This window comes from Salvelinus alpinus, chromosome 6 (genome assembly GCF_045679555.1).
Source record: "Salvelinus alpinus chromosome 6, SLU_Salpinus.1, whole genome shotgun sequence".
NCBI lineage: Eukaryota > Metazoa > Chordata > Actinopteri > Salmoniformes > Salmonidae > Salvelinus > Salvelinus alpinus.
The window spans coordinates 48,377,198-48,499,905 of NC_092091.1; the positions used below are offsets into that span (position 1 = coordinate 48,377,198).

Below are 122,708 nucleotides of genomic sequence, written 5' to 3' on the forward strand. Positions count from 1 at the left end.
AAGGGTGAAGTGACCATGTATAGATATTAAACAGCGAGTAACAGCAGTGTACAAAATAAATGGAGGGGGGGTGATGTCAATGTAAATAGTTCGGTATCCAATTGATTCATTGTTCAGCAGTCTTATGGCTTGGGGGTAGAAGCTATTAGGAGCCTTTTGGTCCTAGACTTGGCGCTCTGGTACCGCTTGCCGTGCGGTAGCAGAGAAAACAGTCTATGATTTGGGTAACTGGAATCTCTGACAATTTTTGGGGCTTTCCTGTGACACCGCCTATTATAAAGGTCCTGGATGGCAGGAAGCTTTGCCCCAGTGATGTACTGGGCCGTATGCACTACACTCTGTAGCACCTTATGGTCAGATGCCGAGCAGTTGCCATAGCAGGCGGCGATGCAACGGGTCAGGATGCTCTCGATGGTGCAGCTGTAGACCTTTTTGAGGATCTGGGGACCCATGCCAAATCTTTTCAGTCTCCTGAGGGGGAAAAGGTGTTGTCGTGCCCTCTTCATGGGAGCCTTTGTCTTGCTCACATTGAGGGAGAGGTTGTTGTCCTGGCACCACACTGGCAGGACCTCCTCCCTATAGGCTGTCTCATCATTGTCGGTGATCAGGCCTACCACTGTTGTGTCATCAGCAAACTTAATGATGGTGTTGGAGTCGTGTTTGGCCACGCAGTCGTAGGTGAGTACAGGAGGGGACTAAGGGAGTACAGGGAGTACAGGAGGGGACTAAGTACACACCCATGAGGGTCCCCAGTGTTGGGGATCAGCATGGCAAATGTGCTGTTGCCTACCCTTACTACCTGGGGGTGGCCCATCAGGAAGTCCAGGATCCAGTTGCAGAGTGAGATTTTTAGTTCCAGGGTCCATAGCTAAGTGATGAGCTTCGTGGGCACTATGGTGTTGAACGCTGAGCTGTAGTCAGTGAACAGCATTCTCACATAGGTCTTCCTTTTGTCCAGGTGGGAAAGGGCAGTGTGGAGTGTGATTGAGATTGCTTCATCTGTGGATCTGTTGGGGCAGTATGCGAATTGGGGCGGTATGCGAAACGTCAGTGAAGACACTTTCCAGATGTTTTGAGTACATGTCCTGGTAATCCGTCTGGCCCCGCTGCTTTGTGAATGTTGAGCTGTTTAAAAGTCTTGCTCACATCGGCTACCGAGAGCGTTTTCACACAGTTGTCCAGAACAGCTGGTGGTCTCGAGCATGCTTCAGTGTTGCTTGCTTTGAAGCGAGCATAAAATTTATTTAGCTCATCTCGTAGGCTTGTGTCACTGGGCAGCTCGCGTCTGTGTTTCCCTTTGTAGTCCGTAATAGTTTTAAAGCCCTGGCACATCCGACGAGTGTCAGAGCCGGTGTAGTAGGATTCAATCTTAATCCTGTATTGATGCTGTGCTTGTTTGATGGTTTGTCTAAGGGCATAGTGGGATTTCTTGTAAGCATCCATATTAGTTTCCCACTCCTTGAAGGTGGCAGCTCTAGCCTTTAGCTCGATGCGGATGTTGCCTGTAATCCATGGCTTCTGGTTGGGATATGTACGTACGGTCACTGTGGGGACGACGTCTTTGATGCACTTATTGATGAAGCCGATGACTGAGGTGGTATACTCCTCAATGCCATATTATGAATCCCGGAACATATTCCAGTCTGTGCTAGCAAAACAGTCCTGTAGCGTAGCATCCGCGTCATCTGACCACTTCCGTATTGAGCGAGTCACAGGTACTTCCTGCTTTAGCGTTTGCTTGTAAGCAGGGATCAGGATAGACTTATGATCAGATTTGCCAAATGGAGAGCGGGGGAGAGCTTTGTATACATCTCTATGTGTGGAATAAAGGTGGTCTAGAGTTTTTTCCCCTTCTGGTTGTACGTGACATGCTGGTAGAAATGAGGTAAAACGGATTTAAGTTTGCCTGCATTAAAGTCCCCGGCCACTAGGAGCGCCGTTTCTGGATGAGTATTTTCTTGTAGAAGTGATGTCCTTTTACCCGTCAGGTAGGTAGTAGCAGTGCCAATACCACCTCCACTCTCTGCTGTCTGCCACCTGCAACCCAGCTCCCTCTGAACACAGATAGACCACATATTAACCACACAACATGGTTAATACATGGTCAAATCAACCGATATAGGACTTCTGGATCTGATACTGATTCCGATTTTAGAATGGAAATATTTCCCAATAACTGATATACTGTATATACAGTGCTTTAAGAAAGTATTCACACCCTTTGATTTTTTCCACATGTTGTTGTGTTACAGCCTGAATTTAAAATTGATTAAATGTAGTATTTTTGTCACTGGCCTACACACAATACCCCATAATGTTAATACGTTTTTTAGAAATTAATTAAAAATGAAAGCTGAAATGTCCTGAGTCAATAAGTATTTAGCCCTTTTGTTTCGGCAAGCCTAAATGAGTTCAGGAGTAAACATAATAAGTTGTATGGATTCACTCTGTGTGCAATACATTACCTCATCTATGTACCCCACCAGTGCCAACCTGTCATTCAGAGCAGGTGGGGCAGAGCCTGTTTTGCTTGTTATTTTGGAACATATCAGTTTGCAAACAATGTAAAAAAAAATGTAATTGAGTTTGTAAAGCCGCATACAAACATGGTCCCTTTTTTGCTTTCTTGAGTAAGGCACCTCCAAAATACAGGTGTCTCAGCCTAGCTCAGTGCTTTCTGTTGTGGTGGGGTTAGCCAGCAGAAAATACAGTCCTTGGCGCTTGATTGGCTCAGTTTCCTGTCATGATTGGCTCAGATTTCTGTCACTTCTAAGGTGAGAGCTCGAAAATGTTAGCCCATTGGGTTCTACCATAGAGTTATATTAGAAGTGCCCATCCAACAAGGCTCAAGGTCATTGGCCACAGATAGAATGACATCAAATCACGTTATATCTACAGTAGCTTTGATTGGACTGATCATGTCAACATCTTACTTTCAAAGTCTTAGCTAGCAGTCATCATCAGTTGTCGACAATCTACTGGCAAATACTTTTTAATCCTTGTCATATGTTGGATTCTGGGTTAAACTTGGAACATTGCTATCCTATGATACATCAGAAGTATCTGAGGGGTGATAGAGAATGGTTTTAACATCAGAAGTTAATGGTTATCTGTAGGAGCTAGATGGCTTCGGAATGTGCTGGGTGGATGGGAGGAAGTCACAGGATTGCTATAGGGGATACGGATGGACATCTGTGGATTAGGCAAATGAGGGGTTGAGGTCAGGTCTGATCCCCTTAATACTGCCCCCTACCCCAAAGATGTTTTCACGTCCGGATGAAAAGCATGCCCAGAGTAAACGGCCTGCTACAAAGTCATAAAAGCTAGAATATGCATATTATTAGTAGATTTGGATAGAAAACACTCTGACGTTTTTAAAACTGTTTGAATGATGTCTGTGAGTATAACAGAACTCATATGGCAGGCAAAAACCTGAGAAAAAATCCAACCAGGAAGTGGGAATTCTGAGGTTGGTCGATTTTCGACTCAGTTCCTATTGAAGATACAGTGGGATATTGGTAATGTTGCACTTCCTAAGGCTTCCACTAGATCTCAACAGTCTTTAAAACCTTGTCTGATGCTTCTACTGTGAAGTGGGGCCGAATGAGAGGGGATTGAGTAAGGTCTACCATGACCTGAACATGCGCTGACCATGCGCGTTCATGTGAGAGCGAGCTCTGTTCCATCGCACTTCTGAAGACAAAGGAATTCTCCGGTTGGAACATTATTGAAGAATTATGTTAAAAACATCCTAAAGATTAATTCAATACTTTGTTTGTCATGTTTTTACGGACTGTAATATAACTTTTTTAACTTTTCGTCCGTACTTTCCGCTGGACTTGAACGCGCGTCTTGAGTTTGGACAGTGTACTGAACGCTAGAACAACAAGAAGGAATTTGGACATAAATGATGGACATTATCGAACAAAACAAACATTTATTGTGGAACTGGGATTCCTGGGAGTGCATTCTGATGAAGATCATCAAAGTAAAGTGAATGTTTCTAATGTTATTTCTGACTTCTGTTGACTGCACAATATGGCGGATACATTTTTGTCTTGATTGGGTTCTGAGCGCCGACCTCAGATTATTGCATGGTTTGCTTTTTCCGTAAAGCTTTTTTGAAATCTGACACAGCGGTTGCATTAAGGAGAAGTGCATCTAAAATTCCATGCTGTCACGCCCTGACCATAGTTTACTTTGTATTGTTTATATGTTTTGTTTGGTCAGGGTGTGATCTGAGTGGGCATTCTATGTTGTATGTCTAGTTCGTCTGTTTCTGTGTTTGGCCTGATATGGTTCTCAATCAGAGGCAGGTGTTAGTCGTTGTCTCTGATTGGGAACCATATTTAGGTAGCCTGTTTTGTCTTTTGGTTTGTGGGTGTTTGTCTTCCGTGTCAGTGTTTGTCGCCACACGGTACTGTTTCGTTTGTTCACATCGTTTATTGTTTTGTTTAGTGTTCTGAGTTTAATTAAAAACATCATCATGAACACTTACCACGCTGCGCTTTGGTCCTCCTCTCTTTCTCCCGAAGACGATCGTTACAGAAACACCCACCAAAACCGGACCAAGCAGCATGGTAACAGGCAGCAGCAACAGGAGCGGCAGCGATACCTGGAGAACTGGACTTGGGAGGAAATATTAGACGGCAAGGGACCATGGGAACAGCCGGGTGAATATCGTCGCCCCAAGGCAGAGCTGGAGGCATCGAAAGCCGAGAGGCGGCATTATGAGGAGCTAGCTCGGCAGCGCGACTGGAAGCCCGAGAGGCAGCCCCAAAAATGTATTGGGGGGGGGGGGGGGGCACATGGGGAGTGTGGCAGAGTCAGGAGTCATACCTGAGCCAACTCCCCCTGCTTACCGTAAGGAGCCAAGGATGGAACCAGAGCCGGTCAGGGCGGTATTGGAGGTGTGCGAAGCAGAGACAGTGAAGGAGTTAATGGGGAGATTGGAGGAGAGAGTTATGAGGGAGGTGCTGTGTTGGTGCATGAGGCACGACATCCGCCCGACGGAGCGTGTCAGGGATTTGATGTCACCTGAGTCAGCTCTCCATACTCGTCCTGAGGTGCATGCTAGCCGTCTGGTGAAGACTGTGCCAGCCCCACGCACCAGGCCTCCCATGCGCCTCCCTAGCCCTGCACGTCCTGTGCCAGCTCAGCGCACCAGCTCTCCTGTGGCAGCCCCACGTACTAGCTCTCCTGTGGCAGCCCCACGCACCAGCTCTCCTGTGGCAGCCCCACGCACCAGCACTCCGGTGCCGGCGCCATGTACCAGGCCTCCAGTTCCAGCACCCCGCACTCGCCTTGAGGTGCGTGGCCCCAGTCTGGTACCACCAGTTCTGGCAACACGCACCAAGCCTACTGTGCGTCTCCAGGGTCCAGTATGCCCTGTTCCTGCTCCCCGCACTCGCCCAGAGGTGAGTGTACCCAGCCCGGTACCACCAATTCCGGCCCCACGCACCAGGCCTACTGTGCGCCTCAGCAGGCCAGACCTGTCCGTCTGTCCAGCGCCGCCTGAGCTGCCCGTCTGTCCAGCGCCGCCTGAGCTGCCCGTCTGTCCAGCGCCGCCTGAGCTGCCCGTCTGTCCAGCGCCGCCTGAGCTGCCCGTCTGTCCAGCGCCGCCTGAGCTGCCCGTCTGTCCAGCGCCGCCTGAGCCGCCCGTCTGTCCAGCGCCGCCTGAGCCGCCCGTCTGTCCTGAGCCGCTAGAGCCGTCCGTCAGTCAGGAGCCGCCAGAGCCGTCCATCAGTCAGGAGCCGCCAGAGCCGCCCGCCAGTCAGGAGCCGCCAGAGCCGCCCGCCAGTCAGGAGTCGCCAGAGCCGCCCGCCAGTCAGGAGCCGCCAGAGCCGCCCGCCAGTCAGGAGCCGCCAGAGACGCCCGCCAGTCAGGAGCCGGCAGAGCCGCCCGCCAGTCAGGAGCCGGCAGAGCCGCCCGCCAGTCAGGAGCCGCCAGAGCCGCCCGCAAGTCAGGAGCCGCCAGAGCCGCCCGCCAGTCAGGAGCTGGGCCAAAATACCAGCAACAATGTGTGAAAACCTTGTGAAGACTTACAGAAAACGTTTGACCTCTGTCATTGCCAACAAAGGGTATATAACAAAGTATTGAGATTGACCAAATACTTATTTTCCACCATAATTTGCAAATAAATTCATTAAAAATCCTACAATGTGATTTTCTGGATTTTTTTTTCTCATTTTGTCTGTCATAGTTGAAGTGTACCTATGATGAAAATTACATTACTCTCTCATCTTTTTAAGTGGGAGAACTTGCACAATTGGTGGCTGACTAAATACTTTTTTGCCCCACTGTAAATATGAACTTTACTGAACAAAACATACATGTATTGTGTAACATGAAGTCCTATGAGTGTCATCTGATGAAGATCATCAAAGGTTAGTGATTAATTTGATCTATATTTCTGCTTTTTGTGAATCCTCGTAAAGCCTTTTTGAAATCGGACACTGTGGCTGGATTTACAACAAGTGTATCTTCAAAATGGTGTGAAATACATGTATGTTTGAGGGATTTTAATTATGGGATTTCTGTTGTTTTGAATTTGGCGCCCTGCAGTTTCACTGGCTGTTGAAGAGGTGGGAGAAATTATTGTTTATTACCCTATTACTTCTTCTTCCTGTCAAACCATAAACGATGTAAGGATTGGAGAGAAGCAGGAGTGCCTAAATTGGAGTGTATATACTTGTGGTAGTGTAAACATGTTTTGTCTGAATGCAGCTGTATGGACCCTCTCGAAATAATTACATTTGGTTCAACTTTCATTATGTCTAATCAGTGTTTTACTCTGAGAAATAGAACCTAAAACATGTTAAGAGAAATAATGAAGAAAAATTATAGATAAAATGTGCTCATCGGCCATTGTACGTAAAGATTACACAAGTTGGAAATCACAAATTCAACAATGAGTTGTTTGGAAGGAATCAGTTGCTAACTGCAAGCGTTGCAAAGAAACCACAAACGTTAGCCTGCTATTCAATGGAGTGGCTGTGTTTCTTTTTCAGTTCCCACCATAAATCCAGAGAATGTCAGACTTTGATGACAAAGTTTGATGACAAAATTTGCCTACAAAGGACCGCTGCGCCACCTTCACGAGGTGAGTCCAAAAATGTATTTTATGCTGCTGCATAAATTATGTAATATGCATGGGAGAAATGTATACTGTAGCTAAGAAATTATTACTAAGTGTATGTTGTGTAGTAAGCTGTTAGTAGCCCATGTTCCTCACCCTAATAATTTGGTCTATTTTCACCAATGTGGTATTGTAAACACATAACGTTAGTAGTTGTGGTGCTTGGCTTGCACGTGCAAATTCAGCACACACAACATTCTAAAATAGATCTGTGTTTTTGACGTGTCAACTGAAAAGCTTATTTAACGCGTCAAATAGTGTTATATGACGTGTATCTTTTTTTGACACGCAAAGACCCAAACGGCGTTCAATCTGCCTCACCCTAATAATTTGGTCTATTTTCACCTCTTTATTTCATCTACTGTTCTAACTTGGTGGTGCACAAATAGCCTATAACTTATTTTAGAGAAATGTAATCATCAAATATTGTAAGAGCTTTATTGTCTGGTTATGTGTCCCATTTATTTATTCTACGGTTCTGACTGGTACACTGTATGAACGACCCATGTTCTGAATTCTGTCGCTGTACGTTTCAAAAGTGCTGAACAAATAGTTATATTGACTATGTCCGTCGTCGCTTGCTCATTAATGTCTTAATCGAAATTACGGATTGCCTCTTATCCGTTTGTCGTTCCCTTATGCCGTAATTTGTACATCTCAATTGTCAGTAGAAACCACATTTGCTTAAGCAAGTCTGCCATATCAGCTATGTTTTTTTAAAGGCATCAAATGAGGCTGAACTGTTTTGCTGCCAGGCAGGTTGAGCAGTGGTAAGATGTTGGGACTCTGGTGTTGGGACTCTGCTGTTGGGACAGCTTTATGTAGGCCCTAACAGATTGTGGCACCGTTTTTCACCGTCATAGTGCAACTAATGTATTGTTTAGTGTTGTGTTGTGTGGCTTTGCTGGCATGCATCCCACATTTGTGGGTTTGCCCCACCAAGATTTACATGCTAAAATTGCCACTGTACCCCACACAATTATCTGTAAGGTCCCTTGAACAGGGAATTTTAAACACAGATTCAACCACAAAGACCAGGGAGGTTTTCCATTGCCTCGCAAAGAAGGTCAGCTATTGGTAGATGGGTAAAAAAAAAAAAGAAGCAGACATTGAATATCCCTTTGAGCATGATGAAGTTATTAATTACAGTTTGGATGGTGTATCAATACACGCAGTCACTACAAAGATACAAGTGTCCTTCCTAACTCAGTTGACGGACAGGAAGGAAACCACTCAGGGATTTCAACAGGAGGCCAACGGGGACTTTAAAACAGTTACATAGTTTAATGGCTATGATAGGAGAAAACAGATGGATCAACAACATTATAGTTACTCTACAAAACTAACTTAATTGACAGAGTGAAAAGAAGGAAGCCTGTACAGAATACAAATATTCCAAAACATGCATCCTGTTTGCAACAAGGCATGAAAGTAATACTGCAAAAATAAATACTATTTTTGCCCTGAATACAAAATGTTATGTTTGGGGCAAATACAATACAACATATTATTGAGTACCACTCTTCGTATTTTCAAGCATAGTGGTGGCTGCATCATATTATGGATATGCTTGTAATCATTAAGGACTGGGGAGTTTTTCAGGATAACAAATAAACGGAATGGAGGAAAATCTCGTTCAATCTACTTTCCACCAGACACTGGGAGTTTAATTCACCTCTCAGCTGGACAATAACCTAAAAGAAGAAGACCAAATCTACATTGGAGTTGCTTACCAAGTGGACAGTGAATTTTTCTGACTTAAATTTAATTGAAAATCTATGGCAAGACCTGAAAACGGTTGTCTAGCAACAACCAATTTGAAAGAGCTTAAAGCATTTAAAAAATAATAATGGGCAAATGTTGCACGATCCAGGTGTGTATAGCTGTTAGAGACTTACCTAGAAAGACTCAAAGCTGTAATCGCTGCAAAAGGTGCTTCTACAAAGTATTGACTTAGGGGTGCAAATACTTATGCAAAGTAGATATTTAATTTTCAATACATTTTCCCAAAATTCTAAAAACATGTTTTTACTTTGTCATTATAGGGTATTGTGTGTAGATGAGTGAGAATAAAAAAAATATTTCATTCATTTTTAATTCAGACACAACAAAATGTGGAAAAGTCAAGGGGTATGCGTACTTTCTGAAGGCCATTGTATCTGCCGATATTTGTATTTATAGCTAGAATTTTTTGCTTAATTTTAAAACAGCCCTCCATAGATACTCAGAAAGCTGATTTCAAATTTGAGGAAAGAACATTCATGTAATGTTGAGGAAAACTTGATTGAGGAATCAGGCAGAACTCCTTTATAAGAGTTTATTCAAGCAATTGCAGGGAAGTTCACACTCAGGATGAAACTGGAGAGGACTTAAAAATATACAGAACCACACAGTCATTTATATACTTATACAAAGAACTGCTTACCCCTCCAAAGGGGCAGGCAAGCTTACATGAGAGATAAGGAGAATTTGGCTCCACTCCCATTATTCAAACAAGAACAGGTTCTAACCATTTCTCACAGCTTATGTGTCTAAGATGAGATCTTTAGAGCCCAAACAGACAGAACAAGAATTTAGCCTGGTTGGACCTTTTAGTGCGCTAAAGATAAAGAGCCAATAACAAATAACTAATTTGTGCAGCATATGAAGAGTGTACTAGACAGCAGTGGACAAATAACAGTAAATAGTACATATAGTAATATTCAACTCAAGCATTTACATAGCATGTAACAAAACCATTTTACCCCATCAATTGCCCCTTTTTATGCTTTGGTGTTCCATAAGCATAACCAACCTCTGTACAGCACTTCGAGATATTAGCTGATGTACGAAGGGCTATATAAAATAAACTTGATTTGATTTGATATACCTGATACACTGTCAGATAGGGTTTTAGACATTTAATTGAGCATTCTAAATGGAGAGTTACATAGAAAACAGTTCTATGGCAATAAGCACTATCACCACCTAATGGGCAGTCTCCTTACTCATTAAAGGGACACACCTCCGCCAAAGCGGAGACATCATGTAGTTCTTCTTGAGTGATTAATACAAACTGTAGTGGAGGAACGATTTTATGCTAAATTACTTAAAGCAAGTGAACAGGAAGAGCACAAACAGTATATCTTGCAAAATCATAATTCCTATATATTACATGCTCCCCCTTAGCCACCAAACAAATTCCATCCCCATTCTAGTCGCCTAGCGACTACCAGCTGTTTCGTTGGGATAGAGAAGTTGAATGAGGGCAGGTAAAAACTTACTATATTCAATACTTCCAAATGTACTTGTTGTACTCATCTTGAAAATTATTGTAGCCTTATGCCAGGCAGTATACGCAGAATCAGATTGGTATTTACTATACCTAGAGTAATGATCAGTGGTTATATACTGAACAAAAATATAAATGCAACATGCAACAATTTCAAAGATTTTACTGAGTTACATTAGGCCCTAATCTATGGATTTCACATAACTGGGAATACACATATGGATTTGTTAGTCACAGATACCTTAAAAAAAAAAATTAGGGGCATGGATGAGAAAACCAGTCAGTATCTGGAGTGACCACCATTTCCCTCATGCAGCGAGACACACCGTCCTTCGCATAGAGTTGATCAGGCTGACCGTGGCCTGTGAAATGTTGTCCCACTCCTCTTCAATGGCTGTGCGAAGTTGCTGAATATTGTCTGGAACTAGAATTCGCTGTCATACACGTCAATCCAGAGCATCTCAAACATGCTCAATGGGTGACATAGTCTGGTGAGTATGCAGGCCATAGAATAACTGGAACATTTTCAGTTTCCAGGAATTGTATACAGACCCTTGCGACATGCTGAAACATGAGGTGATGGCGGCGGATAAATGGCACGACAATGGGCCTCAGGATCTCATCACGGTATCTCTGTGCATTCAAATTGCCATCGACATAATGCATTAGCGGTACAGGATGACGCCGGTAGACATGTTCATGGCTCCTAAGCAACTTTGCATTATTTTGTTTTTTGTGTGTGTTATTTATCACATTATTAGGCCAGAACGTCCTTTGCACTATTACATACAGCCGTAAATAACTTTCGGATAATGAGCTGTGGTAACTCACCAGCATTTCGACAAGAAATACGACTATCCTGAATTAGACCCTGTGTCCCAAGCTCATCATTAAGCTCGGGGCTCTGGGTCTAAAAACCCACCTAATGCAACTGGGTCCTGGACTTCCTGATGGGCCACCCCCAAGTGGTGAAGGTAGGCAACAACACCTCCACTACGCTGATCCTCAACACAAGGGCCCCACAAGTGTACGTGCTCAGCCCGATCGTGGCCACGCACGTTTCCAACACAATCAGTACATTTGCAGACGACACAGCAGTGGTAGGCCTGATTACCAATGACGACAAGAAAGCCTACATGAAGGAGGTGAGGGCCCTGGAGGAGTGGTGCCTGGCCCCTAAGATCCTCACAAAGTTTTACAGATGCACCGTTGAGAACATCCTGTGGTGCTGTTTCACCGCCAGGTATGGTAACTGCACCATCCGCAACTGCAGGGCTCTCCAGAGGGTGGTGCAGTTCTATTTCATCTTCTATCTCAAGGCCATCAAACTGTTAAATAGTCACCACTAGCCGGCCTCGGACCTGTACCCTGCCCAGAACTTTAGTCACTGTCACTAGCCAGCTACAACCTGGTTACTTTGCCATGCACCTTAGAGGTTGCTGCCCTATGTACATAGTCATGGAAAACTGGTCACTTCAATAATGTTTACATACTGTTTTAAAAAATTCATATGTACAGTTGAAGTCGGAAGTTTACATACACTTAGGTTGGAGTCATTGAAACACGTTTTTCCACCACTCCACAAATTTCTTGTTAACAATTAACAAACTATAGTTTTGGCAAGTCAGTTAGGACATCTACTTTGTGCATGACACAAGTAATTTTTCCAATAATTGTTTACAGATTGATTATTTCAATTATAATTCACTGCATCACAATTCCAATGGGTCAGAAGCTTACATACACTAAGTTGACTGTGCCTTTATCAGACCAAAATTCCAGAAAATGATGTCATGGCTTTAGAAGCTTCTGATAGGTTAATTGACATAATTTGAGTCAATTGGAGGTGTACCTGTGGATGTATTTCAAGGCCTACCTTCAAACTAAGTGCCTCTTTGCTTGACATCATGGGAAATCAAAAGAAATTAGCCAAGACCTCAGAAAACAAATTGTAGACCTCCACAAGTCTGGTTCATCCTTGGGAGCGATTTCCAAACACCTGAAGGTACCACGTTCATCTGTACAAACAATAGTACGCAAGTATAAACACCATGGGACCACCCAGCCGTCATACTGCTCAGGAAGGAGACGCGTTCTGTTTCCTAGAGATGAACGTACTTTGGTGCAAAAAGTTCAAATCAATCCCAGAACAACAGCAAAGGACCTTGTGAAGATGCTGGAGAAAACAGGTACAAAAGTATCTATATTCACAGTAAAACGAGTCCTATATCGACATAACCTGAAAGGCCGCTCAGCAAGGAAGAAGCCACTTCTCCAAAACTGCCATAAAAAAGCCAGACTACGGTTTGCAACTGCACATGGGGACAAAGATCGTACTTTTTAGAGAAATGTCCTCTGGTCTGATGAAACAAAAATATAACTGTTTGGCCATAATGACCATCGATATGTTTGGAGGAAAAAGGGGGAGGCTTGCAAGCCGAAGAACACCATGCCAATCTTGAAGCACGGGGGTGGCAGCATCATGTTGTGGGGGTGCTTTGCTGCAGGAGGGACTTGTGCACTTCACAAAATAGATGGCATCATGAGGCAGGAAAATGATGTGGATATATTGAAGCAACATCTCAGGACATCTGTCAGGAAGTTAAAGCTTGGTCGTAAATGGGTCTTCCAAATGGACAATGACCCCAGGCATACTTCCAAAGTTGTGGCAAAATGGCTCTAGAACAACAAAGTCAAGGTATTGGAGTGGCCATCACAAAGCCCTGACCTCAATCCTATAGAACATTTGTGGGCAGAATTGAAAAAGCGTGTGCGAGCAAGGAGGCCTACAAACCTAACTCAGTTACACCAGCTCTGTCAGGAGGAATGGGCCAAAATTCCCCCAATTTATTGTGGAAAGCTTGTGGAAGGCTACTCTAAACATTTGACCCAAGTTAACCAGTTTGTGGTAGCGTTGACTTTATACTGATTGAGTGTATCTAAACTTCTGACCCAGTGGGAATGTGATGAAAGAAATAAAAGCTGAACTAAATCATTCTCTACTATTATTCTGACATTTCACATTCTTAAAATAAAGTGGTGATCCTAACTGACCTAAGACAACCTAACTGACCTAAGGAAATTTTTATTAGGATTAAATGTCAGGAATTGTGAAAAACTGAGTTTAAACGTATTTGGCGAAGGTGTATGTAAACTTCTGACTTCAACTGTATATTCACTACTGTTCAAAAGTTTGGGGTCACTTAGAAATTTTCTTTAAAAAAAAAAGAAAAGCATATTTCTTGTCCATTACAATAATATCAAATTGATCAGAAATACAGTGTAGACATTGTTAATGTTGTAAATGACTATTGTAGCTGGTTAAACGGCTGATAAAAAAAATAAAATAAAAATGAATATCTACATAGGCGTAGATATTCCATGAAAGGCCAGCATCCTGAAGTCGCCTCTTCACTGATGACGTTGAGACTGGTGTTTTGAGACTGGTATTTCTGATCAATTTGATGTTATTTTAATGGACAAAAATTATTTTCTTTCAACAACAAGGACATTTCTAAGTGACCCCAAACTTTTGAACGGTAGTGTATATACATTACCAGTCAAAAGTTTGGACACACCTACTCATTCAAAAGTTTTTCTTTATTTTGACTTTTTTCTACATTGTAGAATAATAGTGAAGACATCAAAACTATTAAATAACACATATGAAATCATGTAGTAACCAAAGAAGTGTTAAACAAATCAAAATATATTACATATTTGAGATTCTTCAAAGTAGCCACCCTTTGCCTTGATGACAGCTTTGCACACTCTTAGCAATATATATATTTGTGTGTATGTATGTGTGTGTGTGTAAATAAGTCCAGTGGAAGAACGCGTGAGTTTAAACTTAGAATCACCATCCATGTGTTCTTATCAAAGTAAACCTCCTGGAGACCATCGCTAGGGGCATAGAGAGACAGGCCCTGAGATTTCTGTCTGATCTGGATGGAACCTACAAGCAAGAAGAGGACAATCATTGTGAGTTTTTGTGAAGTGAATTGAAAAACTTCCAACACTAATTTAATGTGAAAATAGATGGTTTTGATTGTATTAGACATAATAAGAAACCTGTGGCGTGCTGGTATGGGAGGTTGTTGATGGGAACTTCCATTCCATTGACATTCACCAATTCGTCATTGTCCTTGGGGTACATGTCAGTATCACTGGAATAATTGTAATCAATTGTAAAAAGGAATACAATTCCAAATGAAGCTCAGAAAATGTACAATGCATCTCAACTGTCTGCCAAAGATGAGTCAGCGTTTCAAAATGCACTGCTATGGCTTAGCATTTTTTTATGCTCCACAGTATTTCGGGCAATTGTAAACAAAAAGAACACTGTATATTTGCTGTACTCACATGTCAGAGATTTTCACATTGATGTGGTTTTGTTCATGAAGGTTATCCTTCTTCAGCAGAACCATGAATTTCAGCTCTGTGGTGCAATCCTGAGCCAAAACTTGGTAGCAAGAGAGGGGCATCTCGTTTTTGTACCTCCTGTTGTTGAATGTGGTCAGTGTGCCTCTGACCATGCAGCATTCAGCTGGAGTCAAGAAAATTAAGAATCACAACACCATTCATTACAGAGTTTGCACATTTTTTTTTGTAACAATTATATTTGTCTCTTCTCACCTGCGCTGGCTTTGGAAAACATGTAGTAGATCTGGTCAGTGACATTCAGCTCTTTAGCGGTAGCGCCAATGGGCAGAGCAATGGGGAGAGTCATGGCCTGTTCGCACACTGTCTTCTGCAATAATTGTATATTTATATCAGAGACCGAAGAGAAAAGAATGAACTTCAGTAAAAAAAAAAGTAGGCCTAAGACTACTGACCTTCGGTGTTTTCAGAATGACAATCAGAGTTCTCTCGGAGGAAACAGCCACAGTCAATTTGATTTGCTTAACACTGTTCTTGGCGCTTGCCTGGCTCATTCCTGCATAGAGAAGCACTAGGGAGGTACTCAACCAACCTGAAACATTTCAAATGCATTTTCATTTATTGTATTGACTTGCAATATAAATAGTTAGTTGAGCACTATTTCATACAGTTTAGTAAATACCAGCGCAAAGTAAAGCCATGAAATGTGTCTTTATAATGAAGTGAGGAACTGTATTTCGTTGTGTAGTGCTTCAGGCCATGGGGAAGTTTGTCCCATGTCAGCTTCACACGGAATGCAGGGTCTGGTCCCACAAGACCAGTCTCGAATGTGATTTCAGTCTCAAATTCCTTGCACTCTACACCCCAGGCAAACTTAGCCTGAGACAGAAAAAAATGTATTTATTTTTTTATGACCTCAAGCAGTATAGACTGAAGCAATGTGACATTACAGTACAGTGGCATTGGAGACATGGCCTTTAATCTTACCATAACTTTGTGGTTGCTCGGAAGAACACTGTCAGCACAAATTCTCCAGTTGTCATTTGGAGCAAGGTTAGACAGGATGATTTGCAGTCTAAAAGTAGCTTTGTCCAAGTAAGCAGCAATCTGGTATCCCTGCACGTCATTGTCAGCTCTTACTGCACGGATGTGGATGGTCACGGCTGGGGCAACAGCATTGCCAGTGTATTTTGCCTGAAAAGACACAGTTCATTATTGTACTCACTCCCATTGTCAGCAATGGAGAGTAATTATACACAGCCCCAGTTGTGATATAGAAGTTTTACCCGTTTGTAGATTCTGCTGGAGGTTCTTACTTTAGAGATTGGATGCTGCAAGCAAAATAAGTATACCAACTCAGGTTTAATATCATCAAGCATCAATAATAGCTGCACATATTGTATGTGCACTATATAAACATTACCTGGTGGACGTGGTTCTTGACAAACTTCATGTCAATTACTTCCTCCTGTAATAGGAAGAGCAGTGAAAATAGAGTCATTTAGGTTAACTGCTTGAAAGTTCTGCCTCACCCTTCAGATGCGGGAGCTGGAAGAGCTGTACTTGGAGGTACAGGACATAGAGGAGCTGGAGATGAGGAGATGGATTTGGAGGGAAACGGATGGAATGACAACTGCTGGAGCGAGGGCTGCTAGAACTGGGGGAAGATCTGCTACCATTCTTCAGACCAAGAACCAGGATTTTATTGAGCTTCACCAGGACAGTTTTTCCGTCTGGAGCTTCTTTCTCTTCAGTCATGGTGTTGGCTTTGATTATCTTTACTGTGGCCTTGGGTCCCAATTTGTACTTCAATCTCCACTCACTCAATGACTGGACCAGAAGCTGCCCGCAAAGAAATATAGATACAATTGCTTCTCTAAGATAATTTAATTTTTTTCTTATTGTATTGATAGTTGTGTATTGGATGTAAATCATGAATATATCTTGCCTGGTGACACATCAACAAGGACTGAGTGTTTCCCAATCCATGCATAGAGAGGACAGTTTCTGATGAAAGCAGCGCTCTGATATGCTGACCAGACCGGACACGTCGCGTGCACGAGCGTCGCAAAATAAATGTAGAAATCCATGTTATTCAATTATTGCACCCACACTGCTTGCGCGCCAACGAGCGTCTGCGATGCCAAGGAACTCCTTTCTATTTCTGACGCAGATCGCGCTGAAAGTCCTGCCTCTCCCATCTCCTCATTGGTTTATAGAAGCAGGTACCCACGCGCCATCTCCTCATTGGTTATACCTACGTGGGTGATTGAAAGACTAAATGTTTTGCCGGTTGTCGTGGTAAAAGTGTAGATACCAATCACCATATAATTTCAAAGATGAAAAAGCCTGGAAGGAGGAGATGACTAGAAATTATTCGGTTGGCCGTTTTATGTGTGGATTAATTGTCGGAGTAGAAGACCTTGTGCATTTCAGGTAAAATAACAACTCAATGTTTATATCCCAGGACAAATAAGCTAGCCACAGCAAGCTAGCTAAATAGGACAAATTAGCTAGCAAGTGCAAGCTAACTTGCTAAATTGCCATACATGTTTAATGCTTTTCGACCTGTCCCCAAATTAATGTCATTGGTTCAGAGTTTGTTTTGATATTTTAACCTGCGTGTCGTGATCGTGTTTGGTGTAGGGGGACAAAATAAATGTATGCACAATAGCGCACGATGGCACACGCGTGCAGCCGATTTGGGTTCCGTGTGAGATTCAATCTCAGCACATGCCTTGATTCCGAAGAATTTGGATTTAGCACACATTCATTCTTGGGCATGAAGTTGGAAGGTATATCATTGTAAGTGATTTCAGATGACCTTGACTGAAAATGACAAAACGGGAAAGAGATTAGAGGTCATAACTACAAGAAGAAATGGCTGCTGAAAAGTAGTGTCAAAATAGAATATTCATCTTCCCAAACTACCAATCATAGAAGATGCAATTTTAGATGTGAATATCTCCTTTGACAGCTGTGATACATATTTGGTGGCAGGAATCATTAACCTTTTGTCAATAGGGGGAGCTGTTAGCACTATTTTTTTTTCTACATTTCCAAATTAAACTGCCTCGTACTCAATTCTTGCTCGTACAATATGCATATTATTATTACTATTGGATAGAAAACAATCTCTAGTTTCTAAAACCGTTTGAATTATGTCTGTGGGTGAACCAGAACTCTTTCTACAGCGAAAATCATGACAGGACATGCGAAGGTCTGAAAAATAGTCTCTGATCTCGGATCAGTTTAAAACTCTGTGTGTGCCCTATGGATCGAAATGAACTGCACCCGCCTTCCCCTGGATGTCAGTAACCAATGAGAAGTGGAATGGTGTCTCTACGTGTTTCTCAGAGTTTATAAAAGGCAATGGAGTGAGATGTCCCTTCTTTTCGACGCTCGCCAAGGCGCAAGAGAGGACATCAGAATGGCATGCTCAAAAGCTCTCGTTATTGACCAAAGATATATCCGTCTGTGATTTAATTCGATATAGGTGTTAGAAACATCATAACGAAGTTATTTGAAACCGATTTATATCAGTTTATGCGAGTATATTGCTATTTTTCTGAATTTCCTTAGTATTGCGTTTGAGGATTTGGGCATGTGTGTGCCGTGTAGCTATCGTTAGCTGCTAGTTCCGAAGTTGAGGAGGTCGTTTTACAACAAAGCAACGATTATTTTGGACAAAGGACACATTGCCCAAGATACTGATGGAAGCTCGTCCAAAAGTAAGAGCTATTTATGATTTTATTCCGTATTTATGTGGAAAAATGTAAACGCAGTTGTCAGCCATTTTTTGCGGCACTAGTCTGGCTGTAACTCACAATGTATGTCTAGTAACGTAAATTTTAAAAATCTAAATCAGCGGTTGCATTAATAACCAATGCATCTTTCATTAGCTGTCCAACCTGTATTTCTTTAGTCAATCTAATCGATAAATAATCGTAAACTTAGGTGCCTTTCCAAGATGGCGCCGGCCAGAATGCATGCCATGTTTTGACAGATTACATTGCATAACCACGATTTGTGATGCTAAATATGCACATTGTCGAACAAACTCTATATGCATTGTGTAATATGATGTTACAGGACTGTCATCTGAAGAATTCTGAGAAGGTTAGTGAAAAAATTAATATATTTTGGTGGCGATAACGTTATCGCCCCTTTTGCCTTGATTCAATGCTGGGGTAATGTTAGCTCATGTGGTATGCTAATATAACGATATATTGTGTTTTCGCTGTAAAACACTAAGAAAATCTGAAATATTGTCTGGATTCACAAGATCTGTGTCTTTCAATTGCTGTATGCTGTGTATTTTTCAGAAATGTTTTAGGATGAGTATTTTGGTAATTGACGTCGGTCTCTGTAATTATTCCGGCTGCTTCCAACGCTATTTCAGATTGCAGCTGCAATGTAGAACTGTGATTTATACCTGAAATATGCACATTTTTCTAAAAAAACATATGCTATACCATAAATATGTTATCAGACTGTCATCTTATGAAGTTGTTTCTTGGTTAGTGGCTATATATATCTTTATTTAGTCGAATTAGTGATAGCTACTGATGCAGGAAAAAAATGGTGGAGAAAAAAAGTGGTGTCTTTTGCTATCGTGGTTAGCTAATAGATTTACATATTGTGTCTTCCCTGTAAAACACTTAGAAAATCTGAAATATTGTCTGGATTCACAAGATCTGTGTCTTTCAATTGCTGTAGGCTGTGTATTTTTCAGAAATGTTTTAGGATGAGTATTTTGGTAATTGACGTCGGTCTCTGTAATTATTCCGGCTGCTTCCAACGCTATTTCAGATTGCAGCTGCAATGTAGAACTGTGATTTATACCTGAAAAATGCACATTTTTCTAAAAAAACATATGCTATACCATAAATATGTTATCAGACTGTCATCTTATGAAGTTGTTTCTTGGTTAGTGGCTATATATATCTTTATTTAGTCGAATTAGTGATAGCTACTGATGGAGTAAAAAAAGTGGTGTCTTTTGCTAACGTGGTTAGCTAATAGATTTACATATTGTGTCTTCCCTGTAAAACATTTTAAAAATCAGAAATGATGGCTGGATTCACAAGATCTGTATCTTTCATCTGGTGTCTTGGACTTGTGATTTAATGATATTTAGATGCTAGTATTTACTTGTGACGCTATGCTAGGCTATGCTAGTCAGCTTTTTTACTGTGGGGGGTGCTCCCGGATCCGGGATGAGTACCAAGTAAAAGTTAATGTGATTTTTACAGCTTAAAGGTATGCATTCAATAGAACCATGGAATTTGTAATGCTAGTAAATCCATTTTACTACCTGTTCTAGAAAAAGCTACATACCGCACAGATGCAATGAGATCGATGGTCTGAACAGAAATGTTCCGTATTGACTGACCTTCATGTCTTAAAGTAATGATGGACAATCGTTTCTCTTTGCTTATTTGAGCTGTTCTTGCCATAATATGGACTTGGTCTTTTACCAAATAGGGCTATCTTCATTATACCAACCGTACCTTGTCACAACACAACTGATTGGCTCAAATGTATTAAGAAGGAAAGAAATTCCACGAATTAACAAGGCACACCTGTTAATTGACATGCATTCCAGGTGACTACCTATTGGAGCTTGTTGAGAGAATATCAAGATTGTGCAAAGCTGTCATCAAGGCACAGGGTTGCTACTTTGAAGAATCTCAAATATAAAATATATTTTGATTTGTTTAACACTTTTTGGGTGATTCCATATGTGTTATTTCATAGTTTTTATGTCTTCACTATTATTCTACAGTGTAGAAAATAGTAAAAATAAAGAAAAACCCTTGAATGAGTAAGTGTGCCCAAACTTTTGACTGGTATTGTATGCACCTTGGTGTAAACTTGGTCTGCAGTTGAATGTTTGTCTTTTAAAAATATATATTTAACCTTTATTTAACTAGGAGAGTCAGTTAAGAACAAATTCCTATTTACAAATACGGCCTACCCCGGACAAACCCGGTGGACGCTGGGCCAATTGTATGCCGCCCTATGGGACTCCCAATCACGGCCGGATGTGATGCAGCCTGGTCTTCATGAGCTGGGAGACATGGTGGCTTGGACTGTGAAAATGGGAATGGAGAAACATAGCCAATGTGACTATGAAACCCAAGATGAATTAAAACAACAACAGCATTACTGCTTCATTACATTCTTGTTGGTGAGCACATACCATTGACAGTTGCAACGGCTTCTGCAGCAGTATAGAAGCTGAGCTCCATGGGCACACCAACAGCGGTGGGGAAGATGCAATGCACCTCGGCAGCCGGCAGGGGCTTAATATAATAAAAAGCAGCTCCAGACAGCAGTGCTCTCATGGACAACTGTTCCTCTGCCTGAACAGCAGGTCCAGTTGCAAGCTGTAGAGAAACAAACATTGGCCATCTACCTAGCTATGATGACATAAGACCACTGTGAAAGTCAACTGTGGAAGAGGTTTAAGAATTTCCAGCTTTCCTGATCATAAAGTAGTATAAAGGAGTATAATACATACATGAATTACCTGTTCGATGATGGCCTTGTTGATGTTGCCTAAGGCAATTTCCTGTCTAAAGAACTTCACATACACAGAGACCAAGGGCTCGGTTGAAGGCATGGACCTCCAGTCAGACAGCTGTGGATAGATTAGTAGAGCAAAGCTGACTGATAAACGTCATCAACTTCATTTAAAAAACCTAATCATTGATTCTTTGGAGATACATTTGGGAGATTATTAAGTGATCTTTGGTACTTACATCCTTAATGACACGCTTCATCTTGGTGATCCTGTCAAGACTTTTTAGGAGCCTTGGGAATTTTCATAAGAGCCTCCTGGATTCCCTCGGTTCTCACTCCAATCTGAGAAAGATCGTTAAAAGAGGGTTTTGGAACCTCTGAATTGTAATCATTTTAAATGGTTTTGAATAACAGTTTTTACCTCCAGAACATCAGCAGCTGCTCCAGCAAAGTAGGTGTGGGCTTTAGCCACAATGGCTCTCGGAAAAACGGTGGCAGCATCATTGATGTAGAAAGCACTGGGAGCAGCACCCATCATCAGGGGAGCTTAAAACTTCTTATGGCTGCAATCCCGGTAACGGGATCGATATGACAATAGCCAGTGAAAGTGCAGGGCGCCAAATTCAAACAAATCTCATAATTAAAATTCCTCAAACATACATGTGTCTTATACCATTTTAAAGGTAATCTTGTTGTTAATCCCTCCAAAGTGTCCGATTTCAAATAGGATTTTCAGCGAAAGCACCACAAACGATTATGTTAGGTCACCGCCAAATCACAGACAAACACATTCATTTTTCCAGCCAAAGATAGGAGTCACAAAAAGCACAAATAGAGATAAAATGAATCACTAACCTTTGATGATCTTCATCAGATGACACTCATAGGACTTCATGTTACACAATACATGTATGTTTTGTTTGATAAAGTTCATATTTATATAAAAACAATCTGAGTTTACATTGGCGTGTTACGTTCACTAGTTCCAAAAACATCCAGTGATTTTGCATATACACATGGAATTATAGATATACCTCTCCTAAATGCAACCGCTGTGTCAGATTTAAAAAAAACTTTACGGAAAAAGCAAACCATGCAATAATCTGAGACGGCGCTCAGAACAATAGTCAAATTAGCCGCCATGTTGGAGTCAACAGAAACCAGAAATTACATGATAAATATTCCCTTACCTTTGATGATCTTCATCAAAATGCACTCCCAGGAATCCTAGTTCCACAATAAATGCTTGATTTGTTCGATAATGTCCGTTATTTATGTCCAATTAGCTACTTTTGTTAGCGCGTTTGGTAAACAATTCCAAAGTCACGAAGCGCGTTCCCTAAAAGCTGACGAAATGTACAAAAGTTCCGTAACAGTCAGTAGAAACATGTCAAACGATGTATTGAATCAATCTTTAGAACGTTGTTAACATAAATCTTGAATAACGTTCCAACCGGAGAATTACATTGACTTCAGATGAGCGATGGAACAGAGCTCCCTCTCATGTGAACACGCATGGTCAAAGAATGGTCAGGTCATGGCAGACCTGACTAATTCTCCTCTCATTCGGCCCACTTCACAGTATAGGTATCAGACAAAGTTCTACAGACTGTTGACATCTAGTGGAAGCCGTAGGAAGTGCAAACTCATTCATATCTCACTGTGATTTCAATGGGATCTTGGTTGAAAATCGACCAGCCTCAGAATTTCCACTTCCTGTTTGGATGTTTTCTCAGGTTTTTGCCTGCCATATGAGTTCTGTTATACTCACAGACATAATTCAAACCGTTTTAGAAACGTCAGAGTGTTTTCTATACTAATAATAATATGCATATATTAGCAACTATGACTGAGGAGCAAGCCGTTTATTCTGGGCACCTCTGTGCACCTTTCATCCAAGCTACTCAATACTGCCCCTGCAGCCACAAGAAGTTAACTTTTTAGGGATAGGGGGCAGCATTTTCACTTTTGGTTGAATTTGTGCCCAAATTGAACGGCCTCCTACTCTATCCCAGATGATAATATATACATATTATTATTACTATTGGATAGAAAACACTCTGAAGTTTCTAAAACTATTTGAATTACGTCTGTGAGTATAACAGAACTCATATGGCAGGCACACTTCCAAACAGGAAGTGAAAATTCTGAAAAGGGTCGATGTGAAAGTCATCGCCTATTCAAATCCCTGTAATTTATGGATCTGTTTGCACTTCATACGCCTTCCACTAGATGTCAACAGTCAGTAGAACGTGGAATGAAGCCTCTAGTGTGATGTGGGGCCGGATGGAAGCTATTTGAGTCACTGGTCTGGCAGATTGACAGTTCCTGGTCACGCACACTAGACATGGGATGTCAATGTGTGCCATTACTTTTACAGACATGAAGAAATGCTCCGGTTGGGATGTTATTGGATATATATGATAACAACATCCTGAAGATTGATTCTCAACTAAGTTTGACCAGTTTATTCGACTTGTAATATAACTTTTTGAAGTTTTCTTCCGACGTTTGCATTCACTTGCGCAAGTGTTTGGAAACGTGTACTACACATGCTAGCTAAAGTTGCTAATTCGACATAAGTAATGGACATTATCGAACAAAACAACGATTTATTGTGGAACTAGGATTCCTGGCACTGCATTCTGATGAAACATCATCAAAGGTAATGGAATATTTATGATGTAATTTCGTATTTCTGTTGACTCCAACATGGCGGAGAAATGTTGTTTCTATCTGAGCGCCGTCTCAGATTATTGCATGGTGTGCTTTTTACTAAAGTTTTTTTTAATTCTGACACAGCGGTTGCATTAAGAACCAGTGTATCTTTAATTATATGTAAAACATGTATCTTTCATCAAAGTTTATGATGAGTTTCTGTTATTTGACATAGCTCTCTGTAATTACTCTGGATATTTTGGAGGCATTTCTGAACATGGCGCCAATGTAAACCGAGATTTGTGGATATAAATATGCACATTATCAAACAAAACATAAATGTATTGTGTAACATGATGTCATATGAGTGTCATCTGATGAAGATGTTCAAAGGTTAGTGATTCATTTTATCTCTATTTCTGGGTTTTGTGAAAGCTATGGGAAAAATGGCTGTGTGTTTTTTGGATATGGTGGTGAGCTAACATAAATATATGTTGTGTTTTCGCTGTAAAACATTTTAAAAATCGGACACGATGGGTAGATTAACAAGATGTTTATCTTTCATTTGCTGTATTGGACTTGCTAATGTGTGATATTTAATTTGCTGATATTTCATTTCATTTGCTGTATTGGACTTGTTAATATTTCTAAAAAATATTTTTTAATTTCACGCGCTGCCTTTTCAGAGGAATGTTGGGGGGGGGTTCCGCTAGCGGAACGCGTGTCCTAGAAAGGTTTTAAGAAAGAAAACAATCATTATGCCAACATATGAGAGAGAAACCATTAAGATTGTAGGAGTTCAGTTCATGAGGCCTTTACAATGATAATAATCCAGGTGGGTGACTTTGCTGAAACAGAAGCTCAGTCAAATTTTGGGCTCAGGATCTTGAATGCAACATTGCGAGCAGCAGCACTAAAATGGGAAAATAGAATGCAATTAGATTCAAATGCAGATGCAAATCTAGACGACATGTTTTGAGAAATTGAAGAGTGCTCTTACACTGAGGTAAAGCCAGGGGCGGTGCACTTGGTCATGGCCTTCATGAGAGAGTCGACAAAGCTAGCGACCTGCAGATTGGCATCCTTTGCTACAGCATCAGCAAGAGTAGTTGCCAGACCCATGGGAAGCTTTGTTTCGAAAAGCACAAATGTGGCGATCATACGGAGCTCTGGGTGAAGAGCCTTGTCCATGAACTGCACAGCGACATCCTGGATCTAAAACACCGGATGATAAAAAGGTAAGTGGATTGTTCAAATGTCATAAGATGTGATGGTGTTAACTGAGAGAGAGGAGCAATACTCACCATTCCGGGCTCCTCCTTGGTAATGTTCCTCAGAGCCAAGATGGCATCACCCTGAATTCTCAGTGGCAGAGTAGCAGCAGCAGCAGTTCCAAATCTGGGCAGGAGCTTCATGGTGGGCTTAAGGCTAGCAGGATGTCCAGCATTGTCAAGAACTTTCAGAAACATTGCGATTTCCTCAAAGTTACCCTTAGCGATAGCCTCAACAGAAAGATCATGGATGAGCTGTAGAGGTTAAAAGACCCATGAAGAGTTTCATTCTCATCCAGTAAGTAATAACTGAATGTGATTATGAAAAACATATTTTACTTTCACAAAGTCAGCATGGCAGGTGGGATATGTAGCACAGTACTTGGAAATCATGGTACCATAAACAAGCATGGCGACCTCACGCATAAGTGGGTTTGCCTGAATCTTGTGGTTGAAAACCAGGGTCTGGTGGTGCAAAAAAAGATTGTTTTCAGTCATATTAACCAGGATTCAAAAAATGTAGTTTAAACCTAATCGTAAGGTGTACCTACATCAAAAAGCTTGATGGCCTCCACATCAGCTGTAACCATGTGCACAGTGGCCACCAGAGCTGGAGCAGCTTCAGCATTAGTAATTTGACCCCCCACTAACTTCTCCTTGATGAATTTCAGAGTAACTGGAGTTCCAATTGCAGGGATTGCATCCAGGATCCAGTATATGAAAAAGTGGAAGGTTCACTTTAGTACTGTGCCTGTCTTTTTTGATGATATTTGTTTCCCAAAGATGATTTGAAAAGTACCTGAAAGCTGGCTTGGCCTTGAACTGATGCCAGATGGCCCGAATGGTTTCAAAGCTGGCCATACGTATGAGCTGGACAAGCTGAATAAACTTCAGTGGGGCATCGTCATGGACCTCAGCCACATTGTTTTCAACCAGATGGTTCAGAATCTCCATAATCTGACGAGAGAAGGAATTCATATTTTGAAAAGTTATCAGGAGCATAATTCAAGAAAACACTACGGACAATGTCCTGTGACTCAAGAGGAAGGTACTACTTGTCACTGTACCTGATAATGTGCGTTGCTGAGCCTAAGGAGCGGAATCAGTGTCGGAGAATCTCAGTGGCAAACTCATACTGAATGGATCCATGGTGAAGATATTCTGCTTCGAAGGGCTTAACTGGGATCTTCTCAATCTTAACAAAAACCAAGGTTTGTCTGTAAATGGGCAATTTAAGCTAATTAACAATTTTAGATGCTGTATACCTTGCATTACACCTTAAAATGTACTTTTCAAATCAGTCAACATACTTTGCTTCCATCTGGGCAGCGCCATTCATCTTATTAAAAGTGAGAACTGATGGAGCTCTGTAACAGTCGCTTCCAGGATCATGGCACCAGTGGCAAAGTTGTAGATGGCAGCTCCCCTCTGGTTCTTTCCTCTCTGGGTAGATAAAACATATTGTTAGTGATATTGCCTAGGCTAGAATATCTGTTGTTTAGTGATGTCCACCAAAGCCAATAACAAGTTATATTTGCTCCTATCTGCTGGATCTCAACACACTACTCAGTGTAAGCCAGACCAAACTCTTCATGATTCTCTCCTGGCAGTGATTCAGATCTTTGGTCTTAGTCAAACAGATGCACTGTGCCTTGGCATCTTCACTGATCACATAGTGGGTCTTGCACACTCCCTGAGCTCCAGCATAGGTAATACAAAGGAAAGTGAGAAGTACTGTATGTGTGAATATGAAAATATACAAGTCTTACCTCCTGCATCTCATAGACGTTCTGTGTTTTCTTGATGCAGGATGTTCAGGATACCTCCATGGATATTCAGTACTGTTTCAGACACACCAGTGGGGGCAAATACCTCACCCACAACACCATTGGCATACACAAACTTGATTGAGCTGAGCAGCCAGGGCTGAAGTGAGCTTTGCAGCTGGGATGAAAGGATCTTTGGGCCAAATGCCACTATACTCAAAGATCTCAGGGTTCACGAGCTACAAGGATATATCAATATATTAGTCAATGTAATGGAGAATGCATTTAGATATTTTGTTTGTAAACTTGATGTGTAGCCAGAGAGAATAAAGTAGACGGCACACATCAAACATTTGATTTTTTTTATGACCCTATGTCCGGATGACGTGTGCATGCCCATATTTGGGCATCCGGTCAGGACATCCTGGCGGGAAGTTATCACGTGCTCTAGGGAGTGCCAATATAGGGGCATCCTGTCAGGACATCCTGTTCCTGTTCTCACGCCTTAGAGTGAGTGTTAATTTATGTATATAATGCATCTATTCCTTTGTCATGATGATTGATGTCTAGGGACCTCGTTGAACTGGGGGGATGTGTTTGAACATTTCAAAGAGTATGGCCCCACACCCACCCTATTTTATTGCCCTTAGGGTTGTTGTCTATGAAGCAGGAATGTCTGGGAGGGGGATTGTTTGTGTGTATGGATGTGTGTGTGTGTGTGTATGTCTCTACAGGGGTGTTAGAAACAAGGTCCCTTCTCATTGTGTACATTTCAAGCTTTCAACAACAATAAAACAACCATCTAAATTATGTTTCTCAGCCTAACACACTGTTGAGATTCCCGAGCTTCCAGGTGGCTCCAGCCTATGGATGTTAGGTGCATGTACACCGGGGGGATTTTGAAAGAGGTAGATTAGAACCCCAAAGTAATAGGGTTAAGAAAATATCATAAAGTTAATTTCAGATTCAGGTTTAGGGGGTAATAACTTTAGGGAAACCGCATTTCACACTATGTACAGACATAGAGAGCCAACACATCAAGGTGTAACAGGGATGAATGGATATTCAATGTACAACAGTAGTCTTCTGTAACAAGCAATATGTGTTAAATATGTGTCACAGTCAATCATGACAGCCTCTTTTTGAAAGGCCTTTACTTATCACTTAAACAGATTCATTTTTTACCCATCTTATTAATTAATGCTGTGGGATAAATCAGGTGTTTTTTGGTGGGCTTAAACAAATCTACTGTGAAACAAAAGTGTACACTTTACACACATGTTTATTGACTTTAAAAAAAGACCACAGTAACATGACCGATATAGTAGAGATGCTACAAAAATCTGTTAGTTCGTATGTATTTTCCAAAGCCTGTCTGGATGTCAACTACTTTATGCCTGGAAAACTTACGGAGCTGGGGCTTGGGTGGAATTGGAAACTGACGGGTGTCAAAACCTATAACCAGGCCCTTTATCTGTAAGAAAGGAATAGTAAATGTTTTAAATTATAACATGTTTTAAAAGGTCTGTACTAAAGATTTAGAATTAAATAAATGGTTTTAAAATTGTATCTCACCCTTGAACGAACGGGAATCTCTCGTTTTCTCTCTCGCCCCGGTCTGTCGCGGAGAAAGGCTTTTCTGGGAAAATGGGCATGTGCGTTTCAAAACAATGTCTTATTTTATACGAATACAGGCTTTCCTACAACAGATAGTTATAAACATTTAAAGGTTATTGAAAGTGTAGTACTGTGTCTGGTAATGATGTATAACTGTTGTACAACAATGTTTATACATAAAAAACATTATTGCATGTTTCAATATTGGGCAGTAAAATTGGTTAATTAATTATAGCGTGTTTTAAAAGGTCTGTACTAAATATTTTGAATTAAATAAATGGTTTTAAAGAGGTATCTCACCTTTAATGAAGGGGCTCTTTGTCACGCCCTGACCTTAGAGATCCTTTTTATGTCTCTATTTTGGTTGGTCAGGGCGTGAGTTGGGGTGGGCATTCTATGTCTGGTGTTCTATGTTGTCTATGTTTTGTATTTCTGTGTTTGGCCTGGTATGGTTCCCAATCAGAGGCAGCAGAACCATACTTAGGTAGCCTGTTCCCACCTGTGGGTGTGGGTAGTTGTTTTCTGTTTAGTGTGTGTCGTCACCTTACCGAACTGTTCGTTTGTCGTCTTTTGTTGTTTTGTTCAGTGTTCAGTTTAGTGATTAAAATTATGAACACTTACAACGCTGCACCTTGGTCCTCTTCTCCTTCTCCCGACGACGTTCGTTACAGAACTACCCACCACCAAAGGACCAAGCAGCGTGGGAAAATGGACTCCTGGACATGGGGGGGAATTTTGGACGGCAAGGGACCCTGGGCTCAGCCGGGGAATATCGCCGTCTGAAAGAGGAGCTGGAGGCAGCTAGAGCGGAGCGGCTACACGACGAGGAATTGGCTCGAGGTAACGGGCACAAGAGGCAGCCCCAGATTTTTTTTGGGGGGGGGGGGCACACGAGGAGATTGGCGGACTCAGGTAGGAGACCTGAGCCAACTCCTCGCACTTACCGTGGCCAGCGTTGTACTGGTCAGGCACCGTGTTATGGGGTGGAGCGCACAGTGTCTCCAGTACGTGTTCATAGCCCGGTGCGCTACATCGCAGCTCCTCGCATCTGCCGGGCTAGAGTGGGCATCGAGCCAGGAGGGATGATGCCGGCTCAGCGCATCTGGTCTCCAGTGCGTCTCCTCGGCCCGTGTTATCCTGCGCCAGCTTTGCGCACTGTCTCCAGTGCGTCTGCACAGCCCAGTGCGTCCTGTGCCTGCGCCCCGCACGTGCAGGGCCAAAGTCACCATACAGCCAGGACGGGTTGTGCAGGCTTTTTGCTCGAGACCTCCAGTGCGCCTCCACGGTCCAGTGTATCCGGTGCCTCGGCCAAGGACAAGGCCTCCTGCATGTCTCCCCAGCCTGGTGAGTCCTGTGCCTGTGCTAAGCTCTAACCCTCCTGTCCAGAGCAGCCAGAGTCTCCCTCCTGTCCGGAGCAGCCAGAGTCTCCCTCCTGTCTGGGGCCCGCTGCGAGGGTCCCCGGTCCGGGGTCGGCGGTAAGGGTCCCCGCTCCAGAGGCGCCAAGACTAAGGTGGAGCGGGGTCCACGTCCCGCACCAGAGCCACCACCGCGGTGAAATTCCCACCCAGACCCTCCCCTATAGGTTCAGGTTTTGCGGTCGGATTCCGCACCTTTTGGGGGGGGTACTGTCACGCCCTGACCTTAGAGATCCTTTTTATGTCTGTATTTTGGTTGGTCAGGGCGTGAGTTGGGGTGGGAATTCTATGTATGGTGTTCTATGTTGTCTATGTTTTGTATTTCTGTGTTTGGCCTGGTATGGTTCCCAATCAGAGACAGCTGTCAATCGTTGTCTCTGATTGAGAACCATACTTAGGTAGCCTGTTCCCACCTGTGGGTGTGGGTAGTTATTTTCTGTTTAGTGTGTGTCGTCACCTTACAGAACTGTTCGTTTGTCGTCTTTTGTTGTTTTGTTCAGTGTTCAGTTTAGTGATTAAAATTATGAACACTTACCACGCTGCACCTTGGTCCTCTTCTCCTTCTCCCGACGACGTTCGTTACACTCTGTCTTTTCGCTCTATCATCATGCATGTCTCGGAGAAAAATAATTTCTGAAAAGACGTGTGCGTGCGCGGGTGTGCGTGTGCCGGGCCAGGAGGTGTGTGTGTTTCAAAAACAAAGGGGGTGGGGGTGTGTGTCTCTGCATGGTTCGTTTGAAACCAAGGTTTGCACTATCATGCAAACTGTATGTACAGATATCTGCCTACCCCCCATCAAAAAGTGTGTCGGCGTGTCTTCAATTGCTCTTGGCACCTTCGCTTAATTAACACACAAGCCTTTAAAATGCGAACTTATTTCCCCCTGAGGGTGTGTGGGCTAAAAAGTCAAAACCAACAGCCGGAATATAACATGTCTAGACCGAACCCTGGGGTTAAAACATTGTTATTTCTAATCAGCGCATATACTAACGGTCCCCCCACCCCGGTCTATAAATTTACATTGGACACCCCCCCCCAAGCTGCTACCCCTGAGGTGCTATGAAGCATAAATGCAATACCGGCAGACAGAATATGTCTCGACACCCACCTGTTGCTTTAAAACCAAATATACAGGGTGTTTCATACAGGATATCGCCCGAAAAAAAAACGTCACCCCTGCTCTGTAAACTCATTTCAGAATATCTCTCCTTTGAGCCAAGACCGAGGAGCGAGTGACAACCGATCCACTCTGTACGAAAGGCATTAGCGCAACTCCAAACACCAGGCCACCAGCCCAGAAGAGTTATCAGACCGAACAGTTAAAAGATCATCTGTGAAGCCATCCTAATGGAGCTTTCTGAAGGTGAGTTAGTGAAAATAATATATTAGATTTGGAGTCTGGGAATTGTTTGAATATTATTGACATTATTGTAATATTAAACCGGCGTGATATGTTTTTTTTTAAAGGGGGGCAATGATTTTTTAGGCAATATGTCAAATGCCCATATTCTTATAAGTTAAAATGTATCTATATCGTATAACATGTTAATATTAAGCCAACTGCACCCGGGGATAAATGCTATGGAAGAGCCTTCGTTAGAATGGAATTCCGAGGAGCAACGGGCGGACACAGAATTTTACGAGATATCTATATGTCAACTGTATGTATTTTTTATGATAAAATGTATAACCGACATCGAACCCCCTACACCCCTGGAGGACATGGTCGAAACGGAAGGGGTACCCCGGAGCATGGAGAGTAAAACAATGAATTCGGACGAGTTCACCGCTTTAAATTACATTTCGGAGGTCGTTGATTTGCGGTTGTTTGAAATGGGCAGAAAACAGGTTAAGGACAACTCCGAGACAGAAACAATATTCAGTCATGATATTCTAAAACAGATATTCTAAAACTCTCTCTCTCTCTCTCTCTCTCTCTCTCTCTCTCTCTCTCTCTCTCTCTCTCTCTCTCTCTCTCTCTCTCTCTCTCTCTCTCTCTCTCTCTCTCTCTCTCTCTCTCTCTCTCTCTCTCTCTCTCTCTCTCTCTCTCTCTCTCTCAAAATTTGCTTTATTGGCATGACGTAACAATGTACATATTGCCAAAGCTTATTTACAATATAAAAATGAGAATCAAAATTGTCAACGGGACAACAGTAACAACAATAACCAAGTGTCAAAATAACCATACAATAACAATAAACATACAGTAGAGGACATGTGCAGGTTGATTGGTCTGTCAGACACTGTCCCTCAACTTATGGCAGGCAGCAATGTAGTGTGCTGCCAACCCACAGCTCTCTGCGTCCTCCCCCAACAGAACGGGTAGCCTATCCTCATCAGAGAGGTCTTTGAAACCTTGGATAAGAGTTTCAAATTTGGGGAAATGACACTCTCTAATTGTTTTACATTTTTGACATTTTGTCAGGAAATGCAGCTCCGTCTCAGGTTCTGCTATTGTGCAGTGGTTGCACAGCCTTTCCTCTACAGGGAGCCAGGTTTTCCTGTGTCTACCCTTCTCAATGGCAAGGCTGTGCTCACTGAGCCTGTACTTTGTCAAGGTTTTTCTAAGGTTTTGATCAGTAACCATGGTCAAATATTTAGCCACGGTGTACTGTCGATTTAGGGCCAGATAGCACTGCATTTTGCTTTGTGTTTGTGCTTGTGTTTCCCAATAAGCAATGTAGTTTTGTTTTGACTGTGTTGTAATTTGGTTTATCCTGATTGATTGGATGTTCTGGTCCTGAGGCTTCAGTGTGTTAGTAGAACAGGTTTGTGAACTCAGCCCCAGGACCAGCTGGATGAGGAGACTTTTCTTTGCTCAGCTCTTGGCATTGCAGGGCTTGGTAGTGATATGAGAGGGGGTGACTGTATTTTAGATGTTTCCAAAACTTAATTGCTCTTTTTTGAGTTTTTATTATTAGTGGATATTTGCCTAATTCTGCCCTGCATGCATTGTTTGTAGTTTTTCTCTGGACATGTAGGAGAATCTTACAGAGCTCTGCATGCAGGGTTTCAATGGGGTGTTTGTCCCATTTGGTGAAATCTTGTTTTGCAAGTGGACCCCACACCTCGCTGCCATAAAGTGCAATTGGTTCAATGACATATTCAATTAGTTTTAGCCAAATTCGAATAGGTATTTCAATTTGAATTAGCTTTTTAATGGCGTAGAATGCCCTGTGTGCTTTCTCTCTCAGTTCATTCACTGCCTCATTAAGGTGTCCAGTTGAGCTTATTTTTAAACCTAAGTAATCGTAGTGTGTGCAGTACTCTATATATTTTGTACCAATTGAGAACTTTGGTCTAATTCCCTGAGATCTGGATCTTCTCTGGAAAATCATTATTTTAGTCTTTTTGGTGTTTACTGCCAGGGCCCAGGTCTGGCAGTACTGCTCTAGCAGGTGCAGGCTCTGCTGTAGGCCATGTGCTGTGGGTGACAGCAGGCATAGGTCATCTGCGAAGAGTAGGCATTTAACCTCTGAATTATGGAGACTAACACCAGGGGCTGAGGATTTTTCTAGAATAGTGGCCAATTCGTTGATGTAAATATTGAAGAGTGCAGTGCTCTCGCTCTCTCTCTCTCTCTCTCTCTCTCTCTCTCTCTCTCTCTCTCTCTCTCTCTCTCTCTGGCTATGAAAAAGATAGGACATTGACTCCTGAGTGTTGAACTTATGCCCACGCTACAGCCACCCTGGTTGTTATATGACCCTGAGGGTCATCTACGAACATTGGGACATCTTGAAAAACAATAAGGGGCACACGTACTCTTAAATGTCCACTCAGAGCAGGGTCCCTCTATAATTTTGTTCCTAGGTTTATGACTTCTAGGGATTGTTTCCAAAAGGCGGTGCTGAGGCATATGCATTGATAGGTCTTAGATTTTATAGACAGGGTATCTGCAAAACACATTGTGTGTCACGACTCCGATCGAGGCAGGCTCTCCTTCCCGTTCGGGTGGCGCTCTGCGGTCGTCGTCACCGGCCTATTAGCTGCCAATGATCTTTTTCTCCCCCTCCTTATGTGTTTATTGGTTACACCTGTTTTGTATTTGTTTGTAATTAGTTGGGCTTATCAGTCAGCCGGCCCGCCCGTTTCTTTGTGCGGGATTGTTAGTTTGTAAGCGTGGTGTTTGTTTCGGACTATACGTGTTTGTGTATGTTCGAGTTTGTTACTGGACTGTTTTCGTTCCCCGTGTCTGGGGCAGTTTACGGAGAGCACCCAGTATAGTAGGGTGGCCGAAGTTCTCCGTGTTTCATTAAAGGAACATTTGTTATTGCATCCTCTGTTTCCTGCGCCTGACTTCGCACTCCGACACCCAGTCCTTACATTGTGACAACTATTGAAGATGCAAAAAAGGGGTTTTAAGAAATACATTTGTTTGACAGATTTGTATTATTATAAAAAGTAATATAAAAATTATCAGAATCTTTAGTATTATTATGTTGCATGCGAGACATACCCAGAAATGTCAACGTAGACAACTTACAAGAATGTGTTTACCAGGATGTGTTCCTTTTTCTCGGACTAACACACTTTAGAGTTTCCTATTTACTAAAGAACAATCACAAAGACAAAACACAAAAAGTTGTAATATAATATGTATACATGTCATTCTATACTGAAAACAGGTACATTCTGAAAGATTTTTGGAGGTTGATGTGATAACACTTGTTTTTATTCATCTCACAATTTAAGATAATACTGTTTATTTATACTTTACTTAAATTGTATTATTTATCGTGTCTCATACCAGACTAATACACTACCGAGCAATGTAAACAGATGTGGAATTAATCCCATAACAGGTGTTTTTGGGATCAATAATTGATCAAGAATACCAATAGGCTTGAGCTGATCCTCAACCCTATTACGACATCATATAATGCACAGTCATATGCAAAACCATAAAACTCCGACAAGAAAACAATGAAAACCTTAACATGACTACATGCATTGTCATTATTTTAGTTACCATCCACCAATGGTTGAATTGGGTACTTTTTCTTTGTACATGCACCGAGCCTCCAAGTGGCTGGAGCCATACAACAGGCTAAATTAAAAAGACCCATATAAAAAGTATGTGAAAAGATGGGGTCAAATGTAATTTTTATGTTTTGTTTTTGTTACAACCAACAGGTCTTCCTAACATTTGACATAACTAGTAAGCCTTACATCCTGAATGTATAAGGGCTCCCAAATATGGACCTGGGAACACACGGGAGGGGTGGGACCACAAGCCCTTCCAAGTAATTGACCCGAGAACATAATTGCTATATTGTAATTAAAAGCAATGACCCATAAGAGAACACGGGACCAAGGCAAAGCATGACCCATATATAATTAAAACAACAGTATTCTTAATAAGAAATATAATCTAATAAACAAATAATGAAAGACATGAAAACTGCATAATGAAAGACATGAAAACTGTCTCCAACAATGTATTTCGATCTGTATAAAACGTTGATATTGTCAGTAAGGTCACTGGGACTAACAATAGACAATAGTTATTGTGGGAGGTTTAGAGTTCAAATATATGGGAAGGATCGGGAATGTTAGAGATTTGGTGACAGTGGGGATTTTGAAAGAGGGAGATTAGAACCCCAAAGATCCTAAAGGTAATTTCATATTTCGGTTTAGGGGGTTAATAACTTTATGGAAACCACTATTCACACTATGTGGATTATAAACATGTACAAACATAGAGAGCCATCACATCAAGATGTAACAGGGATGAATGGCTATTCAATGTACAACTGTAGTCTTCTGTAACATGCAATACGTGTTAAATATGTTTTACATACATCCATGACTAAATGGTTTCACAAACTCCTGTTAAAGGTTTTGTAAGCAAGTTGTAACAGGCCTCATTCAACAGTCTAGAGATTAACCTAGAGACACCAAAACATCAACGTTTAGAGAAGCTTGGTGATTATGCCACATGTAAGGGGCAAAGAGCTGATTTACCTAACTCTGTACAGACCAAACGAATTTCCAGAGTTAGCAAACCCTGCCACTGGGTATGATAACTCTGACTCGTACGTCTAATGATTATTGTAGATGTTAACAACCGAGGGAGTTTACAGTAGGTCAAAGAGATGTTTCAAGGCAAAGAGAGCACCAAATTGACCTACATGACCTCAAAGCAGAGTCACTGACGTTTTTATATACAGTACTACACATATCCAGAAGACAGGTACGTACTGTAGTACTACACTATTACAGTGTACATTTATTTTCAAACATTCGGTCTTGTACTTATAATAAGTACAAATTCCTAATGTAGCATATCTTACCAAAGTTAAAATGTTGACTCGCTATACGATGGAAAGAAAAAGAAAGACATTATTCAGTTTGCATTGACTACATACTATTTCAAATGAATCAGAATGGCAAAATTACATTTCTTTCAAAATTATATGATCTAAAAAGCAATGTACTCTCACACAAGGGCTAGAGTCAGTGCAAGGACAACCACTCTCATGGCTGGTGGAATATTAGGAACAACAGTCCGACACTTTTAAAACAAAACTTTTGCTAACCATGCCTGTTTCATAAGTATATCATTAACAAAAATGGACAGCATGACCAAGTTGATTTGTTGTTATTTGGCTCGGATTGTAGAAATTTGATTAGATGTCAATCTGCCTTTCAGATGTCACCCTGCCTTTTGTGTTGCAAAGATCAATGTCCAACCTACAAAAAATGTGTCGTTCACCTTTCCATTTCCATTCTATCTTAATAAATTGTTGACAATAACTATTTTTATGTCCTCACTTATTTTCTTTTAATTGTTAGTTACAATACTAACATAGGAGCCATTTTCAGCATATTTGCATGAATCTAAAATACTTATAATTCTATCATTGTCAGAATGCTTACTCTTAACAGCATTACCCACATCTAAATGTATAACCTTACAAATGTATATTCTTTATTCCTAATGCTGTTATGTCAGGAACAATTCTCAAGCAAAACTACAGTGCCTTCTGAAAGTATTCACACGCCTTGAGTTTTTCTATGTTACAGCCTGAATTTAAAATTGATTCAATTGTGATTTTTTGGGGTGTCATTGGTCTACACCCAATACCCCATAATATCGAAGTGGAATAATATATTTTTTGAAATGTACACAAATGAATAAAAAATGAAAAGCTGAAATGTCTTGAGTCAATAAGTGTTCAACCCCTTTGTTATGGCAAGCCTAAATAAATTCATGAGTAAAAATATGCTTAACAAGTTGCATGGACTCACTAATTTGTGTGTTAAACATAATTTTTGAATGACTACCTCATCTCTGTACCCCACATATACAATTATCTGTAAGGTCCCTCAGTTGAGCGGTGAATTTCAGAAACAGATTCAACCACAAAGACTAGGGAGGTTTTTCAATGCCTCGCTAAAAAGGGCACTTTTTGGAAGATGGTTAAAAAATATATATATAGCAGACATTGAATATCCCTTTGAGCACGGTGAAGTTATTAATTTCACTTTGGATGGTGTATCAATATACTAAGTCACTACAAAGATACAGGTGTCCTTCCTAATTCAGTTGCCGGAGAGGAAGGAAACCACTCGGGGATTTCACCATGATGCCAATGGTGACTTTAAAACAGTTACAGAGTTTAATGGCTGTGATAGGAGAAAACTGAGAATGGATCAACAACATTGTAGTTATTCCACAATACTAACCTAATTGATAGAGGAAGCCTGTTGTCACGCCCTGACCATAGTTTGCGTTGTATGTTTCTATGTTTTGTTTGGTCAGGGTGTGATATGAGTGGGCATTCTATGTTGTATGTCTAGTTTGTCTGTTTCTATGTGTTTGGCCTGATATGGTTCTCAATCAGAGGCAGGTGTTAGTCGTTGTCTCTGGTTGGGAGCCATATTTAGGTAGCCTGTTTTTCTTTGTGGGTTGTGGGTGATTGTTCCTGTTCCTGTGTTTATGTTCACTTTATGGGACTGTTTCGTCGTAGTTCGTTTGTTGGTTTATTGTTTTTGTTCTTTATTGTAAGTATTCTTATTAAAATGAATACTCACCACGCTGCATCTTGGTCCTCCTCTCTTTCACCCGACGAAGAACGTTACACCTGTAAAGAATAAAAATATTTGAAAACATCCACCCAGTTTACAACAATACACTAAAGTAATACTGCAAAAACTGTTGCAAAGTGTTATGTTCGGGGCAAATACAACACGTGTCATGTTATGGGTATACTTGTAATTGGACTTGGGAGTTTTTCAGGATAATAAAAAGTAATGAAATGGAGCTAAGCACAGGTAAAATCCTAGAGGAAAACCTTGTTGCTAGATGCTGGGGGAATAATTCACCACTCAGCAGGACAATAACCTAAAACAGAAGGACAAATCTACACTGGAGTTGTTACCAAGAAGACAGTGAATGTTCCTGAGTTTCACATACAAACAACATTTTGTATGATTACTTTATAATACAGACTATCGTTGAAGTATGTTTTCTTCATAATTCAACTTCAAATTGCAACATTTTGAGTAAACACCCACACTGTCTCCTCTCATGTGAATAAACAGGATGTCTCAACCTGTCACTAATATGTCACTTTGTTCTGACCTGACCACACATTTTTGTCAACTCGCCCTTGTAATTTAAATGTATCCAAGGTTTTCAATGGTCAGATTGACTGCTCATTCTTGTAAAGTTCACATGAGGGACCAGTGTGGTTTGTTCTGTATTTTAATTGTGAATGTACAATTCCAATGGATTATATTATGTAAATTAGTTTGGTTCACATGTTCAATCACATGAATGGATTTCATCCAAATTGGACAATATCATGCAAAATTTTAAAAAACTCTAAAATAGCAATAATAGTTTGTATTAACGGTGAATACTCTTTGTATTGTAATAATAATCTAAATTAGGATACTTTGTAAGTGTACTTTGTATATGGATCCATCATATAACAATATTATTAACATGTTATTTATAAACAACATCACATTTTGGCAAAACAGTCACACATGTTAGGGATATTTCAAGATAAATAAATAGTCAAAATATAGCTTTTAACAGAAAACTTTAATGGAAATCCGTAAACCCATACCAGATACAACTGAACCAAACTCAAGCAGTACATTGGTCAGCTGGCCAGAAACACTCAGTATGAGCTGATCACAGATTCCACCAAGTCCGGCATTTTCCCAGGGAAATGGACATGTTGTTCTCTTCTGACTGGACTCCCTGCAAAACACAACCAAAACCATTTTGACTGAACCACTGGTCCATACTAGTGTCTCCAGTAGGGAGAGGCATAACCCTAACTTAAGCTACAGGTGTGTGAAACTGCCATGAGTTACTGAAATGCAAGGGAAGCTTCCTAGGTTTTTTAATGTCAATTCAATGCTAAGAGTTGTCCCTGAAGAAGCAGCAACTACAGTAGTATAGATGCCCTTCTCCAATGGACGTCCAACTGAAGATAGGACAATCACCCTTGGCAGTGAGGGGGCGTAGAACTCAATCAGGCTTTCAACTTACTCATGAAAGTTGTAATAGTAGAATGCAAAATGTCCAATTTCAAAGTTTGGTAGTGCATCATCAGTTTTTCTCTTGTCATGTCAGTCATTGCAGACCTTAGAGCTCTTTAGAACTTGTCAGAAATGTCCATCAACTAGAAATGTCCATCAACTAGCCCATGACAGCTAACATTTTTTGTTTTGTTGTAATGTTTGAGTAACTCAGATTTATCACGTGAACACACATAAGACATGGTAAAATTACAGGAAATTAGCAAAAAATATTCACTCCAGCTCTAATGGGCCCACCAGAAAAATAGCATAGGCCTATAATCATACTTACAATCATACTTATGTAACAGTATAACTTTAGACCGTCCCCTCATTCATTTTTGCAAATGTATTAAAAATAAAAAACATAAATCCCTTATTTACATAGGTATTCAGACCCAAAATTGAGCTCAGGTGCATCTTTTTTCCATTAATCATCCTTGAGGTGTTTCAACAACTTGATTGGAGTCCACCTGTGGTAAATTCAATTGATTGGACAAGATTTTGAAAGGTACACACCTGTCCATATAAGGTCAGAGCAAAAACCAAACCATGAAGTCGAAGGAATTGTCCGTAGAGCTCCGAAACAGGATTGTGTCGAGGCACAGATCTGGGGAAGGTTACCAAAACATTTATGCAGCATTTAAGGGCCCCAAGAACAGTGGCCTCCATCATTCTTAAATGGAAGAAGTTTGGAACCACCAAGACTCTTCCTAGAGCTGGCCGCCCGGCCAAACTGAGCAAAAGGAGGACAAGGGCCTTGGTCAGAGAGGTGACCAAGAACCCAATGGTCACTCTGACAGAGCTCTAGAGTTATTCTGTGGAGATGGGAGAATCTTTCAGAAGGTCAACCATCTCTGCAGCACTCCACCAATCAGGCCTTTATGGTAGACTGGCCAGACAGAAGCCACTCCTCAGTTAAAGGCACTTGTCCGCTTGGAGTTTGCCAAAAGGCACTTAAAGACTCTCAGACCATGAGAAACAAGATTCCCTGGTCTGATGAAACCAAGATTGAACTCTTTGGCCTGAATGCCAAGCGTTACATCTGGAGGAAACCTGGCACCATCCCTACGGTGAAGCATGGTGGTGGCAGCATCATGGTGGTGGCAGCATCATGCTGTGTGCTTATGTAAATGTGATATTTCAGTTTTAAATACTTAATTTTTAGCAAAAATAAAAAGTAAACAGTTTTTGCTTTGTCATTATGAGCTATTGTGTGTAGATTGATGAGGGGGGGAACAATTTAATACATTTAAAAATAAGGCTGTAACGTAAAAGAATGTGGAAAAAGTCAAGGTGTCTGAATACTTTCCGAATGCAACATATCTATTCATGTTGCCATACCAGAACTTATTGATTATGTTAGATGTATAAGGAATGTATATGTTGGGGTCAATGGAGGGTGGATAGAACTACGTGTGTGGAAAGTTACTGAGTGAAACAAGGGGGAGTGCAGAATGTTAACATTCTGTCAAAACATGTTATTGTTAAATATCATGGATCCTAAGGAGGGAGGCAAAGGGCAACAGTTTGGTTTCAGTCACTGATATGGTAGGATAGTTGCTGATTTGGGAGGAGCGAGGAATTTGGTCCGAGGTCAGGTCAGATGAAGAGAGAAGAAACCGTCCTATTTTACACACATATACTTCCAAGCACACACAGGTTCTAGCGTCAGGCAGGGCCATGACTACACCAGTGAGAGGAATCAATTAAGTTCCTGACTAGCAACAGAGCTGTATTGGCTGTCTAGATGTGCAAGGAGTTGACTCCGCCTAGTAGGAGGATATAAATATATGTGCTTGTGTAATCATGCGTTGTCTTTGCAGCTGTATGACCCAGTGGGTGAATAAACTTGCTTTGAGCTTTTTCTAGTTGTCTGTGAGGTTTTACTCTGTGTGTTAAGAACCTAACACCTGTTTCAGCATAGCAATGCCCCCTTGCACAAAGCGAGGTCCGTACAGAAATGGTTTGTCGAGATCGGTGTGGAAGAACTTGACTGGCCTGCACAGAGCCCTGACCTCAACCTCATCAAACACCTTTGAGATGAATTGGAACGCTGACTGCGAGCCAGAACTAATCGCCCACAATCAGTGCCCAACCTCACTAATGCTCTTGAGGCTAAATGGAAGCAAGTCCCCGCAGCAATGTTCCAACATCTAGTGGAAAGCCTTCCCAGAAGAGTGGGGGCTGTTATAGCACCAAAGGGGACCAACTCCATATTAATGCCTATGATTTTGGAATGAGATGTTCGACTAGCAGTTGTGCACATACTTTTGGTCATCAAATCAAATCCAATTTATTTATAAAGCCCTTCTTACATCAGCTGATGTATAAAAAACCCAAACAGCAAACAATGCAGGTGTAGAAGCACGGTGGCTAGGAAAAACTCCCTAGAAAGTCCAAAACCTAAGAAGAAACCTAGAGAGGAACTAGGCTATGAGGGGTGGCCAGTCCTCTTCTGGCTGTGCCGGGTGGAGATTATAACAGAATATGGCCAAGATGTTCAAATGTTCATAGATGACCAGCATGGTCAAATAATAATAACCACGGTGGTTGTCAAGGGTGCAACAGGTCAGCACCTCAGGAGTAAATGTCAGTTGGCTTTTCATAGCCGATCATTCAGAGTATCTCTACCGCTCCTGCTGTCTCTAGAGAGTTGAAAACAGCAGGTCTGGGACAGGTAGCACATCCGGTGAACAGGTCAGGGTTCCATAAACGCAGGCAGACCAGTTGAAACTGGAGCAGCAGCACGGCCAGGTGCACGGTGGACAGCAAGGAGTCATCAGGCCATGTAGTCCTGAGGCATGGTCCTAGGGCTCAGGTCCTCTGAGAGAGAGAGAGAGAGAGAGAGAGAGAGAGAGAGAGAGAGAGAGAGAGAGAGAGAGAGAGAGAGAGAGAGAGAGAGAGAGAGAGAAAGAGAGAAAGAGAGAGAGAGAGAGAGAGAGAGAGAGAGAGAGAGAGAGAGAGAGAGAGAGAGAGAGAGAGAGAGAGAGAGAGAGAGAGAGAGAGAGAGAGAGAGAGAGAGAGAAAAAAATGTGAGAGAGAATTAGAGAGAGCATACTTAAATTCAGACAGAACACCGGATAAGACAGGAGAAATACTCCAGATATAACAAACTGACCCTAGCCCCCCTACACATAAACTACTGCAGCATAAATACTGGAGACTGAGACAGGAGAGGTCGGGAGACACTATGGCCCCATCCGACGTTACCCCCGGACAGGGCCGAACAGGCAGGATATAACCAGGATATATCATGTAGTGTATTTGGATGAGACGTTGATCAATAAGATTTCAACCTATATTCACCGACTCAAAAAGACAGACAAAAGTTAGCTGAATTTCCAATGTGTATCACTATGCTTTCAACCATCTATGCTTTCAACCATCTAAAGCACAACAAAATTCCAATGAAAAAACAATGTCAGATTATTGGTTTAGTTGTCAACCAAATGTCTATCACTGCATTTTCAACCATTTAAAAGCACAGTAAAGTTCAAATGGGAATACAATGTAAGATATTTTGTTTATTTATAAAACAGATCATGTGTTACTTATCCCTGTCCTTCATCTAATAGTAGAACCAAATGACCTGGATTGCAGTTGAAAGTGCATGTTGTAAGTGATCAATGCCCTTCGAGATTCTGCGCAGATTATCACAGCAATTGTGAAGATCCCAACAGACCTGCGACCACCTACGCATGCTATCTTGAACATGCACGTTTTATGTGATTACATAAGAAGACCTTTATAGTTTCAGTGACCTCAATGTGGCCATAGATGCGTTACTCATTTTATGGATCAATATTACATTAGTTTGTTAGATTTAGAACTTTAGGCTATTTACTGCACTACAAAAGAAACATTGAATTGTGTTTGGATGACAATGCAACTAAATATGAATATTTAAAGGAGATGTATCTACTTCTTGAATAGTTCCATCTGAGCCACTGGCTTAATTACATTCTTTAACTGTTATTTTTGGTTGAATTGGAAATGTGAATCCAACATTCAATTTAATAGGCTATTTATTTCATTTCAAAAGTGATACTGAATTGTATTTGGTTGCATCCAAATATCAACATTTGAAGGAGATGAATCTAATGCTTGGATACTTCCACCTGTGCCTCTGTCTGGATTTACTTCCAGTTTGTCTACAAATTAATAATAGTTATTTTGAATTCATGTCTCCATCTCAACCAAAAATGTAGTTATGACTAAATCAAATTGAAATGAATTGAAACAATAGCTGTTGATGACTGCCTATAGTACATAGCCCTAAATAGCATTAATGATATATGAATGAAAGAGAGTATGGTCACATTTTCTGTGCTCTGTTAAACCTACCCTTTGGAATGACTTTGATAGCAACACTAAATCTATTTTGTTTTAAGTGGCTATAACTCAACAGTCATTCTCACGATAGCTCATTGATAATAGTCAGGCTGTGCTTGTCTGGTAGGATTTCCTTATCCAAGCTAAACAATATATATAAGGTATAGCAACACCCCGGGCACAAAAGAAAATGTCATTCATAGTGCACGTTAAAGCGGTTTTATCATAATTATTTTTCAATCACTGACTTGAGCAATTGTTGTTTCCAGGACAACTATCCACCAGTTGTGTAAAGGGCTATGCCAACCACGAAGTGGAGATAAGCTTCCTGCTCTGTTTTGACTCACAACGTCTGAGACCACACAGTCATTTTAGTTTAGGGAATGAACCATTCAATTCTACTTTATTTCTCAGATCAATTATGTTGTTAAACAGGCTGCATATACCGTGTATTGTATGGGACATATCAAACTCACCAAACAAAATCAAACTAACCACACAATATGACTTGAGAGATAGCATATGAACAACAACAACAAAATAAATCCTTTGATGTGTCACAACATGTTGTTTACACGTGTTTTCCATTTGGTAGCAAAGGAATACAATATCCAAGGGAGGGGGGGGGGGGGGGGGGGCTTACCAGGCTAATTGCCAGCCAGACAGGTATCCAGGGGATTTGCCCTTCTATAACTGTGGTCAGTCTCATTTGACAAATTACAAGTGTGAGCATCTTATATGACCTCTACCTACATCTAACTTTAAAAACAGGAGCTGTTTTATGTTAACACTTTGACGCGTACGAACTCATGGGTGTGATCAATCTACAGTAGTCCCTGCAGTTTAGGCTGAAACCAGTGTGATTAAAACACTTCCACAGGGCAGCTCTCTAGGCCCTCTACTCATTTCTATTTTTACCAATGACCTGCCACTGGCATTAAACAAAGCATGTGTGTCCATGTATGCTGATGATTCAACCATAAACGCATCAGCAACCACAGCTAATGAAGTCACTGAAACCCTTAACAAAAAGTTGCAGTCTGTTGTTTTGGAATGGGTGGCCCGTAATAAACTGGTCCTGAACATTGTATTTGGTACAAATCATTCCTGAAGTTCTAGACGTAAGCCGAATCTGGTAATGAATGGTGTGGCTGTTGAACAAGTTGAGGAGACTAAATTACTTGGTGTTACCTTAGATTGTAAACTGTCATAGTCAAAATATAGATTCAATGGTTGTAAAGATGGGGAGAGGTCTGTCCATAATAAAGAGATGCTCTGCTTTTTTGACATCTCACTCCAAAAGGCAAGTCCTGCAGGCTCTAGTTCTGTCTTATCTTATTGATTATTGTCCAGTCGTGTGGTCGAGTGCTGCAAAGAAAGACCTAGTTAAGCTGCAGCTGGCCCAGAACAGAGTGGCACGTCTTGCTCTTCATCGTAATCAGAGGGCTGATAAAAATACTATGCATGCTAGTATTATATAGAGCCATTATTGCATGTTGTATTGATATGTAGGCTAAGTGTGCCTTTAAAAAGAAAGATGTAGTTCTGTCTTTGAGCTGTTCTTGTCTATTAATGTTCTGTATTATGTCATGTTTCATGTTTTGTGTGGACCTCAGGAAGAGTAGCTGCTGCTTTTGCAACAGCTAATGGGGATCCTATTAAAGTACCAAAATACCAAATTAGAATGTCTAATTATGATTGACGCAACAGTCAGCGTTTGAGCTGGCCACACTTTTTTTTCACATCATTTTTCTTCTCATAAACATAATCTTTACAACGTTATGTCCTCAATCTGAGCAGTTCATTTTTGGATGCAAAGTTCAGACATTCACAGAATTAGCAACAGCATAACACAATTCTCATCCAAATCCTAGCACTAGGTGAGGAAAGAGTGAGCTAACACAAGCGGTCATATTTAGCTAATCCTCAGCTGATAGAAACCATAATATGATTTAGCTAATAGCAATTACTATTTACAATTAATCACATCACGGTTGAGCTCACCAGTGATCAAAGTAATTGAGTAAAACACTTTCTAAAAGTTGAAAGTAATATGATGGGGGGGTAGAGTTTTGCCATCGATAAAATGCAATTATGTTCATTGTCCGTAGCTTACCCTGCCCATACCATAACCCAACGTTGACATCAGCAAACTGCTCTCTAACACAACGCCAAACACGTGGTCTGCAGTTGTGAGGCTGGATGGACGTACTGCCAAATTCTGTAAAACGATGTTGGAGACAGCTTATGGTCGAGAAATCAACATGACATTTTCTGTTAACAGCTCTGGTTGGACAATCTTGCCGTCAGCATGCCAATTGCACGCTCCCTCAAAACTTGAGACATCTGTGGCATTGTGTTGTGTTGACAAAACTGCACATTTTAGAGTGGCCTTTTATTGTTCCCAGCACAAGGTGCACCTGTGTAATGATCATGCAGTTTAATCAGATTTTTTATATGCCACACCTGTCAGGTTAATGTATTATCTTGGCAAAGGAGAAATGCTGACTAACAGGGATGTAAACAAATTTGTGCACAACATTTGAGAGAAATAAAAAAAATTGTGCTAATGGAACATTTCTGGGATCTTTTCTTTCAGCTCATGAAACATGGGACCAACACTTTACATATTGCATTTTGTTCAGTGTATAATATATTATACTTATAAATATTATTTACATGAAATCTGACCATAGGACAATATTCAGAAAGCATTTCAAAACCCAAACAAGGTAGGCTATTTGTTTGACAATGATTCTTACTTCTGTAACAATATAAAAATGAAAACAACTATTCAGAGACAAATAAAAAAATGTAGATAACCTCTCGCAATAAGATTTAGTACAGACCAGGCCTGAGACAAAATACACAGTTGAAGTCGGAAGTTTACAAACTCAGTTTTTCACAATTCCTGACATTTAATCTTAGTAAAAATTCCGTGTCTAAGATCAGTTTGGATCACCACTTTATTTTAAGAATGTGAAATGTCAGAATAATAGGAGAGAGAATGATTTATTTCAGCTTTTATTTCTTACATCACATTCCCAGAGTGTCAGAAGTTCACATACACTCAATTAGTATTTGGTAGCATTGACCTTTAAATTGTTTAACTTGGGTCAAACGTTTCGGGTAGCCTTCCACAAGCTTCCCACAATAAGTTGGGTGAATTTTGGCCCATTCCTCCTGACAGAGCTGGTGTAACTGAGTTAGGTTTGTAGGCCTCCTTGCTCGCACATGCTTTTTCAGTTCTGCCCACAAATTTTCTATAGGATTGAGGTCAGGGCTTTGTGATGGCCACTCCAATACCTTGACTTCGTTGTCCTTAAGCCATTTTGCCACAACTTTGGAAGTATGCTTGGGGTCATTGTCCATTTGGAAGACCCATTTGCGACCAAGCTTCAACTTCCTGACTGATGTCTTGAGATGTTGTTTCAATATATCCACATAATTTTTCTACCTCACAAAAAATTAGGCTATCTATTTTGTGAATTGCACAGTCCCTCCCGCAGCAATGCACCCCTACAACATGATGCTGCCACCCCTGTGCTTCACGGTTGGGATGGTGTTCTTCGGCTTGCAAGTCTCCCCCTTTTTCCTCCAAACATAACGATGGTCATTATGGCCAAACAGTTCTATTTTTCTTTCATCAGACCAGAGGACATTTCTCAAAAAAGTATGATCTTTGTCTGGCTTTTATATGGCAGTTTCGGAGCAGTGGCTTCTTCCTTGCTGAGCGGCCTTTCAGGTTATGTCGATTTACGACTCTTTTTATTGTGGATATAGCTACTTTTGTACCTGTTTCCTCCAGAACCTTCACAAGGTCCTTTGCTTGTTTGATAACAAGAAATGTGTGGAGTGGTTGAAAAACAAGTTTTAATGACTCCAACCTAAGTGTATGTAAACTTCCGACTTCAACTGTAGAATGTAGCTTACTTTGGCAACAATTCAGTCAATGCAACACGTATTAGATACAGACAGATAGAGAAGATACAGAACAACTGTTGAAAGATTATTTTTAAAAGTACACCATTTCCCTAAAAGATTTGTAGGACAAATTCATATTTCACTCTGTCACTTTAGTATTTGCATTTGGCCTACAACATGTCATGGAACTTCTAGAAGCACAGCCCCATCCTGCAAAGTGGCACAGAACACATAGAACACCCAAAGGAGGTTCCTACACATATCCTACTCATTGCCCTGTGTTCACTCCAGATGCACACCACACACCCTCTTGTGCCTTTCAAACTTCACCTGCTTTCAAATTATGAGTTACAACTCGGTCCACATGCCCTGGTGCCAAACTCTTGGTCCACTTTTCATGCCACTATAGCCATATCACAAAATGAATGGACAAGCTGCAATTTGAATGCCTTCAGGGTCCAGCGCCTGCAGGGTCCCGCACACAATGTACGCCGCATTTGTAGTAGAGTTAAAATGGTTATTCCATCAAATTTCAAATTATTAGAATAGTACACCACGCAGAACAGAACAACCAGGTTGATGGTCAGTGGCCAAAGCCCGCGAACAGGAATATTCCAAGTTCAGACAGAAGGGGGGAGTCAGATCGCTATGATCGCCAGGAACTTTACTTTTGGTGTCTATTTTTAATTGTTGCGCTACTGGTGCTGCCTGTTGATGTTAGGTAGGCAGCTACAGTAGCTAAATTATGTTAACATCTTCGGGTTTTGTTTCATTAAATTTATTTTATTTCATCTGGGTGCTTCTGTCACCTACTAACACCCTGGTACTACCCGTAGCTCCTGTTCTCCTCAGGCCGAGAAAACACTGAGAGAGAGGTATGTGTTGCAGATTACTCCTTTGTAGAAGTCCATAACGTGAAATAAATAAAACATCCCAAGGTTAATACAGTAGATATTGTTATAAGGGAGTGTGAGACTATTGAAGCATGTAACTTTCAGTTTTATTGTTTTTATTAATATAGTTTACAGTGCTAAATGGGAGATGTATGGGAGATGTAGTTTGGTCCTCTACCGTATGAATGGAATAGATGCGATTTCACGTTGTAACTTGTTTATGTTTGTCACGACTTCCGCCGAAGTCGGCAGGGATGCCACCATTACCTTTGACCAACTGGTGGATTTGTCCATCCGGTTGGATAACCTGCTGGTTACCCGCGGACGTCCAGAGGGGGATCTGTTGGTTCCATCATCCAGCAACCCCGCTCCGGTGCCCATGGAGTTAGGAGGTGCGGCGCATAGGGAGACAGGAGAAGGAGCCATCACGTGCGCCATCTGTGGCCGCAGAGGACACACTGCCGGTCGGTGCCGTGTTGGTTCCTCTGGGAGTCGGTGCAACAGGCAGGGCACTCTGGCATCACCCCAGGTGAGTTTGCACCACACTCATCCAGAGTCCTCTGTTGATTAACTGTTTGTGCCTGTTTGTTTCCCTGAGTTTTCCCCATATTCCCTGCATAAGGCGCTTCAAGCGCAGCTGGGAATTTTATCGACAGAGCATTAGCCATTCGGTTAGGATCCCCATTTTTCCTATAGTTAGACCCTTCCCGGTACACGCTCTAGATAGTCGACCATTAGGGTCCGGGCTAATCTTGGAGGCCACCATCTCCTTGGCCATGGTTATGCAGGGGAATCATGAGGAGAGAATCAGTCTCTTTGTCATTGACTCACCTGCATTTCCTGTGGTACTAGGCCTTCCCTGGTTGGCTCTGCATAACCCCACTATTTCCTGGCAACAGAGGGCTCTCACGGGGTGGTCGCGAGAGTGCTCAGGGAGGTGTGTAGGGGTTTCTGTTGGTGCTACTATGGTGGAAAGTCCAGATCAGTTCTCCACCGTGCACATCCCCCCAGAATATGCCGATTTGGCTCTCGCCTTCTGTAAAAAGAAGGCGACTCAATTACCACCTCATCGACGCTGACTTCACAGGAGTCACGTGTATCCCCTGTCGCAAGCAGAGACGGTGGCTATGGATACATATGTCTCTGAATCCCTGCATCAGGGGTACATTCGGCCCTCTACTTCACCTGCCTCCTCGAGTTTATTTTTTGTGAAGAAGAAGGATGGAGGTTTACGCCCGTGCATTGACTATCGAGGTCTCAATAAAATCACGGTGGGGTACAGTTACCCGCTACCTCTTATCGCTACGGCGATTGAGTCAATGCATGGGGCGTGCTTCTTCACGAAACTGGATCTCAGGAGTGCGTATAACCTGGCGCGTATCCAGGAGGGAGACGAGTGGAAGACAGCGTTCAGTACCACCACAGGGCATTATGAGTACCTTGTCATACCGTACGGGTTGAAGAATGCTCCATCAGTTTTCCAATCCTTTGTAGACGAGATTTTCCGGAACATGCATGGGCAGGGTATAGTGGTGTATATCGATGACATTCTGATTTACTCCGCTACACGCGCCGAGCATGTGTCCTTGGTGCGCAAGGTACTTGGACGACAGTTGGAGCATGACCTGTATGTCAAGGCTGAGAAATGCCTGTTCTTTCAGCAGGCCGTCTCCTTCCTAGGGTATCGCATTTCCACATCGTGGTTAGATAAACAGAGAAAAATAACTAATGTAGTATTTGAAGAAAAATGAAGGTCGTAGTTGTTGGATAAAACAACACGTGATTCTCCAGATTCTCCAGATAATTTTCATTAAAAAACTGACTTAGATGGACATTGATCTGTAAAGGGCTAAATGACAGTGGGGCAGGTTAACCTAACCTATGGGTGTATGTGGCCACCTCAGAACTCGTGATAACCCACTCAACAGGCTTTATTATGAGCACATACTGATCTCAACTTATGTAACGTTAGTTAATTATATATTTTATTACGATTGTTTTGTCGACAGAAAATGTATTTAAAAGGCGGTCTGGGACTGTTGTTCCTCACATCACATTGGCCATGAGAGCAGTAGTACTTGCACTGACTCTAGCCCTTGTGGGTAAGTACAGTTTTTCTGTCTTATTCTAGTGCGGATATTATAACTAACTTCATGTAAATATAACTAAGTTATGTAAATATTGAAATGTACAATTCTGTATCTATGACATCTTTTGAAAAACATTCAGTAACATATTGTGACAATCATTTTTGTTTTATCTTGTAGCGAGTCAATCTGTTAACTTTGGTAAGTACATATTATTTTTATGGATTTTTACTTATGTTTATTTGGTAGTTTCACTTCTGCATTTTTTTTTCTAAATTAAGTAAAACCAGTTCTCAGATCACAAGATCATGAAATATGTTTTGATTGTTATTACAGCCCCTGATTTTGCTGCCAGTAAGACCTATGTGTACAAGTATGAGGCACTGCTCCTGGGTGGTCTGCCTGAGGAGGGTCTGGCTAGAGCTGGAGTAAAAGTAATCAGCAAAGTTCTTATCAGTGCAGTTGCAGAGAATACCTACTTGCTGAAGGTATTTGTTATACATGAAGTTCACACACAAACAATATCTTAATGTGATGTCCATTACATTGACTAATACATCAATTGATATCTCCTTGTAGCTTGTGAACCCTGAGATCTTTGAGTACAGTGGTGTGTGGCCCAAAGATCCTTTCGTCCCAGCTGCAAAACTCACTTCAGTCCTGGCTGCTCAGTTCTCGATTCCCATCAAGTTTGAGTATGCCAAGGGTGTTGTGGGTAAGGTATTTGCCCCCACTGCTGTCTCTGAAACAGTGCTGAATGTCCATAGAGGTATCCTGAACATTCTTCAGCTCAACATCAAGAAGACACAAAACGTCTATGAGTTGCAGGAGGTACAACTTGTATATGTTCATATGTAGATGCAAAACATGTTTCAGTAAGCAATGTTTGAGTTCCTCACTCATGCTCTCTTTTGTGTTAGTCTGGAGTTCAGGGAGTGTGCAAGACCCACTATGTGATCAGTGAAGATGCCAAGGCACAGCGCATCCATTTGACCAAGAGCAAGGATCTCAATAACTGCCAGGAGAGAATCAGGAAGGACTTTGGTCTGGCTTACACAGAGAAGTGTGTAGAGTGCCAGCAGGTATGAGCATAAGTATCTATTTTGGGTGTTGGAAAAACATAACCAGAAACACTTCACATGACAATACAACTCTGTGTTTTGTCTAAACAGAGAGGGGAGGCCCTGATGGGAGCTGCCACTTACAACTACATCATGAAGCCCGCTGCCAGTGGTGCTCTGATCTTGGAGGCCACTGTTACTGAGCTCCATCAGTTCACACCATTCAATGAGATGTCAGGAGCTGCCCAAATGGAAGCAAAGTATGTTGACTGATTTGTGGTACAAAAGGAAAACATTTTCATTTTATTGAGCTTATAGGTTTAAAAGTTTCCCATGAACTACCTTTCACAGACAAAAGTTGACCTTCGTTGAGATCAAGAAGGATCCAATTATTCTCCCCGGTGGTAATTATGTTCACCGTGGATTCATCCGGTATGAGTTTGCCACTGAGATTCTCCAGATGCCCATTCAGCTCCTTAAGATCAGCAACGCACGTGCTCAGGTACAGTGACTCAATGACTCTATCTATTATTTGATACATACGCCTGACAATATGTAAAGGCAAAGATGACAAAGGTTTAATACAAACACTTCATTTTAATTGTTTAGGCTGTGAAGGTCCTGAATCATCTGGTCACATACAACACGGCAGAGGTCCATGAAGATGCTCCTCTTAAGTTTGTGCAGTTTATTCAGCTCCTGCGCATGGCAAAGTCTGAGACTATTGATGCCATCTGGGCTGAGTTCAAGGCCAAACCAGTTTACAGGTAATTTTTCAAAATATTTTCTTTTCTGGGACAATTGCTCAAACAAAGACACAATGACAGAAATACTTTTTTTTTTCAGACACTGGATCCTGGATGCTGTCCCCTACATCGGAAGTTCAGTGTCTGTGAGATTCATCAAGGAGAAGTTTTTGGCTGGTGACATCACTATTTTTGAGGCTGTTCAGGCTGTGGTTGCCGCTGTGCATATGGTGGCTGCTGATCTGGACACTGTCAAGCTTTTTGAAGTAAGTAAACCTTTAAATGATGTTTAAGCATTCTTATAGATTTCCTCATTAAGATGACTAAAAATGGTGGCATGAGGTGGTCTAGTGGTTAACACCACTACCTTCAACACATATGTGACCCACTGCCTCGATTCAGTCTTATGTAGCAACATTTGGTGTTTAAAAAGTGAAAGTAGTAGCCTAAAATAGGGAAAAGCTCCAGGTAAAAATACACTTTATCTAATCTGACTTTGAAAGTGTCCGGATAAAAATATTTTATAAATATTTCATAATTATACATTATGCTTACCCAGACACTTGTCCAAAACTGATGGGTCATGTGAAATAAATTCAATAACCACCCCCAGCCACATGTAGCTAAGTGAATGGTTACTATTGTCTGGATATGTACACATGTTCATGAAATACAATTGATGGCCGTAATCAGCAATTGCAAGGGGCTTTCTGAGATGCAAATAATATCACTACAGAGATCATACACGTGCCGTTAGCTAGCAAGCCAGCAAGCTAACATTTGCTAGCTAGCTAACAGTACGCTTTAACTTGCAATGAATATGACTTTCTGACAAAATTTGAAACGAATAATATCTGAGAATGTAGCTACACTCTTACCAGTATACATGGATGAATACTTCATGGCAGCGTGTCTTTTCTGTTTGGTTTGTAGCAAGCTACAGCTTGTTTGGCCCGTTGTTGTGTCAAGTCACTTCGGTTCACACTGACTGTGTGCAGAAAGTAGTCCATCACAACTTTTCCCCACTAATCTTTGTCAATAGCACCTAATAATTTTTGGGCAACAATGTTGTTGAGCGCAGTAGCAACACATTTGCAGATCTCCATGGCTAGCATTATATCTTTCAAAAAAGCCACTGTAGCAAGGATTATTGACACATACCGAGCAGCTCATGTTATAGACAGAAGCGTGCTACATATCAGACCAACACAAACTCATCTCTCGGTATGTACAGCCTATTCATTAGCCCATTCATTATCTCAGCCAATCATGGCTAGCGGGAAGATATTTTTCCATGGCTAAACCAACTAGGCTCCTAATTTAACAATTGTATTCATATTTACAGATGGCATACAAGTTTGTTATGAAGGCGCATTACAGTTCACATGTTCCAGGAGGCATTTCTGAAAGAAGAAAATGCAAATGCTTCTCCTGTGAAGTAGTGACGTGCGACATACGCCTAGCTTTTTGAAGCTGGTCACATATGTGCTCGTGACCGTCTGGTTGCGAATCCTGGACCCACTTTACTCCTTCTCCACTGTCCTATCTCTTCAATATTTTGTAAGAAATTATATAAAGATGACTCAAAACAATATCTTTTTCACCACCAGAGCCTAGCTTTAAACCACAAGATTCAGACACACCCAGTTCTACGTGAGATCGCCATGCTTGGTTATGGTACCATGGTTTCCAAATACTGTGTTGAATATCCCAACTGCCATGCTGAACTTGTGAAGGTAAACTGGATGTATTTTCCTATAATCAATTTACATTTGAGTCACTTAGCAGATGCTCTTACGATAGCTAGGTGAGATAACAACATATCACAATCGTATCAAGTACATTTTCCCTCAAAAAGATTTATCAGCAAAGTCAGTGCTAGTGGGATACTCTTCAAAGAGGTACGGTTTCAGACATTTTCGAAAGATGTCATCTCACGTATATGATGATCTACTGATTGAGGTTATTCAAACATATGTACTGTACATGTCTTCCCACAGCCCATCCACGAACTTGCTGTTGAGGCTGTTGCTAATAGGAAATTTGAGGAACTCTCCATGCTTCTTAAAGTTCTGGGTAATGCTGGCCATCCTGCTAGCATTAAACCAATCACAAAGCTCCTGCCCGTGTTTGGAACTGCAGCTGCTGCTCTGCCCCTGAGAGTCCAGGCTGATGCAGTCTTGGCCCTGAGGAACATTGCTAAGAGGGAGCCTAGAATGGTGAGTACAGTCCCTCCATTAAATTGCAAATAACAACATCATCATTCTCATTGGCGAAGTCCATTCAAATCTCTGCATTATTGTTGTGAATTAGGTCCAGGAAGTTGCTGTGCAGTTGTTCATGGACAAGGCTCTCCACCCAGAGCTCCGCATGCTTGCCTGCATTGTTCTGTTTGAGCACAAGCCCCCAATGGGCCTGGTGATTACTTTAGCTAACATTCTGAAAACAGAGGAAAATCTGCAGGTGGCTAGCTTCACCTACTCTTACATGAAGTCCCTGACCAGGAGCACTGTCCCTGACTTTGCCTCAGTGTAAGAGCACTCTTTCACCTTTACATGTCATTATATCTCTCTCAATTTCTATGGAATCAGGTTGAATAACATAGGTACTATTCCTTCATTTTAGTGCTGCTGCCTGCAATGTTGCTGTCAAGATGCTCAGCAACAAATTTAGAAGATTGAGCTGCCACTTCAGTAAAGCCCTCCACCTGGATGCCTATAGCAGTAAGGAACTGTCCACAAGCAAGCCCCTAGCCTCCATATATCTTCCTTGGCTTGCAATGACTGACCCATAGCATCATTCACTAAATATCAACAAAGTCAATCATTAACAGTCATTTTTCCCATCTTAAAGGTCCCCAGAGGATTGGTGCTGCTGCCAGTGCTTTCTACATCAACGATGCTGCCACCATTTTCCCCAGAACCGTCGTGGGAAAAGCTCGCACCTACATTGCTGGAGCAGCTGCTGATGTTCTTGAGGTAAAGGCGTTTTTTCAAAGTTCGTTGAAATGATAATGATTGAGTATATTTAAAACACTTTTTAACTGTTCAAGCTTAATGTCTGCCCCTTAGGTTGGAGTGAGAACTGAGGGAATCCAGGAGGCTCTTCTGAAAATCCCCATAGATCCTGAAAATGTTGACAGGATCACCAAGATGAAGCGTGTCATTAAGGCTGTAAGTATCAACGATCACTACGTTACACATTTATCTTAAATTGCTTCAATCCCTGTAGATTTTTAAATAAAATTGATCAATCAGGTTTGTTTTACTCGTCTATCCACAGCTGTCTGACTGGAGGTCCCTAACCACAAGCAAGCCCCTAGCCTCCATATATGTGAAGTTCTTTGGACAGGAAATTGCCTTTGCCAACATCGACAAGTCCTTCATCGATCAGGCACTTCAGGTACAACAAATGATATAACTTAATAGTCTCCAAAAGTATTCATAAAACATTCACAGTTGAGGGACAAAACAGCTAAACCTAATATTATCCCACAGCTTGCCAACAGTCCTTCTGCACACGCTTTGGGGAAAAAGGCCTTGAAGGCACTGTTGGCTGGAGCAACTTTCCAGTATGCTAAGCCCCTGCTGGCTGCAGAGGTGCGTCGCATCTTCCCCACCGTTCTTGGTTTGCCCATGGAGCTCAGTTTCTACACTGCTGCTGTCGCTAAAGCAGACCTCAATGGTAACTATATCATAATAGTTCTTGCTAAGTAATTAGTAGTTCTTCCCTGGATCTCTGATCTCCCATATGAATGTGCTTTTATCTTTATGTTCATAGTCCGTGCCACTCTGAAACCTGCTCTGCCTGAAACCTTCCATGTTGCCCAGTTATTGAAAACAAACATTCAGCTACATGCCGAAGTTAGACCAAGGTAAGTATAAGACCAATATTTTCTGATGACATCATTAGTACCACAAATATTGGTAAATTTAACAAATGTCTCCTCTTCCTGTAGCATTGTCATGCATACATTTGCTGTGATGGGAGTGAACACTGCATTCATCCAGGCTGCTATTATTGCAAGAGCTAAGGTCCACACAATTGTCCCTGCAAAATTGTCAGCAGAGCTTGACATCGCTCATGGCAACTTCAAGATTGAAGCTTTACCTGTTTCCGCTCCTGAGTATATTGTTGCCACACAGTAAGGGCAATCTTTTTCTTGGTCAGAAAAGAGGATGTAATAGCTGTTTACATTAAGTTCATATTTTTTTAACACGGCTGCCGCACTACAGTTTTCTTGAGATCTATGTTCCTTCAAACAGCATTGAGACCTTTGCTGTGGCAAGAAATGTGGAGGATGTCCCAGCTGAGAGAATAACTTCCATGATTCCTGCCCAAGGAGTAGCAAGAAGCGCACAGCAGTCCAGGGAGAAGTTTACATCTATGATTGCAGCCTCTGCTGCCTCTTTTGCTGGAAGTTTGGTGAGTTTGTATGAAATACTTGTTCAAAACTAAATTCACACAAGAATTGCCAATCAGAAATTATTAACCACAGACCCCAGACATTTGATACATTTTGTGAATTTATATAATTTTTTCAGTCAAGATCTTCCGAGATCATCTATTCTGATTCGCCATCCAAGTTCAAGCCCATCACACGGATTGAGGAGACAATCTGTGTCGAAAGGCTTGGAGTCAATGCATGCTTTGAATTTGATTCTGAGAATGCTGCCTTCATCAGAAACACTCTTTTCTACAAAATGATTGGAAAGCATTCAGTCCTTATTTCTGCGAAACCATGTAAGCATTAATTTGGTAATAAGCTAAATTCAGCATATACTTGCAACAATTTGTTTAGCTATTTCTAATGCATTCCATTTTTAGCAGCATCTGAACCCGCCATCGAGAGGCTGGAGTTTGAAGTGCAAGTTGGACCCAAGGCTGCAGAAAAGATTATCAAAGTCATCACCATGAACGAAGAGGACGAAGCTCCAGAGGGAAAAACTGTACTGTTGAAGCTCAAGAAAATTCTGGTGCCTGATCTGAAGAATTCCTCCAGTTCCAGCAGCTCTCGTTCCAGCAGCTCTCGCTCTAGTAGTTCTCGCTCTAGCAGCAGCTCTTCCAGCTCCTCTAAGTCCAGCTCCTCCAGCGCTCGCCTCTCCAAGGTAAGGCTACTGTTTCGCACAAAACTCTTTGAGTCAGATATTTATGGAGGTGACAAACAAGGCACACACTTGTTGCAAACATACATAGATGTTAAAAATGTGAAGAGAATTTATTGAATGTAATGTTATTTTTACCCAAATAGCCTTACGGCCCCAACGACGACAACCCCAACGACCGCAAATTCAACAGGTATCACAAGGTACAATATTGAGGAATTTTCATCTACGGTATGGTTTACAAAAATAAATGTTTGTAGAAAAGTATTTCCGTAAATACCCTGATGATTTGTTTTGCTGTTTGTTTGCAGGACTCTCAAGCCACCTCCAATATAATCTCCAGAAGCAAGAGCAGTGCCTCTAGCTTCCATGCCATCTACAAGCAGGTGACACTTCACCATCATAACTTGAGTCAAGATAATCACCTCTTTCAGTGTTTGCCATTGGGAGAGAGCGCAGAGATGAATTAAGCTTTAAAATGTGTTTCTCTTCTCAGGCCAAATTCCTTGGCAATACTCTCGCCCCTAAGGTGACCATCCTCTTCCGTTTAGTGAGAGCTGACAATAAGAATGAGGGATACCAGGTTACTGCTTACTTGAACAAAGCTACTTCCAGACTGCAGATCATTCTGGCTGCCCTTGATGAGAACGACAACTGGAAACTGTGTGCTGATGGTGTTCTGCTCAGCAAACGCAAAGTCACTGTAAGATCAAATATCTTGTAAATAGTGCTACAATATAAGTTTTCTGATCGTTTTTTTTTATTGTTTAGGTTGTACTGTGGGTAGCAATAATCACTATTGTATACTAAAGAAAATGTACACTTTATTTTGTTCTCCTAATTAGGCCAAGATTGCTTGGGGTGCAGAGTGCAAGGAATATAACACCTTTATCACTGCTGAGACTGGTCTTGTTGGTCCAAGCCCTGCAGTTCGTCTGAGGTTGTCTTGGGACAGACTCCCCAAGGTTCCCAAGGCTGTTTGGCACTATGTTAGGATGTACGGTTACTCATTTGTAATTTACTAGTGATAGCTGAATAATGTTACAGAACAAATCAAGAACAACTTCTGATTTGTGTAACCTTTTCTCTTCTAGCGTGTCTGAATACATCCCTGCGTACATCCCATCTTACCTGGCTGAATTGGTTCCAATGCAAAAAAACAAAAATAGTGAGAAACAGATTCAATTGACTATGATTGCAACATCTAAAACGACCCTGGATGTCATTCTGAAAGCACCCAAGGTGAGGAACATTGTTTTTCCCACAATAGCATTTTCTGCTGTTTTATTTCCCTAGACTTCTCTTCTTGGTTGACTGTTTCTGATGAGGATTTGTGTATCTAAATCACAGATGACACTGTATACACTGGGTGTGACCCTCCCCTGTTCTCTGCCCATTGGGTCTGTGACTGATCTTACTCCCTTTGATGACAACATTGTTAACAAAATCCACTACTTGTTTTCTGAAGTCAACGCAGGTAAGCAGAAACAATAAAAAAACTAAAAAACAAAACAATGTCACAGTAAATGGAAACATTAAAAAAGGCAAGGAAGGTATAAATTAACACTATTGTTTTCCAGTTCAATGTAGCATGGTCAAAGACACATTGACCACATTTAACAACAAGGAGTACAAGACCGAGATGCCTCTCTCTTGCTACCAAGTTTTGGCTCAGGATTGCACCATAGAGCTCAAATTCATGGTTCTGCTGAAGAAGGATCACGCATCTGAAGAAAACCACATCAATGTGAAAATCTCTGACATGTGAGTATTGTTTTAGAAAACAATTGCTTTTGACACAAATATATTTCTTAGTTCCATCAATAACATAATGTATGAAATGTTATCTTTGACACTTCCAGTGATATCGACCTGTACACTGAGGACAATGATGTACTAGTGAAGGTCAATGGAATGGAAATTTCCAACGACAACCTCCCATACCAGGACCCCTCAGGTTTCTCATGCTCCTTCAACCTTATTTATCAACATCACAATAACTAGAATAATCTAATGTACTGCAGTAATAAGATAATAGAAAATGGCCTCATCCATAAACTACAACATTGTTTATTTTCTTGCCTAAGGTTCTATCAAGATCAAACGGAAGGCAGAAGGCGTGTCTCTCTATGCCCCAAGCCACGGTCTCCAAGAAGTCTACTTTGATAAGGAGTCATGGAAGGTGTTTGGAATCTTATGTCATAATATCAATAATACTGTATCATTCAATTTATGATTAGCATATTACTTGTTTAAAGGGTACTAAAACATAAGCTACAGTCGTTCTAAGTTGTTGTATGATTTTGGCACTCAGATTAAAGTTGTGGACTGGATGAAGGGACAGACCTGTGGACTCTGTGGAAGGGCTGATGGCGAAGACAGACAGGAGTACCGTACACCCAGTGGCCGCCTTACCAAGAGCTCAGTCAGCTTTGCCCATTCCTGGGTGCTTCCTTCTGAGAGCTGCCGTGATGAGTCTGGTAAGTCTTAGCCTACCGCTTATGCTGCATTACAAATGTCCGTTCATTTAGTTAACATATTATTACTGTACCTCTCTATCTCAGAATGCCTCATGACGTTCGAGTCTGTGAAGCTGGAGAAACAGGTGATTGTTGATGCCGAGGAGTCCAAATGCTACTCTGTTGAGCCTGTGCTGCGCTGTCTGCCTGGATGCCTCCCAGTGAGGACCACCCCCATCACCATCGGTTTCCACTGCCTGCCCGTCGGTGAGTCTATAATGGACAACTGTTTTACTGAAGACACCATACTGTTCTGATGTATACAATAAATACTGATCTGCAGTTCCTAATTTCTTACTTTCTTTCCTATTACAGATTCCAACCTGAACCGCTCTGAAGGTCTGAGCAGCATCTATGAGAAGAGTGTGGACCTGAGCGAGAAGACAGAAGCCCATGTGGCCTGTCGCTGCTCTGAGCAGTGCATTTAGTGCTCTGGTGGAGCAGATACTGTAACTAACTAACAGAAAATATGTCATTTCACATCACTGAGATGTAACGTACAACATTATTGAACACTCAAATTGTAATAAATCTAACTGTGCATTCAAAGATGGTCTCTGATACATTTTTCCACGTTTTCCATTTGCAAAAAGAGCCCTCTAATAAGAGAAATGTAATGGCAATCACTTTTCATGGTGAATTATGAAATAAAAAAAGATATAAAAAAAAAAGAAGACATCAGTGCTATGACTGTTCAGTATACCATTTCCATTGCACTGCATCTACAACAAATACAATAGCTTAGACCAATATTTTTTTGTTGTCATCACAATCAATTGAAGGGAAAGACAGTTTGTCAATTTCATAAATCAATGTAAAGAACTATATCTCTTTTCACATTTGGTGTTGGTGTATCAGCAACATTTCACTAAAAGTACATTCTAAAATTATATCCAATATTTAAGGAAAAAACTATGTTGACTATGATAACAAATACATTACGCTGTCTGACATTCAAATATATAAAACTACATGACCTGAAAACCTCTCTGGGATATGTGGGACACTTGCCCACTTGGCCAATAGCCAGGGAAAATGTAGAGCGCCAAATAAAAAATAAAAAAAAGATATAAAATCAAACTTTCATTAAATCACACATATAAGATACCAAATTAAAGCTACCGTAATTTCTGGACTATTAAGCGCACCTGAATATAAGCCGCACCCACTGAATTAAAAAAAAAAAGTATTTTGTACATAAATAAGCCGCACATGTCTATAAGCCGCAGGTGCCTACCGCTACATTGAAACAAATGAACTTTACACAGCCTTTAAACGAAACACGGCTTGTAACAAAAATAAATAGGCTTTTAAACGAAACACGGCTTGTAACAAAAATAAATAGGCTTTAACGAAACACGGCTTGTAACAAAAATAAAAAAAATAGCAGTAAACAGTAGCCTACCAAGAAAATCATTGGTCACTATCTTCCTCCTCCTGTGCACTGAAACCACTGAAGTCATCTCCTTCGGTGTCGGAGTTGAATAGCCTCAGAATTGCTTCATCCGATGTTGGATCGTTTTCATTGTCGCTCTCATCACTTTCATCCGGAGGCAAATTCCCCGCTGAGCTCATGCTGCCCTCTTCAACACGCAGCAGTCCAGCCTTTCGAAACCCGTTGATGATAGTGGATCTTTTGACAATGCTCCACGCTGTCAGGACCCACTGGCAGACTTGACCATAAGTTGCTCTTCGCATGCGGCCGTTTTAGTGAAGGATTTCTCCCCACTTGTCATCCAAGCCTCCCACTGAACACGGAGCGCCACCTTAAATGCACGATTTACACGGATGTCGAGTGGCTGCAAATACTTTGTTGTGCCCCCAGGAATCACAGCTGGAATTGAGTTTGTCCTCTTGATGGCTTCTTTCACAGAATCTGTTATGTGGGCCCTCATGCTGTCCAACACGAGCAATGCCTTGTTCTTGTGAAAGAATCCTCCCGGTCGCTTGCCGTAACACTCCGTATGCCATTCATGCATTAGGCTTTCCGTCATCCATCCTTTCTTGTTGACTTTCACAACAATTCCTCTCGGGAATTTTTCTTTTGGCATCGTCATGCATTTGAAAATCAACATCGGTGGAAGCTTTAATCCCGATGCCGTGCAGCTCAGAACACAGGTGAAGTGCGTTTTTTCATGCCCAGTTGTTTTCAGCGTGATGGATGATTCGCCTTTCCTGTTGACAGTCCGAGTGAGAGGCAGGTCAAACGTCAGAAGAACCTCGTCCATATTTATGATGTCGTGCGGGCCGATGGAATGCTCCGCTATCTTTGCATCAGTGAATTTGCGGAAGTTTGAAGCTTTTTCCTCGTAGTCGGGAGAGAGCTGCTGACACAGACTCGTCCGTACCCTGATGGACAGGCCTTTACGTCTCATAAATCTTAGACACCACGATGGTCCACCTCTAAAATCCTCAAACTTCATTGCGGTGGCGATTGTTTTGGCTTTCAGTCGGATCTGCACAGTTGAAACACCTCGGCCGTCTGCTCTCTGTGTGTTGACCCAGTCTTCAAGCTCATTTTCTAGTTCGGGCCATCTGCTTTACTTCCCTCTGAAAGCTTTTGTTGTCTTTCTGCACTGAGTCAGTTGCTCACGCTGCTGTTTCCAACGTCTTATCATAGACTCATTAAGGCCAAGCTCCCGTGCAGCAGCTCTATTTCCTTTTCCAACAGCCAGATCGATCGCCTTCAACTTGAAAGCTGCATCATATGCATTTCTCCGTGTCTTTGCCATGATGAGGGTGACAAAATGACTACCGTAATCAGAATGATGGGAAGTTTGAGCGCGCTCGATTGCTCAGTTGTTTGGCGGCATGAATTTGTGATCCATAAATTAGCCATTGTATAAGCCGCGAGGTTCAAAGCGTGGGAAAAAGTAGCGGCTTATAGTCCGGAAATAGTCCGGTACACTCGTTGTAAATCCAGCCAACATGTCAGATTTCAAAAAGGCTTTTCGGCGAAAGCATAAGATGCTATTATCTGATGATAGCACAACAGTAAACAAAGAGAGTGTAGCATATTTCAACCCTGCAGGCACAACACAAAACGCAGAAATAAAATATAAATCATGCCTTACCTTTGACAAATTTATTTTGTTGGCACTCCAATATGTCCCATAAACATCACAAATGGTCCTTTTGTTCGATTAATTCCGTCCATATATGTCCAAAATGTCCATTTATTTGGCGCGTTTGATCCAGAAAAAAAAAATGCTTCCAATTTGCGCAACGTCACTACAAAATATCTCAAAAATTACCTCTAAACTTTGCCAAAACATTTCAAACTACTTTTGTAATACAACTTAAGGTATTTGTAAACGTTAATAATCGATCAAATTGAAGATGGGTCTATCTGTTTTTAATACAGGAGGTCAACAAACTAACGCTACTTTTCTAGTCTTGCGCAACTCTCAAACAGTACACATAACGTTACACTGATTCCAGATGGCCGTTCTTCTTCATTGCACAGAGGAATAACCTCAACCTATTTTCAAAGACTGGTGACATCCAGTGGAAGCGGTAGGAACTGCAAACAGGTTGATTAGAAATCTAGTATCCCAATGAAATCTCATTGAACAGACGGTGACCTCAAAAAATAAAAATCTGAATGGTTAGTCCTCGGGGTTTTGCCTGATACATAAGTTCTGTGATACTCACAGACATGATTTAAACAGTTTTAGAAACTTCAGAGTGTTTTCTATCCAAATCTACTAATGATATGCATATCTTATATTCTGGGGATGAGTAGAAGGAAGTTGAAATTGGGCACGCTATTTATACAAAAGTGAAAATGCTGCCCCCTATCCTAGAGAAGTTTTAACAAAAAGGTAATACAATAAAAATACTTTTGGCATGAAATCTATACAAATGACATCTACAAACAAAAACATTACCTTAAAAATCACACTAATTTGTCACTCATCAGTCAAAATATTATGGCTCTATCAAAACACAGTCAGGGGCCTTGTCCATCCCAAAAAGACTTGGCCTTGCCCCCATGGCAATCCAACTCGATGGATTCTCCATTCACCGAGCGGACAGGACATTGAATTCAGGAAAATTGACAGGGGGAGGGGTATGCCTCTTCATCAACAGTAAATGGTGTCCTGACTCTACCCATTGGAAGTCTCTATGTTGCAGAGAACGTCATTAACCAAGGCCTGGAACACAGTAGGAGCGTCGGTTAGACCAAATGGCATGACCAGATATTCGTAGTGACTGCTGGCCGTGTTGAAGGCAGTCTTCCACTCGTCCCCTTCCCATATCTGCACCAGGTGGTAGGCGTTCCGCAGGCCCCCTGGAGCGGCTCGAAGGCCGAGGCCGGGTAGCAGTTCTTAACCGTGATGTTATTGAGGTCCCGGTAGTCAGTGCACGGGAAACCGATGCGGAGGAAGCAAATGGCCCGAGCCTTAATGAAAACTTCCCGGAGGTCCTGGTACTCTGTGGGAATGGCGGAAAGGTCCGGGGCAACTTCCAAGCCCACAGGAAGACGTTCAGGCAGTGGGCATGGCAGAATGGCCTCCAGCCCATGATGGCACCAGCAGTCCAGTTGATGAGGTGATTGTGTCACTGGAGCCAAGATAATCCCAATACCACGGGAACCTGTGGAGACTTAATAAGCATGAATTGGATAGCCTCGCTGTGATTCCCTGACACTCGTAGGTTGATGGGAGTGGTATTGTGGGTGACCCTGCCTATTGAGCGCCCGTCCAGCTCTCTAACGTCCTTGGGAATGGAAAGGGGCTGAGTGGGGATACCCAGCTCGGACGCCAAGGTGGCGGCCATAAAACTCTCATCGGCCCCAGAGTCGATGAGTACCCGAAGAGATTTCGACTAGTTCCCCAGCAGAATGGCATGGAGAGGGGTACGAGTAAGGGGAGAGGGAAAGTTCTCCGTATGGCCCACCAGAGTACTCAGCCCTACCGGTGAGCCTGGTCTTTTAGTGGACATGAGGATAGGGAAATGACCAGTAGAGCCGCAATACAGGCAACTCTTCGTCTTAAGCCTGCGTAAACATTCGGCTGGAGACAACCTAGCTCTGCCTAGTTGCATCGGCTCGGGAAGAGCCAATTCGTCAGACTTCGGAGACTCTCTGGAAATATCGGGTGTCCTCGGATTCTCTAGGAAACGGAGACGTCGGAGATTTCCGGGATGCCTCGGAGGCGAGGTAGAATCAGACCTCTCCTTCCTATGTTCCTATAGCCACCCATCGATCCAGATGGTCAAGGTGATGAGCAAGTCGAGATCTGTTGGTAGTTCCCGGGCTGCTAGCTTGTCTTTAACGTCCTCCGATAATCCGTGCAGGAACGTGTCGAACAGCAATTCCGGGTTCCAGGCACTCTCAGCCGCCAATGTACGAAAATCCACCGCATAGTCTGCCACACTGTGGGAGTCTTGCCGATGCTGGAGTAACTTCCGGACAGGCTCTCTCCCGAGCAATGGAGAATTGAAAATCTTCCTTAGCCACGAACTGCTCCAGACTGAAGCATACGGCATACTGTTGTTCCCACACTGCCGTAGCCCAGGCGAGAGCCCTACCGGACATCAGCGTGGTGAGGTACGCTATCTTCGAGCAGTCTGAGGGGAAGGAGGAGGGCTGCAGCTCGAAGATGAGGAAACACTGAGCAAGAAACACCTGACAGGTTCCCGACTCTCCAGCGAAGCGTTCCAGAGGAGGTAAGCGGGGTTCTCAGGAAGCCGGGGTGGCTGGGAGAGACGCGCTGCTGACAGTCGGGTTACTGAGGGGCTGGGAGGTTACTTTCGTGGTAGGCTGCCTAACAGACAACCCGCGGAATTGCTCCAGCAATGTATCCAATGCAGAACCTTCCATAAGACCACGAAGCAACTCCTCGTGCCTTCCAGTGGTGGCTCCTTTTTCGAGGAGACGGCGTTGTGGAGCTGGACCAAGTCTGCTGGGTCCGTCATGGCCAGTTTGTACTATCACGACTCAGGATAAGACCCAGATGGAGACAGTTCAAAATATCAAACGTTTATTTACAAAACGGGGGGGGGGGGGCAGGCAAACGACAGGTCCAGGGTCCGAGAGGTACAGAATGGCAGGCAGGCAGGCTCAGGGTCAAGGCAGTCAGAATGGTCAAAACCGTGAAAACAGGAGTACGTGAAAACCGCTGGTAGGCTTGACGAGACAAGACGAACTGGCAACGGACAAACAGAGAACACAGGTATAAATGCACCAAGGGGAAGATGGGCGACACCTGGAAGGGGGTGGAGACAAGCACAAAGACAGGAGAAACAGATCAGGGTGTGACAGATAGGGTATTTATGGATGTGTTATGAATGACTGAAGGTGTCTCACTTCAAACAAAGTATTACGGGACACTACATGAAGTGTCAATAAATTGTTTTTAATATTCTGCTAATTTATGAAGGTTCTCTCATGATCCACAGGTTATTGTAGGGTGTGAGAGATATTTAAATGGAGAGATGGACCTCCAAAGCTTGTGTTTGGGTGTGTGTGTCAGAGCCAAGATGATTTGGAGTAGTCCAACCTGAGACTACCTCACCAGGTATTACTTTTCTGTTCCCATGCTGGAGACCAGGGCTTGTTCACAACCTGTTACAACGGTGCCAACATTTTGTGTCTGATCTTTCAGCGGGGGAGTGAGTGAATGTGTCAAAGACCTGACTGGGCCCAGCACTGCACGGTATGGCTCGTTATGTTGTTGTGTGTGGGTTTGTGTACTGAGGAACATGTAACTTGGTTCCAGTAAAAGCCACTTTCAATTTCCTTATGTTGGGGGCTTTCATCAGGGTAAGTGTTTCTTGGTGTAAAGTCGTCCCGAACACAGCACATATCAGCCTGGGATATCAGCCATTCATTGTTAGCCTTAGTTGGAGTGACCATAGAATTCTATGGGAGTGACCTTACTGAGTAAAGAATTTGCCATCATTCCCCCTGGTCGTCACTAGTTAACGCTGCCACAAAGTCATAATTATGGCTAAACCCTGCCCATTTCCACAATTACTCTTCTTGAAAATAGATTTTAAATCTAACCCTAACTAATGAAGGCCAAATTTGATGCGTTGGGGGGTGGTATGTGAAAAAGTGCTGTAATTTCTAAATGGTTTACTCAAATTTCTAAACGGTTTACTCAATATGGATGAAAATACCCTCAGATTAAAGATTAAAGCTGACAGTCTGCACTTTAACCTCTGTCATGGTATCATTTCAAATCAAAATTGCTGGAGTACAGAGCCAAAACAACAACAAATGTCTCACTGTCCAAACATTTTTATAAAATTGACACATTAATATTTCAGTCGAATTTAACATCAGGATCGAACAACAAACCTGTTGTAGGCCTGCATATTCAGTGTCATTGACTGACAAGCTGGCATAGTCTGATCTCTTGGTCAAGCTGACCATTGTTGACACATGGTTGGTTCATCTGAATAACAAATACTTGTTCAAGGACTTCAATAGTGTTGAGGACTAGCTTGGACCAATGGCTGGTCCATGTTCAAGTGCCAAAACTCGTCGGGTTTTGACATTAGTAGTATTCTAATTTATCACATTCTCTAACATATTAGAATTGATCATAAATGTACTGATCCAAACCTAGACAATATATTTTATTTAGCATTGTGTTGCATCATTATTTTAGGCACCACCTGCCTACTTATCTCTACTGGGTTCTACTTCTAAAGTACAAGAGCCTTTGTGTACATTTTTATTTTGTGGTTAGATAAATAGAGAAAAATAACTCATGTAGTATTTGAAGAAAAATGAAGGTCGTAGTATACATAAGTTGTTGGATAAAACAACACGTGATTCTCCAGATAATTTTCATTAAAAAACTGACTTAGATGGACATTGATCTGTAAAGGGCTAAATGACAGTGGGGCAGGTTAACCTAACCTATGGGTGTATGTGGCCACCTCAGAACTCGTGATAACCCACTCAACAGGCTTTATTATGAGCACATATTGATCTCAACTTATGTAACGTTAGTTAATTATATATTTTATTACGATTGTTTTGTCGACAGAAAATTTATTTAAAAGGCGGTCTGGGACTGTTGTTCCTCACATCACATTGGCCATGAGAGCAGTAGTACTTGCACTGACTCTAGCCCTTGTGGGTAAGTACAGTTTTTCTGTCTTATTCTAGTAATGTAAATGTAAATGTAACTAAGTTATGTAAATATTGAAATGTACAATTCTGTATCTATGACATCTTTTGAAAAACATTCAGTAACATATTGTGACAATCATTTTTGTTTTATCTTGTAGCGAGTCAATCTGTTAACTTTGGTAAGTACATATTATTTTTATGGATTTTTACTTATGTTTATTTGGTAGTTTCACTTCTGCATTTTTTTTCTAAATTAAGTAAAACCAGTTCTCAGATCACAAGATCATCAAATATGTTTTGATTGTTATTACAGCCCCTGATTTTGCTGCCAGTAAGACCTATGTGTACAAGTATGAGGCACTGCTCCTGGGTGGTCTGCCTGAGGAGGGTCTGGCTAGAGCTGGAGTAAAAGTAATCAGCAAAGTTCTTATCAGTGCAGTTGCAGAGAATACCTACTTGCTGAAGGTATTTGTTATACATGAAGTTCACACACAAACAATATCTTAATGTGATGTCCATTACATTGACTAATACATCAATTGATATCTCCTTGTAGCTTGTGAACCCTGAGATCTTTGAGTACAGTGGTGTGTGGCCCAAAGATCCTTTCGTCCCAGCTGCAAAACTCACTTCAGTCCTGGCTGCTCAGTTCTCGATTCCCATCAAGTTTGAGTATGCCAAGGGTGTTGTGGGTAAGGTATTTGCCCCCACTGCTGTCTCTGAAACAGTGCTGAATGTCCATAGAGGTATCCTGAACATTCTTCAGCTCAACATCAAGAAGACACAAAACGTCTATGAGTTGCAGGAGGTACAACTTGTATATGTTCATATGTAGATGCAAAACATGTTTCAGTAAGCAATGTTTGAGTTCCTCACTCATGCTCTCTTTTGTGTTAGTCTGGAGTTCAGGGAGTGTGCAAGACCCACTATGTGATCAGTGAAGATGCCAAGGCACAGCGCATCCATTTGACCAAGAGCAAGGATCTCAATAACTGCCAGGAGAGAATCAGGAAGGACTTTGGTCTGGCTTACACAGAGAAGTGTGTAGAGTGCCAGCAGGTATGAGCATAAGTATCTATTTTGGGTGTTGGAAAAACATAACCAGAAACACTTCACATGACAATACAACTCTGTGTTTTGTCTAAACAGAGAGGGGAGGCCCTGATGGGAGCTGCCACTTACAACTACATCATGAAGCCCGCTGCCAGTGGTGCTCTGATCTTGGAGGCCACTGTTACTGAGCTCCATCAGTTCACACCATTCAATGAGATGTCAGGAGCTGCCCAAATGGAAGCAAAGTATGTTGACTGATTTGTGGTACAAAAGGAAAACATTTTCATTTTATTAAGCTTATAGGTTTAAACGTTTCCCATGAACTACCTTTCACAGACAAATGTTGACCTTCGTTGAGATCAAGAAGGATCCAATTATTCTCCACGGTGGTAATTATGTTCACCGTGGATTCATCCGGTATCAGTTTGCCACTGAGATTCTCCAGATGCCCATTCAGCTCCTTAAGAACAGCAACGCACGTGCTCAGGTACAGTGACTCAATGACTCTATCTATTATTTGATACATAAGCCTGACAATATGTAAAGCCAAAAATGACAAAGGTTTAATACAAACACTTCATTTTAATTGTTTAGGCTGTGAAGATCCTGAATCATCTGGTCACATACAACACGGCAGAGGTCCATGAAGATGCTCCTCTTAAGTTTGTGCAGTTTATTCAGCTCCTGCGCATGGCAAAGTCTGAGACTATTGATGCCATCTGGGTTGAGTTCAAGGCCAAACCAGTTTACAGGTAATTTTTCAAAATAATTTTTTTTCTGGGACAATTGCTCAAACAAAGACACAATGACAGAAATACTTTTTTTTTTCAGACACTGGATCCTGGATGCTGTCCCCTACATCGGAAGTTCAGTGTCTGTGAGATTCATCAAGGAGAAGTTTTTGGCTGGTGACATCACTATTTTTGAGGCTGTTCAGGCTGTGGTTGCCGCTGTGCATATGGTGGCTGCTGATCTGGACACTGTCAAGCTTTTTGAAGTAAGTAAATCTTTAAATGATATTTAAGCATTCTTATAGATTTCCTCATTAAGATGACTAAAAATGGTGGCATGAGGTGGTCTAGTGGTTAACACCCCTACCTTCAACACATATGTGACCCACTGCCTCGATTCAGTCTTATGTAGCAACATTTCGTGTTTAAAAAGTGAAAGTAGTAGCCTAAAATAGGGAAAAGCTCCAGGTAAAAATACACTTTATCTAGTCCTTGGCCTATATCCTAATCTGACTTTGAAAGTGTCCGGATAAAAATATTTTATAAATATTTTATAATTATACATTATGCTTACCCAGACACTTGTCCAAAACTGATGGGTCATGTGAAATAAATTCTATAACCACCCCCAGCCACATGTAGCTAAGTGGATGGTTACTATTGTCTGGATATGTACACATGTTCATGAAATACAATTGATGGCCGTAATCAGCAATTGCAAGTGGCTTTCTGAGATGCAAATAATATTACTACAGAGATCATACACGTGCCGTTAGCTAGCAAGCTAACATTTGCTAGCTAGCTAACAGTACGCTTTAACTTGCAATGAATATGACTTTCTGACAAAATTTGAAACGTATAATATCTGAGAATGTAGCTACACTCTTACCAGTATACATGGATGAATACTTCATGGCAGCGTGTCTTTTCTGTTTGGTTTGTAGCAAGCTACAGCTTGTTTGGCCCGTTGTTGTGCAGAAAGTAGTCCATCACAACTTTTCCGCACTAATCTTTGTCAATAGCACCTAATAATTTCTGGGCAACAATGTTGTTGAGCGCAGTAGCAACACATTTGCAGATCTCCATGGCTAGCATTATATCTTTCAAAAAAGCCACTGTAGCAAGGAATATTGACACATACCGAGCAGCTCATGTTATAGACAGAAGTGTGCTACATATCAGACCAACACAAACTCATCTCTCGGCATGTACAGCCCATTCATTAGCCCATTCATTATCTCAGCCAATCATGGCTAGCGGGAAGATATTTTTCCATGGCTAAACCAACTAGGCTCCTAATTTAACAATTGTATTCATATTTACAGATGGCATACAAGTTTGTTATGAAGGCACATGACAGTTCACATGTTCCAGGAGGCATTTCTGAAAGAAAAAAATGCAAATGCCTCTCCTGTGAAGTAGTGACGTGCGACATACGCCTAGCTTTTTGAAGCTGGTCACATATGTGCTCGTGACCGTCTGGTTGCGAATCCTGGACCCACTTTACTCCTTCTACACTGTCCTATCTCTTCAATATTTTGTAAGAAATGATATAAAGATGACTCAAAACAATACCTTTTTCACCACCAGAGCCTAGCTTTAAACCACAAGATTCAGACACACCCAGTTCTACGTGAGATCGCCATGCTTGGTTATGGTACCATGGTTTCCAAATACTGTGTTGAATATCCCAACTGCCATGCTGAACTTGTGAAGGTAAACTGGATGTATTTTCCTATAATCAATTTACATTTGAGTCACTTAGCAGATGCTCTTACGATAGCTAGGTGAGATAACAACATATCACAATCGTATCAAGTACATTTTCCCTCAAAAAGATTTATCAGCAAAGTCAGTGCTAGTGGGATACTCTTCAAAGAGGTAGGGTTTCAGACATTTTCGAAAGATGTCATCTCACGTATATGATGATCTACTGATTGAGGTTATTCAAACATATGTACTGTACATGTCTTCCCACAGCCCATCCACGAACTTGCTGTTGAGGCTGTTGCTAATAGGAAATTTGAGGAACTCTCCATGCTTCTTAAAGTTCTGGGTAATGCTGGCCATCCTGCTAGCATTAAACCAATCACAAAACTCCTGCCCGTGTTTGGAACTGCAGCTGCTGCTCTGCCCCTGAGAGTCCAGGCTGATGCAGTCTTGGCCCTGAGGAACATTGCTAAGAGGGAGCCTAGAATGGTGAGTACAGTCCCTCCATTAAATTGCAAATGACAACATCATCATTCTCATTGGCAAAGTCCATTCAAATCTCTGCATTATTGTTGTGAATTAGGTCCAGGAAGTTGCTGTGCAGTTGTTCATGGACAAGGCTCTCCACCCAGAGCTCCGCATGCTTGCCTGCATTGTTCTGTTTGAGACAAAGCCCCCAATGGGCCTGGTGATTACTTTAGCTAACATTCTGAAAACAGAGGAAAATCTGCAGGTGGCTAGCTTCACCTACTCTCACATGAAGTCCCTGACCAGGAGCACTGTCCCTGACTTTGCCTCAGTGTAAGAGCACTCTTTCACCTTTACATGTCATTATATCTCTCTCAATTTCTTTGGAATCAGGTTGAATAACATAGGTACTATTCCTTCATTTTAGTGCTGCTGCCTGCAATGTTGCTGTCAAGATGCTCAGCAACAAATTTAGAAGATTGGGCTGCTACTTCAGTAAAGCCCTCCACCTGGATGCCTATAGCAGTAAGGAACTGTCCACAAGCAAGCCCCTAGCCTCCATATATCTTCCTTGGCTTGCAATGACTGACCCATAGCATCATTCACTAAATATCAACAAAGTCAATCAATAACAGTCATTTTTCCCCATCTTAAAGGTCCCCAGAGGATTGGTGCTGCTGCCAGTGCTTTCTACATCAACGATGCTGCCACCATTTTCCCCAGAACCGTCGTGGGCAAAGCTCGCACCTACTTTGCTGGAGCAGCTGCTGATGTTCTTGAGGTAAAGGTGTTTTTTCAAAGTTCGTTGAAATGATAATGATTGAGTACATTTTAAACACTTTTTAACTGTTCAAGCTTAATGTCTGCCCCTTAGGTTGGAGTGAGATCTGTAGGAATCCAGGAGGCTCTTCTGAAAATCCCCACAGATCCTGAAAATGTTGACAGAATCACCAAGATGAAGCGTGTCATTAAGGCTGTAAGTATCAACGATCACTACGTTACACATTTATCTTAAATTGCTTCAATCCCTGTAGATTTTTTAATTAAATTGATCAATCAGGTTTGTTTTACTCGTCTATCCACAGCTGTCTGACTGGAGGTCCCTAACCACAAGCAAGCCCCTAGCCTCCATATATGTGAAGTTCTTTGGACAGGAAATTGCCTTTGCCAACATCGACAAGTCCTTCATCGATCAGGCACTTCAGGTACAACAAATGATATAACTTAATAGTCTCCAAAAGTATTCATAAAACATTCACAGTTGAGGGACAAAACAGCTAAACCTAATATTATCCCACAGCTTGCCAACAGTCCTTCTGCACACGCTTTGGGAAAAAAGGCCTTGAAGGCACTGTTGGCTGGAGCAACTTTCCAGTGTGCTAAGCCCCTGCTGGCTGCAGAGGTGCGTCGCATCTTCCCCACCGTTCTTGGTTTGCCCATGGAGCTCAGTTTCTACACTGCTGCTGTCGCTAAAGCAGACCTCAATGGTAACTATATCATAATAGTTCTTGCTAAGTAATTAGTAGTTCTTCCCTGGATCTCTGATCTCCCATATGAATGTGCTTTTATCTTTATGTTCATAGTCCGTGCCACTCTGAAACCTGCTCTGCCTGAAACCTTCCATGTTGCCCAGCTATTGAAAACAAACATTCAGCTACATGCCGAAGTTAGACCAAGGTAAGTATAAGACCAATATTTTCTGATGACATCATTAGTACCACAAATATTGGTAAATTTAACAAATGTCTCCTCTTCCTGTAGCATTGTCATGCATACATTTGCTGTGATGGGAGTGAACACTGCATTCATCCAGGCTGCTATTATTGCAAGAGCTAAGGTCCACACAATTGTCCCTGCAAAATTGTCAGCAGAGCTTGACATCGCTCATGGCAACTTCAAGATTGAAGCTTTACCTGTTTCCGCTCCTGAGTATATTGTTGCCACACAGTAAGGGCAATCTTTTTCTTGATCAGAAAAGAGGATGTAATAGCTGTTTACATTAAGTTCATATTTTTTTAACACGGCTGCCGCACTACAGTTTTCTTGAGATCTATGTTCCTTCAAACAGCATTGAGACCTTTGCTGTGGCAAGAAATGTGGAGGATGTCCCAGCTGAGAGAATAACTCCCATGATTCCTGCCCAAGGAGTAGCAAGAAGCGCACAGCAGTCCAGGGAGAAGTTTACATCTATGATTGCAGCCTCTGCTGCCTCTTTTGCTGGAAGTTTGGTGAGTTTGTATGAAATACTTGTTCAAAACTAAATTCACACAAGAATTGCCAATCAGAAATTATTAACCACAGACCCCAGACATTTGATACATTTTGTGAATTTATATAATTTTTTCAGTCAAGATCTTCCGAGATCATCTATTCTGATTCGCCATCCAAGTTCAAGCCCATCACACGGATTGAGGAGACAATCTGTGTCGAAAGGCTTGGAGTCAATGCATGCTTTGAATTTGATTCTGAGAATGCTGCCTTCATCAGAAACACTCTTTTCTACAAAATGATTGGAAAGCATTCAGTCCTTATTTCTGCGAAACCATGTAAGCATTAATTTGGTAATAAGCAAAATTCAGCATATACTTGCAACAATTTGTTTAGCTATTTCTAATGCATTCCATTTTTAGCAGCATCTGAACCCGCCATCGAGAGGCTGGAGTTTGAAGTGCAAGTTGGACCCAAGGCTGCAGAAAAGATGATCAAAGTCATCACCATGAACGAAGAGGACGAAGCTCCAGAGGGAAAAACTGTACTGTTGAAGCTCAAGAAAATTCTGGTGCCTGATCTGAAGAATTCCTCCAGTTCCAGCAGCTCTCGTTCCAGCAGCTCTCGCTCTAGTAGTTCCCGCTCTAGCAGCAGCTCTTCCAGCTCCTCCAGCGCTCGCCTCTCCAAGGTAAGGCTACTGTTTCTCACAAAACTCTTTGAGTCAGATATTTATGGAGGTGACAAACAAGGCACACACTTGTTGCAAACATACATAGATGTTAAAAATGTGAAGAGAATTTATTGAATGTAATGTTATTTTTACCCAAATAGCCTTACGGCCCCAACGACGACAACCCCAACGACCGCAAATTCAACAGGTATCACAAGGTACAATATTGAGGAATTTTCATCTACGGTATGGTTTACAAAAATAAATGTTTGTAGAAAAGTATTTCCGTAAATACCCTGATGATTTGTTTTACTGTTTGTTTGCAGGACTCTCAAGCCACCTCCAATATAATCTCCAGAAGCAAGAGCAGTGCCTCTAGCTTCCATGCCATCTACAAGCAGGTGACACTTCACCATCATAACTTGAGTCAAGATAATCATCTCTTTCATTGTGTGCCATTGGGAGAGAGCGCAGAGATCAATTAAGCTTTAAAATGTGTTTCTCTTCTCAGGCCAAATTCCTTGGCAATACTCTCGCCCCTAAGGTGACCATCCTCTTCCGTTTAGTGAGAGCTGACGATAAGAATGAGGGATACCAGGTTACTGCTTACTTGAACAAAGCTACTTCCAGACTGCAGATCATTCTGGCTGCCCTTGAGGAGAACGACAACTGGAAACTGTGTGCTGATGGTGTTCTGCTCAGCAAACGCAAAGTCACTGTAAGATCAAATATCTTGTAAATAGTGCTACAATATAAGTTTTCTGATCGTTTTTTATTGTTTAGGTTGTACTGTGGGTAGCAATAATCACTATTGTATACTAAAAAAAATGTACACTTTATTTTGTTCTCCTAATTAGGCCAAGATTGCTTGGGGTGCAGAGTGCAAGGAATATAACACCTTTATCACTGCTGAGACTGGTCTTGTTGGTCCAAGCCCTGCAGTTCGTCTGAGGTTGTCTTGGGACAGACTCCCCAAGGTTCCCAAGGCTGTTTGGCACTATGTTAGGATGTACGGTTACTCATTTGTAATTTACTAGTGATAGCTGAATAATGTTACAGAACAAATCAAGAACAACTTCTGATTTGTGTAACCTTTTCTCTTCTAGCGTGTCTGAATACATCCCTGCGTACATCCCATCTTACCTGGCTGAATTGGTTCCAATGCAAAAAAACAAAAATAGTGAGAAACAGATTCAATTGACTATGATTGCAACATCTAAAACGACCCTGGATGTCATTCTGAAAGCACCCAAGGTGAGGAACATTGTTTTTCCCACAATAGCATTTTCTGCTGTTTTATTTCCCCAGACTTCTCTTCTTGGTTGACTGTTTCTGATGAGGATTTGTGTATCTAAATCACAGATGACACTGTATACACTGGGTGTGACCCTCCCCTGTTCTCTGCCCATTGGGTCTGTGACTGATCTTACTCCCTTTGATGACAACATTGTTAACAAAATCCACTACTTGTTTTCTGAAGTCAACGCAGGTAAGCAGAAACAATAAAAAAACTAAAAAACAAAACAATGTCACAGTAAATGGAAACATAAAAAAAGGCAAGGAAGGTATAAATTAACACTATTGTTTTCCAGTTCAATGTAGCATGGTCAAAGACACATTGACCACATTTAACAACAAGGAGTACAAGACCGAGATGCCTCTCTCTTGCTATCAAGTTTTGGCTCAGGATTGCACCATGGAGCTCAAATTCATGGTTCTGCTGAAGAAGGATCACGCATCTGACCAAAACCACATCAATGTGAAAATCTCTGACATGTGAGTATTGTTTTAGAAAACAATTGCTTTTGACACAAATATATTTCTTAGTTCCATCAATAACATAATGTATGAAATGTTATCTTTGACACTTCCAGTGATATCGACCTGTACACTGAGGACAATGATGTGATAGTGAAGGTCAATGGAATGGAAATTTCCAACGACAACCTCCCATACCAGGACCCCTCAGGTTTCTCATGCTCCTTCAACTTTATTTATCAACATCACAATAACTAGAATAATCCAATGTACTGCAGTAATAAGATAATAGAAAATGGCCTCATCCATAAACTACAACATTGTTGATTTTCTTGCCTAAGGTTCTATCAAGATCAAACGGAAGGGTGAAGGCGTGTCTCTCTATGCCCCAAGCCACGGTCTCCAAGAAGTCTACTTTGATAAGGAGTCATGGAAGGTGTTTGGAATCTTATGTCATAATATCAATAATACTGTATCATTCAATTTATGATTAGCATATTACTTGTTTAAAGGGTACTAAAACATAAGCTACAGTCGTTCTAAGTTGTTGTATGATTTTGGCACTCAGATTAAAGTTGTGGACTGGATGAAGGGACAGACCTGTGGACTCTGTGGAAGGGCTGATGGCGAAGACAGACAGGAGTACCGTACACCCAGTGGCCGCCTGACTAAGAGCTCAGTCAGCTTTGCCCATTCCTGGGTGCTTCCTTCTGAGAGCTGCCGTGATGAGTCTGGTAAGTCTTAGCCTACCGCTTATGCTGCATTACAAATGTCCGTTCATTTAGTTAACATATTATTACTGTACCTCTCTATCTCAGAATGCCTCATGACGTTCGAGTCTGTGAAGCTGGAGAAGCAGGTGATTGTTGATGCCGAGGAGTCCAAATGCTACTCTGTTGAGCCTGTGCTGCGCTGTCTGCCTGGATGCCTCCCAGTGAGGACCACCCCCATCACCATCGGTTTCCACTGCCTGCCCGTCGGTGAGTCTATAATGGACAACTGTTTTACTGAAGACACCATACTGTTCTGATGTATACAATAAATACTGATCTGCAGTTCCTAATTTCTTACTTTCTTTCCTATTACAGATTCCAACCTGAACCGCTCTGAAGGTCTGAGCAGCATCTATGAGAAGAGTGTGGACCTGAGAGAGAAGACAGAAGCCCATGTGGCCTGTCGCTGCTCTGAGCAGTGCATTTAGTGCTCTGGTGGAGCAGATACTGTAACTTTTATAACAGAAAATATGTCATTTCACATCACTGAGATGTAACCTACAACATTATTGAACACTCAAATTGTAATAAATCCAACTGTGCATTCAAAGATGGTCTCTAATACATTTTTCCACGTTGTCCATTTGCAAAAAGAGCCCTCTAATAAGAGAAATTTAATGGCAATCACTTTTCATGGTGAATTATGAAATAAAAAAATATATTAAAAAAAAGAAGACATCAGTGCTATGACTGTTCAGTATACCATTTCCATTGCACTGCATCTACAACAAATACAATAGCTTAGACCAATATTTTTTTGTTGTCATCACAATCAGAGAGAGAATAAAGTAGATGTCACGCGTCAAAATGTTGATTTATGACCCTATGTCCTGCTGAAGTGTGCATGCCCATATTTGGGCTTCCTGTCCGGACCTCCTGTTGGTTTGGGGGGCGTGGTTTAGGAAGTGACCATATGTTTGGTCATCCTGTTTCTCACGGCTTAGAGTGTGAAAATAGTTTTATGATGTTTTTGAATTTGTCATGCTGTTTGATGTCATTTCAAAGAGTAAGGCCCCCCCTATTTTATTGCTTATAGCCCTCCGGGGTTGTTGTCTATGAAACACGAATGTCCGGGGGTATTGGGCTTTGCAGACGCCTTATAAAGCCCCAGAACAATACATGTTTAAGACTGTACATGATAACTCCCTGAATATTAAACAAAAATGCCACCTATGCCAATTTTCGGGATGTTATGCTCGGCTTGTCATGAACCCAGTGACCAAAGCATTGAGGAAGTTCTGTGTGAAGCTCCAGAATGTTTTAAAGGATTTTTGGGTACGAGTGAGGGCCATATTTCTTACATATTCCAGCCGGAGGATTCTACGGTAAAGATATTCAACGCCAATGGCCCCAAACCACTTTATCAGGGAAAACCTGGGAGTTTTTCTCCTGCTCTGGGGATGAGAGAATGGCTAAAGATCAGGCTGGCGCTCTGTAAAATTGAACAGTCCCTGAGTGGTACAAATGTGCCAGGATATGCGTTGGAAGAACAGGTCTGCGGCCGCAGTGATCTGAAGGCCCTAAGAATCGCTTCAATGGCCTATAGCCCAGACAACAAAGTGACAATTTTAGCCTGTGAAGTTTATGATGGTGCTAATGCTACAAAGTCTGTCAATTCTCCTGTATCTTCCAGAGCATGCAAAGATGTAAACTTTTTTATTCCTGTGTTTAGTTTTAAATGGTTGGATTATCCGATTTTCATAACACTTATGAATAAGCTGGACAGTCTCTTCCAAAATCGTGAACAGTTAAAGCGCTGGCCTCGGCTGTCCTTGAGACATAGCCAGGACCTAAAGGCCCGACGTATTATCTACCCCTGGAGTGAAAACTTACGGAGTTTTGATGGACCTTGCAAGAGAGCCAGGCATTTAGATGGTGACTTGGACACGGATAATGGGGGTTGGCTACACCAGACCCCTGGATCTGTAAGAAAGGCCTCGTAAAATACCTTAATTATGAACGGTTATAAAATGTATGTACTAAATATTTTGAATGAAATAAAAGATGGTTTTAAAAGCAGAATCTCACCATGTCATGAACTCTCTAGTTTGTTCACTCTTAGCGCAGTCTGTCCCTGAGAAAAAACTTTCGGAAAAAGCCATGTGCAAGCGTGTGTGTGCGTGCGTGTGCTGGAGTGTATGTGTATGTGTGTTTCAAAACAAAGAAAAAGCGGAGGGGTGTGTGTTCAAAAAAGCCCATGCGGCTGCGCTCAAGGCTCTCTCTCTCTCTCTCTCTCTCTCTCTCTCTCTCTCTCTCTCTATGCAGGGGTCGTTTGAAACCAAGGTTTACAATATCCTACAAAACAGATGCCTCCATCCAACAAAAAGTTTGTCTGTGTCTTACGCATCATAAACACAAATGCCTTTCAAAACATAATTTAGGTTTTAGGGTCTAAAACAGAGGCTGTAGGGTCTAAAAAGTCAATCAGTCCAGCGTTGTCTAGAACTCCCACCCCCAGGGCTTGAAACGTACATAGGGGGTCTATTTCCCGGAGGTTGTAGAATATCAAAAAGGGTAATAAGGTTTAGCCACACCAATCCCTTTGTTTGAACCAAATACCTTAGGAGTCAAATATATCTGGGGTATAGCCTGAAAAAAACGTCAACCCTATGCTATGTAAAATCATTCCGTACTTTCTCTAGTTAGGGGGACAAACGCTATTGACAACAGGGCCACTGTTAGCAGTGTTTTAGCTCCGCTACAAACCTACCCTACAGCACCCCCAAGAATCGTTATCGGACTGACCCGTTAAAAATAGCATCTTGGAAAACCTCCTAATGGATCTTTCTGAAGGTGAGTTCTTGAAATAAATATATATATATATGTTGTATATTAGATTTGGCTGTTGTGGGGAATTGTTTGAACATTGTGTATGTTATAGCAATATTAAACATGCATTAGGGCCTGTATTCTTAACGTATAACATTTCAATATTATATAAAGTGATTAGAGCTTTAATATTGTCGAATGTTTTGTAGATTCTGAAACATTCACGCAGATCCTCAGAGGTATAACTGAGCTCGAACCGTCTGTTGGTTCTCCGGAACAAATTGCCTGCATCCAAACGCCGTCCCATTATTGTAGACGTGAGTAAGGTCCAAGAATTCCATACATTAAGGGACATCTAGTACGGGAGCCGTATGATCGGTGAAGATTCTCCCATTGGAAATGTACGGTCCCTTACCTGACGTCCGACTTCGTCTCGGAAAATCGCGGACGGCGTCGGGCCGAGGGCGGGGGGGAGCTCTTTTGGGAAGTCATCTCAGAAATCGTTTCGGACGTTCGGTCGCTGTTTTATAAAAATAACAAATTTTTGACTTGCACTCCGCATTCTCGAAAATTCCCACAAGGGGGAAAATAAATCATATTGCAGGCGCACGAACACGGGGCAAACGAGCGCGGCCTTTTCTCCTAAACGGAAAATATTTCGAAGACGAAACTCGGCGAGCGTAGGTTTGGAGTAAAGGGAAGTTGGCCCCGAACAAGATGGCGTCGAGGCTTCGGCGCTTTTTGAGTTATGGCCATTTTGCTGGGATCAAAGGTCAAAAACGAAAAGTAGGGTGCAATTTGACCGCTTCACGTCAAAGTACATAAGCATACGGTGTCAGGAAAAAAAAAACTGCCGTTTATCTATCGTAATTTAAGAGAAATAGTACATTGTCCATTTGGTGATGTTCACGAAGAGGAATTTTTTTTTCAAAAAAATCACAGATCCAGTTGCAGTGTGTTCAGACGTACATTTTTAAAGCGGGAGTTCTGTGATTTTATGTGATTTTATGAAGTAACACACACTCATTTAACCCTCTGTTAATAAGTCAGTTCTTAACATAAAGACTTAAAACTCAATATTAAATAAGAGCCTACCCCAAGGAGGGTATGTGTTCACGTTCAGCTTCCTATGTCAACTGGAAGTACCTTAAAATGGTGCACAGGGTCAGGTTTGAAGGGTAATAAAGGTCAGATCTTTTCAAAACTTCACTTGTGTGATTAGACAACCCTCATGAACTGTAATCAGTCATTTTTCCCAACAGATGTCAAAGAAAAGCTCTCTCACACAAACACACACACACAAAAAGGAAGGATGGAGTGAAAAAGTACGGTGCTTAAAGACACACAAAGCCGACAATGGCATGACCATTATCTCTAGGCCGTGCCGAGTTCAACGAGATGCCCCGCTTGACCGTAGCTCATTCGGTCTGGCCACAGCGACAGTGACAAGAAGAGAGAGCAAAATGACCTTTTGACCTCAATGTCAATTTCATTTGCTTTTGGGAGACAGAGAGAGACAGATTTTGAATTTGAAAGAATTTGAAAACAAATCCAATTTTGATAAACTCCCATATCTACTGGGTGAAATTCCACAGTGTGCCATCACAGCAGCAAGATTTGTGACCTGTTGCCACAAGAAAAGGGCAACCAGTGAAGAACAAACACCATTGTAAATACAACCCATATTTATGCTTATTTATTTTAACTTGTGTGCTTTAACCATTTGTACATTGTTACAACACTGTATATATATAATATGACATTTGTAATGTCTTTCTTGTTTTGAAACTTCTGTATGTGTAATGTTTACTGTTAATTTGTATTGTTTATTTCACTTTTGTGTATTATCTACCTCACTTGCTTTGGCAATGTTAACACATGTTTCCCATGCCAATAAAGCCCCTTGAATTGAATTGAAATTGAGAGAACCGTTAAGGTTAGAAACACAATTTCACCTCAGGAATGTTCTTAAGGTCCTCCCGATCTGTGCAAGCCTAACCATGACCTTGTGGCATTAACCCTTAACAGTGAAAACAGGTTTTTACATCTCACAGTTTACATTGACATATCTCTCCATAGGAATACATTGACTGCACCTCCAAATTCAACCTGAAGCCTATGTGGGTTATGAAGGTCTTAGGAACCTGTCTTTGATGTCAGTCCATCAGGCCACCATGAGGTCTACCTGTGTCAATTCTAAGCTTCCTGGAGCAACCGGAAGTGATTAAATTCACCCTAAAAGTGTTTTGATTTACATAGCCTGCAATTGTGAAAATCACTGCATTCAAACCTGTGTAGATCAGTCAATTTTTAACATACAGACTTAAAATTCAGGATTCTGTAACAGCATACTCCATTCAAGATATGTGTTTAATTATAGCTTCCTGTGACCACCAGAAGTGCCTTAAGATGGTGTCATAGATGCAGTATTGAAGGGTTAAAAGGTCAGAACTTTTCAAAACTTCATATATGTGATTAGACAACCCTCATGAAGTGTAGATCAGTCATTTCTCCCAAAAGATGTCAAAGAAAAGCTCTCAAACACACACACAGCAGGGATGGAGTGAAAAAGTACGGTGCTTAAAGACACACAAAGCCTGCAACGGTATTACTATTATCTCCAGGCCGTGCCGAGTTCAACGAGATGCCCCGCTTGACCGTAGCTCGTTCGGTCTGAGCGCAGCGACCGTTACAAGAAGACGGACACAAATGACCTTTTGACCTCAATGTCAATTTTATTTGCTTTTGGGAGACAGAGAGAGAACCGTTAAGGTTAGAAACACAATTTCACCTCAGGAATGTTCTTAAGGTCCTCCCGATCTGTGCAAGCCTAACCTTGACCTTGTGGCATTAACCCTTACCAGTTAAAAGAAGGTGTTTACATCAAACAATTTACAATGACATGTTGCCCCATAGGAATACATTGACTGCACCTCTCAATTCAACCTGAAGCCTATGTGGGTTATGAATGTCTTATGAACCTGTCTTTGATATCAGTCCATCAGGCCACCATGAGGTCTACCTGTGTCGATTCTAAGCTTCCTGGAGCAACCGGAAGTAGTTAAATCACCCTAAAAGTGTTTGCCATAGCCAACCTGCAGTTTGAGAGAAATAGTGCATTCAGCCCTATGTAAATCAGTCAATTTTTAACATACAGACTTAAAACTCAGGATTCTGTAACAGCATACTCCAGTGAGTGTATGTGTTTATTTATAGCTTCCTGTGACACCCGGAAGTGCCATAACTGGTGTCAAATGGGCTGTTTCGAAGGGTTAAAAATGTCAAATCTTTCCAAAACTTCATATATGTGAATAGACAACCCTCATGAACTGTAAATCAGTCCTTCATCCCATCAGATTAAAAAAAAATAAAAAAACACACCGACACAGAAATGATGGAGGGACACACTGAGGGGCTAAGAGGCAGACAGTGCCTGTAGTAGTTACTTTTGTTCCAACTTTTAAAGAACCGTCAGACCTAGAGTTCTGAAAATTTACAAACCTGTTCTAGACCTCAGGTCGATTGTGCACAGTGAATTATGTGGCTCTAGAAGGTTCTCGGATTGATAAAAAGCCTCGTGTATTTGCCATGTTTTCAATTCATTTTGACCTCAACGAAACGGACGACATTTAGAAAAGTCCCAGAGTCTCAAGACTAGGTGCATTGAAACCGGCTCGGCCCATAGAGACAGACCCCAACAAGCCTGTTTGATTGCTCATTCAAGGACCCCGTAGCAAGGCAATGAAAAAAGTGGAATTTCAGCACCAATTAGGGTTTTGCTCGGGCACCGAATGACCTATCGAGCCGAAACTTGGGATTCGAGGTCGCCTCACATAGGGCTAAACATAATGGGTGAACTGGACCCGCAGCTAGAACATAACTACGTATTATTTGTTTTATTATGGTTTAAATAGAAGGCGCTGTGAATTTTGGGCCTGCTCTGAAATATGTTATAGTTGGCATCTAAAGGAGTTGGAAAAAGTGAGTTTGGAGTCAGATGGTATCAGTTTGGTGTCTGAAAATATCTATTTGACTGATGGACACTGACTTGCTCGTTGACTTTTGTACATTTGCAATATGTTTCAACGGGGAGGTACCATGAGGAAAAAGCGACACGATGAAATTTCACGAAACGAGCGATGGAGAGGAACCACTATCACTGCCCGGCCATCCTGAGGTCATCAGACCGTTGACTTTTGCATTTGTAAAGTATTTAAAGAATGCCCGTTAGATTTGCAATATGATTCAACATCACATCATATTGCAAATGCCCGTTATATTTGCAATATGATGTGATGTTGAATCATATTGCAAATGTAACGTGCATTCTTTAAATACTTTAGAAATACAAAAGTCAACGTCCTGATGACCTCAGGATGGCCGGGCAGTGATAGTGGTTCCTCTCCATCGCTCGTTTCGTGAAATTTCATCATGCCGCTTTTTCCTCATGGTACCTCCCTGTTGAAACATATTGCAAATGGACAAAAGTCAGCTAGCAAGTCAACTAGCAAGTGTCAACAAAAGTCAACTAGCAAGTGTCCATCAGTCAATTACATCTTTTCAGACACCAAACTGATACCATCTGACTCCAAACTCACTTTTTCCAACTCCTTTAGAAGCCAACTGTCAAATATTTCAGAGCAGGCCCAAAGTTCACAGCGCCTTCCATGAATGCCCCGCTTGACCGTAGCTCGCTCGGTCTGGGCGCAGCGACCGTTACAAGAAGATGGTCCCAAATGACCCTTTGACCTCAATGTCAGTTTTATTTGCTTTTGGGAGACAGCGAGAGAACCGTTAAGGTTAGAAACCCAATTTGACCTCAGGAATGTTCTTAAGGTCCTCCCGATCTGTGCAAGCCTAACCTTGACCTTGTGGCATTAACCCTTAACAGTTAAAAGAAGGTGTTTACATCAAACAGTTTACAATGACATTTCGCCCCATAGGAATACATTGACTGCTCCTCTAAATTCAACCTGAAGCCTATGTGGGTAATGAAGGTCTTATGAACCTGTCTTTGATAACAATCCATCGGGCCTCTATGAGGTCTACCTGTGTTGATTTTAAGCTACCTGGACCAACCGGAAGTGGTTAAAACCACCCTAAAATGTGTCCTGATATACATGACTTGCAATTTTGAAAATCACTGCATTCAACCCTATGTAGATCAGTCAATTCTTAACGTATAGACTTCAAACTCAAGATTCTGTAACAGCATACCCCTATCAAGATATGTGTTTACCTATAGCTTCCTGTGCCAACCGGAAGTGCCTTAAAATGGTGTCATGGGTGCTGTTTCGAAGGGATAAAAGGTCAGAACTTTTCAAAACTTCATTTGTGTGATTAGGTAACCCTCATGAACTGTAAATCAGTCATTTCTCTAAACAGATGTCAAAGAAAAGCTCTCACACACACACACAGCAGGGATGGAGTGAAAAAGTACGGTGCTTAAAGATACACAAAGCCGACAATGGCATGACCATTATCTCTAGGCCGTGCCGAGTTCAACGAGATGCCCCGCTTGACCGTAGCTCATTCGGTCTGGCCACAGCGACAGTGACAAGAAGACAGAGCAAAATGACCTTTTGACCTCAATGTCAATTTCATTTGCTTTTGGGAGACAGAGAGAGAACCGTTAAGGTTAGAAACACAATTTGACCTCAGGAATGTTCTTAAGGTCCTCCCAATCTGTACAAGCCTAACCATGACCTTGTGGCATTAACCCTTAACAGTGAAAACAGGTTTTTACATCTCACAGTTTACATTGACATCTCTCTCCATAGGAGTACATTGACTGCACCTCCAAATTCAACCTGAAGCCTATGTGGGTTATGAATGTCTTATGAACCTGTCTTTGATGTCAGTCCATCAGGCCACCATAAGGTCTACCTGTGTCGATTCTAAGCTTCATGGAGCAACCGGAAGTGGTTAAAACCACCCTAAAAGTGTTTGCAATACCCAACCTGCAGTTTGAGAGAAATAGTGCATTCAGCCCTATGTAAATCACTGAGTTCTTAACGTATAGACTTAAAACTCAGGATTCTGTAAAAGCCTACTCCAATGAGGATATGTGTTAACGTTCAGCTTCCTGTGCAAACCGGAAGTGCCATAATTGGTGTCAAAAGAGCTGTTTCGAAGGGTTAAAAAAGTCAAATCTTTCCAAAACTTCATATTTGTGATTAGGCAACCCTCCTGAACTGTAAATCAGTCATTAGTCCCATCAGATTTCAAAGAAAAATTTACACACCCAAACAGAAATGATGGAGGGACACATTGAGGGGCTAAGAGGCAGACAGTGCCTGTGGTAGTTACTTTTGTTCCAACTTTTAAAGAACCGTCAGACCTAGAGTTCTGAAAATTTACAAACCTGTTCTAGACCTCAGGTCGATTGTGCACAGTGAATTATGTGGCTCCAGAAGGTTCTCGGATCGATAAAAAGCATTGTGTATTTGCCATGTTTTCAATTCATTTTGACCTCAACGAAACGGACGACCTTTAGAAAAGTCCCAGAGTCTCAAGACTAGGTGCATTGAAACCGGCTCGGCCCATAGAGACAAACCCCAACAAGCCTGTTCGATTTTGTATTTCTAAAGTATTTAAAGTATTTAAAGAATGCACGTTAAATTTGCAATATGATTCAACACATCATATTGCAAAAGTAACAGTGTGTGTTATGTTTGCAATATGATTCAACACATCATATTGCAAACGTAACAGTGTGTGTTACTTTTGCAATATGATGTGTTGAATCATATTGCAAACATAACAGTGTGTGTTACTTTTGCAATATGATGTGTTGAATCATATTGCAAATTTAACGTGCATTCTTTAAATAAACCCTATGTGGGTTATGAATGTCTTATGAACCTGTCTTTGATAACAATCCATCAAGCCACTATGAGGTCTACCTGTGTTGATTCTAAGCTTCCTGGAGCAACCGGGAAGTGATAAAATCACCCTAAAAGTGTTTTGCCATACCCAACCAGCAGTTTGTGATATATAGTGCATTCAACCCTGTGTAAATCAGTCAGTTCTTAACGTATAGACTTAAAACTCAGGATTCCGTAAAAGCATACCCCGATCAGGATACGTCTTTACCTATAGCTTCCTGTGCCAACCGGAAGTGCCTTAAAATGGGGTCATAGGTGCTGTTTCGAAGGGTTAAAAAAGTCAGATCTTTCCAAAACTTTAAGTGTGTGATTAGGCAACCTTCATGAACTGTAAATCAGTTATTTCTCTAAACAGATGTCAAAGAAAAGCTCTCACACACACACACAAGTCCAAACTGTTCGTGCACCTGGTATTTTTTTTAGGTTACCAGGTGCCCTGTTTCAAGACGGTTGAAATTGCTTTTAGGGGGCATCCAGACTTCCATACCCGCTCTGGGAGCACTATTCTACGGACAAAAATCAATGGGTGTTGGCCTGAGGGATTTATGGAGGTTTTCCAAAAAAGTCAGAAAATATTCTGGGTTTTTTTCTGAAAAATATTTTATGTTTTTTATTCTCGAGTCAATGGCCTGAGTGATTTATGGAGTTTTTCCAAAAAACTCGAAAAATATTCTAAGTCCAAACTTTTCGTGCACCTGGTATTTTTTTTAGGTTACCAGGTGCCCTGTTTCAAGACGGTTGAAATTGCTTTTAGGGGGCATCCAGACTTCCATACCCGCTCTGGGAGCACTATTCTACGGACAAAAATCAATGGGTGTTGGCCTGAGTGATTTATGGAGGTTTTCCAAAAAAGTCAGAAAATATTCTGTTTTTTTTTCTGAAAAATATTTTATGTTTTTTATTCTCGAGTCAATGGGGTCTGGTCCTGAGTGATTTAAGGAGGTTTCCAAAAAAAGTTTAAAAAAAAAATATTTTTAATGTTTTCATGTCATTTTTCAAAATGGTTTTAAATGCTTTTAGGTGTCATCCAGACGTCCATGGGAGCACTATACTACGGCCCCAAATCAATGGGTGCTGGCCTGAGTGATTTATGGAGGTTTGGGGGGTGATAAGTACAAGTAAACATTTATAAAAAATGATAATAGTAAAATGTGACTAAAGTATTTTCATACAGTTCTTATACATGTGTAATTGACATAAAAATCGAAAGAATTTCGAAAAATGGTCCAGAAAGCACTTTTTAAAGGGGGTGATACGTTTTTTCCAAATATTTGACATTTTTGACTTTTGACTTTTGACTTCCTATGAAATCACATTCCAAATGGACAAAACATATTCCTTAAGTCAAAATAAAAATGTCCAAAAAATTATGTTAATAAAATTTGACAAAAGTATTTTCATACAGTTCTTACACATGTGTAATTGACATAAAAATCGAAAGAATTTCGAAAAACGAACCAGAAAGCACTTTTTTAAAGGGGGTGATACGTTTTTTCCAAATTTTTGACATTTTTGACTTTAGACTTTTGACTTCCTAAGAAATCACATTCCAAATGCACAAAACATATTCCTTAAGTCCAAATAAAAATGTCAAAAAAATTATGTTAAATAAAATTTGACAAAAGTATTTTCATACAGTTCTTACACATGTGTAATTGACATAAAAATCGAAAGAATTTCGAAAAACGGTCCAGAAAGCACTTTTTTAAGGGGGTGATAAGTTTTTGCCAAAACTTTCAAAATTTCAAAATTTGGCTCTGGGGTCTTGACTTGCGTTACAGTAAGCCTATGAAAAATTAAGATGGAACTCACTCGCCCACTATAGGATTTTTGGGGTGTTACACAGCTCATTTACAATATGGCATTTGCCACCAACTTTGGACGAAACACAGCCGGATGCAATGTGAAATCCCACACAATTCCATCGTGTGTATGGTCCGCTCTCTGCCAATAAGTTGCCATGTTATTTTGTACAATTGAGGGGGGAGTTCCCTTACATACATAAGAATATTTATACCTTAAAACCTGTTGAGGCTTGGGGTGCCGCTAGCGCCACACCTCCCACATTCCACTGAAAAGGCAGAGCGGCAAATTCAAAAAAACATTTTTTTTAAATATTTAACTTTTACACATTAACAAGTCCAATACAGCATATGAAAGGCAGACATCTTGTGAATCTAACCACCATGTTCGATTTTTAAAATGTTTTACAGGGAAGACAAAATATGTAAATCTATTAGCTAACCACGTCAGCAAAAGAGAGCACTTTTCTAACTGCATCAGTTTTTTACTCCGTCACTAGCTATCACTAATTCGACCAAATGAAGATATATATAGCCACTAACCAAGAAACAACTTCATAAGATCACAGTCTGATAACATATTTATTGTATAGCATTTATTTTTTTTGAAAAATGTGTATATTTATGGTATAAATCATAAATTACATTTCAGCTACAATCAGAAAGCAGCCATAACATTTACAGACACCAACATCAAATACCTAATTACTCCTCATAAAACATTTCTGAGAAATACATACTGTGCAGCAATTGAAAAACAGGATTCTTGTGATTCCAGACAATATTTCCGATTTATTAAATGTTTTACATCGAAAACTAAATGTAGTGCTAAATTAGCATAGCCACGCCAGACAGACACACTTGGGCGCGCGCGACCAGTTGACATGCACGACAGATATATGAAATAACATTATAAATTTGGTCTTACTTTGGCTGATCTTTCATCAGAATGTTGATCAAGTTGTCCTTAGTCCAGAAGAGTCGTTCAATCCCTTCAGAATGGCAACTTTCCATCTTCATTTAGCAGGGGTACTCGTCGAGTGGCACGGAACTCTCCAACGTAAACAAAATAAACATTACGGAACACGGCAAAACTCCCGAAAAAATTCAAATAATCTGATTAAACTATATTGAAAAAACATACATTACGATGACATGGTCTCATTTATCAAATCAAATCCGAGCTGGAGATAGTTCACATCCGAAACGGCAGCAAAACAAAACATGATATCTCTCCCAAGTCGCACGCTTCTGACTTCCTGAAATTGACGGTCACGTCAAAGAAATAGGTCTTATTTCACGTCAGAACAAGATAAACGCATGATTTCTCCTCTGACGTACTCTTGACACCCAGAGGAAGGCGTACGAGGTGTGTTTCGGGTCATAAGTGGCATGACCATGTATAGGCAGAGCGTTGAAGCGAGCATAAACATCTTGCATTTTACTTCCTGGTCGGGGAAAGTGCTGCCAAAGGACTTGTGTTCCACTCAGAGAAAAAATTAAAACGGTTTTAGAAACTTGAGACTCTTTTCTATCCAATACTATTAACAATATGCATATTGTAAGAGCAGAAATTGATTAAAAGGCCGTTTGAAAATTTGCGCATATTTTCCAGTTTTTCCAATTCGCCCCCCTCAAACACGCCGAGAACCGAGGCTTTAAACAACCTGTCAACTCCCCCGGGAACGTCCTACGGAGCGCCACATATATCTAAAAACGAACGTACAATTAGTGTGAAGATCCACAGTTCAGAATCCACCCAACCCGAACAATACTACTGGGCCGGTATTCACGAGACAGCGCTCCAAGGACACGGTATGAATCAAATATATATATATATATATTATTATTATTTATATATATATTTTAATATTTATACATTTTTATGCAGGAATATGTTAAAACAAGGCCGAATACTGTTTTTTTCAGGCTCCCCGCAACAGAACCGGAAGATGCGGTAATACGTGTTGACCAAAGACAACTTCCCACGGTTTCAGCGCTTCTTCAGAACAACCCTCGTCAAAAAAGCCGAGGTAATTAATTAATGTAATGTTAATATATAGGATTATATCTGAAATGTATTTGATCTTTTTATCTAACATATTTTGTGGTTAATAACCTATTTTTGTATGTATTATTTTTATTTCAGACTCCTCCCCTGCGTATAAAGGCAGCGTAGAACCTACACAGCGAGAGCCCGCAGAGGATTTCAGCGCACAGACAACCATCAATAAAACAGCGAAACCGGATGATTTCAAAGTTTTAAATGACATTTCTGAGGTAGACGATTTGATGTTCTGTGAAGCGGCCAACCTTCTTGAATCTGCCAATTCTGTGGGGGCAACAGCCGATTCTGAAATAGACCAAGCTAGGTTTTTCAAAGCTGTTAACCAGGGTTTAAAATCACGAAATGTTTTACTACAAAGACGTATGGCTATTTTACTAGAGCATCAATACCGTCAGGATATGTCATTCTGGCGTAGCGAGCTTCCCCGTATGTTAAAAAACAGTAGGGTTAAAACAAGCAAATACCGCCGTTAATAAAACATATATGTAACACCGCTCTCTCCATAATAACACAGGAACACACATCATTAATTAGCCAAATGGCGCCCCCTTTAGACCTAAGTGAGACAATTGAAAACCTCTTAGCCCAGATCCCTCCAGAGCTCCAAGCTATAATTAATCATATGAATGATGCGGGGTTAACTGACATAATGACGATAGATGAAAACCTATTATCCCAGATTCCAGCCGAACTCATAGAAATTATTACTCGGATGAATGAGTCAGGGCCTTCCGATGAAAACATGTTATCACAGATTCCCGAAACAATCATATCTCTAATTACCCAGATGAACGAGAGCCCGAGGTTTAATTCTGCACCACATACACCTCTAAGCCTGCCGTTAACACCCATGTCCGAAGAGGCTGAAACACAATACGATGTTTTTGAACAATTGGAAAATTGTCTAGCAAATCTGGGGGGGGCCGGTCTTGATCGCAGTGTACGTGTTTTGCGCCGAAATAAATTCCACAATACTGAGGTTCGACAGTTTTTCAATTTCGCATGGGGGGGTCCGAATCTTGAATATGCTGTGTTTTACGTAATGATTATTGACACTTTGAATGAACTGTTAGATAGGGTTAGAGATTATAGCGAACCACGGGATCTCTTACAGTTGGAAATTTGTGGTCAGTCTGCATAGCACTGTATCACTTATTTTACAGAATGGTGAAGCAGATCTTGAACAATTTGTTACCCTGCTAGAACGCCTTGTTCAGTCAAATGTAAACGTGCTAGCAGATAGGACCCTCGAACTTGTAGTGCAATTAATACGTCAACCCCAAGGTGGCGGTGGTCAGAGAAGGAAGCTCGATAGCCTAATGCAGTCAGAAATCATAAGCAATAAAAGGGCCTACCTCATAAACGTTCCCAATCATGGTAATAAGCTATGCTTTGCCATAGGGCTGGCCCATTTACTCAGCCCAGGATGTACTGATCTAGCAGCGTTACAAAAAGCTCAAGAGCTCCAAACTGCTGTGGGTCTAGGTATACAGGATGCTGTGGCTTTCTCGGACATAGTCAAATTTGAAAACTTTCTGAACATCAAGATTGTGGTTTTGTACCACAGTAGAGCTAATGACGCTCTCTTGAAATTCCAAAATATACACGAACCACATCCTCAGACTATGTACTTTTATGTGCAAAATGAGCATTTCTATGCCGTAACTAACATCACAGCGTTTTTAGGCGCCCCATGTGTGTCCAGCATGTCATACCGGCTACACCCGCATGGGGGGGGCACTCGTGCCATTATAACTGTTCAGTATGTCTGGATAAACATTGCCCTATGCAACCGCTAAACTTGACCCCCTGTGAGGATTGTCACCGCACATGTCGTTCGGCCTACTGTTACGAAAAACACAAAACTGAAACATGGCACCCCAAGGCCTGTAAATCTGTAAGCAGTTGTGACATTAACAAGAAATGTCCAAAATGTCATTGCAATTACAACCTTAAAATAGATAGCCCTAAACCTCATGTTTGTGGAATTCTACATTGCCCAATCTGTAAAGGGCCTTTGAAAAGCAGAGACGCTGAAGTGGTTCAAGAAGTACCACACGAGTGTTACATTCAGCCCGTGGCTGAAGATGAACATACAGAGAAATATGTGTTTTATGATTTTGAGACAAATCAGCAATCAGGGGTTCATTTGCCTATTTTTGTATCTACCATGACTTTCAAGGGTGAAAAGTGGTCGGCCGAGGGAACCCTTTGATACAGCAAGGCGTTGCCCCCAGTGTTATAGCTCAAGGTAGTAAAATCTTATGTTTTGTTGACCCCGCCTTCAAACAGAGATACATTGACAGCTTAAGCTTCTTACCCATGAGATTGGCTCAAATGCCAGAGGCCTTGGGTTTTGAAAACTCTGTCAAAGGATATTTCCCTCACTTCTTCACATCTGAGGAGAATCTACATTATATAGGATCTTATCCCTCCCCCGAAATGTACGGGTGTGATCAAATGTCTCCCAAAGAGCGTGAGAGATTCATGACGTGGTACGAGACAGTAAGACATGGTACTTTTGATTTCCATAAAGAGATGGAATCATACTGTGACAATGACGTTGTTATACTTCGTGAAGGATGCCTCCGATTCAGAGAAGAGGTAATCAAAGATGCGGGCATTGACCCCTGGAGCTGTACAACTATTGCATCCGCGTGCATGAAAACCTATCGTACACACTATCTAACTCCAGCATCTATAGCTATCCCATCGCCAGACAACTACCGACGCCAATTCAAGGCCTACTCTAGTGGTTCCATTCAATGGTTGGAGTACTTGGCCCAGGATAAAGATATTTTTATCCAACATGCTTTGAATCGGGGGGAGAAGGCGTTTGGGTCTTACCATGTAGATGGATACACACAGATTGACGGGGTTGAGACAGTGTATGAGTACAACGGTTGTTTCTTCCACGGTTGTAAATTATGCTTTGTGCCCCAGGCCATGTGTGTCCTAACCCAAAAGACTTTTGGGGAAATGTACCAAGAGTTTCAAGACAAACTGAATTCTTTACAGGCTACTTACGGGTTAAAAGTTGTGGTTTTGTGGGAGCACGAATGGACAGCCCTCAAAAAGGCGGATCCTCGTGTTCAGGCCTTCCTTACCCAATATGACCCTCCAGAGCCCCTGGAACCGCGACAGGCCTTGTTTGGAGGCCGGACCAATGCTTTGACATTGCGTTATGTAGCTCAACCCGACGAGACAATAGGCTATGTAGATTTTACATCCCTATATCCTCATGTAATGAGTTCCTCATGCTATCCTATAGGGCATCCTGAAATTATTCACCGCGACTTTGACGTACCCCAAAACTATTTTGGTTTAATCAAAGCGACTGTCTACCCCCCAAGGGGGCTGTTTATACCTGTGTTGCCTTACAAGGGTCCTAAAGGAAAACTTTTCTTTCCCCTTTGTCGCACATGCAGTGAAAACAACAACCAGGAAAACCCTTGTGATCACACAGATCAAGAAAGAGCCCTGACCGGTGTATGGGTCACCGTTGAATTCTCTAAGGCTTTAGAGAAGGGGTATCGTGTGGCCAAAATCTTTGAAGTGTGGAACTTTTCCAGGAAATCAGACACACTTTTTAAAGAGTACATCAAGACCTTCTTGAGATGCAAGCAGATGGCTTCAGGCTATCCTGCATCGGTCACAGATCAAGAGAGTAAAGACAAGTACATTCAAGACTACCATGACAGAGAAGGCATACTTCTTGACCCTGGCAGAATAGAGGTCAACAAAACCAAAAGAAATGTGTCGAAATTGTACTTGAACTCCCTTTGGGGGAAATTAGCGCAGAGATGCAATATGCTAACAACTTCGATCATTAAAGACCCCGAAGAATTTTTGGAATTTGTTTTTTCGGACCAATACGAAATTTCACATTTTTCCTTCTTGAGTCAAGACATTGCATTGGTGCAATGGCGGCGCCACCAAAAGTGGGTTCTACCCCCGGGTAATGTAAATGTGTTTCTTGCAGCATTTACCACAGCCTATGGCCGCCTTGAACTGTACACCCTCATGGAACAGCTTCAGAGGCGGGTTCTTTACCACGACACAGACTCTGTGGTCTATGTAAGCAAACAGGGGGATTGGAACCCCCCACTTAGCAACTATCTTGGTGGTTTAACGAGTGAACTCGAAGAGGGTGACCATAATTACAGAATGGTCCTCATGTGGCCCCAAAAGCTATGCTTTTAGGACTAAAGACAATCACGTGGTGTTGAAAGCCAAAGGCGTGACTCAAAACTACGAAAACTTGGAATCAATCACGCGCTTGGTCGAGGGGTTCGTAAATGACAGGAATAGTGACTTGGAGATTTTGAGCTCCTACAAAAAAATAGTGAGGGATAAAAAGGGGTTCCATCTAAGAAACGCCCCACTCACTAAAAGATTCAGGGTAGTCTATGACAAGAGACAGCTATTGCCTGACGGTACCACATTGCCCTTTGGCTACTGACTTATGCTACAAGCCCCAGTGTGTCTTAAAGCTTAAGATATTATGATGGCTGTCGAGGATTTTGACCCCCGTTTACAACTGCCTTTTTCAGCATTAATTGCAGGCCCCTCAAACAGTGGTACAACTTTTTTTGCAAAAAGTATTTTAGAGAATTCTGAACATGTGTTATCTCAAAAGCCTGACAATATTGTATGGTGTTATTCCTGTTACCAACCTCTGTATGATGAATTATTGAAGACAATAAAAATCAAGTTTGTTGAAGGAATACCAGAATCTCTGTCTGATGATGAACTTCTCCCACCACATAAAAACAATCTGCTGGTTTTGGACGATATGCTATTTGCGGGTAGCGAACACCCCGAAATTGCACAAGCTTTTACCCAATTTACTCATCATAGAAACCTGTCCGTGCTTTACTTGGTCCAGAATGTGTTTCACCAAGGTAAAAATAGCCGTACCATTAGCTTGAACGCCAACTACATGGTATTGTTTAAAAATCCTAGAGACAAACTGCAAATTAGCACTCTAGCTCAGCAGATGTACCCTGGAAGGAAATCATACTTTATGGAGAGCTATGAGGAAGCTACCAAAGAGCCATTTTCTTATTTAATCGTGGATTTAAAAGCAAATACTCCAGAACACCTTAGGCTACGTACAGGTCTGTTTCCGTGGGAGTGGCCTGCTGCATACCTTCCTAAAAAGTAAACGCTATGTCTCTGCGTTTAAAAATAAACCTGCCCCTCTTGAGAAGGCTAGTTGGGTCTACAGCTAAAGAACGGAAGGCCATCTTGGGTCGCTGTTCTTCAGATCTCATATTAGCCCTATGTGAGATTGCTTTGAATCTTCTCAAAGGACGCATTCCACTCACCCTGAACCAATTGAACAAATTAAAGAGACAAAAGACCGCGATCAAACTCTTTGCCAATAAAAGGGCCAGTCTTCAAAAGAAAAGACATAGCATACAACAGTCTGGGGGTTTTCTTCTGCTGTTACTCAGTATAGCCGTGCCCTTCATCACCAGCCTTATTGCGGCCAGACGTGGGGGTTGAACACGGGGTGTGATGGCCAATAAAATGTACTTGGTGCCTCAACAAGAGTTGGATAGACTTAAAAAACAAATGCAGGGTCCTGAAAATATCAGACAAACAGCGGAAAATGATTTGGATACGGCCATGAAGGATATTTTGAACCGAAAAGGATTGAACCCCTATGATAAGATTAAAAAATACACAAACCTAATGCAAAGGTATTTGACTCTGGTAAAACAAGGGGAGAGAGAGACTAACCATTTAACACTTTCCCTACCGGACCCTTTAACAGATGTCGAACCTAGCGATAGCCATGCCCCTGTAAGGCCTGTACCGGCGATCTTACCTATTGAAGATCATATGTCTGGTGAAGCTCAAATGCCATTTAAAGATAAAGTTATGCATGACCTACTGACACATGTTCCGTTACGTAACAGGAAGAATGTTAAATACATTATGAACAAGATAAAAGACTCAAAGGGGATAGCTGCTTGGAACGACTCTGGAGAGTTTATCCTTCAGGGCTCTGTTGTCAGGGGTTCACATATGCTGGACTTGCTTAAAAGTACCACGGCTGCCCACAAGGTTGCTGATGACCGAAGGCCTCCCGGCTGGCGTCAGTTTCTTAAGGCCCTGGCAATCCTCAACATTCCCCTCTCGGGTGTACCCAACCATAAGCTTCGTCAACAGATTCAAGCTTTAAAACAAAAGCCTTCAACGAGATACAGCACCCCTAAAGATGCCCCAACGACACCGCCCCCCTATGAAAACGATGATGATAACTCATTTACTCCCGTGAACGTCTCAGGACCTTTTCCTAATCCCGATCTCTCGGGGTGGTTAGCCTTTTGAAAATGACTTTTGAATGACTATGATTAAATTCAATACATTTTTTTTTGAAAAATAAGCAATTTAACATTTGTGGCATTCTTGAAACATATGACGTGAGCATACGCCTTGATTACGCATTCTTAAAGGACACACATTTGAACACTTTTGATATTTTCTAACAAAACAAGATACAAGGGTATCATTACTTCTTAAATCATCCTTATAAAGAGACATAACATCTTCAAAAGAAACTCCCCGGGCTCTTTGGCACAGGTAAAATACACAGTGTTGACCGCATGTAGTGGAAAGGTTATCTTGCACTTGTTTGATGCTGTAGTAGATCTTTGAACCGTTTATGGTCAAAAAATCTTTAATAGATTTAGGGAAATGTGAAAAACCGGGGGGAAAGCCATAGGAATCAAAAAAAGTTGAGATTTTTCTTCCACCTTCCTCTTCTAATGTCATAGCTAGCCAATGTTCACCAGGCATGTGTTTAGGATGGGTATTGACAATAAACATTGCAGGCCTCTCAGGCCATATCTCAATAGGTAATTCATCACAAGCCAACACTCCACAAAATTGTTTTCCAATCAAGCGGCTCATGAGCCCTTCCAACTCTTGGGTATTCATGTCTTTGCTCAAAGGTCCTTAATAATAATCCACTAAGACCTGTCTTCGGGCATTCACTTCCAAGATTGAATCAGAGCATGCGTAAACAATCATGCTAACCGTACAGGCTAAAGGTGTACGGAAACGCATTTCAAGCCTGAGGTTACCTTGGGACAACACAGACAGATTTCCTGAGGTGTCATCATCAGGGGATAAATTGAAAGCATACAACGTGTAACCCTCTGCAAAATCATTTCTGTCAATAGGTAAAGAGAGATCTTTTAGATGTCGCCCTGTAGCCAGGAATAGATTGTAAAATTCTCGCACAGATATGTTGTTATTAAATTGGGGTTGGAAAGCCTTAGCAGGGACCTGACGTCCGTCCTGACAGAGAGCTACATACTCTGCATTGAAGTGTTGAAAATGAAAGTTTTTTTAATCTAAACTGCCCGTATTAGAGGCGTGATCAACCAGACCTATAACCACATATCTAGGTAAAGGGCCTAGAAATAGGTTTTCTTGACTGCAGATTCTACTGCCCACAGGTATGCTAAAGGTTTTCATGGTAATTCTTTGGAGAGGGTAAAGGGCATTTCCTTTCATCAAAGCATGTGAGTGACCCAGACGTACTGCCGGAGATATAGACACTTTTTTAATAAAAAGGGTGGCCCCCAACACTTTCAAACTAAAATCCCCGTCTTGGGGAGACATCAGGCAAAACTCATCCTTGGCCCTGGTCAATTTTAATCTTAAATCAACCGAATTTAAGAGTAACCGTTCTTGAAAGAAAATGTCAGAGTGTATAGGGCCTAGCAAATGAAACTCTCGAGATTCGGCGCAGTAGCGAGCGCGTGCCTCCAGTCCTTTGTTTGCACCGGTGGAAGGGTCTGTCAATTCCATAGAGACTCCTGCAGTATCCTTGCTAAACAGCCCGGCGCTAAATTGTGTTTTGAGAGTGTCTTCGGAGTAGTTTAGTAAACACTCCATGATGGCTCTATAAGGGTATGTGGCGCTGCTTTGACTGATTAGGCGTTCACCCAAAGTCACATCCACTTGGGAGAAGATGGTGGCCAAGGGGTAATTAATGAGACTCACTTTGGCATCGCCTGCAATATTCGACCCATCTCTTTTGGTCACTTTTAGACGTAAATGCACCAAGGTGTTGTTGAGGTCCAGATAGTTGTCACCGTGGCCTGGTATGAAAAATTCGATAGGACCGTTATCGGTAATAGCCGAGAGGGGGGCTATCTCCACATAACTGGACCTATCTATTGAATGCTGCGTTAACGGTGCCGTGAAAAGATCGAGTTCTGTCTTTATAGCTTCAGAGGACATTCGGTGTAAAAGAGCCATGTCCCTTATTCTTTTAGAAAATACTTCCGAGTATTCCTTTTGTCGTTTTTGGTCCAGACCTCCTCCCTTTACCCCGTCTTTGACTTACTGAGGCTCTTTTAACAGTTAACCTCCGCTTTTTAGGTGCCGGCCTGCGCCTTAAACCTGGGGGTCTCTTTTTTGGTCTTCGCGACAATATCATAAGCCCCGAGCCTTCTTGATGCTCCACATCTGGTGACGCCCTTCGGGTCATAGCATTGGATACAACCTCACTTACTATATTTTTAGGTTCATGCTCTACAACATTCGCAGAGTACGACCCTGCCTCACGCAGGAAGCGGCGCAGGTCCTAATCCAGGCACTTGTCATCTCCCGTCTGGATTACTGCAACTCGCTGTTGGCTGGGCTCCCTGCCTGTGCCATTAAACCCCTACAACTCATCCAGAACGCCGCAGCCCGTCTGGTGTTCAACTTTCCCAAGTTCTCTCACGTCACCCCGCTCCTCCGCTCTCTCCACTGGCTTCCAGTTGAAGCTCGCATCCGCTACAAGACCATGGTGCTTGCCTACGGAGCTGTGAGGGGAACGGCACCTCCGTACCTTCAGGCTCTGATCAGGCCCTACACCCAAACAAGGGCACTGCGTTCATCCAACTCTGGCCTGCTCGCCTCCCTACCTCTGAGGAAGTACAGTTCCCGCTCAGCCCAGTCAAAACTGTTCGCTGCTCTGGCACCCCAATGGTGGAACAAACTCCCTCACGACGCCAGGTCAGCGGAGTCAATCACCACCTTCCGGAGACACCTGAAACGCCACCTCTTTAAGGAATACCTAGGATAGGATAAAGTAATCCTTCTAACCCCCCCCCTTAAAAGAGTTAGATGCACTATTGTAAAGTGGTTGTTCCACTGGATATCATAAGGTGAATGCACCAATTTGTAAGTCGCTCTGGATAAGAGCGTCTGCTAAATGACTTAAATGTAAATGTAAATGTCTTTTAACAGTTAACCTCCGCTTTTTAGGTGCCGGCCTGCGCCTTAAACCTGGGGGTCTCTTTTTTGGTCTTCGCGACAATATCATAAGCCCCGAGCCTTCTTGATGCTCCACATCTGGTGACGCCCTTCGGGTCATAGCATTGGCTACAACCTCACTTACTATATTTTTAGCCGCTGATTTTAAATGTGGTTTGGCTATGCTGAAGCCTCTCTTCATAAACGGTAAAACCATCCTAAAGAGGTTACGGAATATACCGCCTATCCCCGAACCGTACATGGTCGGTGATCCATAATAGCCTGGTAGTCCATTAACAACTTGATCCACATAGTATGAGACATAACGGTTAGGGTCGAGATGCTGGTGCTCCATAACCCTTTATTTGGATTATGTTTATAAATATAATACAAATATTATATATGTAGAGAGGTTTTGGTTGGTCTAAAGTGTAGTTTTACAATCGTTTTACCATAAGTAAATTCAATGTTTTCGTTCTGATCCGTTTTAAGCTCAACCAGAATGTTTTCAATATATTTCTTGCTGACATGTACGTAGTGTGGCTTGTCATAATTGACAGTGACGATGTCCCCATCCTTTCCGTCTATATGAACTGTTCGCAGGAGGGGCACACATGTGTCTCCGACCCTTTGATAGGTTATGATGTTGGTATACACAAATATGTTGTAAAATCCTGCATGTATATCCGCAGGGAATGGGAATAATTTATCGTTCACATACGTCCATTTATTGGGACCCATCCCCAACATGTAGGCTAAATTACCGCTGTTCTTTATACCTCCGTTAGCAGGCCCTGAGATTTGTATCCTTTTATGGATTGGATTGTAGTATAGGAATATTTCCATCTTGTTCAGGGTTAGGTGTTCATTCAACTCTGAGACAATCCTGTCGACGGTTCTATAGAAACCTTTTTTAAGCTTAATAAGTTTCGCAGGTTCCGATAACTTTTTGCAATAAAAATCACGGTCCTTATCTTTGATATTATACCAACTATGGGGGTATGTAATCTCGCTGAGACCTACTTCCCAAGCCTCTGATAACTCTATAGGCTTTGGAAAATTGGTTGTATAATTCGAACTCTGATTATTACGATATATATGTGCAGACGCATTACTGGGTAGAGTCAGGTAGAAACTGCTGTGTTCCATGATGCACTACTGTGTACACGCGAATGATGCGCTAGTTATCATGCATGAGGGTTTAAGTTAACCCCCGTTGCCTCCACCACATCGTGCTCCAATACCCAACTGTTGAACATTTGGGGCCAGTTTTTCCAGCGGACCAGCAACCATTTTTTACCCTTTTCTCTCTTCTGATCTAGAATCTCTTCCACGTGAAAGACTTTGTCTTTACCCAACTGGACCTTCTGTAATTCCTTCTCATAAAAAGATCCCTCTATAAGCTCCCCGTCATAATCTTTTAACTTGTAGACCGGGGGTATGCGTGGCAGACATTCTGTATTGGTAAACAACTCAGCGCTGTAACCTTGCTCATATTTTTTGTCGAAAAACCCCCCTCAACTTCGATATACGCACCAAGTCACCCACTAGGAATTTAAAAGTAATTTTTTTCTTACGGCGAAGGGGGAACAAACCATACAGATTTTTAAAGACTTGAAAAGAGTTTTCAGAAGAGACCTCCGAGGGCTTCATACGTATACTCTTATGGTAGCTGTTGTTGTACCCCTTTACTAAATCCTGAACTATATCGATATATCTATGTGTGTTGTGAGCTGTAAAATATCTCCACATCCGCTCCTTCAAAGTTCTGTTAAAGCGTTCAACAACGGAAGCTTTCAAATCAGAGCCTGTAGCAAAATGTACTATATTATGCTTCTTCATGAGCTTCTGAAATGTATTATAAAAAAATTATTTTCCGCCATCAGTCTGCACTTTCTTGGGTGCGCCTCCTGCCTTCAAGATCGAGTCAAAGGCCCTGGTCACCTCTGCCCCGCTCTTATTTTTTAACACCCTTACAAAGGCTAATTTAGAGAAAATATCTATAACCGTTAGCATGTAGCGATTTCCATCATTTTTATCAGCAAGGGCCTGCATGTCACATAGATCCGCCTGAAATTGGGACAAGGGATGCGTAGAAAAAACTCTATTTCTTGGAAATTGTTTTCTTACAGGTTTATGGAGAGTATAGGCATCCTGCTCTGATAACCACTCATTCACTTTAGCATCGCTTAACAGGCTACCTGTTTCTTCGACTATAGCTCTCTGTAAACGCTCTTTACCCCCATAAGACCCGGGGTTAGCGGGATTATAATAAATGTTTTTCAACAGCTGCTCAGCCATCCTTCTTGCCTCTCTGAGGTACAATAACGTTAATGAGCCACTTTCAAATAACGACAACATTTCAGTTTGAGAATTTTTATTTTTTAAGAATGCACCAAGTATTACGTATACAGACAATTCAGGATTCGTTGCAAGATACAAGTCCCAGTTTTCTCAACAATCACAGCATGCAACACCCTGTATATATGGTTTAGATTTACAGGCGTGTGTCGCTGAATTTTTAAAACACACACGTCAGATATATAAGCATATAAACAACAAATATGATACACGTTCACATTAAATGGTGGTTCAAACAAATAATGTAAAATCTTAGACAAAGTTATTTCTAGTTCTTCAGAATCATCAACAAGCCTTGATACCATTTGTGTCCATTGCAAACTCTCGCCCGTATGTCGTACATGATTCATGATTTGCTCCATTTTTAGCACACGCTCTACAATAACCCCGGTATTGTGGGTCGTGTAGAACGTTACATTGTTCACATTATTTTCAATAATTTGATGCATAACATTTGTAAGTTCTCTCAAAATAAAAAAGGTATTTATTTGCTCCAACATCGTAGACACATAGTTACCCATAGCTTTACGTCTAAATAACAAAATGTCACTCGGTCTCTTGGGATTTATTGAGCCAGAAAAGCATCACATCAGCCACCACAGCTTCCCTGTATTTGTTGTCGTCCACCAGGGTGTGTCGGATTTCTTTGAGTTTCTCGTGGATGAAGATTGCCTCCTTCAGTTCATGTAGGAAGGCCTCGGTTACCCCGTAAACTCTAGGGATAGACGGCTCAAGACCCATAGACTCCAGGGCGATGACCAGCGCTGGTATAAACCTGCAGGACCACAGTCTTTTCACCAGCTCCTCAAAATGATTGAAAAAGTAGTATCTAGGAGGGTCGTATAGGCAAGGATGACGACGCTGGCTGGGATGATTGATCTCACAGCCGATGCATTTTTCTCGTATATATTCTCCAATCACCACGTCTAAAAGTGTAGCTACAGAGGCCTTGATGGTATCCACAAAAATAGTACTGGCCACCCCATCAAACACATCCTCAGGCTGTGTAAATGTAGGGGGTGTCTCGGGTCTTGCCAGGGGGGAGTAGAGTGTCGGGCTACGCGGCATAGAGTCCTTAGTGTCGGGCCCCCATGACGTAGCGGAGTCCTCGTAGATGGTATGGATATCCATGGTATATGATGAAATGAAGAACTGGCTGCTTTTTTCCTTTTATTGTAGAACCAGGCCTTTGGGTATCTGGGCGTGGTTAACCTCGGCCGCGTACTTAGTTTTCTTCAGAAGCTGTATCTTCTTGAGACTCTTTTGAATCGTAATCTTCACGATTCGTATATATTATGCACTTCTTTAAATGAACAAGGCTCTGCCGCTGTTGGCTCTGTACAAAGAGAGCATCCAACACCTGCAACATGTTCAATTCCATTACATCCCAACTTTTAAAAGGAATAAGCATACGCAGTCTGGAATCACCAGTCAGGCCCCCATAGAACTCCACGCAGCCGCACGGACGTCCATTCTGTCTTTGTATTTTCACCCTGTGAAATATTCTTCCTGAGGAGTCAGGGGTACCTTCCCAACGGGTCTCGTGGCCCGTGAACACACTATACCCCTTGGTGATAAGGCCCAGTTCAGGACACACAACCTTGCGAAAAACCGACCAGTCTTCAACACCATATTCCAAGCCTACAGTCTGGTCTGTATATTCTTCTCCTTCAGCTACCGTATAGAGGGTCACTCTACAGGCCAGGTAATCAAACCGATACCCCCACAGCTGTCCATTAGACATCAACACTTGATCTTTCAGCGCATTTGCTGGCGGTATTTGGGTTCTATACACATTTAAAAAACGTTTTTTTGGCGCATCATATATTGCGGCTTGATACTTGGCCCTTGCTCTATGGGCAACCCTAAGGCCTGCTTCAGTTGTTACAGTCATCACTGCTTTGTCACTGATCCCAAAATCCATGGTTATTTTTAAGATCTTGTACAGTCTTAAACATGTATTGTTCTGGGGCTTTATAAGGCGTCTGCAAAGCCCAATACCCCCGGACATTCGTGTTTCATAGACAACAACCCCGGAGGGCAATAAGCAATAAAATAGGGGGGGCCTTACTCTTTGAAATGTTCATTACACAACCAACCCGGTCCAAACAGGACACTAGACATCAAACAGCATGACAAATTCAAAAACATCATAAAACTCTTTTCACACTCTAAGCCGTGAGAAACAGGATGACCAAACATATGGTCACTTCCTAAACCACGCCCCCCAAACCAACAGGAGGTCCGGACAGGAAGCCCAAATATGGGCATGCACACTTCAGCAGGACATAGGGTCATAAATCAACATTTTGACGCGTGACATCTACTTTATTCTCTCTACAATCAATTGAAGGGAAAGACAGTTTGTCAATTTCATAAATCAATGTAAAGAACTATATCTCTTTTCACATTTGGTGTTGGTGTATCAGCAACATTTCACTAAAAGTACATTCTAAAATTATATCCAATATTTAAGGAAAAAACTATGTTGACTATGATAACAAATACATTACGCTGTCTGACATTCAAATATATAAAACTACATGACCTTAAAACCTCTCTGGGATATGTGGGACGCTTGCCCACTTGGCCAATAGCCAGGGAAAATGTAGAGCGCCAAATAAAAAATAAAAAAAAGATATAAAATCAAACTTTCATTAAATCACACATATAAGATACCAAATTAAAGCTACCGTAATTTCTGGACTATTAAGCGCACCTGAATATAAGCCGCACCCACTGAATTTTTTAAGAATATGTATTTTGTACATAAATAAGCCGCACATGTCTATAAGCCGCAGGTGCCTACCGCTACATTGAAACAAATGAACTTTACACAGCCTTTAAACGAAACACGGCTTGTAACAAAAATAAATAGGCTTTAACGAAACACGGCTTGTAACAAAAATAAAAAAATAGCAGTAAACAGTAGCCTACCAAGAAAATCATTGGTCACTATCTTCCTCCTCCTGTGCACTGAAACCACTGAAGTCATCTCCTTCGGTGTCGGAGTTGAATAGCCTCAGAATTGCTTCATCCGATGTTGGATCGTTTTCATTGTCGCTCTCGTCACTTTCATCCGGAGGCAAATTCCCCGCTGAGCTCATGCTGCCCTCTTCAACACGCAGCAGTCCAGCCTTTCGAAACCCGTTGATGATAGTGGATCTTTTGACAATGCTCCACGCTGTCAGGACCCACTGGCAGACTTGACCATAAGTTGTTCTTCGCATGCGGCCCGTTTTAGTGAAGGATTTCTCCCCACTTGTCATCCAAGCCTCCCACTGAACACGGAGCGCCACCTTAAATGCACGATTTACACTGATGTCGAGTGGCTGCAAATACTTTGTTGTGCCCCCAGGAATCACAGCTGGAATTGAGTTTGTCTTGATGGCTTCTTTCACAGAATCTGTTATGTGGGCCCTCATGCTGTCCAACACGAGCAATGCCTTGTTCTTGTGAAAGAATCCTCCCGTTTGCTTGCCGTAACACTCCGTATGCCATTCATGCATTAGGCTTTCCGTCATCCATCCTTTCTTGTTGACTTTCACAACAATTCCTCTCGGGAATTTTTCTTTTGGCGGTGGAAGCTTTTCTCCCGATGCCGTGCAGCTCAGACCACAGGTGAAGTGCGTTTTTTCATGCCCAGTTGTTTTCAGCGTGATGGATGATTCGCCTTTCCTGTTGACAGTCCGAGTGAGAGGCAGGTCAAACGTCAGAGGAACCTCGTCCATATTTATGATGTCTTGCGGGCCGATGGAATGCTCCGCTATCTTTGCATTAGTGAATTTGCGGAAGTTTGAAACTTTTTCCTCATAGTCGGGAGGGAGCTGCTGACACAGACTCGTCCGTACCCTGATGGACAGGCCTTTACGTCTCATAAATCTTAGACACCACGATGGTCCACCTCTAAAATCCTCAAACTTCATTGCGGTGGCGATTGTTTTGGCTTTCAGTCGGATCTGCACAGTTGAAACACCTCGGCCGTCTGCTCTCTGTGTGTTGACCCAGTCTTCAAGCTCATTTTCTAGTTCGGGCCATCTGCTTTTCTTCCCTCTGAAAGCTTTTGTTGTCTTTCTGCACTGAGTCAGTTGCTCACGCTGCTGTTTCCAACGTCTTATCATAGACTCATTAAGGCCAAGCTCCCGTGCAGCAGCTCTATTTCCTTTTCCAACAGCCAGATCGATCGCCTTCAACTTGAAAGCTGCATCATATGCATTTCTCCGTGTCTTTGCCATGATGAGGGTGACAAAATGACTACCGTAATCAGAATGATGGGAAGTTTGAGCACGCTCGATTTACGTCACATTATGTGACGGTGCTCAGTTTTTTGGCGGCATGAATTTGTGAAAGCGGGAAAAATCCATAAATTAGCCGCGTCATTGTATAAGCCGCGAGGTTCAAAGCGTGGGAAAAAGTAGCGGCTTATAGTCCGGAAATTACGGTACACTCGTTGTGAATCCAGCCAACATGTCAGATTTCAAAAAGGCTTTTCGGCGAAAGCATAAGATGCTATTATCTGATGATAGCACAACAGTAAACAAAGAGAGTGTAGCATATTTCAACCCTGCAGGCACAACACAAAACGTAGAAATAAAATATAAATCATGCCTTACCTTTGACAAATTTCTTTTGTTGGCACTCCAATATGTCCCATAAACATCACAAATGGTCCTTTTGTTCGATTAATTCTGTCCATATATGTCCAAAATGTCCATTTATTTGGCGCGTTTGATCCAGAAAAAAAAACTGCTTCCAATTTGCGCAACGTCACTACAAAATATCTCAAAAATTACCTCTAAACTTTGCCAAAACATTTCAAACTACTTTTGTAATACAACTTAAGGTATTTGTAAACGTTAATAATCGATCAAATTGAAGACGGGTCTATCTGTTTTCAATACAGGAGGTCAACAAACTAACGCTACTTTTCTAGTCTTGCACAACTCTCAAACAGTACACATAACGTTACACTGATTCCAGATGGCCGTTCTTCTTCATTGCACAAAGGAATAACCTCAACCTATTTTCAAAGACTGGTGACATCCAGTGGAAGCGGTAGGAACTGCAAACAGGTTGATTAGAAATCTAGTATCTCAATGAAAGCTCATTGAACAGACGGTGACCTCAAAAAATAAAAATCTGAATGGTTAGTCCTCGGGGTTTTGCCTGCTACATAAGTTCTGTGATACTCACATACATGATTTAAACAGTTTTAGAAACTTCAGAGTGTTTTCTATCCAAATCTACTAATAATATGCATATCTTATATTCTGGGGATGAGTAGAAGGAAGTTGAAATTGGGCACGCTATTTATACAAAAGTGAAAATGCTGCCCCCTATCCTAGAGAAGTTTTAACAAAAAGGTAATACAATAAAAATACTTTTAGCATGAAATCTATACAAATGACATCTACAAACAAAAACATTACCTTAAAAATCACACTAATTTGTCCCTCTGTCACTCATCAGTCAAAATATTTTGGCTCTATCAAAACACAGTCAGGGGCCTTGTCCATCCCAAAAAGACTTGGCCTTGCCCCCATGGCAATCCAACTCGATGGATTCTCCATTCACCGAGCGGACAGGACATTGGATTCAGGAAAATTGACAGGGGGAGGGGTATGCCTCTTCATCAACAGTAAATGGTGTCCTGACTCTACCCATTGGAAGTCTCTATGTTGCAGAGAACGTCATTAACCAAGGCCTGGAACACAGCAGGAGCGTTGGTTAGACCAAATGGCATGACCAGATATTCGTAGTGACCGCTGGCCGTGTTGAAGGCAGTCTTCCACTCGTCCCCTTCCCATATCTGCACCAGGTGGTAGGCGTTCCGCAGGCCCCCTGGAGCGGCTCGAAGGCCGAGGCCGGGTAGCAGTTCTTAACCGTGATGTTATTGAGGTCCCGGTAGTCAGTGCACGGGAAACCGATGCGGAGGAAGCAAATGGCCCGAGCCTTAATGAAAACTTCCCGGAGGTCCTGGTACTCTGTGGGAATGGCGGAAAGGTCCGGGGCAACTTCCAAGCCCACAGGAAGACGTTCAGGCAGTGGGCATGGCAGAATGGGCTCCAGCCCATGATGGCACCAGCAGTCCAGTCGATGAGGTGATTGTGTCACTGGAGCCAAGATTATCTCAATACCACGGGAACCTGTGGAGACTTAATACGCATGAATTGGATAGCCTCGCTGTGATTCCCTGACACTCGTAGGTTGATGGGAGTGGTATTGTGGGTGACCCTGCCTATTGAGCGCCCGTCCAGCTCTCTAACGTCCTTGGGAATGGAAAGGGGCTGAGTGGGGATACCCAGCTCGGACGCCAAGGTGGCGGCCATAAAACTCTCATCGGCCCCAGAGTCGATGAGTACCCGAAGAGATTTCGACTAGTTCCCCAGCAGAATGGCATGGAGAGGGGTACGAGTAAGGGGAGAGGGAAAGTTCTCCGTATGGCCCACCAGATTACTCAGCCCTACCGGTGAGCCTGGTCTTTTAGTGGACATGAGGATAGGAAAATGACCAGTAGAGCCGCAATACAGGCAACTCTTCGTCTTAAGCCTGCGTAAACATTCGGCTGGAGACAACCTAGCTCTGCCTAGTTGCATCGGCTCGGGAAGAGCCAATTCGTCAGACTTCGGAGACTCTCTGGAAATATCGGGTGTCCTCGGATTCTCTAGGAAACGGAGACGTCGGAGATTTCCGGGATGCCTCGGAGGCGAGGTAGAATCAGACCTCTCCTTCCTATGTTCCTATAGCCACCCATCGATCCAGATGGTCAAGGTGATGAGCAAGTCGAGATCTGTTGGTAGTTCCCGGGCTGCTAGCTTGTCTTTAACGTCCTCCGATAATCCGTGCAGGAACGTGTCGAACAGCAATTCCGGGTTCCAGGCACTCTCAGCCGCGAATGTACGGAAATCCACCGCATAGTCTGCCACACTGTGGGAGTCTTGCCGAAGCTGGAGTAACTTCCGGACAGGCTCTCTCCCGGGCAATGGAGAATTGAAAATCTTCCTTAGCCACGAACTGCTCCAGACTGAAGCATACGGCATACTGTTGTTCCCACACTGCCGTAGCCCAGGCGAGAGCCCTACCGGACATCAGCGTGGTGAGGTACGCTATCTTCGAGCAGTCTGAGGGGAAGGAGGAGGGCTGCAGCTCAAAGATGAGGAAACACTGAGCAAGAAACACCTGACAGGTTCCCGACTCTCCAACGAAGCGTTCCAGAGGAGGTAAGCGGGGTTCTCAGGAAGCCGGGGTGGCTGGGAGAGACGCGCTGCTGACAGTCGGGTTACTGAGGGGTTGGGAGGTTACTTTCGTGGTAGGCTGCCTAACAGACAACCCGCGGAATTGCTCCAGCAATGTATCCAATGCAGAACCTTCCATAAGACCACGAAGCAACTCCTCGTGCCTTCCAGTGGTGGCTCCTTTTTCGAGGAGACGGCGTTGTGGAGCTGGACCAAGTCTGCTGGGTCCGTCATGGCCAGTTTGTACTATCACGACTCAGGATAAGACCCAGATGGAGACAGTTCAAAATATCAAACGTTTATTTACAAAACGGGGGGGGGGCAGGCAAACGACAGGTCCAGGGCAGGCAGAGGTCAGTAATCCAGAGCAGAGTCCGAGAGGTACAGAATGGCAGGCAGGCAGGCTCAGGGTCAAGGCAGTCAGAATGGTCAAAACCGTGAAAACAGGAGTACGTGAAAACCGCTGGTAGGCTTGACGAGACAAGACGAACTGGCAACGGACAAACAGAGAACACAGGTATAAATGCACCAGGGATAATGGGGAAGATGGGCGACACCTGGAAGGGGGTGGAGACAAGCACAAAGACAGGAGAAACAGATCAGGGTGTGACAGATAGGGTATTTATGGATGTGTTATGAATGACTGAAGGTGTCTCACTTCAAACAAAGTATTACGGGACACTACATGAAGTGTCAATAAATTGTTTTTAATATTCTGCTAATTTATGAAGGTTCTCTCATGATCCACAGGTTATTGTAGGGTGTGAGAGATATTTAAATGGAGAGATGGACCTCCAAAGCTTGTGTTTGGGTGTGTGTGTCAGAGCCAAGATGATTTGGAGTAGTCCAACCTGAGACTACCTCACCAGGTATTCCTTTTCTGTTCTCATGCTGGAGACCAGGGCTTGTTCACAACCTGTTACAACGGTGCCAACATTTTGTGTCTGATCTTTCAGCGGGGGAGTGAGTGAATGTGTCAAAGACCTGACTGGGCCCAGCACTGCACGGTATGGCTCGTTATGTTGTTGTGTGTGGGTTTGTGTACTGAGGAACATGTAACTTGGTTCCAGTAAAAGCCACTTTCAATTTCCTTATGTTGGGGGCTTTCATCAGGGTAAGTGTTTCTTGGTGTAAAGTCGTCCCGAACACAGCACATATCATGCTGGGATATCAGCCATTCATTGTTAGCCTTAGTTGGAGTGACCATAGAATTCTATGGGAGTGACCTTACTGAGTAAAGAATTTGCCATCATTCCCCCTGGTCGTCACTAGTTAACGCTGCCACAAAGTCATAATTATGGCTAAACCCTGCCCATTTCCACAATTACTCTTCTTGAAAATAGATTTTAAATCTAACCCTAACTAATGAAGGCCAAATTTGATGCGTTGGGGGGTGGTATGTGAAAAAGTGCTGTAATTTCTAAATGGTTTACTCAAATTTCTAAACGGTTTACTCAATATGGATGAAAATACCCTCAGATTAAAGATTAAAGCTGACAGTCTGCACTTTAACCTCCGTCATGGTATCATTTCAAATCAAAATTGCTGGAGTACAGAGCCAAAACAACAACAAATGTCTCACTGTCCAAACATTTTTATAAAATTGACACATTAATATTTCAGTCGAATTTAACATCAGGATCGAACAACAAACCTGTTGTAGGCCTGCATATTCAGTGTCAAGCTGACCATTGTTGACACATGGTTGGTTCATCTGAATAACAAATACTTGTTCAAGGACTTCAATAGTGTTGAGGACTAGCTTGGACCAATGGCTGGTCCATGTTCAAGTGCCAAAACTCGTCGGGTTTTGACATTAGTAGTATTCTAATTTATCACATTCTCTAACATATTAGAATTGATCATAAATGTACTGATCCAAACCTAGACAATATATTTTATTTAGCATTGTGTTGCATCATTATTTTAGGCACCAACTGCCTACTTATCTCTACTGGGTTCTACTTCTAAAGTACAAGAGCCTTTGTGTACATTTTTATTTTGTGGTTAGATAAATAGAGAAAAATAACTCATGTAGTATTTGAAGAAAAATGAAGGTCGTAGTATACATAAGTTGTTGGATAAAACAACACGTGATTCTCCAGATAATTTTCATTAAAAAACTGACTTAGATGGACATTGATCTGTAAAGGGCTAAATGACAGTGGGGCAGGTTAACCTAACCTATGGGTGTATGTGGCCACCTCAGAACTCGTGATAACCCACTCAACAGGCTTTATTATGAGCACATACTGATCTCAACTTATGTAACGTTAGTTAATTATATATTTTATTACGATTGTTTTGTCGACAGAAAATGTATTTAAAAGGCGGTCTGGGACTGTTGTTCCTCACATCACATTGGCCATGAGAGCAGTAGTACTTGCACTGACTCTAGCCCTTGTGGGTAAGTACAGTTTTTCTGTCTTATTCTAGTGCGGATATTATAACTAACTTCATGTAAATATAACTAAGTTATGTAAATATTGAAATGTACAATTCTGTATCTATGACATCTTTTGAAAAACATTCAGTAACATATTGTGACAATCATTTTTGTTTTATCTTGTAGCGAGTCAATCTGTTAACTTTGGTAAGTACATATTATTTTTATGGATTTTTACTTATGTTTATTTGATAGTTTCACTTCTGCATTTTTTTTCTAAATTAAGTAAAACCAGTTCTCAGATCACAAGATCATCAAATATGTTTTGATTGTTATTACAGCCCCTGATTTTGCTGCCAGTAAGACCTATGTGTACAAGTATGAGGCACTGCTCCTGGGTGGTCTGCCTGAGGAGGGTCTGGCTAGAGCTGGAGTAAAAGTAATCAGCAAAGTTCTTATCAGTGCAGTTGCAGAGAATACCTACTTGCTGAAGGTATTTGTTATACATGAAGTTCACACACAAACAATATCTTAATGTGATGTCCATTACATTGACTAATACATCAATTGATATCTCCTTGTAGCTTGTGAACCCTGAGATCTTTGAGTACAGTGGTGTGTGGCCCAAAGATCCTTTCGTCCCAGCTGCAAAACTCACTTCAGTCCTGGCTGCTCAGTTCTCGATTCCCATCAAGTTTGAGTATGCCAAGGGTGTTGTGGGTAAGGTATTTGCCCCCACTGCTGTCTCTGAAACAGTGCTGAATGTCCATAGAGGTATCCTGAACATTCTTCAGCTCAACATCAAGAAGACACAAAACGTCTATGAGTTGCAGGAGGTACAACTTGTATATGTTCATATGTAGATGCAAAACATGTTTCAGTAAGCAATGTTTGAGTTCCTCACTCATGCTCTCTTTTGTGTTAGTCTGGAGTTCAGGGAGTGTGCAAGACCCACTATGTGATCAGTGAAGATGCCAAGGCACAGCGCATCCATTTGACCAAGAGCAAGGATCTCAATAACTGCCAGGAGAGAATCAGGAAGGACTTTGGTCTGGCTTACACAGAGAAGTGTGTAGAGTGCCAGCAGGTATGAGCATAAGTATCTATTTTGGGTGTTGGAAAAACATAACCAGAAACACTTCACATGACAATACAACTCTGTGTTTTGTCTAAACAGAGAGGGGAGGCCCTGATGGGAGCTGCCACTTACAACTACATCATGAAGCCCGCTGCCAGTGGTGCTCTGATCTTGGAGGCCACTGTTACTGAGCTCCATCAGTTCACACCATTCAATGAGATGTCAGGAGCTGCCCAAATGGAAGCAAAGTATGTTGACTGATTTGTGGTACAAAAGGAAAACATTTTCATTTTATTAAGCTTATAGGTTTAAACGTTTCCCATGAACTACCTTTCACAGACAAATGTTGACCTTCGTTGAGATCAAGAAGGATCCAATTATTCTCCACGGTGGTAATTATGTTCACCGTGGATTCATCCGGTATCAGTTTGCCACTGAGATTCTCCAGATGCCCATTCAGCTCCTTAAGAACAGCAACGTACGTGCTCAGGTACAGTGACTCAATGACTCTATCTATTATTTGATACATAAGCCTGACAATATGTAAAGCCAAAAATGACAAAGGTTTAATACAAACACTTCATTTTAATTGTTTAGGCTGTGAAGATCCTGAATCATCTGGTCACATACAACACGGCAGAGGTCCATGAAGATGCTCCTCTTAAGTTTGTGCAGTTTATTCAGCTCCTGCGCATGGCAAAGTCTGAGACTATTGATGCCATCTGGGTTGAGTTCAAGGCCAAACCAGTTTACAGGTAATTTTTCAAAATAATTTTTTTTCTGGGACAATTGCTCAAACAAAGACACAATGACAGAAATACTTTTTTTTTTCAGACACTGGATCCTGGATGCTGTCCCCTACATCGGAAGTTCAGTGTCTGTGAGATTCATCAAGGAGAAGTTTTTGGCTGGTGACATCACTATTTTTGAGGCTGTTCAGGCTGTGGTTGCCGCTGTGCATATGGTGGCTGCTGATCTGGACACTGTCAAGCTTTTTGAAGTAAGTAAATCTTTAAATGATATTTAAGCATTCTTATAGATTTCCTCATTAAGATGACTAAAAATGGTGGCATGAGGTGGTCTAGTGGTTAACACCCCTACCTTCAACACATATGTGACCCACTGCCTCGATTCAGTCTTATGTAGCAACATTTCGTGTTTAAAAAGTGAAAGTAGTAGCCTAAAATAGGGAAAAGCTCCAGGTAAAAATACACTTTATCTAGTCCTTGGCCTATATCCTAATCTGACTTTGAAAGTGTCCGGATAAAAATATTTTATAAATATTTTATAATTATACATTATGCTTACCCAGACACTTGTCCAAAACTGATGGGTCATGTGAAATAAATTCTATAACCACCCCCAGCCACATGTAGCTAAGTGGATGGTTACTATTGTCTGGATATGTACACATGTTCATGAAATACAATTGATGGCCGTAATCAGCAATTGCAAGTGGCTTTCTGAGATGCAAATAATATTACTACAGAGATCATACACGTGCCGTTAGCTAGCAAGCTAACATTTGCTAGCTAGCTAACAGTACGCTTTAACTTGCACTGAATATGACTTTCTGACAAAATTTGAAACGTATAATATCTGAGAATGTAGCTACACTCTTACCAGTATACATGGATGAATACTTCATGGCAGCGTGTCTTTTCTGTTTGGTTTGTAGCAAGCTACAGCTTGTTTGGCCCGTTGTTGTGCAGAAAGTAGTCCATCACAACTTTTCCGCACTAATCTTTGTCAATAGCACCTAATAATTTCTGGGCAACAATGTTGTTGAGCGCAGTAGCAACACATTTGCAGATCTCCATGGCTAGCATTATATCTTTCAAAAAAGCCACTGTAGCAAGGAATATTGACACATACCGAGCAGCTCATGTTATAGACAGAAGTGTGCTACATATCAGACCAACACAAACTCATCTCTCGGCATGTACAGCCCATTCATTAGCCCATTCATTATCTCAGCCAATCATGGCTAGCGGGAAGATATTTTTCCATGGCTAAACCAACTAGGCTCCTAATTTAACAATTGTATTCATATTTACAGATGGCATACAAGTTTGTTATGAAGGCACATGACAGTTCACATGTTCCAGGAGGCATTTCTGAAAGAAAAAAATGCAAATGCCTCTCCTGTGAAGTAGTGACGTGCGACATACGCCTAGCTTTTTGAAGCTGGTCACATATGTGCTCGTGACCGTCTGGTTGCGAATCCTGGACCCACTTTACTCCTTCTACACTGTCCTATCTCTTCAATATTTTGTAAGAAATGATATAAAGATGACTCAAAACAATACCTTTTTCACCACCAGAGCCTAGCTTTAAACCACAAGATTCAGACACACCCAGTTCTACGTGAGATCGCCATGCTTGGTTATGGTACCATGGTTTCCAAATACTGTGTTGAATATCCCAACTGCCATGCTGAACTTGTGAAGGTAAACTGGATGTATTTTCCTATAATCAATTTACATTTGAGTCACTTAGCAGATGCTCTTACGATAGCTAGGTGAGATAACAACATATCACAATCGTATCAAGTACATTTTCCCTCAAAAAGATTTATCAGCAAAGTCAGTGCTAGTGGGATACTCTTCAAAGAGGTAGGGTTTCAGACATTTTCGAAAGATGTCATCTCACGTATATGATGATCTACTGATTGAGGTTATTCAAACATATGTACTGTACATGTCTTCCCACAGCCCATCCACGAACTTGCTGTTGAGGCTGTTGCTAATAGGAAATTTGAGGAACTCTCCATGCTTCTTAAAGTTCTGGGTAATGCTGGCCATCCTGCTAGCATTAAACCAATCACAAAACTCCTGCCCGTGTTTGGAACTGCAGCTGCTGCTCTGCCCCTGAGAGTCCAGGCTGATGCAGTCTTGGCCCTGAGGAACATTGCTAAGAGGGAGCCTAGAATGGTGAGTACAGTCCCTCCATTAAATTGCAAATGACAACATCATCATTCTCATTGGCAAAGTCCATTCAAATCTCTGCATTATTGTTGTGAATTAGGTCCAGGAAGTTGCTGTGCAGTTGTTCATGGACAAGGCTCTCCACCCAGAGCTCCGCATGCTTGCCTGCATTGTTCTGTTTGAGACAAAGCCCCCAATGGGCCTGGTGATTACTTTAGCTAACATTCTGAAAACAGAGGAAAATCTGCAGGTGGCTAGCTTCACCTACTCTCACATGAAGTCCCTGACCAGGAGCACTGTCCCTGACTTTGCCTCAGTGTAAGAGCACTCTTTCACCTTTACATGTCATTATATCTCTCTCAATTTCTTTGGAATCAGGTTGAATAACATAGGTACTATTCCTTCATTTTAGTGCTGCTGCCTGCAATGTTGCTGTCAAGATGCTCAGCAACAAATTTAGAAGATTGGGCTGCTACTTCAGTAAAGCCCTCCACCTGGATGCCTATAGCAGTAAGGAACTGTCCACAAGCAAGCCCCTAGCCTCCATATATCTTCCTTGGCTTGCAATGACTGACCCATAGCATCATTCACTAAATATCAACAAAGTCAATCAATAACAGTCATTTTTCCCCATCTTAAAGGTCCCCAGAGGATTGGTGCTGCTGCCAGTGCTTTCTACATCAACGATGCTGCCACCATTTTCCCCAGAACCGTCGTGGGCAAAGCTCGCACCTACTTTGCTGGAGCAGCTGCTGATGTTCTTGAGGTAAAGGTGTTTTTTCAAAGTTCGTTGAAATGATAATGATTGAGTACATTTTAAACACTTTTTAACTGTTCAAGCTTAATGTCTGCCCCTTAGGTTGGAGTGAGATCTGTAGGAATCCAGGAGGCTCTTCTGAAAATCCCCACAGATCCTGAAAATGTTGACAGAATCACCAAGATGAAGCGTGTCATTAAGGCTGTAAGTATCAACGATCACTACGTTACACATTTATCTTAAATTGCTTCAATCCCTGTAGATTTTTTAATTAAATTGATCAATCAGGTTTGTTTTACTCGTCTATCCACAGCTGTCTGACTGGAGGTCCCTAACCACAAGCAAGCCCCTAGCCTCCATATATGTGAAGTTCTTTGGACAGGAAATTGCCTTTGCCAACATCGACAAGTCCTTCATCGATCAGGCACTTCAGGTACAACAAATGATATAACTTAATAGTCTCCAAAAGTATTCATAAAACATTCACAGTTGAGGGACAAAACAGCTAAACCTAATATTATCCCACAGCTTGCCAACAGTCCTTCTGCACACGCTTTGGGAAAAAAGGCCTTGAAGGCACTGTTGGCTGGAGCAACTTTCCAGTGTGCTAAGCCCCTGCTGGCTGCAGAGGTGCGTCGCATCTTCCCCACCGTTCTTGGTTTGCCCATGGAGCTCAGTTTCTACACTGCTGCTGTCGCTAAAGCAGACCTCAATGGTAACTATATCATAATAGTTCTTGCTAAGTAATTAGTAGTTCTTCCCTGGATCTCTGATCTCCCATATGAATGTGCTTTTATCTTTATGTTCATAGTCCGTGCCACTCTGAAACCTGCTCTGCCTGAAACCTTCCATGTTGCCCAGCTATTGAAAACAAACATTCAGCTACATGCCGAAGTTAGACCAAGGTAAGTATAAGACCAATATTTTCTGATGACATCATTAGTACCACAAATATTGGTAAATTTAACAAATGTCTCCTCTTCCTGTAGCATTGTCATGCATACATTTGCTGTGATGGGAGTGAACACTGCATTCATCCAGGCTGCTATTATTGCAAGAGCTAAGGTCCACACAATTGTCCCTGCAAAATTGTCAGCAGAGCTTGACATCGCTCATGGCAACTTCAAGATTGAAGCTTTACCTGTTTCCGCTCCTGAGTATATTGTTGCCACACAGTAAGGGCAATCTTTTTCTTGATCAGAAAAGAGGATGTAATAGCTGTTTACATTAAGTTCATATTTTTTTAACACGGCTGCCGCACTACAGTTTTCTTGAGATCTATGTTCCTTCAAACAGCATTGAGACCTTTGCTGTGGCAAGAAATGTGGAGGATGTCCCAGCTGAGAGAATAACTCCCATGATTCCTGCCCAAGGAGTAGCAAGAAGCGCACAGCAGTCCAGGGAGAAGTTTACATCTATGATTGCAGCCTCTGCTGCCTCTTTTGCTGGAAGTTTGGTGAGTTTGTATGAAATACTTGTTCAAAACTAAATTCACACAAGAATTGCCAATCAGAAATTATTAACCACAGACCCCAGACATTTGATACATTTTGTGAATTTATATAATTTTTTCAGTCAAGATCTTCCGAGATCATCTATTCTGATTCGCCATCCAAGTTCAAGCCCATCACACGGATTGAGGAGACAATCTGTGTCGAAAGGCTTGGAGTCAATGCATGCTTTGAATTTGATTCTGAGAATGCTGCCTTCATCAGAAACACTCTTTTCTACAAAATGATTGGAAAGCATTCAGTCCTTATTTCTGCGAAACCATGTAAGCATTAATTTGGTAATAAGCAAAATTCAGCATATACTTGCAACAATTTGTTTAGCTATTTCTAATGCATTCCATTTTTAGCAGCATCTGAACCCGCCATCGAGAGGCTGGAGTTTGAAGTGCAAGTTGGACCCAAGGCTGCAGAAAAGATGATCAAAGTCATCACCATGAACGAAGAGGACGAAGCTCCAGAGGGAAAAACTGTACTGTTGAAGCTCAAGAAAATTCTGGTGCCTGATCTGAAGAATTCCTCCAGTTCCAGCAGCTCTCGTTCCAGCAGCTCTCGCTCTAGTAGTTCCCGCTCTAGCAGCAGCTCTTCCAGCTCCTCCAGCGCTCGCCTCTCCAAGGTAAGGCTACTGTTTCTCACAAAACTCTTTGAGTCAGATATTTATGGAGGTGACAAACAAGGCACACACTTGTTGCAAACATACATAGATGTTAAAAATGTGAAGAGAATTTATTGAATGTAATGTTATTTTTACCCAAATAGCCTTACGGCCCCAACGACGACAACCCCAACGACCGCAAATTCAACAGGTATCACAAGGTACAATATTGAGGAATTTTCATCTACGGTATGGTTTACAAAAATAAATGTTTGTAGAAAAGTATTTCCGTAAATACCCTGATGATTTGTTTTACTGTTTGTTTGCAGGACTCTCAAGCCACCTCCAATATAATCTCCAGAAGCAAGAGCAGTGCCTCTAGCTTCCATGCCATCTACAAGCAGGTGACACTTCACCATCATAACTTGAGTCAAGATAATCATCTCTTTCATTGTGTGCCATTGGGAGAGAGCGCAGAGATCAATTAAGCTTTAAAATGTGTTTCTCTTCTCAGGCCAAATTCCTTGGCAATACTCTCGCCCCTAAGGTGACCATCCTCTTCCGTTTAGTGAGAGCTGACGATAAGAATGAGGGATACCAGGTTACTGCTTACTTGAACAAAGCTACTTCCAGACTGCAGATCATTCTGGCTGCCCTTGATGAGAACGACAACTGGAAACTGTGTGCTGATGGTGTTCTGCTCAGCAAACACAAAGTCACTGTAAGATCAAATATCTTGTAAATAGTGCTACAATATAAGTTTTCTGATCGTTTTTTATTGTTTAGGTTGTACTGTGGGTAGCAATAATCACTATTGTATACTAAAAAAAATGTACACTTTATTTTGTTCTCCTAATTAGGCCAAGATTGCTTGGGGTGCAGAGTGCAAGGAATATAACACCTTTATCACTGCTGAGACTGGTCTTGTTGGTCCAAGCCCTGCAGTTCGTCTGAGGTTGTCTTGGGACAGACTCCCCAAGGTTCCCAAGGCTGTTTGGCACTATGTTAGGATGTACGGTTACTCATTTGTAATTTACTAGTGATAGCTGAATAATGTTACAGAACAAATCAAGAACAACTTCTGATTTGTGTAACCTTTTCTCTTCTAGCGTGTCTGAATACATCCCTGCGTACATCCCATCTTACCTGGCTGAATTGGTTCCAATGCAAAAAAACAAAAATAGTGAGAAACAGATTCAATTGACTATGATTGCAACATCTAAAACGACCCTGGATGTCATTCTGAAAGCACCCAAGGTGAGGAACATTGTTTTTCCCACAATAGCATTTTCTGCTGTTTTATTTCCCCAGACTTCTCTTCTTGGTTGACTGTTTCTGATGAGGATTTGTGTATCTAAATCACAGATGACACTGTATACACTGGGTGTGACCCTCCCCTGTTCTCTGCCCATTGGGTCTGTGACTGATCTTACTCCCTTTGATGACAACATTGTTAACAAAATCCACTACTTGTTTTCTGAAGTCAACGCAGGTAAGCAGAAACAATAAAAAAACTAAAAAACAAAACAATGTCACAGTAAATGGAAAGTTACAATATTAAAAAAGGCAAGGAAGGTATAAATTAACACTATTGTTTTCCAGTTCAATGTAGCATGGTCAAAGACACATTGACCACATTTAACAACAAGGAGTACAAGACCGAGATGCCTCTCTCTTGCTATCAAGTTTTGGCTCAGGATTGCACCATGGAGCTCAAATTCATGGTTCTGCTGAAGAAGGATCACGCATCTGACCAAAACCACATCAATGTGAAAATCTCTGACATGTGAGTATTGTTTTAGAAAACAATTGCTTTTGACACAAATATATTTCTTAGTTCCATCAATAACATAATGTATGAAATGTTATCTTTGACACTTCCAGTGATATCGACCTGTACACTGAGGACAATGATGTGACTAGTGAAGGTCAATGGAATGGAAATTTCCAACGACAACCTCCCATACCAGGACCCCTCAGGTTTCTCATGCTCCTTCAACTTTATTTATCAACATCACAATAACTAGAATAATCCAATGTACTGCAGTAATAAGATAATAGAAAATGGCCTCATCCATAAACTACAACATTGTTGATTTTCTTGCCTAAGGTTCTATCAAGATCAAACGGAAGGGTGAAGGCGTGTCTCTCTATGCCCCAAGCCACGGTCTCCAAGAAGTCTACTTTGATAAGGAGTCATGGAAGGTGTTTGGAATCTTATGTCATAATATCAATAATACTGTATCATTCAATTTATGATTAGCATATTACTTGTTTAAAGGGTACTAAAACATAAGCTACAGTCGTTCTAAGTTGTTGTATGATTTTGGCACTCAGATTAAAGTTGTGGACTGGATGAAGGGACAGACCTGTGGACTCTGTGGAAGGGCTGATGGCGAAGACAGACAGGAGTACCGTACACCCAGTGGCCGCCTGACTAAGAGCTCAGTCAGCTTTGCCCATTCCTGGGTGCTTCCTTCTGAGAGCTGCCGTGATGAGTCTGGTAAGTCTTAGCCTACCGCTTATGCTGCATTACAAATGTCCGTTCATTTAGTTAACATATTATTACTGTACCTCTCTATCTCAGAATGCCTCATGACGTTCGAGTCTGTGAAGCTGGAGAAGCAGGTGATTGTTGATGCCGAGGAGTCCAAATGCTACTCTGTTGAGCCTGTGCTGCGCTGTCTGCCTGGATGCCTCCCAGTGAGGACCACCCCCATCACCATCGGTTTCCACTGCCTGCCCGTCGGTGAGTCTATAATGGACAACTGTTTTACTGAAGACACCATACTGTTCTGATGTATACAATAAATACTGATCTGCAGTTCCTAATTTCTTACTTTCTTTCCTATTACAGATTCCAACCTGAACCGCTCTGAAGGTCTGAGCAGCATCTATGAGAAGAGTGTGGACCTGAGAGAGAAGACAGAAGCCCATGTGGCCTGTCGCTGCTCTGAGCAGTGCATTTAGTGCTCTGGTGGAGCAGATACTGTAACTTTTATAACAGAAAATATGTCATTTCACATCACTGAGATGTAACCTACAACATTATTGAACACTCAAATTGTAATAAATCCAACTGTGCATTCAAAGATGGTCTCTGATACATTTTTCCACGTTGTCCATTTGCAAAAAGAGCCCTCTAATAAGAGAAATTTAATGGCAATCACTTTTCATGGTGAATTATGAAATAAAAAAAGATATAAAAAGAAGACATCAGTGCCAAAAACACTTTCAGCTTGACAGAGGAGTTATATTGTAAACACATCCAGCTTGCTATGACTGTTCAGTATACCATTTCCATTGCACTGCATCTACAACAAATACAATAGCTTAGACCAATATTTTTTT

The 122,708-nt window shown here is 41.8% G+C and overlaps 2 protein-coding genes and 2 pseudogenes across 4 annotated transcripts; 3 read left to right on the top strand and 1 right to left on the bottom strand.

Moving 5' to 3' along the window:
• Positions 1–14,182: 14,182 nt before the first annotated feature.
• Positions 14,183–49,174, bottom strand: LOC139579703 (vitellogenin-like; annotated as a pseudogene).
• A 1,552-nt stretch (positions 49,175–50,726) lies between these two features.
• Positions 50,727–60,803, top strand: LOC139578772 (vitellogenin). Of its 2 annotated transcripts, none has more exons than XM_071406774.1 (34): positions 50,727–50,838; positions 51,004–51,024; positions 51,160–51,311; positions 51,403–51,654; positions 51,744–51,905; positions 51,996–52,144; positions 52,236–52,386; positions 52,494–52,651; positions 52,731–52,896; positions 54,241–54,366; positions 54,631–54,849; positions 54,944–55,161; positions 55,256–55,353; positions 55,484–55,608; positions 55,702–55,803; positions 55,913–56,032; positions 56,128–56,314; positions 56,411–56,504; positions 56,589–56,774; positions 56,896–57,055; positions 57,175–57,373; positions 57,458–57,738; positions 57,882–57,938; positions 58,047–58,121; positions 58,232–58,438; positions 58,581–58,732; positions 58,830–58,977; positions 59,086–59,212; positions 59,316–59,499; positions 59,598–59,692; positions 59,823–59,917; positions 60,050–60,215; positions 60,300–60,461; positions 60,570–60,803. In XM_071406774.1, the coding sequence occupies exons 1-34, from the start codon at positions 50,799–50,801 to the stop codon at positions 60,680–60,682; spliced, it is 4,947 nt and encodes a 1,648-aa protein (XP_071262875.1). In that variant the 5' UTR covers positions 50,727–50,798; the 3' UTR covers positions 60,683–60,803. The 2 variants fall into 2 exon arrangements, with proteins under 2 accessions (XP_071262875.1, XP_071262876.1); XM_071406775.1 differs by having other exon boundaries at positions 57,461–57,738.
• A 7,439-nt stretch (positions 60,804–68,242) lies between these two features.
• Positions 68,243–78,267, top strand: LOC139578773 (vitellogenin-like). Of its 2 annotated transcripts, none has more exons than XM_071406776.1 (34): positions 68,243–68,353; positions 68,505–68,525; positions 68,660–68,811; positions 68,903–69,154; positions 69,244–69,405; positions 69,496–69,644; positions 69,736–69,886; positions 69,994–70,151; positions 70,231–70,396; positions 71,721–71,846; positions 72,111–72,329; positions 72,424–72,641; positions 72,736–72,833; positions 72,965–73,089; positions 73,183–73,284; positions 73,394–73,513; positions 73,609–73,795; positions 73,892–73,985; positions 74,070–74,255; positions 74,377–74,536; positions 74,656–74,854; positions 74,939–75,204; positions 75,348–75,404; positions 75,513–75,587; positions 75,698–75,904; positions 76,044–76,195; positions 76,293–76,440; positions 76,549–76,675; positions 76,779–76,962; positions 77,061–77,155; positions 77,286–77,380; positions 77,513–77,678; positions 77,763–77,924; positions 78,033–78,267. In XM_071406776.1, the coding sequence occupies exons 1-34, from the start codon at positions 68,314–68,316 to the stop codon at positions 78,143–78,145; spliced, it is 4,932 nt and encodes a 1,643-aa protein (XP_071262877.1). In that variant the 5' UTR covers positions 68,243–68,313; the 3' UTR covers positions 78,146–78,267. The 2 variants fall into 2 exon arrangements, with proteins under 2 accessions (XP_071262877.1, XP_071262878.1); XM_071406777.1 differs by having other exon boundaries at positions 74,942–75,204.
• A 34,134-nt stretch (positions 78,268–112,401) lies between these two features.
• Positions 112,402–122,449, top strand: LOC139577582 (vitellogenin-like; annotated as a pseudogene).
• Positions 122,450–122,708: the final 259 nt, after the last annotated feature.

Coding starts and splice junctions, on each gene's coding strand:
- LOC139578772 (XM_071406774.1), top strand. CDS start 50,799: ATGAGAGCAGTAGTACTTGCACTGACTCTAGCCCTTGTGG. Junction 52,897..54,240: donor ACACTGTCAAGCTTTTTGAA/GTAAGTAAACCT, acceptor TTTCACCACCAG/AGCCTAGCTTTAAACCACAA. Junction 56,505..56,588: donor CATGCCGAAGTTAGACCAAG/GTAAGTATAAGA, acceptor CTCTTCCTGTAG/CATTGTCATGCATACATTTG.
- LOC139578773 (XM_071406776.1), top strand. CDS start 68,314: ATGAGAGCAGTAGTACTTGCACTGACTCTAGCCCTTGTGG. Junction 70,152..70,230: donor AAGGCCAAACCAGTTTACAG/GTAATTTTTCAA, acceptor TTTTTTTTTCAG/ACACTGGATCCTGGATGCTG. Junction 74,855..74,938: donor CCTTATTTCTGCGAAACCAT/GTAAGCATTAAT, acceptor TTCCATTTTTAG/CAGCATCTGAACCCGCCATC.